The following is a 144179-nucleotide window of genomic DNA, read 5'->3' on the forward strand; positions in this document are numbered from 1 at the left end:
CTCGTTCTCCCTCTCCTAGTTTTCTCGCTTCTCTTTGGTAGATTTGTTTAGGGTTTTCAGTCTATGTATTACCTGTTTTACTAACACTGAGAGTTAATGCAAATGCAACATTTGACAATTATCTCCAGGACTTTTACTTGCTTACTCTGTAAAGAGATAAAGGGAAAGTCCCACAAGTGTCTGTGAAACAGCTTTTGGGGGAATTATAATTGATCTCCTAAAAATAAATCACTGTGTATAAATAATGCCTCTTCAGCTTTTTTTACGATTTTGTTGAAGGCCTCAAACTAAACTGAAATAACCAAAATGTTGTCAACTTTCAAAAATGTGTCAGCCTAAGTCTATTTTTCCAAGTAAGAACATGTTTCAGGGGTTCAGACCTATCATTATCGAGAATTTATGTTTTAGGCATTCTCAAGAAAAAACAATCACCTGCATGCCAGAAATTGCTTAGGAATTACGCAGCTCGAGATTCAAAGTCTTCGCGTTTCCTTCATGACCCAAAAATCTTATGTAGCACATCTTTAAACCGGTACAGTATACAGTAATTTTTAAAGGTTTAAACTTCTCATATTTATGTTATATTTCATGTAGACCGCTCTGGCACTGAAAAGGGAAGCGGGCACACTGCGGTTTCTGATCACCCCATAATGTAGCAGATTGAGTTTCATTGTCCAAATATGGTCTGAAGGAAGCAGCAAGCACTGACGCAATCTGGTGTTGTTACTTTAAATGGCTTCAGGAAAGCAGGGCTCCCATTCACGTCATGGGTTTTCCTTTGCGCTGGCCCACTACAGCCGGATGAACTAAATATGGGCATCTGTGTGTGCGTTTGTGTGTGTGTGTGAGAGAGAGCGCAACACACTCCACCTCCCATTTTTCTTTCTTCCTGCAAGAGGAAGCAACACCCTGGGGGGATGGGTGTCATTGGAGAACTCACAGACTGATTGGATTTAACCCTAGAAGTGAAACGTACCGGTAGTTCGTCTCTGGAGTAAAAATGTGACTGAAAAAACAAATAAACAAAAACGATTGAATTTATGCACTTCTTAGTAAATCTGCTACAGATTGCCTGCAAGCAGTAGAAGCTTGTTGAGTGCAAAAACACAGGTAAATAATTTCCTTAGGGAGAAATAATAATAATAATAATAATAATAATAATAATAATAATAATAATAATTATTATTATTATTATTATTATTATTATTATTATAAAAAACCGCATTGTTGCAAATGAACAGTGTCATTAAAAGAGACACTATTGACTCTTTTAAAAAACACAGCCAGACTCCAATTTTTACATTTATTTATGAATTGGTACTAACTGATGTCAGAAAAGGGCCTTTTCAAGAAATTATTGTTTATTCTCTTTTCCATTAATTCACTTATGTGTTATATATCTCTACAAAGATCTCCAATAATGTATATACCTTGGACACTTCATAGACACTAATAACTGTATATAGGTTTATATCATGTGTAATTCATATTTATATTTTGATGGCTCATATTCACTTAGCGCGCTGTTTTACATTATTTTTTCATTATTTCTAGATACAATAAAGCTGACTTTGAATAATTTTAGATATTGTTTATCATAATAATCATCGCTGTTGATATTATTAGTAGTAGTTATCGTTGTTGTAGTAGTTTTATCACTGGGCGAGTTATTTTCTGCTTTGTGTGTGTGTTTTGCAGCTTACAGTAAATAGTCGAGCTTGTTGTGTATCTTCGAGGATTAAAATAGCTACAGTTGTCTAACCAGCTGGTGCACGGCTGTTTGAAACAGGAGTCCGGGTATGAGGCCGGTGGGCGGGCCTCTGTCGTGTGACGCTGCACTGAGTGACGTCAAAGAGGTGATAAATAGCTGTCTCGCGCTTCGTCCGTGTCTGTGTGAAGTCAGAGGGGGAAACACGGGATATACAAACCTTTTGACTGTTTGTCTGGGAGTAGTTTCAAAACAAGCCGTGACATGGAGGTCAGCGCAGAGGCCAAGAGGATCATGGTCGTGGCTTTGGGGAAACTGTACAGCTCCCGCACCCAGCGAGGGGGTCTCCGTCTTCACCGGAGTCTCCTGCTCACTCTGGTCATGAAATCTGCCCGGGACATCTATCATGCGGCCCAGGCGACAGCTCAAAGTGCCGCCCCGACATGTGAACCACAACACCCGGCTGTTAATGTGATAACCACAAGGCCAGCTGCCGCTCAGGGGCTCCAGAGTCCCGCTTCTCACCCAGCTGAAGAGTCACGGACCGCCGGTTCATCCACGGAGCTGCGCTGCGCGCCGCACGCGCACGACCACGCGGAAAACAAGGAGAATGTGTGCCCGTCCGGCCCCGCACAGCACTCCAGGAAAAGACGGGGCAAAGCGGCTGCTGAACCGGACTTTCTGCCCTGCAAGAAAGCAAAACTCGAGCAGGTGAACTGTCATCAGCAGCTCATTGTCAGCTCCGTTTTGAGTGACTATGTGAAGTGCAGTAGTGAACTGCGAACAGCCCCAACCCTCATTCCCGTGCAGACAGCCATCGCAGCGTGTTGAAGACCTGCTGAAATTAAAGGCAGTGAACTTTTTAAGGCCTGGATGTCTGGACGTGTCCATTTTGCAGGCTATACCTGCTCCAGGGACTGGCTTTGGATGGATGACCCAAGAGTCCCAGTCATGGCTGAGCAAGGAAGCCCCGGAGCATGCCCACCATGGAGGTCTCAGTGACTTGTGATCTAATTTATGACCTCACCTGTTCAGAGGCGGGACTATCATTACGCCTTAAACTAGACTGTATGAATTGACTCTATGTACATTTTACACAAGTGTGTTTGGGGACCATGCTGTCAAAACAGCAAATGTACATTTTTACTGAAGTTTTTTTTTTTTTTTTTTTTTTTGCGGGGGGGTGTGTAAAACCTTGAATGACTTTATCTACCTCAGTATTTATTAAACCTTTGGTATCTAATATGAATCTGAAGTCGTGTGTTGTTTATAATCTGTCATATCGTATCGTACAGATAGCACAGTGAGAGACCAAGGTGTTGTGTGTAATGGGTGGCAGGGTGGAGCGCTGTGAGGTGCAAGAAAACCGTGTGAAAGTTGGATGTGGGTGTGTGTTTGTCAGTCTGACAGGAAACTGGCTTGGGTGTTTTCCTCCCCCATGCCTCTTCCACCTCCAGGCTGATTTGCAGAACAAAAGCTGGGACAATTCCAAGGATGGGGGCTCTAAAGAATGAGGAGGGGGAGGCTGTCAAGCCTTTTGACTGACCAAACAAGGAGAACAATCGGGGTCCTGTTGCCATCCAAGAACTACACTGCTGTTTTTTTGTTCACATTCGTATGCATTCCATACGCTCTAAACCTATAAACGTGGATAAAGCTCTTGGCTCTACTACTATTTGAGTGTTGCAGCAATTCACAATTATTTAAACAAATCAAATAATTAGACCTGTTTTTCAGACATTTCCAGATTATTATTTTTTAATCTGTATTTAAAGGTTTAAAAGGCTTATGATTGTTTAGCTCTACGGAAAGCAGTTTGTGAGTTTGTTATGTTTTTAAAACTCAGTATAAAAGTCACAGCATGAAGCAAGTACAACAGGGATTCACCCGCCGCTGTTTTTGTGTTGGGGGAAGGGGGTTAAGCCTGGAAAATAGAAGCAGGAATGTGGGGGAAGTGCCTGTGTGGCCTCCACGAGGCCTCAACTTGTGCAGCTTAGTCTTCCGGCTGAAACCGGAGGGCCCAGAGGGGCTGGGAGGAGTGGCCGGAACTGTCTCTACATGCCTGTGAAAATACACATCAGACACATGAAACTTTTAAGTGCATGTGTGTGGCTTTTCCAGTGCAGACTGCTTCTTTACTCCACCTTCACACTTTTTTTTTTGTCCACACACAAGCTCATTTGGAATTTACATGCTGACAAACTCAAGTCTTCTTCGTGGGGAAGCATAAAGGAACTTATTTATTATATACTTCAGAACTGAAATACAAAATACAGGGGAAAAATAATTCAAATTAGACCAATTAAAGCAACTCAGATGACTCTGTCCCTTAATTTAAAGGTTTGTAAATCTTATATTTTAAGACACCAAATATGTCAAATCACTGTCACATCAGAGACCAACCTCTCCATGATTATCCACCATCCTGCAGCACTCAATACTTGTTGCTTTGCCAACATCTTCAGCTAAATTAGATCTGACTGCTGTGTTAAAATGAGGAAGCTAAATGAGCTGACTGAGCCTTTTCAGGCAGATGTGTCAGCGAGCCTCAGCATAGTGTTGCAGAATGGAGGAGGCCTGTTTAATTACAATTCATTTTTATGCTGAGCAAATCATCATATTGGGTGTGATTATTATGATTACTGAGAATATTGTAGCTGACAGGCATCTGAAGTCTTTACGTTTCACCAGTGAATCGCGTGAATTTCAACAAAACACGTGTTCCTGAACACGTGACCGCTGACTGCCCTTACACTGCCCGGAAGGTTTCTGTGTCTGGTGTTTGTGCTCACACCAGTTGCTGCTGATGGTAAAAGCAAATATGGTTTAATACCACAGTTTTCTTAAATTCTCGAAGGAGGGAAAAAAAAAGAATGAAAACAAACAACAACAAAAAAAGAGAGTAACTGGATTTTATCCATTAGTATGTGAGCAACCCTGATCCAATTTTCATGCAATCATGAGAGCACTTTAAAAGGAGCTGGCCATTTTACTGCGCTTCTCAACTTTTCCAAAGTAATCTCCAAAAAGATAGCAGGGTCACTGACAATCTCTCTGTTCTCTGACTACTTCATAAAAGTCAAAATGTGTAATTAAAGTGTAAAGGTGAAAATTGTAGCATCATCAGTTCTGCAACCTCCAGATCAGGGTCCTCTCTTTTTGTCAGTAAATGGATTGCATTTATATAGTGCTTTTTTGGGCACCCAAAGCGCTTTACAATTCCACTATTCATTCACTCTCACATTCATGCACTGGTGGAGGTAAGCTACAGTTGTAGCCACAGCTGCCCTGGGGCAGACTGACAGAAGCGAGGCTGCCATATCGCGACGTCCGCCCCTCTGACCAACACCAGTAGGCGGTAGGGTAAAGTGTCTTGCCCAAGGACACAACGACCAGGACAGAGAGCCCAGGGATCGAACTGGCGACCTTCCGGTTACAGACGCGGTTCCCAACCCCCCGGTCGCCCAGTACTACAGTACAGTACAGTACTACCATCTCCAAACTCATCGCAACAACCATCGCAAACCCTTTTTATTTTGCTGCTATCCTTCTGTCATAAATCAGCCCTGACAGTCATCTCCAGCTACCCCACCCTGCCTGCAGTCTCTTCTTCACCTCTCTTGTGCACTGTCTGTGCTTCGGGTGACTGACCCCAGGTATTAAAACTTATCTGTCTTCACTACCTCTTCTCCTTTTATATTCACCTGTCTCCTTCTCATTTACACACATGTACTCTATCTTACCTCTACTGACTTTTTTTCCTTTTCTTTCCAAAGCATGCCTCCACCACCTGTCCAGGCTTTCCTCCACCTGTTCCCTACTCTCACTACTGATTAGAATCTAGTCTGTCAAGGTTGTAGTCCATAGAGACTCCTGCCTGACCTCATCTATCAATGTGTCCCATCACTACTGCAAACAAGAAGGGGCTCACAGCCAAGCCCTGATGTAATCCCACCCCCACCTTGAACCCATCTGTCATTCCTACAGCACACGTCACCACTGTTTCAGTGTCCTCATACATGTACTGCACCAGCCTCACAAACTTCAATTCCTCATAGTACCAAATATCCTCTCTTGGCACTTTTTGTTATACACTGTTAAAAAACTTTAAAGGAACACTTTGAAAACACATCAGATCCCAATGGGAAATATTTTGTTGGATAGCTATACTGATATGGACTGGGTAAAGTTTTAGGAATGAAAGGATACCAAAGTGATTAATGGAAATGAAAATTACCAACCTACAGAATCCTGAATTAAAAGACACCCTGAAAATTAGAGTGAAAAATGCTGCAGACTAGTCTACTGTGCCAAAATGTCATTGCAGCAACTCAAAATGGGTTAGGGCTAGCAGTTTATGTGGCTCCTGCCTGCTTTTATGCATGCCTGACAATGTAGGCTATGCTCCAAATGAGATGACGGATGATGTGCTGGGTTGCCAGTTTTGACAAATGCCAATTGGGCTCCTTGTTCCGGGCAGTGAGTACAGGGTCCACCAGATGATGTCTGGCCCTCAGGCAACCCTAATGAAGTCTGTTTTTGCTTGTTTAGTCATAGATATTTATAACAGTGGACTGAGACTTTTTTACCAGTATTCCTGTACTTCCTTCAATTCTGTGACTATCCCACATTTTCTTTGCTAATCCTTCATAAAGTTCTTCGTTTGGTAATACATTTACCTGCTATTTTATTAGGTATACATTGCTAACAAAGTGGTTTTGACTTAAGAGCTGTTCACAGATCTTGGTCCTTATCGACATGATTACATCATGCAGTTGCTGCAGATTTGTTAGCTGCACATCCATGATGTGAATATCTTGTTGCATCACAACCCAAAAGTGCTCTATTGGGATGAAATCTGGCCAAGTGATTATTTGAGTTTTGTGATATGGTGCATTACTCTGCTGTAAGCAGCCAGGAGAAAACGGATACACTGTGGTCATAAAGGGGTGGACATGCTCACCAACAATACTACAGGTAGGCTGCGGTGTTTAAACAATGGTCAGTTGGTACTAAGGGGCTCAAAGTGTGCCAAGGGAATATCCCCCACACCATTACACCATGACCACCAGCCTGAACTGTTAATACGAAGCAGGGTGGAGCCATGTTTTCATGGTGATTAGGCCAAATTCTCAGCCCTAAATCTTAATGCTGCAGCAGAAATCGAGACACATCAGAGCAAGCAGTTTTTTTCAATCTCTCATTGTCCAGTGTTTGTGAGTGGTGCGAATTGTAGCTTCAGTTACCTGTTCTTAGCTGACAGGTGTAGCACCTGGTGTGATCTTCTGCTGCTGTAGCCCATCTGCGTCAAGGTTCAACATGTTGTGCATTTAGAGATACTCTTTTGCATAGCTTGGTTGTAATGAATACTAATTTGAGTTACTCTCACTTTTCTATCAGCCCAAATCAGTCTGGCTATTCTCCTCTGACCTCTCACATCAACATTTTTACTCAGAGAACTGTCGCTCACCAGATACTTTCTCTTCTCCATAATGTTCTCTGTAAACCCTAAAGATGGTTATGTGATAAAATCACTGTGGACCAGGTGATTTAGGATCACTTAAATCACCTTTCTTCCCCATTTGGATTTTCAATTTGAACTTCAGCAGGTTTTCTTGACCACGTCAGCATACCTACACCGAGTTACTGCCATGTGACTGGCTGATGATATATTTCCATCATCCGTGGTTGACGTGCTGTACCTAATTGAGTGTATTTCTTTAAAGTGATTATAAAAAGCAGAGTAAAAGTGTATATATATATATATATATATATATATATATATATATATATATATATATATATATATATATATATATATATAAAAAACATGTGCTTACTTTCACCATGACTGCAAATCGTTTTTGTAATAAAAAATAAACCAGTTGTTAGCTGTTTTTTTGTGATAATATTACACAAAGGTAATGTGGCCAAGAAATATGAGTACAGTTTTAAAGTTCATGTGTGGCCTTCACTTTCTGTGAGTAATGCTTACAAGCGTTTATTTTTCTTGACTGACTGACAGGTGGAGGAAATGGACTGAGAAACCTATGCACTTTCCTAGGGCACACACACACACACACACACACACACACACACACACACACACACACACACACACACACACATGCAAATTCAAAGCTGAAGAGGACTTGGCGCACAAAAAAGAAATGACACAAAGCAGTATGCATTCTCTCTGGATTTTATTCTTTAGGAAGAGTTTCTGTTTGGAATTACAAAATGCACTGGTAGAAATAGCGGTGAGACTGGCTGAGAGTGTGACAGGTAAGAGCGTGAGAGAGACAGGGTAGAGAAAGAGAGAGAGATAGAGGGAGAGAGAGCGAGAGAGAGAAAATAGAGAGTGAGTGAGAGATCAAAGGACCATCAGCCAGTTTTTAACAAGTACATCAACAGTTTTGGCGAGCTCCTCCATCCCTTGACCCTCCCCAACACAAAAGTATAAGGAAGAATACACCATCGTCTGAACTGTACTTTCTTTTCTTTCTTTATATTTTTATTTTTTCTGTTAAATTAAAAACAGTTCTTTTTTTTTCATGGTGTCCTGAACATGGTTGTGCTGTGCCTCAACCCCATGTAACAGAAGAAAAACAAACAGGACTTTGACTCTCACCAAAGTCTCTTTTTTGTGTTTTTACTCTTTAGATTTTTTTTTAAGTTTTTAAAACATTTTTTGTTTTCAAAAATAGAAGGAAAAAAAGGAAACATTGCTTTTTTAAAAACATCTATTTATATATCACTTTTTTCTTTTCTTTTTTTTTTAAATTCCTCTGAATTAATTAATCTGCTTTTTCTTTTATGTCCTGAAGATGACTTTTTAACCCACGGTGTGGCATGCACATAGCACATGCATTTCTGGAACTAGATATTTTTTCCTTTTTTAAAATCTTTTGTACTTGAAAAACGAACAAAAAGAAAAAAAAACATTTTTTTTTTTAAATTTATGTATTTTTTTTCCCCCAGTAGCGACTTTACATTGCTTTTTGAAGACTTTGTGTGGTTAATCAGCGTGTTAGTGGATTTTACTGCAGCATATACACAAAGATGGAAGGTGAACATTTTGGGGCTTTGCACGTTCCATTCAGTGGAGGGGGCAGGTGGGAGGGGCTTTACTGACATCACACACGCACGCACACGCACAACCACAGAGCTGAAGGTCGTTACAATGATTTGATTTGAATGTCTTAAGATTTCAGAAGAGTTCTGGAGAATTTTTTAAAAAAGCATTCAGAAAAACAAAACATAATTTTATTTGAAACACACCCACCCGTGTGCATACATACACGCAAAAACCCACTGACACACACCACAACCAGGAGCTACATACCTTAGTGTGCTTTCTAATTTTACATGTAGTGATGTGAGAAATATTTTTTGTGACATTCCACTGAGGTTGGAAAGACACTAATAGGCAGTGTTTTCTATTTTTTTTTTCAATGCATTCTCTGGTCAACATGTGATAGGCCTCCAGGTAAGATGTGGGTCAAGTAAAAGAATGAGAGAAAAAAAAAGGAACTTAAAGTAAAAAATAACAGTAATGTTGGGTCTGACGTTGGTGTGCGTTAGTGAAAAGTGTTAGTTTGAGGCACACAGAGAGAACTGAAACTTATACAAGAGTGATACACACAGAACGCAGGTGATTTTTAGGACTACAGCGAGGCCCAGGCATCCTTTCTCCAGCCCATCTGCTACAATACGACTCACACACCTGATTTTTACACAGATAAGGCGGTCTACTAGCGAGAGAATGAGCTAAACTGCATTTTTGGTGCACTCACTGTATAAGTATAGTGAATAGACCGGGACACTATTTGTCACACAGCGCCATCTGTAGGTCAAAGGCGATGGCGAGTGGATTGTAAAACCTGCAATTCAATGCATTTTGATGTACAAATTTCAAATAGTTATTAACTTTGAAGAAGACTCAGAGTAAGAGGACAGCTCTGTCCTCCTGATAACTCATTCTCCCACAGTGTAGTGGTGTGTTCCAGCGCCACCCAAGGGTTGGAAAAAGGATTATTTTCAAATCTTCAAAGATCAAAATAAAAACAAGCACACAGAAGAAAATATAAGACCAAATATGGAGAACTCGCCTCATTCTCACGCTCATCATGATCTTTACAAACGATGGTATAAGTTTATCCCTTAATACGTTCAGCAACAAAGAAAACAAAGATGAAGAGTTTCTCTCCTTTCTGCACATTTCTATTGGTCTCTTTCTGCTGCCTCTGTGTTAACCCCACACCCTGGAAGACTTTTGAGATGTTACTGATTTGTCAGACATAATTCACCATATCCATGTTTATACCCTGCGTCCCATTAAACCATTTTTTTTTTAGCCTTAATTACAAAAAAAGGTAACTTCCACAAAAATAAGTACAATTCCAGCTGTATCAATGGCAGGCATTTGGCACGGAATAGACAGTAGACGAGCAAGCAGAAGAGTTATCATTTTGTTCCCTCTAGATATACATACAGTAAATATCCAATCTCCATGTAACTTTCGGGCCACTGGTGTTTTTAGCATATGTGAAGGTACAGAGAGAGGAATATCATTCAGAGGAGAGAGAGAGAAAAACAGAAAGCACTTTTAATCATAAATAAAAAAAAGAGAGAGAAACCCTGCAGACCATAACAAAAAAAACAGGACTGAAGAACATTTTCCCTCTGCAAACAGTAGATTCTCAGTGTTGCTATTATTAGTATTCTTTTGTATCATTCATGCAGGATTCCATAGAGTGTACAACTCTGCAAGTCTACAAAAAACGAAGCTGTGTGGGGGTGCAACAGAAGATTCAAGCTTCAATGTTTTGAAGAAGTAGAAGAGAAGGAGGAAGAAGAAGCAGCTCCAGGAGTAGAAGAAATACTGCAGAAAACAGTTTGTTTCTCTGTTTCTGAAACCCATCCTCCACTATTTTTTTCCCTCTCATAGGTCATAGGTTGAGGTTGGTTAAATTGTTTCTGGGAGGAGTGCAATCTCTCCAGATGCACCCATCCTCTCCTCCAGATGTCCACGGAGGGACTCGTCGACCCCCGTGCAACACTCCCCAACTCTCCCACCCACTTAGCCTCCCTCACCTCTTACAGGTGGAGGGCTCTGTGTCAGGTTTATTTGTATTTAAAAACACAGATGATAAAACTCATCAATATTCAACTGGTGGCTGGGAGGGTTGGTTTGAAATCTTTTTGCAGCTAACTTAACAGAAGTTAGCTCAGAGAAGCAAAGAAAACAAACAAACGACAACAACAACAAAAAAAGAGGTCGCTCATTTTTGTCTCTGACTGTAAAGTGTCTTTTGTCGAGTCGCAACTCTTGACATCTTGTAAGTGGCTATAGCTCATGGCCAGAGGCATAATTTAAGACACAAAGACTAGTGTCTGACGCTCCTCCAGTTTGGTCTCATTTGGCATCAAAAGAAATGATCGACAAGACGCGAGCAGAACGTGGAGGTGTTTCGTTACCTCCTCGTATCGCTTTTGGATCTCCAGATTCTGTCTCTGCATTCTTGTTCCATCCCATGACACCGGTTGTTTCATGTAGCTCACCGTCACTTAGACAGCAGTGGAGGAGAGGGAAAAACAAATCGAACAGGCAAGAAAGAAACGTTTATATTTTTTTCCCTTGGCAGTCAGTGCTCTGGCTCATCTTCTTTCGGTATTTCAATTTTTTTTTCCTTGTTAAGTCCCACCCCCTTCCCCAGAGGCTAGCACCAATCGTCATCCTCCGTTTCACTGTAGGGTTCATGCAAGCCTTTGCGAGGACCCCTTGGATGCCCAGCCGGAGGAGGGACCTTGTGGGGACCAGTGTGTGGGGGTCCGTGGACATGTGTGGAAGGTGATGAAGAACGATAGCCGTTGGGTAGCCGGCGCTGGGCGGCAGACTGAACTTGGCCCTGCACAGGCCCTGTCAGAGCCGTTGTTGGCGGAGGCGCGTGATGAACAGTTCTAGGCGAGGTTCGGCTGGGCTGAGGATGGGGGTTGTTGACTGGGTGTGGCTGTGGGGGAGGTAGGGGATGGGGGTTATGCTGCTGTGGTTGTGAGGGAAGTGGCAGTGGGTGGTTGGCATGAGGGTGCGGGTTGCCCCCCTGCACGGGGTTTGGCTCATAGGCAGGTGGTTCATGATGGGGCTCGTAGTCCTGGTAGTCCTGGTTGTAGAAACATCCATCCCCTTCTATAGAGCCCCCTCCTCCACCTGTGTCTCCCCAGCGCAGTGGGGGCTGATGACGTGGTGTGCCATGGTGGCCCAGCTGAAGGCCAGCGGGGGGAGGACCCTGGCCTTGGGAAGGTTCTGGAGAAAAGCGGCGAGGGGCAGGAGCTGGGGCTGAGGGTCTGCCTTGTGCCACCCCAGGAGGGGTGGGCATAGCCTTACGGACTACAGGGGAGTAAGTAACATGGGGCCGGGGTGTTGCCGGGGTCTGAGGCAACTGCCGACGGCCCCGCCGCGGTGTACTGGTCCCCGAGGTTGAGGGGACAGGGCTTCCGCTGACTGAACTACTGCCCTACACAAAAAGTGAAATAAAGCAAATAAAAAAAACGAACCACAAATTCAACGACAAAACATGTAGAATAAAGTAGAGGATGGTAAAGATTTAGCGTGAAGCCAACAGAGAGAGAAGGAAAAGAACGCAAGACAGAGAGTCCAGATAGAAAAGCAAGAAAAGGACCAGAGCAAGATCCACAGCAACAATAAGAATAAAAGCACCATCCATAAAAGAGTGGCAGAAATGAAAGGCATTAAAAAGGAGCAGAGCAGATGATGTGGATAAAAAAGATGAGATTTCAAACAGGACCATACATAAAAAAGCAACATGTTACGCAGAGGAAAGAAAACAAAAGACGACAGGAGAAAAGAAGGATAAAGGGTTGATTTCCAGGATAACAAATGCAGTACAGGGTAAATATGGTAACTAAACATACATAAAATGTGTCTGGTTTTGCATTATTTTGAGCAAGCTGTGTAGCATGTATGTATAACACAAATTCAAATAAGAAAATCCACTTCCTCCCCTTTAAAGAAAGCTGTTGTTCCTGCAGTAATTATTAAAATATATTACAAAATCAGCGTGTTTAGCTAAATAATATGCATTACCAAAAATTCATGAGCAAAGAAAATTTAGGTCTAAAGTATAGTGGGCAATAAGCTTGGAAAAGAATGTCATAAGGAAACATAGTGGGGAGGGCATGACAGAACATTTAGACAGGGCAACTGGGAACAGCAATAAGGTACTCAAATATACATTCTTTATGCATATTTGTTTGGTTGTTGGTGGTTTGGTAGCAAACACTTCTTACTCATTTCTGCATTATTATACCAACAATAATGCATGTTTATGTGAATATAGTGAAACATAAATGTATATACAAATATACATAAAGATACACATGCTATCTGCTGTCATTAACATAATGCCAACAATTAAACAATGGCCTCTAATCTGAGGGCAGAAGACCTTATTAAAAGTTGGACCTAGGTTCTGAGACTGGTGCATTAAACTTGCATTCTCTCTATTGGCCAGCAGGGGGCAACCCTTCTGGCTTTCAACAAGAAAATGATTCTGTTTGACACATATTACTTAATACTTTTTGCTAATGAGTTTATGGCTTAATTGTTATATTTAATTCTTATTTATTACAGAATGATTTTTAATTTTAATATATGATTATGTTTATATTTTATATCTTGTGTATTTTTTAAAGTACGGCTAGCCTGTAATTGTGAAGCCACCATACGGTGATTCAAGAAACTGAAACAAGCCTTCAAAACAGTAGTCCACAAACCAACAGGTGATGTCACGCTACATCTATCTTTTTTATACAGTTTCCAATCAGAGGAACATTTCTAACATAACTACATCAAAAAGTTACACCTTATGTAGACTATACAGCACTGTGTTTGGTTACAGCCAGAAAAGGTTATTGGGGTTTTTCTAGCTGATAGTCCACCAGTTAACTACCATCAAATTAGAGGCCCAATATTAGACCACTTGAAATGTGTTTGACCAATATTTATTTAATTATTTTTCTCCTCAAAAACCAACAGGTGTGTTTTTCCAGCCTAGATATCAAGTACACTCAATACCCCAGGAGCCCACCTGTCTGTGTGTCACGCAATCGCGACCCTCGCTGGGAGATCGCGACCAGCGCCGGTCCCTTTCTCGCTCCCGGTCACGGTCGCGAGAGTGCCTGTGGACGTACTCGCCCCCTCGTTCTGCTACATAGCGCTCCTTGTCCACAGAGCCGTGGTGATGGTGATGATGGTGGTGGTGCTTACGGTCTTTGGAACGGCCGCGATCCCTGTCTCGATCCTTGTCTTTTGACGTGAGGTCGCCAGACTGAGTGGTTGTGCTTAGGTCTGTGCCCAGGCCTGATGACAGAGTGTTTAGAGGGGTTCGTTATTATTGCACTCCAGCGACACATTCTAGCAGCCCTTGGAACAACAACAAAAAGACTTTTATGTGCTTTTTGTTCAGTTGTACAAAAATTGGATTCATTTATTGCAGAAGGTGAGACGGTTAGAGAAAATGAGTTCTGGATAGTGGAAATATCTTCTACAGTACCTGTCAAATGATCAATTATGCAAAAAATGTGTGTGTGTTTGTGGTTTCACCCACCTGTGTCAGCCTCAGTGTAGCGACAGAGGGACCTCTCAGATGCCCGATGGCTCCGGTCTTTTCGCCGGTGTCCGTGTCTGGAACTTCTTCCCTCTTCTGGGATTGCATGCTCCATGTTGTAGTCGTCTGCCCCTCCTTTGTCTCTGTGACCACGCCCAGACCTGCTGTGGCCCAGGGAGGAGGCGGAGCGTTTCATTGGACTGCTGTCATTGATGGTCTAAGAGAGGAAGAGAAAGAAACCACCGAGGGATGGAGGGAGAGAGAGAAATGCAAGGAGAGGTGTTTCCTTTGAATGTCAGGTTGGTGTTCCATTTATACAATGGGATAACAGATATGTATAGGGGTGTATATATGGGTTTAACTGGGGTCTGTTTCTATGAAAGCCCTCAACGGATCTTCTTCCTTTAACCTATACCAAATCATAGACCCCCAATCATGCTACTTCATAAACAGAGACATTGCATACAATTTATAAGGCAGGGGTCGGCAAAAAAACCCATTAGCCAAGTTTAGTGCTTGTAAACAATCCATCCATGTATTTCAGTAGCTAAGCATGGCTAAAGCAAGGCCAGTGCAGTGTTGTATTAACATTCAAACCTGGTGCAGGGCTCAGATGCCGACCCCTGATACAGAAGATTAAAAAAAAAATTCAAAAGGAAGCACAGGGAAAGAGATGATGGCAAGCGACCATGCCTTCCATGCTTCTGTAACTTGTAATGTTAAAGAAAAAAAGGGGACAGAAGGGTCAATTCAGCACTTCTCCATTTTCACCACTCATTAATGCCCTCGAACATGGCGCATTCCAGGCTGCACAAAACTCTTCTGTTTCTGCTCTGTCTCAGCGTGCTTCCCTGCAACCATGCATGTACATAGGGGATGTCCTGAGTCTGCTAACGACATTCCTCTGCAGTGCCGATGCCTCGTGACCTGAGGCAGGACAGGACAGCAGGACAGCGCCTATGGTGCCACAAGTTGATGACCTGGGCATGAAAATCATATCAGGTTACTTCAGTGCTAAATCCTTTTTGCAGCTGAGCTGAGCAAGTTTTGTAGACATTGTGAATTGTCACAGATTAAATTACAGAAGATGGGTTGGCAGATTAACTGGCCTCACAGAAGTAGCACTGAGAATCCTATAAACATATCCATTCATATGCACGTATGTCCATATCCCTCCTTGTTTCTGACACTCTAACCACGCACCACATACATTCACGCAAGCATACACTCACTCAAACAAAAAGATCTAAGTTCTAGCATGCAGGTAGGTAGTCGTGAATGGAGACTCATAATGGAGACTGTTAACAGCAACAACACAAAGATAAGCACACAGGCATGAGGACATGAGACAACGAAGCACCAGGAGCAGCAGCTGAGTAAAGAGAGACAGAGATACAGAAGACCCGGAGACAGTCATATGACCGTAAATGATGAGAAGGGACAAGCAGAGTTCAGCCCGAATCCAAACTTTCTGCATTAAGTGCACGAGTGAAGTAGTTAAGGGTCAGTAGGATTGGTTTGGAAACTGGACTTGCATATGAGTTCATGCTAAAAATGGTTGCTTTAATACATCTTAAGAAAACCCCTGCTTAAAAACACACAACACAAAGACATGTTTGAGAAGGGGACTTGAATAAAGAGAAAGGGGAGGAGGGAGAAGACAGAGAAGACAGGGTACATACACTGAGGTTACTGCCACGTTGCTTCCCTTTCCTCCGCTGCTGTATGAGCACAGAGAAGACACACACACACACACACACACACACAAACAATGCCACAAATACACCAAATGTATGGATGTGGCGCAAACACAAAACAAGGAGGAGAAGTGATGGGGAGAGGGAGAGAAGGAAGGGAGACAGGGATGGTGTGATATGCAGTGATCAAAGAGGAAGGGTGAAGAGGAGTACAAGTTTAAAAGCGTTAGATTGAGGTTCAACCCAAAAAGAGGATGGGGTGCCAGAGTGGAGAGATGAAAGAGAGAGAAAGAGAAAAGGAGGGACAGAGAAAGAAGGTCCGATTAGACACCGAAGCAGCAGCGAGGGTGGAAGAGATACACTTACCACAAATACTGGGGGTGATTGGTGCCACGAGAGTGTTATACAGACAAGATCACCATGAAAGTGCTCAATCAACAGAAACACGGTCACAACATCAATGATGATAATCAGCGAAAAACACATATAAAAACAAGCTCCAGAACACACAAACACGCACACATCTGTAACACTCAACATCATACTAGAACCAGTCCTGCTAATAAAGGGGGGGAAGCCCGGTTCGGCACTTGGAAAACCTCTGCTAGGAAGGAAGAGACAGTTTAGCAAATCGAGAAAAAAAAAGATAAATAAATCACGGTCCTGACAAAAGAAGAAGAAATAATGTGGGGTGGGTGTGGGGGTAGAGAACTGCGCATGTCTGTGTGTGGTTTATAAATGTGTCGTGTGTGAATGACAACCAGAGCACTCACCGAGATATGAAACAGTTTAACATGGATGAGGGTGTGGGATGGAAAACAAGGCAACCGCATTTCCGAAAACACCTCCATGCAGGTGAAAGAGAGATAAGGGGAAGAGAAAAGCAAAACAGTCGGGAGAAAAGAAAAAGAAAGGAATGAAAGGTCTGACTTTGCCTTGCTGTGGTCCTTGTGAACCCAAGCCTGGAGGTCAACATGTCAGCAAAACATTTACATGTTTTACCCTGAAATATTGTCATGATATGCTAGCGGACATCATGGTTGCAACCACGTCACCCAGTGCAAAATGTAACCAGTGATTGTAAAAGTTTGTCGTTCGCAACCTCGTCCCAAACGTTCTCCACTCTGGATTCAAGAGGCCGCAGCAAGAAATCCATAAGCAACGAGTCAGACCTTTGTGAATGTCATTGTTCCAAACAAAAGGAGATAAGGAGCGGACACAATGAGGACAACGGACAGTGGAAAGGTGAGAATGCTGCTCACTTGGTTGTCGCCTGGGAGGCGGGGCATGGAAGCGGCCCTGCCGTGGCCTTCCATTGGTGGAAAGTGCTCAGTATCCGAGTAACCATCCTGCCCCATCTCTCTCATCTCTACCGTCTGTAAACAGAGCAGGAGAGCAGGAGGTGGTGTGATTGGCTGCCATGAAAACTAATAGGGAGGAGGAGAGGGGGGTAAGGTGGAAAGGTTATCCAAAGAGAGCAGAAAGCTGAAGGTCCCAGAGGAAAATCATGTCAGTTGGATAATTTGGTCTTTAATTGTTGTTTTCATTTTTAAATCAAACAGAAAAAAGGAAATTGTGTGTTTTGGTCTTTAGAAAATACTCCAACCAAAATCCAATTTTGTGTTTGCATGCTGCTGTCACTTGAGTTGCAACAAATGCGAGCAGAAGGTGATTTGTTGTTTCCCTTTTTGTTTAGTGGCACTCAATGCCAGATGGAGGAGGTTGTGAGTCACGGCAGGAGTGGATTTCTGGGAGGAAAAAACCACGTGCAGCCAAAAAGAGGCATGAGGGGAAAAAAAGAAAGAAAAAAAGAAATCTGATCAGAAGATAATGTTAGCCAGGTGCAGGTCCTGGTACATTGTGGGCACTAAATGAGGTTATGTAAAACTGAAACTGCACTGGTGGGTCAGCTGCACTGCAGTTATCAAAAATCCAGTATGTTGGGGTTTTTTTTAAATCAGAAACATGCAAATTTTATGTAGCAAATTTGCAAAATTCGATTTTGTTTGGAGTAAATCGCATTTTAGTTAAATCTGAACTGATAATCAAAGAATACCAGGTTGTCTCTCTGGCTGCTGAGTTTAGTCGTTCCTTTAGAGCTCTGCTGATTGTGGACAGGTGGCTACAATAAGAGGGCTGACAGATGCATGTACCTGCCAGACCCCCACCCTCCCCCCGCACGAGGTCTACAAGCAGACATGTTTAACGGCATGAAAACAGAGACATGAACCAGTCTGAGTCAAATGAGATGCAGAGATATATAGCCACTGAACAATTCAGTGAGATTTTAAAGAAATAAAATAAAATAAAAAGACTTGTGTGTAGAGACAGGTTTGAGAGATGGAGCTAATCAAAGAAATGTTCAATGTTAGTGATATCTGAAGAATCCAAAAAAGAGGAACTGCAGGAAATAAGTGTAACAACTTCAGTAAAATGATAAAGGCAACAGTGCAGTAACGGTGATGCAGTCTGAGCTCTGAACTTACGACACCATAAGAATGGGAGAGTATTCCTAACAATGAACATACTGGGAAAAAACTAAATAAACTTATCAGCTGCCCTGATTTGATCTAATCCTCTATAAAAATCAGGTGTTACAAATGAGCAGGTCACTGCTGAGCCTGGATACGGAATTACAAACTTGAACAGTGAAGATTTTACCACGTAATTGTCCTCAGTTGCAATTGGGAGCTACATCAAGTAACACGGCACAAACTATTATCTGTGTGGTCTCTGGCCAGCTTATTGTGCCATTTCCAGTGTGTGTGTGTGTGTGTGTGTGTGTGTGTGTGTGCGCTTTTACCTGAGAGTTGGTCATGCTTCCCAGGCCATCCACAGGGTGTCCCTCAGGGCTCCAGCTGCCAACCTTCTGAGACATTTCCTGAGCGCGAGCCGTCACCCACGACTGGCTTTCCGGGACACCTCCCTCCACCGGCCTGTGACACACACACAAACTCATATTTACAAGTAAAGGGTATGTCTTTCTTCAGCAAACCTGTTCCTGTAAAGTGAAAATAATCCAGAAGTGTCCAACTCACAGGCTGTTGGTGGTGTCTGTCATCTCAGGAGGAGGCAGGGCATTGTTAAGTCCCGGACCCCCATCCTGGGAGGGGGTAGGTGGCTCCACGCGCTGAAATAGTAATGGCGTTCGATTCTGTGTGAGATATACAACATGGCCGTCGCCAGCTATCAGGCAGACTGACAGGGAAATGGGGAGGGGGAACAAGGGCAGAGCATGAAGAGAGGGGATAGAGAGAGGGGGCTGCCGGTTGAAGCGAGACCGGGCAAACGGGAGAATGGAAGAGGGATGAATGCAAGAGCAACGAATGCCCAGCAGCTAGCAGAAGGAGAGAGATGAGCAGACTCAGATGTCATTCTGGGATCAAAGCAAAATGACGATCAGTGAGGAAGCGGGATTCAACCACTGCATCCAGAGCTTCATACAGCAAACTATCACATTATGGTTGTCATCTGATGCATTAACAGGCTGAAATTTAATGGGTGGGGGTGGGTATGTAAAAAGAGAAGAAAAAAACATTTGCAGGACAATTAAAAAAAAAAGATCCTATTCTAAAATGATAGAGGACATTGTAGCAAAGAAACACAGCAAGAAGCCGGTAGCAGGCAGGTAAAGTACACGATGGCACGTGTCAAATAAGAATTGCTACATTTGTTACAACTGCCTAATGTCCACTAATGACCACTTAAATCTAAAATTTTATTTAGTTGTTAAATTATTTTATTATTTTTCTTTTGTTTTTCAGTTTACTTATGTGAAAATACTGTAGCAAGCATCCCAATTAGTTTGCAAGGAATAAACACAATGTGAACCCCAACAAGTAAAGCACATCTAAAACTTGTGTGATCCGGTCTGGCCTAGCTGCGTTTTCTATAATGAAACACTGCATAGATCTCTCTTTGCATTTCTAGATAATATGGTAGCTGAGATCTGAGGCTCTAGTAAAGTCACACCGCAGACTGTGTGATAAAAAGTATGTATAAAAACAATTGTGTGAGAAATGCGTCTGTGTGTGGATGTGGAACATTGCAAAGGACTGAAGGCAGGAGAAAATAATGAGGATCAGAAATAATAAAGAAGGCAGTGGCTTGCTGATGTTTCGGGAACATCATGAGAAGTATCTCATAATACATAACACGTGCAATGACAATATTAAGTGCAAGCAGACCTTTATATTACGGCTGAATAATAATGTTAGGAATCACATAATTTCAGCATTGATAACATATCATCTTGTGAGGGAGGTCTATACCTTTCCAAGGTGACAAGCATGGGTAACAGGGAGTTAGAAGGTAGTGTATTGTTACAAGCAGTTGATATAGGAAAGACACAAGCTCAGCTAAAGAAGCCATTGTGAAGATTCCCATCAGGTTCAGGCATGGGCACATTTGGGATTGTGACAACATTTTAGCTTAATGTGAAAAAAATAACCTGCTACATTCTGTATGAGGAAAATGTTTTTTTTTTCCTCAAGAATTTCAGTGCTAGTGTAACAAACTTTGCCCAGAAGGTGGCAGCATTGTTTCTGAGCATTACCTTTGTGAAGTTATTGCGTTTGCCTTTATAGGTAATTGAATGGACACGCTTCCCTAATCTGAACGAATGCTGTCACAGTCCGGGCTTGTATAGATGAAGTTACAGACCTGTGGCCTCGGTTTCAGCACGTCAGTCTGCCTTTAATTTTAAAGGATCGGATGCAGGTAGAGTGTTACTTCACTGGAGACAGGCAGTACCTGCTCATCACGAAGAGCCTGGGAACGTTTGATCTTGCTCTGCCGGTAGTACTCCATGATCATCATGGCGGCATAGATTTTCCCCACTGTCAGGTCGGTCGCTGCAGAGAGAATGACAAGTTACCCTGCAGGATCAGGCTCTTTGGTCTTTGAGCATGAGGAATGGTAGAGAGGTGTGAGGCAAGCGCACAGGAAGCACTTGCATACATGAACATACGAGAAAATTGTCTTTTCACTGCCAGGCTGATTAAAAACTTCAGTTAACTCTAAAAAACACTTCTATGTGTCACAAGTACAATGCTGTAACTGAACAATCTCCTTCTGATATATGGCTCGTGTTTAGTGTGTAATATTAAACAAACTGTGGTCTCCAGTAAAATGAATAAAATTGTTTAAAAAGAGATACAATCTGTGCACATCAAGGCATCACAGAATGAGAGCAACTACTGATTTATACTTTCCTCAATATAACTAATGGTAAAAAGAGAGATTTGCCCCTAGTCTATAAAGCTGCCTGCCACGGAGTGAAAAGACATCTGTAGAAGGTTTATCTATAGTAGGACACCCTCTGATCTCAGGCACAGAAATGGGTAGAAGTGTGAATGTTAAGGAATGGTGACTCTTGCGTTTGTGAGTTTAAGGAGGGAAAAAAATGCAGTATTCATTTTGTAATTTTGTGATTGCAAATGAATACTTTACCGCCACCTGTTGGACACAGATGGTAGCTTCAGTCTTGTAACCCTGAACTAGCAAAAGTTCACAACTACCTTTTTTTTCTCTTGGGCTGCTGACCTATTATGGCCAACGCATGCAGAATTTTTCCATGTACTGTATTGTAGCATGCAAAGAAAGCCCTTTAAGTGTGAGGCAGCATTAAAAATGCCAAAAAGCAACACAGCAGTAGTTCACAATCATAGCAGGAAGTCGCTGCAGCTAGCCCGAAATAAATCATCAGGGTCTGTTACTGTCATTATTCATTTGATGGAGGGACGTGAGGAAAAGTCAGCTGAATTTACGTCATGAGTGAGTCAGAGAGGAAATACGCCCAAATGCATAAGAAAGTACACTCTGTCATTCTCCGAAGGAAAGAAGTTTCATAAATATTATTACAGGAGGAAGTTTACCCTCATTAATGATTAGAGAGCACTCTTGGCAATTCCCGGGCACAGAGCCAGCCATCCCCACTCTGGCTGCATTGAAAAAGCAGCATTGGGTATCCATACTTACAGTATTTAACCATGACAGAGTATTATTGAAAGTCATCAGGAAATGAAAATGCAGATACATTTCTTTAGATGGGAAGCAGTGATACGGGTAAAGAAGAAGAATATTACTTTTTTTGTCTCACTCACGAAGGTCTTAGAACAGATGGCCAAATCACGTACACGATGACGCACTCGAGACATTCTTATAGACATCCAACTGGGCTGTGTGTGGTTCAAAGATGGGTCTTCTAGGAAGTGACGGTCATAGCTCCTACAGTTCAAAGAGCAAATACGCTGAATGGCCTACATCGCGAACATGTGGCCATCTGCCACATGAAAGCATTTGCGAGAAGCTAGTTGTGGTGGCTCCATCTGGAAAGGGGTGGTGGTAAAGAACTGCAGCACATGCCAGGAAATGACAGGCTGAGGCTCCGCTGCTGTGATAGAAGCGGCCAGCCCCTGTGGCAATATGATGGGCAAGCATGACTTCCCCATGATTCAAGTGGGTATTTCACATTTCCATAATTTTTAGCTTCTTATGGATAACCAGAAGAAGTGGTCTGCAACAATCAACCAAAATTCATCCCAGTAAGCTCAGGTTACTTCTGAGGGTATGTAGCAGTTAACAGACTCCAGTTTCTACAGAGAAACAACAAGCAGAGCACTGCCTTTAACAAGTACGAATACCACCTGAAAGACTGAATCTTTGAACCAGTGTTGTAGTTTATTTAATGAAGTTTTTTTTCTCCTTGTTTTGGATAATTGGGGATTAGGGGAGGAGTGTAATGGATTGGAATTGCAGGAGACTGTATTATTGCACTGCCACCCATTGGACATTTTTGATATATTCAGTGATGATGGAGAAAGGGTTTTTTCAGTCAAGAGCTGTTGTCCTTGTGTAGTTCAGTCTCAGTCAGTTTTATTGATCTCCACTTCAAGATACTGCACTATTGCGTGGGTGTGTGGAGCTGTTTTGTGTCTACCATGCAGCTTGTTTCTGTGCTTCTGTTTTTTCATGATCATTTTCACACAATCTGAGTACTGATGTGTGAGACAGATGTGAAAGCTAATTCAGAGGGTGCAGCACTGGAAAAAGACTGGTTTGGAGAAGCAGACCTCAGGGGGCATGGAGAGGAACAATGGTGGAGCATTAGGTGGTAGCAGAAAATGGCACTGCTGTGGTTTACCCAAACTCTGGTCACTTACACTTGTGTGGTGTCACCAGCAAATCCAGATGCTTCTGGGAGAGGTTGGGCCAGATTGCCATCATCTCTTTCCTTAGCTCTGCATCCATCTGGTGTTTGTCGATACCACCTAGACATATTCATTAAAAAAACAGAAGCATGCACACACATGCAGATACACACACACATGTATGGACATCCATGCCCAAGTATGAGAACACAAATGAACACAAAACACAGAAAAATGCACATTAAGAAAGTTTACCCATACACACAAAATTACACACATTGTTTATAGCCATTCAGATTGAAAGGAAAAGGGGGAAAAGACATACAAACATGGAAACAGACAAACAGAAAAAAAAAGGTTCCTTTTATTAGTCATGTAATTAATATAAGCTCACAACTGAAGTGAAACACAAGCAATCAACTTTGTGAGCTACATTCAGTCTCACCTTCAGCCTCACGCTAAATCTAGAAAAGTTCTACATATAGAATCTAAAGCCTTGGAAATAACAACACATCAGTTGCTGTATAGAGGATTGAGCATCAAGAAGAGTTCGAAGTTTCTGGTTCAGCACAGAAAAGACAATTCTGCTTTGAGGATGTTGGGGTTAAGAGAGAAGGAAGAAGAAAGCATGTGAAAATGTGACAAGTGAAAGTCAAATTGTCCGTACCCTTGGCAATCTTTATGTCCAGCGCTGTGCGGATCAAGGCCATGAGAGTGGAGTTGAAGTGGACCGTGTTGTCATCAGCCACGGGCAGATCCATACGGAGCAATCTCTGCGAGGAAGCCAGTCAGGCAGTAAGAACATTGAGGAGAAGGTGGGGTGCATGTAGAACCTCCAGGTGAAAAGGGGGAAGGGCTCTGAGCTTGTAGCAGGGAAGGAGAGTGGGTAGAAGGGAAGAGGGGGTGGGTTCGGAAGTTGAAGGAGCTGTGCATAGCATCTGCAGCAGGCCCTGACTTTGTCTGTCAGCCTATAGTGGCTCAGACTTAAGTGTCAAATTAGGCGCATATGTGATTATGAGTGCTGAAGTGACAAGAGAGTCGTAGTAATGCCCAAATTCTTGTTCATTTTTAAACATCTAAGTCACAAATTGATTAGTGGAGACTTTTTTCAGAATCACATTCTTATTTGCTTCATAACTGTCCAGGAACAGGCTGAGCAGCAGTTACTATTATCCAGAGCTCCCCCTAGTGCTTTGGAGGTTCACAGTGAAAACAACAGAGACCAGATGATAAACCAATAAGCCAACCGAGGGACTGGTCTAAGAAAGAGGAACACTGTGGTTTTTGTTTATTGGTTTTATCCTTTGCGGGTCTTGTTGGTTAGTAACAAACACACACGAATAATACGATTTACATCAACTAACAGAGTGATGTTCATGCATGTTTGGTGACAAAAGACAACAACCCGGCGACATCCAAGACATGCAGCGCACCATGCATCTCCCCCGTCCCCACATTCCAAAAATATGCCTCTCCTTTAATCCGTCTTTCCCCCCAAATCCTTCTTGCGCGTTCCACCCCCATGCAGCATGCAATGCAGGCACAATATGCCTCACAGGACAAGCAGCTGTGCAGCTGTACACAGAAAGCATCCTCTGTTGGCGACATTAAAATGAGTTTGTGAGTTGCTTTAATGTGGCTGTTATCGGAGGCATTAAGAAAAATAGTAGACAATGAGGCTACGCTGACATTTTCTGATGTCAAATGTGTGAACAAATGGGTATAGACTCGAAGGGTTAATAGGTGAGAGAGAGCAGCGTTCTGTGGAAAAAGAGGAAAAAAAACAACAACAACAACAAAAACAAAAAAAAAAGCCCACCATGGAAGCGTTGTTCTGGTGCTAAGACGCGTAATGATTTTTCAGGTGAACATAATCCAGGCGTGTGTAGGAAATATGAGGTGAAGCGAAATATTTCTTCTGCCAGAAAACAGATATAATAAGAACTGAAAGGGAAAGCTTAAGGGAAAGAGATGATAGAGAAAGAAAAATCAATAGGTTATGAGCTGGAGCACATAAAGAGAAAAAGTGACCGAAAATAGAAAAATAAAAGTCAAAACAATGTAATGTAAAAAAAGAAAAGGAATCACTGCCATACTTAGTTGGCTGTGTCTGTAAAGGGAAAAAAAATAAAGCAAGCAGTCCTGCCTGAAAAGCCATGCTGTCTCTCTTCAGGAGAGAATAGATCAAAGGTTAAAAGCAGCGACACTAAAAGGATAGCTATTAGGTGGACTGGATGGAAGGTCCTAGTTAAGATTTAGATTCGCCTGGAAAGCAAATTGAGACTTATGCTAAATAAATTTGGATCTAGTAATATTTATCAGAGAAGACAAAGATGCTCAACCATGCATAAAAAGCATTATAGAATGCTAAGCACACCTACCAGGATACATTTTGGTATTTTTACTTTTACATTTCAGGAAGGAGGCTCATAGTTTGAAAGTTTATAGGCCCAAGTTGGATGATGGCGGGTGTTAAACATAAAATGTTCAATTAAAAAACAGAAAAGTAGAGAGTTAAAAAGCTTGGGTCAAATAGCACATTGTATCAGATCACAACGTCAGCAATCTTGACTTCTTTTATGTAATCGGATAAACGTGTTTAATCACATGCAGCTTTAAATCATGTAAAATCTCTGCACTATTTGCCCCAGCTCTACTGGAAGAGAAGTGGGAGGTGGAGAAAGCAATGGAGTGATCGTCTGTGCCTACAGATTGTGTGGCTTGCTGCCTCCTCAGGCTAACAGTAATCTGAAAAAGATTTTTTTTAACCTGATCACGTGTAGCATGTAATGTAAATGTGTTATTAATGTTTAGTATATTCTTAATCTAACGGTTTGCATGATATCCATTGTACCTGTATTGTACTTGACAAATAGGGCATGTGCAGGAGTGATGCGGTGGTGTTGGTGGGGACTGGCCATGCAGGGGGGAAAGTGAGGGAGTGTACATGTGTGGAGAAGGGAGCAATATGCAGAGATAATGGGGGGGGGGGGGGGGGGGGGCTGGAAACAGAATAGAACTGCATTGACGACAGAACCAAAGGACAAAGAGAAGATTGGACTTGCAGATAGAAAAGGCTGCTTGGGGGCTTGGAGCTGCTACATGAAGGGTGACAGAAAAAGAACTGCTTCTGTATGGCAACCAAAGGCTCTCTGAGGAAAACACATCACTGACACAAGCCCTTCTGCTCTCTCTACCATGAGAAGTAACAGAAAATATCTGTGTAGGTTGATATGACCTATTTCTGTGTGTTTCTGTGTATGCGTCTACCTCATCCACAGGATGGAACGAGTCAGAGGACATAAGTCTAATGGACCTTCCAAGCCCTGCTGCACACGCATGCTTCTGTGTAAGTGTATGTATTGAAGGGTGCCTACATGTGTGACACGTTTATCTGCTTAATAGGTGTCTTAATGTCTTCATACAGCATTGATCTATACAGTTAAACGAGGACACTACTAATCGTGAGGTGTGTGCCTTTTGTGCTTTTGTGTATGTGAGCTGTACACGGTGCAAATGAGCTGAGAAGGTCCCTCTTTGTCATCCCCTCCTGTGGATACAGACCCCTTATCTAAACCCGTCAACCTAACCATCCTGCTACCTCCACCCACAAGTCCCACATCACCACACAACGTCACAACACCGACCAGCCCACCCCCACTTTCCACAAAAAGAAACAGGAACAGAACCAAAGAAACAATGACACTAAAAGTTTACACCACGTTGATAATTTAAATCATTGTTCTAGATAGCCTTCCCCCCCAAAAAACCCACATCACCCATAGAAGACTTGGGTGAAGATGGGGGCCTTTCTGACCTTGTAGGCCACCCGAGCTGGACACCTCTTCCCGAGGCCTAGTGGAGGACTCATGTGCCTCAGCATGTCATACATTTCCCTGCAACTGATCCTGCCACTGCATCATCAGCCATGCCACCACCCCGTTAACAAGAAAGAGAGAGATGCAGATATTCCAAGAAGGAGAAATACAATGGAGAGAGAGTGAAAGAGTAGCAGAAAAGATTTTAGAGAAAGATAGACAGAAAGCAAGAGAGAGAGAGAGAGATGACTGAAACAATGTTTTAAAAAAAACAACAGAGAGACAAGGTTATTGGGAGGATTTGGAGAGACTGTTTTGGCTGTGTGGCTTCTCTTTGAGTAACAGTACTCTCTAACAGGTTGTCATATCAGAGAACAGGGTAAATGACAGTGGATAGGGAGGCGAGCAAGAGGAAGAATTTAAGGAATAAATATCCTCTTGTAGTATCAGAAGATAATTCTGTGCAAGAACAGAACAGGCAGAGCCTGACAGCGGGCGCCAAGCTGCTCCTGCTCAGACAGGAGAGGAAAAGGAAGAGGAAGGAGTGAGGGAAGAAGTGTCAATGCAGTTTCTGTCGTTCCCCCAACCCCCCAACAACCAAGAACAATGCAACACTACAGTGGGCGACCGTAGCTTGCTACATTATAGCCATGTCTCCACAGCAAGCAAAAGGAAAAAAAATGCTCATATATTAAAAAAAAAAAAAAAGATTATTTTTTCCAACATGATAAAACGCCTTGATGTGAATTACCCCTCCCTATTTCGGTTAATGCATTTCGCATGCTTCTCTGGGTGTCTGCATTGTCCCGCACATTCTCTCGGCAGTTCAGAATGCAAGTCGATAATGGTGGAAACAAAGTTGTAAAGTTGAAATGAAGAAGAAAACAAAGCGGCATTCACTCCATTCCTGGATGCTGTGGCTAGCAAGAGTGATTTAAGAAGTTTTGTTTGAATGGAAGTCAAACCTTGCAGGCCACCCTATGGGGGCATTTCTTGCCTAAGCCAAGAGGCGGGTCGATAACTCGTAATAAACTGTACATGTCCTTATAATGTATGCGCCCGCTGCAAGAAGAATACAGGGAGTTAACAAACACGCGCACACACACACACACACACACACACACACACACACAAGAAAAACACATGCACGCGCACACACACAGGCACACACATCAAGAAAGAAGAGGGGACATTGGGAGGAAGAATACAAGATTGACAAGAACACAGTATCTGGAAATACTTTACAATATAGAAGAACTGTAAAAACTGACTCTTACGACATCACTTGAATGCACTTATACAAACTCTACATGCAGATACAGAAATAGCAGAAACATAACTGAATGGCACATTCTGTTTAAAGTTGTCCTAAACAGTGCCTTCTTATTGTATTCTCTTCTTCTTCTTTGTTTATTACTTGGTTTCCTTAGAGGTTAAAAAATAGCATGTTAGTCTCAAGAAAGGCAATCCTAACACAACTGTACAATAGAAATGGTGCACAGCATATTTATTGCACACCATATTATTTGTATTTTCTATTTATAGTAGTGCATTCTATAGGAAGGCATGAGGGAAAAACACAGGCACTGGAATACAGATACCATGAAACTTAGCATGTCTACAATATACATTTGGACTACACGGAAGCTTCAGTTTCGAGTGTAGACGTTGCCGTGTTAAGTTTTTGACAGTATACCGATTCCAGAAGAGGGAGAGTGTTAGGAAGGGGTGAAGGGAGTTTACAATAAAGGCGAGGACAGAGTGGGAGGGGTTGTACGGTGTGAGAGAGATAACCAGATGTCTGATGAGGTTATACTCAGATCCGTTACAGCCCCCTTGCAGCTATTTCTTTAGTAAATTAATGTTTTAAAAAGCCGATGCTTGTATGTGTTCAATTCTCTTGTTCACTGTATCACTTTAAAAAAAAGTCTTCACACCAAAAAAAGAAAAGAAAATCTCAAAATTAAGGAGAAGTAGCCGCTTTAACTTCTTGCGTCTCTCTGTGTGGGCAAGCTTATTAAAATATAGAGAAAAAGATGCATTAAAGGTGTCTAAATATCAGGTTTTAAATAGTGTCTTTGTTGTTGTATGTACAAACTCTTAAAAGTATAATTTTATGAATATATGTGCAAGTACTACATGTGTAAACAGATCTGTTCCTTGTGCTTGTGCCTCTTTACACCTGAGTATAGGCGTTATATAACTCACCAGGCAGCAGGGTCATACTCCGCCCATATCCTGACATACTCATCCAAATGGTGAGGTCCTAGTATGGATGAATCTCTAGTCAGGTACTCAAAGTTGTCCATGATAACAGCTACAAACAGATTCAGCATCTACGCATGCATGCACACAAACACACACAGCGACACACATACAAACAGAAAAGTTACAAAAAAAGTTACAAACAGCCACTGATTTCACAAAATCACTGGTTTAATAGCTGTGACGTGAAATGCTAATTTACTTAATCAGCTTTAACTAAAAGATGGACAATTTTATGTTATTGTTAGTCTTGTTATGTCATATTACGTTATACCAAGTTATGTCATGCAATTTTACGATATGTCAGGTTACAATGTGGTATTTCATGTTACGTTATGATATACTATATCGTGATACATTATGTTACGATGTTATGATCGGTCACATGATGTTATGTTAAGTTTTGTCAAGTCATCTTATGTTGTGCTGTCGTGTTATGCCATCCCTAGTTATGTGTATGTTATAATGTGTTTTGTCATGCTGTGTGACATTGCATTGCACTGTGTTGTGTCATGTAATGTTATATTATGTTATGTCGATCAGTAACTGGGATAACCCGGGGGCTCACCAAGAATGAACAGAAGAAGATGAACGACACAAAGTAGAGGTAGGCAAACTGGCTGCCACAATCTGGATCTACATTCCCTGACTTGAGGTCACAGTCCTTACCCCCAAGACACGCCAACATGATCTCGTGCCATGCCTCACCCGTTGCACTCCTTCAAACATACAAAAAGATTATTTTACCTATCCAGAATTGAATGACCTCAAGAGAGACTGGGGCATGCATGGAAATGTATATTATAGGTTTACAGAGTTACATATAAAAGCACCTAAAGAGAAGCATAAGAGCCTCTACAAAGGTCCTGAAGTTGTTATGTTGGTTGATGGCACTGTCTCCAACTTCTTCAATTGCAATATTCCCAAACAGCTGTCAAACACAATGATACTGTTAAAAGTGAAAACTAGACGATGGTTGTTGATCGCTGAACATTTAGTCTTTTTTGCCACAAAAACATACAGGAACAAAGATTATAAGTAACAATCTGAAACTAAGACATAAATCCCATTTTGACATTTTTGTAATGTTCCTTCTCTTGCTATTATACTCCAAATATGATCACTCTTTTCACTATCATTTAGTATGCTGCACTCCTCGTCATTATAGTTATACTATAAAATATATTTAATGCATCCCAGCAGCACTGGAGCAAGTTTTAGGTTGAGGTTCTCACCCACCTGCATCCCAATGATGGCGTAGATGAAAAACAGCATGGCAATGAGGAGGCAAACATAAGGCAGTGCCTGAAAAGAGACACAATAAATGTTAACTAATAAGCTAGATCCTGCATCCATCTATCTATCTATCTATCTATCTATCTATCACCTGGTGGAATATCTCACAATTAATACAGTGGGGCAAAAAAGTATTTAGTCAGCCACCGATTGTGCAAGTTCCCCCACTTAAAATGATGACAGAGGTCAGTAATTTGCACCAGAGGTACACTTCAACTGTGAGAGACAGAATGTGAAAAAAAAATCCATGAATCCACATGGTAGGATTTGTAAAGAATTTATTCGTAAATCAGGGTGGAAAATAAGTATTTGGTCACCTCAAACAAGGAAAATCTCTGGCTCTCACAGACCTGTAACGTCTTCTGTAAAAAGCTTTTCTGTCCCCCACTCGTTACCTGTATGAATGGCACCTGTTTGAACTCATCATCTGTATAAAAGACACCTGTCCACAGCCTCAAACAGTCAGACTCCAAACTCCGCCATGGCCAAGACCAAAGAGCTTTCGAAGGACACCAGGAAAAGTATTGTAGACCTGCACCAGACTGGGAAGAGTGAATCTACAATAGGCAAGCAGCTTGGTGTGAAAAAATCAACTGTGGGAGCAATCATCAGAAAATGGAAGACATACAAGACCACTGATAATCTCCCTCGATCTGGGGCTCCACGCAAGATCTCATCCCGTGGGGTCAAAATGAACATGAGAACTGTGAGCAAAGATCCCAGAACCACACGGGGGGACCTGGTGAATGACCTGCAGAGAGCTGGGACCAAAGTAACAAAGGTCACCATCAGTAACACACTACAATGGCAGGGAATCAAATCCCGCAGTGCCAGACGTGTTCCGCTGCTGAAGCCAGTGCATGTCCAGGCCCGTCTGAAGTTTGCCAGAGAGCACATGGATGATACAGCAGAGGATTGGGAGAATGTCATGTGGTCAGATGAAACCAAAGTAGAACTTTTTGGTATAAACTCAACTCGTCGTGTTTGGAGGAAGAAGAATACTGAGTTGCATCCCAAGAACACCATACCTACTGTGAGGCATGGGGGTGGAAACATCATGCTATGGGGCTGTTTTTCTGCCAAGGGGACAGGACGACTGATCCGTGTTAAGGACAGAATGAATGGGGCCATGTATCGTGAGATTTTGAGCCAAAACCTCCTTCCATCAGTGAGAACTTTGAAGATGAAACGAGGCTGGGTCTTCCAACATGACAATGATCCAAAACACACCGCCCGGGAAACAAAGGAGTGGCTCCGTAAGAAGCATTTGAAAGTCCTGGAGTGGCCTAGCCAGTCTCCAGACCTCAACCCCATAGAAAATCTGTGGCGGGAGTTGAAAGTCCGTGTTGCTCGGCGACAGCCCCAAAACATCACTGCTCTTGAGAAGATCTGCATGGAGGAATGGGCCAAAATACCAGCTACTGTGTGTGCAAACCTGGTAAAGACCTATAGTAAACGTTTGACCTCTGTTATTGCCAACAAAGGTTATGTTACAAAATATTGAGTTGTATTTTTGTTATTGACCAAATACTTATTTTCCACCCTGATTTACGTATAAATTCTTTACAAATCCTACCATGTGAATTCATGGATTTTTTTTTCACATTCTGTCTCTCACAGTTGACGTGTACCTCTGGTGCAAATTACTGACCTCTGTCATCATTTTAAGTGGGGGAACTTGCACAATCGGTGGCTGACTAAATACTTTTTTGCCCCACTGTACACTGTACCTTTAAGCACAACAATGCTACCAATGTTAGGAACAGCTTCCTCTAAAAGAATTGCTGGCAGCCAATTTAAAATGAATAATGCCTTTTAACAACACGTTTTACAGTTTAATATAAGGTTCAAATCAAAATCAAATTCTTTTTTTTAATATACTTTTGCACTGCACCAAAACCTCTTTTGTAAAAGGAAGGGATCTATACAATGAATACACTGCACTGACATGTAGCGTCTACACATATCAATGCATGTGATTTTTCAGGGTAATAAGCTGTATAATTGGAAGCAAACCTTGAAAGACTGAACGAAGGTCCAGAGCAAGATTCGGATGGTTTCTCCCTGTCTCAGCAGTTTGATGAGACGAGCTGCTCTGAACAGCCTTAGGAAACTTAGGTTGATGAAATTATTCTACAATACAGCCACAGTATAACCAGAGAAATGGGGGAGTTGAGGAAGGGAAAAGCAAGGGAAAGAGAACAGAAATAAAGGATTGTGAAAAGGGAACAAGAGGGGGGATTGGGGAATGGAAAGGGAAGGAAAATAGTTAGTCGTACTTCAAATTATGCAGGCAATCTTCCTTACAGACGAATAAAAAAAATGAGAAGAAAAACAGTCAAATCCAAATTAAAGAAGATTCAAACTCAATACAAATAATAATAAAAAATATCAGGAGCCAAACAAGTCAAAGCAAACCAAACTCAAATCAGCAAGGCTCCAAACAAGCTTTTCATATCCAGTAATGTAGAATCAAACCATACAACACAGGGGAAAGGAAATCATCCAGATCTAACCAGTTTCATCCAATTGGGATATATGTTTTTAGTAATTGTGTTAGGACTGGTGAGGAGTTAGAGTGCAGGGACTTCAGGACACTTCTTGGAAAGACAACCAAATGCACTAATTCTCCGAAGGCAAAATATGCAACGTTTCAAATGAAGCAAGCCGCAGCATGCAGATGTGAACCAAACACAAGGCAAAGCAGCCAATGCAAGGCAAGCAAAAACGGCAGCTCATGCACCATCCAATAGGACCGACTGCCAAAGTCATGTGACATACAATAGTGATGTCACTGTCAAATAAGAGCAGAGGGTGGTTCAAGGACCAACAAAGGTCATTACTACATAGGTGAATTTCTTTAGGTTACCATTTTCCACTCTCATCAGACTGAACACGTGACTAATAAACTGTACATAGTTTAGCAGATAAATCTATTAGACTGCAGGTTGAGATGTGAAGTGCTCAAAAGTAACTGGTATCAGCACATGCAGGCTTTATTCAATTACTGCTTATATTGCATTGCTGCATGTTTCTGTGTGTGTCTGTGTGTACAGGGGTTTCTGCCAGTGGCATGCAATGGGCAACATGCATCACTTGTTCTTCCTGCCACTGTCAAAGCTTTGGATTTAATATGTTGTTACTAGAAACACTCTCCCAGCAACTTTTATACATATATGTGGATAAATTTTACCATCTACTGTAGTTTCTAAAACCCAATCCTTTACAAACCGAATATTAGTGTTGAGTAAAGGATATATTTCAGCACACGCTTGTGGAGATATACAGTGACTAGCTGGGAGATAACAAACGCAAATGTACAAGTTAAGGGTTCAGAGTGATCATAGCAAAGCAGTCAAGCAAACTGTACACATTCCAGAGCCAGAACGTTGACTGGGATGCAGCTGAAACACATGCAGTAAAATAAGATCTCCAAAAAATTACAAACCATCTACATGTGGATGTTGCAGAGTTATGGTTTATAGCAGCAAATTTTTGGATTATTGGTTGGTTCGAAGAACAACCAGAGAGATTGACCAAGCCAGTTGTCATGGGTGGACACAGAGGAATCATAGTGCATTTTGATTGGATGGAATCACAGCAAGTAGTAGGTGTTGAGGGGAGAAGGGGATTGGAGAAGTAGATTACAGTAGATCGTCATTAAGTTTGAGGACGATTTAAAGAAAGCATGTGAAAAGATAAAAACAAGAAAGAAATCAACAGTCATTCAAAGAGAAATTAGCACAAAGGTAAGTGTCTGTAGATTTTACACATTCATAATGCTGATACCAAGAATCAAGGCAGCATGAAAAAAGAAAATACATGGATTCTAAAAATCCATGACTGTATGTCGATACATAAGTGAATGAAATCTTGAGTAGAAATAATCAAGACCAAATGAACAAAGATTCACGCTCTGTACCAATTAATAAATAAATAAACTAATAAATAAATAATAAAAAAAAAAATAACCAGGAGCTAAACAAGTCAAATCAAACCAAACTCAGAAATAGAAGATTTTCCTATCCAGGCAGGTAGAAACAAACAATACAACACAGGGGAGAGGAAATCATCTAACCATACTCAATCAATTGGGATCTATATTTTTATAATAATGGTAAGATTGGTGAGGCATTAGAGTGGAGAGACAACAGGGCATCTCTTTGAAAGGCACTAATTCTCAACCTTTCTAATGAAGCAAGCTACAGTACTAAGATGTGACCCACATACAAGGTAACCAAAAACTCATACACCACCCAATAGGACTGACTGCCAAAGTCATGTGATATATAGTAATGATGCAACTGTCAAAGAAGAGCAGAGGTGGTTATAATAATGTAATGTTTGCAATGTAGGTGGATTTTCCACGTAGTTGAGGCAAGAAATATACAGAGCACATAGCCTCCACTTATTACGGCTTATATTGCATTATTATAAATTGTTAAAAAAAAGAGAGAAAAGCCTTTCAGTAGTAATTGTTACATTGGCTCTTGATTCTTGGTTACAGCTGCAAATACTCTACAACTCTGACTTCAACATTATTGGGGATAGTTTTTGAATTTCTTCTTAAATTAATTCTGTCCAAGAAATGGCTTCATCTCCTAAATACAGATTATGTACAGGGAGTGCAGAATTATTAGGCAAGTTGTATTTTTGAGGAATAATTTTATTATTGAACAACAACCATGTTCTCAATGAACCCAAAAAACTCAGTAATATCAAAGCTGAATGTTTTTGGAAGTAGCTTTTAGTTTGTTTTTAGTTTTAGCTATTTTAGGGGGTTATCTGTGTGTGCAGGTGACTATTACTGTGCATAATTATTAGGCATTATTAGGCAACAAACAAAAAACTCACTCTCATTTCATCAGTCTTGACGTTTCAGCTTGTGTGTCTTGTTCAGTGGTGGTCGTCTTTCAGCCTTTCTTACCTTGGCCATGTCTCTGAGTATTGCACACCTTGTGCTTTTGGGCACTCCAGTGATGTTGCAGCTCTGAAATATGGCCAAACTGGGTGCAAGTGGCATCTTGGCAGCTGCACGCTTGACTTTTCTCAGTTCATGGGCAGTTATTTTGCGCCTTGGTTTTTCCACACGCTTCTTGCGACCCTGTTGACTATTTTGAATGAAACGCTTGATTGTTCGATGATCACGCTTCAGAAGCTTTGCAATTTTGCGACTGCTGCATCCCTCTGCAAGATATCTCACTATTTTTGACTTTTCTAAGCCTGTCAAGTCCTTCTTTTGACCCATTTTGCCAAAGGAAAGGACGTTGCCTAATAATTATGCACACCTGATATAGGGTGTTGATGTCATTAGACCACACCCCTTCTCATTACAGAGATGCACATCACCTAATATGCTTAATTGGTAGTAGGCTTTCAAGCCTATACAGCTTGGAGTAAGACAACATACATGAAGAGGATGATGTGGATAAAATACTCATTTGCCTAATAATTCTGCACTCCCTGTATTCCTATCAATACCATCTGTTATTCAGAGTTTACTTCTTACGCAACAAGAGTCTTTTCTTAAAATATGTCCCAACAATATACAAAGAACATTTGTACCAACCTTCAAATATTAGCTTTAGGTTGAGTCTCTCTGATTACCTTCTGTATGTAGATTTATACAAATGTACTATTTTTGGGGTTCTACGTTTAAATAGATTTTTAGGATTGAACAAGTGTTTCACAAATGATGCTCAACCCAGTTTCATGCATCACATAATAAATGCACTGACACACAATTTCATCTCCTTAATGGACATAGTGAGGTAATACAACATTTGAAAAATCTGAATGCAGGTCCTAAATAAACTGAATTAACTCATTTTGTTTACTTGGTTCAGCGTGTCATTACAGGCAATTTGGTGCAATATTTAGCAAAAATGTAATGCTGCACACCAAATCTAGGGCACTCATTCATCATTGATCTTAATATACCCATAATGTTGTTGATGCTGTTGTTGTTTCAGGTACTTCTGATGCAGTTGCAAACTGATGCACCCACTGACCACCCTAATATTATAACAAACTAAAAGGCTGCTTGGAGAGGCTATGGCTCACTATAGGTAATCAGCATGCTTCCTGCCTTCCTGCCTGTCAGTGGCTCGGCACTGGTTGGCTGTATTCCCATCCCACCAACTGGGACAATTATATAAGACTTTCAAGAGATACTCATGCATGACTGAGCAACCCAACACTGGCCTCTAACTCATGCTCTCTCCTTACTCCTTGTCTTGTCTACTTAATGTTTTTTAGATGGTGAGGCAGATGTGAAAGTCCACAAACACATTCTGAAGTTCACCAAACATACCTCAGTCATGCCTGTTTAAGAAAGAAACATGCTAATGTAATATCACATCTGTTTGCTTCCAGTTTGACTTTTCAATACAGGAGTGTAAAACATAAACATCTGTACACAGACACCTCAAAATCTGGTACTTACCCCAAGCTCAGTAACGAGGATGTCTGTAATGCTGCCCAGAACTGTCACACAGTCAAAAATATTCCAGGCATCTTTGAAATAATTCTGTGATCAGCATAAGAGAGAGGGAAAAAAGAAGTACAAGAAAGCGAGAGAAAGAAGAAGAGACGAGACAGGGACAGAGAAGAACAACGAGCAGGATAAAGGAGAAAAAAGGAGGATATGAGGTGACATGAGGCAAGAGTGACACAGTAAAAAGCAGAAGAACATTGATGTGGCAAGGAAGCAGACAAAGAGTAAGGAGGGGAAGAGATAAAGATTGACAGAGAAATTGAGCAACGCAACGGGATGGAGCGCAGACAGATCACATGAAAATAACAAGCAAAAGGATGTATAAGTCATATTTAAATGAAAAACCATACCAAGGAGAAAAAAAAGTAAGAAGTAAAGAATTAGAAAATGAGACAAGGACAGAAAAATACAGAAGGGGAACAAGAAAGTGGAAGAAAACAAATGTCAGTGTAGGACAGGAACAGGAAAGAAATTAGATGAGACAAATTGACCATCAGTGAAGGGAAGCTGGAAAGATACCAGCACACCAGGGACACATTGTACTGCATCACAAGACTATAACATCCATCAAACAACACATACAGTACAGCAAAAACCAATTTGAATTTCTTTCAGTTTCAAAACCTTTTAAAAATTCTATTACAGCCCTCCATTTATAGATATATATGCAAAAAAAATTTCAATCTATATTTGATTAGAGATTTTCTAAAGCATTCTTTCAATAAGTGGGGACACTCAAAGCAACGAGTCATGTAATACTCGGGACAAAATGCTAATAAGCCTCTGCTTCTTTGCTTACCCACATATTGCCTGGAGCCAAATTGTGCATTAGACAAGTGGAAGGACCAGGGGAGAGCAAGGGAGGCGGATATTAAAATAAACCACTTTGACACACACACACACGCACGCACATACACACACACGGACACTAATATCTCTGAGGGCTGGGATTATGTGTGCTTACGACATGCCTAATACGTACATAAGTTTATCCATGAATCAGAGCTGATGCTGTCTACTCACCACCCGCTCTCTAATCTTTGCTTCTCTTTTGGCCGCCTATATGTCACTCACTTTCATTTTTTCAGTTAATATATTATAATCCCACCTCTGTCCTTTATCACCTCCCATTCATTGTCAAACTATCTCGTCTGTACTTTTTTCTCTCATCTGCATCTTTTGCCGGTAAAATAACTTTATCACTGATTTTTTGTAGCTTCTGATTTGTTTAAATTTTTGGTTTTGTAACTGAAAAACAAATCATTTGATTATTGCCAACAATCCGAATAGCATTAGACAGTGTAATACATAGATTGGTGGAGAAAGTGGGGGATACAGGGTAATCTAGTTGAAAGTCAGGCCCAGATGAAGAGCTGTTTTTGGCTGTAAACGTTTTCAGTTTTTTGTTTTGTTTAGTATATGGGCATTCTGTTCATTTTAAATGGTAAAATTCATTCAATACAGAAAAAAGGCATGAAAATAAATATGTATATATGTTCTTATTGGCTTCTCATATTTTTACAGAGCAGTACATCGTCGCCACACATAAACCCAGAAATACTCACCAGTGCTCCAAAGGCGATGATCTTGAGTACACACTCCATGGAGAAGAGGGAAGTAAACACTATGTTCAGGTTGGCTAACACAGCTTCATAGGTGTCGGAGGCTCCGTAATACTGTAAACAAAAACACACATAGGCAGTACCTCTCTCAGAAAAGCAGAAGTATTTGAATCATTCCAGACTAGTAAAGGCTGCTTGTATTTTTTTTTAAGGCGCAGGCAACAAGAGCTAATGGTATAAATTTAGACGTTAAGTTCAGCAACTCGGTGGCTGTCTTGGTGTTTATGTTGTTCTGTGCGTTACTTATTCCTTGTTTGGAGCTTGCAGGCCTTTACCTTCATCATCAGCACGATTGTGTTGAGCGCGATCATCGCCATGATGGTATACTCAAATGGCGGTGACACCACAAACTCCCACATACGGTACTGAAAGCTTAGCTTGTTTTGTGGCATGTGGCGTGTCAGAGGCTTGGCGTTGATGGCAAAGTCTATACAGGCTCTCTGTCAAAAACAGCAGAAAAAGACATTTTCGGTTTGCATCGTGCCTTTCCATCATGCAACGCTCCAGTTTCGGAATCCTTGCTCACCTCATTCTTTTCTAAACTGTAATCTTCCATCATCTTGTCGCCTTGTTCCTGGAAAGTGATGATAATGAGAGCTACGAAGATGTTGACGAAGAAGAAGGGGAAGACCACGAAGTACACCACGTAAAAGATGGACATCTCCATCCGGTATCCTGGACTTGGGCCCTGATTCTCGGAAGTCGCATCGACCGAGTGTTTCAGCACCCTGAAGTGACAGTGAAGTATTGTTACAGGTTGTCAATATCCACACTTGCTCTATTTATGAATGAATATATTCACATATAGGCTACTCACTGCGGCCACCCCTCTCCAGTAGAGACAGTGAAGAGGGTGAGAAGGGCCCAAGCCACATTGTCGTAGTGGAAATCGTACTTCTTCCACTCCCGCTTCTGCGCCCTCACTTCGTTATCACGTTCGTACACCAGATACTCGCCTCTGAAAAACACAAAATCAGCACAAGGACTGAAAGGAAAAAAACTTATAAACGTTTGCATTAGGTATGACACAGAGGATGGAGAGGAGACACTTTAATCTTTAAGGATTAAACCAAAAGTTATGCAGGTCACCAGGACATTTTCACAGCGCAAGGTGAAAGGAGTTGGATTTTTTTTCCTGACCTGCAGTCGCGCTCAAATTCTTTGGATTCATCAGTGCAGTAAAAAAAACGCCCCTTGAAGAGCTGAACAGCAACCACAGCAAAGATGAACATGAAGAGTAAATAGACGATCAGGATGTTGAGCACATTCTTCAGAGAGTTCACCACACAGTCAAACACAGCCTGAGGACAAAGCAAGAGAACAACATAATATTAGGGGGGGTTAAAGAATAATAGATGATGGTAGATCAGGGTGTAATTTGTTTAATTTTCTTGGTTGTTGTACTTACCTTAAGGTAGATTTCATCAATAATCTGTGTAAAAGTGAAATATAAGTAATGGAGTCTCTTTGCTGCGCAAGCGTACCTTGAGTTTGGGAAGTCGTTTAATAGTCTTTAGAGGTCGTAGCACTCTCAGTACCCTCAGCGACTTGATGGTGCTGATGTCTTTTCCCTTGCTGTTCCCCCTACACGTGTTTACACACCAAAAACAAAGAAGACATACATGTACACACAGGAGAGTGAAAGTTACAAGTCTCAGCAGACTTAGTATACGCAGCACATGAAAGCCTTAATCCTCTCGATTCCAAAATGGCGATGGGCAGCCATTTCTTGATGGCATGTGTGTCCGAGTTAACTCAAAATCAATGAGTAACTACGTCTGGGTTAAGTGCATAGCAACGCATGCAGCATTGCTATCAGATTACGCTTTAGCCTTATTCCTAAGTGTGAGGATAACATCGTAGCTACATGCTAGAATTAGGTGGGGATTTATAACTAGAGTACATGCTATGGGAACAACTGATATCATTCCTGTCTGAATGCTATCTCCCTTGTGTAGTGTTTTGCAATGTATTTCAATGCCTTTCAAAAACACTAAAGCCTCAGTTTGCCCATGCGCAGTTAATGGTGAAATCTGTTCATGCTGCATTGAAACCTTGCTTTCCATGCTGCAGTATTTCTTCTTTTAAGCAGCAGTTTGAGGGGTGGAGAAATTTATTCTATAGAGAGACATTTAGAGAGAGAGAGTTTAGCTGTACTCTCAGCGAGAACAAAATTGTATTCTGTCGTAGGGCAGTTGAGTAAGAGGAGCAAAGCAAGGGGCTCTTCTGCTCGTCACCGTAAATGCGTTAAAAGTTTTAACACATTTTCAAAACGCCTTCAATTTCAAGCATATGCCACAATTTGGTAGTGTTGTTGTGCTTAAAAATGGGAAAAACTTTTTAAATGAACAAGCCAAACTCTCTCTTGATGACTCATCTAGTTAATTTCTATAAGCTCCAGGATTAGCTTGTTTCACAGCATTGTTCAGACAGCATGGAATCTTGTCTTGCATGGTTTTTGGCCAAGACAAAGATTTTATAAAGCATTTCCCAATGAAATGCTGAGCCAAACCTCTCTTTGTTTTTTTTCACTTTGGCAGTGTAACTGTCCAGGCACATATGCCATAGAGTGTTAAATTATAATAGACCTCAAAGGCTATGTTCAGACTGAAGACATGGCAGATTTGTTCCTTAAATCAGATGTTGTGATCAGACTTTCCTTATCTTCAAGTGTTACAGTCGGATTTGTGCTTCCAGACATTACCAACCTAGCTTTATGGGTTTCTGTGGTAACGCCATAGGTATCTCTCTAGCTATAGCAAGTAGCTTAAGATCCCTAGCTACTTGCTATAGCTTCCAAGGTGAAAGGTGTTGTTGTCCAAACTTTCTGAATAGGTTTCTGTAATCTAGACATGTCAAATACTGGATTTGGGCTGGCACTGTGTACAAGGCTGCAGGAGCCTAAAGAAACAATGCAGGAGTTAACTGATGCTGACTTTATGTAAACTGGCTGCGATTAGTTTAATAGAAAATTTGACTGTAATTCAAATGCCCTGATTTTAACAAATCCTCACATATCCAGTGTACAGATCAGGGTGAAGAGGTCACTGAAAGTGATCCTTAGGGGGGCAGCAGCTGTGTATACAGCTGCCTGTGTCTTACAGCTGTTAGACCAGATGGCAGACTGGTGGTGGCTGTGTGTGTATTTGCACACAACCACCACTAATGTGTATATCTGCATGAGTGTGTGTGTGTGTGTATGCAAATCACTGTGTCTGTGTTTTTATCCATCTTTGGTTAAAAGTTTCTTTCTTGATCATGTTCATATCCATATTTATTGAAATAAAAATGTGTGGAAAAACCTGCAATTAAAGCACAAATATCTCCTTTGCATCTGTGTGAATCAGCTGAGGACCTGACAGAAGTTAAGATGAGGTTTAGTTGGGTTTGAGTCCGAGTTGTTCCATGGTGAACAATGGATTTTAAAAAAAAAAGAAAAATAATATAGACAGATACACATTTCAACTTTGACAATGGATGAATGAGAAGGAAAGAGATGTGTGATCAGAGAAACAGATACCAAGAGTGCAGAAGAAGAAAATGAGGAGGAAAAAGTGAGAGAACTTTACCCGCTGCCGCTGCTGCTCGTAGTCCGAAGAGAGATATGAGTAAGAGGTGAGAACAACAAGACAGAGGAGACAAGGTGGGATAAAGAAACAGAATGGGACACAGAAAAGGAAGGATTTTGAGGGAAACATCCATATGAGAGAGAGAAAGGGGAAAAAAGAAAAGACAGTACCTTCTCTTGTTAGATCAACCAACCTACTCACACATTCAGATAATCTCTTACATTCACAATTTAGCCCCCCCCCCCCCAAAAAAAAAACAACAAAACAAAACTGCTTGATGAGTGTGCAAGATTTCAAATGGTAACTAGTGCTACTCTGAAAATGATCTAATGTGTAAAACGTCATGATTAACAATTAAATATTCAAATTACTATTATTAAGGACCAGCAAGCCCACATATAAACTCATTTCAGGCACATAGCAGAGTAAACACTACCTGGTGAAAAAAACCATCTTAGAATGTCAACGTGCGCTTCAAGGCAAACCAAACTTGATTAGTCATCATCTCTGACTCTGAGCCTGTCTGGATCTGAACCTCAGTCTGACTGCAGAAATATGAAGGACAGCTGCATAAGTGGTCCAAGACACAGCAGCCCTCAGACCAGAATAATTTGATTAAGGGAGTGATAAACATCTCCAACAAGACTTCTGATCGCTTCAGGAGTGCTGTTTGATTTCACCAATTGAATTAAGGTACTATCTGGATGGGTAGGAATCTTTTCTTACTGGTTCCGATCTCCCATCAGCCATTAGCATGATAAACCTCTACTATAGTCAAATTGGGCTTGTTTGTTCATTTTCTTCAGATTAAGGCTACATTATAATTCATACTCAACGTTTCCACTGGATGAATTTGGTCTTGCAGAGAAGATACACAGAGAAAGAAAATTCAGCAGTGAAACAGAAAGAGGTTGGGACACACAGAAAAGGTGGAGACAAAGATCTCTGTATATACAAACAGAGAGACACAAATTCAACTAAAATGAGGGGAAAGAGTGTTGGTTAAAACACACACACATATAAAGATGATTCACAAAGAGTGAACGTCTTGACAATGGATCACCTCTACCAGAACCGTGGAGCACCTGCCATGTTCATGAGTTCTTAATTCAGCTGGACTTTAACAATGTACTACGGCATAGTTATAAAGTGAGCAGATAAGCTGGACAACCTAGTTTATGTTAGATTAAACCAAAACTATTTTAGCATAACTGCATTTGAAAGCTGGAAGGTTTTTATTAGTTGAGATTATTGGTAACTTGTTGGGTTTAACTCTTACCCACTGGTGGGGATAGACTGCTGAAGGCACAGACCTGAATCTTGGTGAAATAATTCACGACTATTCCCAGTGACCGTGCCAAAATTTCTAACATTTTTGCCATAGTTCCAGAGACTCTCATTAATTTCAGTAAACAAATTACCGAATGACAAAAAAAGCCTATTTCTTCATTTAAGCGTGCAGAATATTTTCTTCGGTATATCTGGAGAAATACCCGTGAAAGTGCACTGTTTCACAGACTTTTCCGAGACCAGAATGATGAGAAAACTAAGTACATTTTGAGTGTCGTCGTGATGTATGATAAAAAGAGGTGGAAGAATGGACACAAAGTGCAGAGGAGGAGCAGTTCAGTAAAGGTGGCATAAAAGATGGGTCATTAGGACCGCAAAAAAACCCCAACTGTTTGAGGAGATCTGAGGGGACAACGTCACAAGATATCATTCTGGGACTATGAAAATCCAAGGTGTCATCTTTAGTTCAAGTCATTACTCAAGTGTCAGTTTTATTCAATTCAATTCAATAAAACTTTATTGATCCTGAAGGTTGACCCCGAAGGAAATTGGGTTAAGGCTACCGACCTTTGCCAGCGCCGACTTACCCTTCTGACCATACATACATTACACAAACATCACATGGGGAAGACAGGTCAGAGAGGTATAAAGTCAAAAGTTCAAAATGTATTAATTTATTTGTATCACTTAGCTATTCCCATATTAATTTGCAGTATATTAATCGAAGACCTCAAGTGGTTAGATACAGAACACACTCACAGAGTCTCTGAAAGTTTCTCATTTCAGTTCAGTTTAAATAAAACTGTCAAATATATTCGGATTAATACAAATTCTGTACTGTATCACCTATTTACACTTACAGGAGCTGCTCAGCCTGGAAACCCATACTATGAAGCTCCTAATTCATAGTTTTTGTGTTGTTGTTAAATTCAGAGGAGGTTGGGAACTCTGCAGCAGTGTGTTGGTGACTTTTCTACACTGTGTACCTGCCTAACCCTGCTTTGTAACTTTTGTAAGGTCTGCCATATTGTGGTTGTGGTCCATTTTGCAATAATACCAGTTAAGGTTGACTGTGGAATATTTAAAAGGGAAGAAAGTTCATGAACTGACTTGTTGTAGGTATGGTGTCTTATATTATCACCATGCTTAAATTCACTGAACTCTTTAGAACAACAAATGTTTGTAAAGGCAGACTGTATGGCTAGGTGCCTGATCTGTGGCAAAAGCTGTAGTTAAAAGAGTGTGAAGCCCAAAACTTTTGTCCATAAGTGTATGTTACTGGTGTTTAAGTTAAAATGAGCAGAGCATCCTCCATCCAAGAGGCTCCAAGTCCACCAACTTCAATGACCCAACACAGAAGAATGCTAGGTGCCTTATAATCCAAGTGTCCAAAAGCTCATAGCAGTTTAAGCTATGTAGGTTTGCTTTCAGTCACTTCCACAGTAAAAAACAATATCCAGTGTCTTCACATATTGCAGACCTGTGTAAAAATCTATGGTATATCATTATCATTAATTTGAGAGCACATATATATTATGCGGAAACATATCTACTAGGGGTGCAACAATACTCGTATCGATATTGAACCGTTCGATACAGTGCTTTCGGTTCGGTACGCATATGTATCGAACAATACAAATTTTTTTATTTATTTTATCAACTTTTCTTCTGACCATGCTGTCTGTGTTGAGCGCTCAGTGGATGTGCGTTCGACTACTCCGCCTAGGCTGCACTGTCGAGTGCAAATCCACTGAGCGCAGCGCGAGCTAGCAAGACAGAAGCTAAGCTCGTTGCAACATGGCAACTGCCTTAACGCTACCCGAAATTGAACCTCCCCCACCCTCATTCAGAGCTGGCGTTTGGTACTATCTTGGTTTTCATGTGAAGCATGACCCTGATGGTAAGCGCGTCATGGACAAAAGTAAAACAGTATGTCGGATGTGCCACGCAATGCTCAATTGGTGGGAACTAGTGCGTTAGCACAGTTAGCTTGTTAACGTGTTAACGCCATCCAGCCCCACGCACGGGGCGATCCATGGTAACTTGTTAACGGAGATTTGCCGCGTTATGGCGTTAATGTCATTTTAACGAGATTAACGCTGACAGCACTAGTGGGAACACAACAAATATGACTGCACATTTACGCCGACATCATCCTAGTGCAAAGACAAGTGGAAGCAGACAAAAACAACAAGCACGCATGCTACAAACTTTACCCGGATCATTTAGACAGAGCACATGATTCTCCTTATGGGGACCTGATATGTTTAATATGCTGCTGAGAATATAGCCCAGAAGAAGCGTATAGTATAGCTTTTATTTTGAAAAGAGCCATTTCTCTGTTATAAACTCTCTTTTCCAAAGATGAGTGATTTCTCGATCAGATAGATATTTTTATTATTATTATTTTGTTGTTTCAGCAACATTAAATTTAAAAACTGTACTTTTGAGTTAAAATATGGTAAATGGTAAATGGCCTGTATTTATATAGCGCTTTACTAGTCCCTAAGGACCCCAAAGCGCTTTACATATCCAGTCATCCACCCATTCACACACATATTCACACACTGGTGATGGCAAGCTACATTGTAGCCACAGCCACCCTGGGGCGCACTGAAAGAGGCGATATAAATATATATTTATAATTTTAATAAATGACAAATTAAAAAGGCATGAACATTTTTTTGTATCGAAAAAAATATCGAACCGTGACACCAAAGCATCGACCCGAACCGAACTGTGAATTTTGTGTATCGTTGCACCCCTAATATCTACATATATGTGTATATATTATATCCAAAACATGACATCACATTAATACAGACTTCTAAATCTATAAATTGCTTTATATTCTCACATACCATGCAAAAGCAAAATTCATGCTTTGTACCAGCATAGCACTTATTATCTACAGCCTAACTCAGTAATCAACATGTAGTTGTATTTTTATCTTTACAGCCATGCAAATCAAGTAAAGATTAAAGTACCTGCTTTGTAGTAGAGAACGTAGTTGAGAATTTTGGTGACCTGGCCGGGGTTTGCATGGGCCCTTTTACTTTAGAACGCCCTGGGCACTAAAGGGTTACAGGTGCAAAGGGTGGTCCTCACCTCTCACATGGGGAGGTAGATAGGGAGAGGATGCTGGGATCTATTTTATAATGTGGGAGTGTTTACGCAGAAGCAGGAAGGAGCTTGAAATAGGAGGGGCTTAAAAATTAAAGGACTGCAGGAGCAAAATGTGAACGTAAGAGAAATGAAGTAAGGACATGGCCAAAAAAAGAGGACAGGTCTTTTGCACTCTAAATAAAGGTAAGACTTGGGTTTATGGTGGAGGATAACAGGACACAAGAGAATGAAAAAGTGCCAAGAGAGAAAATGTATGCGAGTGAATGAAAGAAAAGTGTGTAGGATAGAGAAAGTAGAGGCCAAAAATCAGCCATGGTTGAGTGAAGAAGAACAGGGGACGCTGTACTCCAAGGTACCAGTGAGAGGGGAGAGGAGCGGGAGAGGAGAAAAGAGAGCAGAGGGGGAAGCAGGAGGGAGACTTACGCTAAGGCGTAGGCGTAGGCCACCAGAGCACCACTAACCACTATAAAGTCAAGGATGTTCCACAAGTCCCGGAAATAAGAGCCCTGGTGCAAGACCAACCCCAGATCCACCATCTAGAAAAGAGACCAAAAACAAGGACCCATTACAGCCTTTATCAAAAAGAGGAGAATGTTTGTCTCAACACGGAGGAAAAATGCTGATTTGTCTCACCTTTACTAACATCTCAAAAGTAAAAACTCCTGTAAAGACGTAGTCAAAATAGCGCAGAACCTGCACAAAGAAAAAGTGAGCATATGATGATTTTGTATTTTAGATAAGTGCAGTGTTGCACTTATTTTGCATCATCTGATATTATATTACTAAAGAAGGCAGTACTTTAAACTTCAACTGTTTCCTGTGCATGTGTGGTCTGTGAGTTTGTATCATTTTGCTGAGTCTGAACACAGAAAATCCTGAATATTGTGTGTGCCACTTAATTGTCTACCCACTATAAAACTGTCAATAATCATTTTAAGTGCTGGATTTATATGTTCTATCTCATACTCTATATAGTTAATTCATTTACTGCTCAGACCTCCACGCACGTAAGGCTTGGGAGATGGCAAAAATAACCTTGAGAGTAAATACAAAAACTAATAGATAAATTATATGCATAATATTTTTGTTGCCAAAAGAACCAATAATACATGTATGATGAATTTCTTACATCGTTTCGAGGGGAATTGGGCCAAACAGGGTCTTCAGCTGCCAGGGCAATACTGCTCATTGCAATGACCAGCAGGATGCACATCTCAAAATAACGCAGGGTGCAAATGTAATGGCATGCTCGTCGAAACCTAGGAGCAGACAAAGATATTTGTTTTTCTCTTGCATTAATGCAATGCATACCATTATGTTTAATTTATAACTATAATGAAGGCCATTGTGGAGGCTAAACAAAATTTAAATCCCTCTCAAATACTCAACTAATGTTTAAACAGCTCTGTGTTAATGTTTACACAAACTAGACCTGCTCATTTGCTAAAATTAGGCTTTGTGTCTTCAACAAATTTTAGCAAATGACCTCTTTTCATGCTATGCCAGCACAGTCTAGAATACATGACATCATAGCTGGACTGGCCATCGGGCGATTTTTTGTTTTTATGGGCCGATGGATTTTTTTTTTTTTTTTTTTTTTTTTAGGAAGGGTATATATAATGAAAGGTGTTGGATTGGCCAATTGGTCATGATCGACTCTGGGCTGGACCAATTACAGCCGAGGAGGCCGAATGCACCCGCCCCCTTGTTTAGCAATCACGTGATTTTCGCGCATTGCATGCCGGGAACTCGTGGCAAAACAATCCAAGTACCGCATCAAACGCAAGCATTTGCAGCACCGCAAAACGTTCATTCTCCGGTTCCAATACCTTCTTGTTTTTTCTTTGCCGCACAAAAAAGGAATGTACAAAACGAAGGAGAACAATGCCGGTCCGTACAAAGACAGACTCGACGAAAAGACAAAGAAAAGATACGAGGAAAAATCAAACCAGTAAAAGGGTTAGACCCTTACGAGCACACAGAGGGACAAAATACGTTAGCGTGCTGCCCAACTTTCACCACGCTCATATTTATAATTACACGGTTCTTGGGGTGAGTGCATACACTCATGAAGTTTAGTAACTTCAGGTCACTGCAACAAGCCCAGGTACAGTTTACTGACGGAGGGGTACAGGACCTTGAAATGCACCGTGTAGAACGAAAGACCATCGTACGAACAAAGGTAAGTTTACCAGTCTCACAAATCGTCTTCATAAATACACATTCCTTAACCGTTTATTAATAGGACCTTTGAGCTCAATGGTAATTAATTAGCAGTGGAAATAATTTCTGGTTCATTACAGAAATGTAGCAGTGACAATAATACTGTATGCTGTAATCGCACTGGACAATTAGCGATACAAAAAAACTGTTTTATCCTGTGAATAAACGTATATGTTTTTGTCAATGTACCATAATAACAGAAGCGAAACGCAATATCGTGTCAGGACAATTCACTATTTATGCACAATAAATAAAGGAGCATAGCGCGACAATTTCTGTTCAGCGCCAGACTTGCTTGTAACCTATATCACCAATTATGTTATGAAAATGACGCATTAACTACAACAGCAGACTGACCTTTGTGGGAATGCTTGGAGCAGACTAACCTGTGAGCTGGAGTGTTCTGGGACGTTATATTTGGTATATCCAGACCATCCGTCGGCTCTTACTTCGGAAACATGGCTTAAAACATTTCTCTTCAACGACGTAATCCGATTAAAAAAAAAACGATCGGCTTCCTGTGGCTGTCATGCGACCGGCTGTTGCAGTTAATAATACAACAGCTTCTTGCCATTTTTTGTGTTTCTTTTTATCGCTGTGTAACTGAGTTCAATTGAAAGCCTGCGTGCGCTAGTACCTCTTGCCACAAGTTCCCAGAATCCTTTGCGGTTTTACCCCTGAATGACGTCACATTTTCAATCTTTATCCTGGTGGGCCGGTCTCTAGTCAAAATGCCCGGGCCGATTTTTTGTCCCAGTCCAGCCTTGCATGACATTATGATTGAGCTTCATTTGAAATAGTTTTTGAGATAGTGACAGGCAAGTCAATCTTTCCATCAGCACTGTGGGCAATTGTGGGACCACAGTAGAAAAGCTAAAGTAAAGCAGGGTTTACCCAAATATCAATCTGGGAATCCATCAGTTTGTCAGTGGCCGGGCAGTGGCAGTCTTTTCTTGGTTTCTGGTGTAGCTATCAGGATCAGATAACTGATATGTGGTTCATGCCTCCATTTTCCATCCATTGGGCAAACCATTGTAAGGTACAGACAATTTAATAGACTGCTAAATCCACACCAAACTGCATCAAATTAACTAAAGAGGCAAGAGTAGCTGTCTAGACACTAACTACATCCTTCCCTACCCTCAAAATATTATACCAACAATCAACTTTATCTCATACTTTTGGATCAAAAGTCAACTACAATAAAGCTGACTTTTGACTGTGCAAAGTGTAGGCAACAGAAAACAGCTATACAGCATTAGAGGAGTGGAGATATGGACATTACTTTTTTTCACTGCACAAAAGGACAAGAGCGTGAAGGTAAAATGGAAACTGCATCCATTATAGTATTATACTGCTTCATCTCTTTGCAAACATCTGCACAGACAGCATGCTAACGCAAAGCTAGCCAAGAATGATGATAAAGCTGAGTGCATGTTGACCCCAGCCCAGCAGCCAGAGCCTGAACTTCAACAAGTAACAAAAGCAGTGATGAGCAGTCAGGCTTGCAGCCTCTGTTTTGACCTGTTTATGTTTCTCATGCTTTCAAGTCTCTTTGGGCTGGTTTTCATCTTTGCTTTGTGTTGCTGACTTTGTGTTCACACTTAAGGAAAGATGTGTCCTCATTAGGATAGGGATTTAGCCAAAGGTTTATATGGTTAACTGGTAATTATGAGACAGTGTGTTTCAGTTTGCAATTTGTGCATATACTACGTGTGCTAGCCTGTGCATTGGTAATTGTTAGTACGTATCACTTACGGATTGGTGGTCGAGAAGATGAACATGGAGCTATATGGAGGCATGGGCCTAGGCCCTCCTTCCCCTCCTTCCTCATCATCATTTGTAGGAGGTGGCAGAGGTTCAGTGTTGGCATTTTTATTAACTGAAGGTAGGAGGAAAACATTGTAAAGAGCTATAAAGTAGCAGAAGAAATACAAAAGAAAAGAAAAACACATCCATTCACCCCTACCTTGCAGTATGGCATTGGTGGATGGAAATATGGGCATGTCCACAGCAGTATAATCAGGGTGGGGCAGCCTGATCACACTGTTTGCACGGTGATGTCCGACATTCCCATAACTATCCAACGTGACCAAACTTCCACGAGTGCCACTGTTAGCAAGATGAAGGGCAGATCCAAATCCAGGGGTGACAGTGTGACTGGCCACTGGATAGGGGCGACCCTCGCTAGGTGGTGTAGAACCAGACACCAGTTTGGTGTTCATGAGGTTGTCCATGTCCTCACTGTACTGGCTATTCTGCCTTGAGAGACTCTTTTGGATGGGCCGTGTGGTAGATAGGTTTGGGACACTGCAGTCCCTAGGAAGAGGTCAAAGAAAGAATTACAGCCATCAGATTAGAGGAGATTGTAAAAAGGATGACTGGAAAACGAAAAATGAATGACATACTTCCTTCTGTGTGAGCACATACGCTTCCCCTCGCCCTCTGTTTGGCTTCCACGCCGGCTTCTTCTTGACCTCTTCTCACCGCCATTGCCTGCTCGCTCATGCTCTCCTCCTTCCCTACTCCCATCCACTCCTTTGCTCTTATGTCTTCCAGATTTTCCAGCTCCTCCCCCACCTTCCTCACCATCTTCAGCATTCTTTCGATGTGACCTTGGCTTCCTGTGTTCGGACTGCCCTCCTCCTCGACTCCCAGTCCGCGTGTGGTGATGGCGCCTGGATACCCTCTCCTCTGAACCCGGCCCAGGAATCACTGTAGCATCCAGACGGACATGAGAGCTGTGGTGATGCTCACTTTTGCGGCTCCGTCTACTCTCCGTGGATTCTCCCCGCTCCATGGGAGGTCTGGGTGGACCTGAACCTCCTCCACCATCCCCTCCCACTTGGCCATGGTGCTCAGGATGGTGCTGGCTGACACAGAAGTCTGAGTTGTTGCCAGTTGTCTTGTTTGTGTTGTTATTACGATTTTCATGGGGGTCCACCACTAAGGGTCGATCAAGATGGGTCTTCATGTCTGGACGGATGTGACGTGAATAGTTGACCTGCAAGGAAACGAATGGATAGCGAAACAGCACAGAAGGAATAATTTCAAATTTTGTAATTCATGAGAGGAGGCAAAACTTTAGAAGACCTACATTTCAGTTATATATTGGAAATTTCCAACCAATATTTAGACCATAGTTGGTAAATAAGCCACCGATAAATGATTAACAAGAACAAATGAAAACCAATAAAAGTCATCATCAACACTCGTGGCCATAACTTGTGTACACTGATAGCACAAGTCTAGGGGCCCTTTTTGCCTTTTCCTTTACATTGTTGTGCTCCTCCCTCCCTGTCCTTGCCTTCCAGCGGTCATCTGCGTCCAATTCGTTATAGAGGGCCTCGCGGCTGGATGCCAGAGTCTGCTTCCTCAGCTCCTTGGTGCGCTGCTCCCACACTGACTTGCTGACTCCCTTAATGTGGTTCTTCTGCTGCTCCTTGCTGCAAAATGAAGAATGGTGGAAAAGGTAGAAAGGGATTGGCCTCGTTAAGACCTGCTTTAAGACTTGATGCTATGCAAATGAACGCACAAAGACATGAGAATGATGAAGTGGAAACCAACACTAAAAATATAAGTACATCAAATAGCAAGGACATAAAGACACACTGGGGGCCACAGACACTTAAAGGGTCATTTGACTGGACCTATAAAACAACGCAGCTCTTAACAGAACAGGGCTTTGGGTATCTGCACAGCTTGCCGAAGCACAAGGCAGGATGGCCCTATTTTGGTAAACCACGTGGGAAACAGTGTGGAGGATAACACTGAGGCGAGGTCCGAATTTGTTCAAATTATACACAACTAATCATCCCATGGTAAAGTACATACAATTTAATGGACAGATTTTGTGCAGAGCAAAAATAGCCATTGAGCTGAATTGAATGGTTTATATTAGTTAGAATAACTGATTTCTTGTTTTTGCAAAAAGATGAGATAAAAAAACACCCCCAAACTGTCAGTGACCACCTCCTTTCTTACCCTCCAAAATTTCTATCAACTTTAACTCACTTTTCTCTCAGGGCCAACAGTCAATGACAATAAAGCAACAGCCGTAGGCAACAGAAACAGTACTTTAAAAAATAAGCCAACATAAAGAAAAAGCTAAAAAAAAAAAAATAATAAGCCAGATATGTACAATAATTTTGAAAAAAACAGATGTTACGAACAAAGGGCCAAGAAAAGGATAGAGATCTAAAACATGAAAAAAGCAAGGAATGGTTGTAAAGTCAATAAACAGAAGGAAGTCATAAATGAATAAACAAATAAATAAATACCAGTCCAGAAAGGGGTCAGAAGCGTTGTGACACTCACTGTGTACTTTGTTGCTGAGGAGGGAAACAGCTGGTGAGTGAGATGACACAAAAGAACAGAAGGAGGATTTCATTCCAAAATGGGCTATCCATTTATTTTTTTAAAAGAAAGGAAAAAAAACACAAAGTGCCAACTCTAAAAAAAATTATCGCTATCCACGACAAAAGTGTTACATGTCTAAACTACTAAAAAAGTAAACTATAATCCTGAAATCCAAAAATGGAAGCGAATCTTAGAATATTTTTTGTCAAAAATTTAAGCATTTTGGAATGCAACCCTTCGTACACACAGACACAAAAGACACATACACACACTCAACAAAATCCATTTTCTTCTATCACTCATTTTCCCTTCCCAAGTGCTGCTGTTGTGCGCTGATCAGTTTTACTTCTTTATAATGTACTGCACATGTTTACCCTTCACTCTCTTTTTCCACTGAAGCTCCTACATTAAAAAAATACTTACCAAAATATGGTCCTGTGGGTATATCCTACATGACAACATACACTGGCATTATGACAACATGTTTTAAAATTTTAATAAAACATGTAATATCTGCATATTTTTGACCTGTACTGAAAACTGATAAACCCTGAAAAGCTTACAGTAAGATTTAAAAATAAACATTTTAAATATGAAATGCTCTGCTTTGTCTTAAAGAGGGTTAGGGGCACTTAAAAAAGTAGATACATTTTGGTCATGAATTTATTTCTGAATTCAGAATTTGTGCATGATCCTCTTCCTAACACAAAATAGCACGCTAATAATTTAAAGGACCAAATCTATAAGGACAACCTAATTTAATATGATTTTTATTGTTTCCAAAGGCTTCTTTAAGCTTATTAAAAACACAGTGCTGAAACTTTTAAAAAAATTATTCACTATCATTAGAATAATACTTCCTAAAATGTCTTTGCACTCTGTTTAGAATGCATGGCTGTTTAAGAGAGAGCAATTTCCTTTTGAGAGTACAAACTGGACTTGTGTTGCCTTGGTTTTACGTAGTTTTCTCTGAGTCTGCCATATCTTCTTAAGAGATTCTTCATGCACCACTGATGTCCCCAAGTTTAAAATCCCTCCTTGGGAAAACAGGGACGATCTCCTCTTGAATTTAAATGTCTTTCTGTCTCTATCTCTCTCTTTCTTTTATTTGCACCACAGAAATTAGGGATTTGGATTTACACTGGCACAGTAGAACGTAAGGCAATCTGCAGCCCTACAATGCTTAAAGCTTAACCGAGACTCTATGGTAAACCTCTGTCCTACAGTCTGCTTTCAAAAGATTCAAGCAATTAGGCAGCATGGTTTGTGAAGGTTGTTTTTCTGGATAAATTTGGACAAAAAACCATGGTAACCTAGAGAAGAAATGCTGGATACTATACCAAACCGACATTACCTGAAAACTTCTTTTCTCACACACTCACATACATCCACACACATACACACATACAGACAGATACACATAAACTGTAGTGAAAATAAGACATATTTATATCATAATTCCAAGTAAATTAAACTGATTACACAGACACAGATGGTCACTTCATAGTGAAGCACACTACACGGCACAAACAGTAACAAGAACCTAAGCGATTCATAAAATGATGGAAATGTTAATAAGCATATGTACGTGTGAGTGTATTGAGCTAAAACTCTAGGGCATGTTTGTTCATTGTACCTGCGAGTGACAATGAGTGAGCACAGTCTCACACACCAAACTGCTAAGGACACGACTGTGCTATTACGTATGGTATTTAAAAACAAACATGGTACTCCTGTGTTGTGCTGAACGTATTTTCATGCACGTATTTGTATCTGAGAGCAAAGTGTGTGAACTTTACCAGACGTGAAAGTACAGAGCCTTGTGTGTACAGAGAAAAGGGATCAAAGACTAAGACGAAAAGTAAAGGAGAAGAAAGAGATGACAGAGAGAAGGACGAGAAGCAAGTATATGTGTGTTTAGGCTATCCCCAATTTCCTTTCCTTGCCAGATAGATGAAGACATGATTTATTCCACTATGATGACAAAATGGCAAAATATACAGAGAATTTTTACATTCATGAACTTTAAATTTTATATTGAAACAGAAAAAAGTCAGTTTGGAAGATGCTATTTGATCAATGAATATATTGCAATTCTAAGAAAAAAGTGGGGCTGTGTACTTTTGAAGGGTAATTAGTCAATAAAGCTCATTGTGATGAAAGACTATTTGCAATCACCAACATCACCACACGTTCATAAGGTGATGAAGTGATGTTTTAAGAATCCAAACTTGAACAGATTATGGTTCACTGACGGTTTTCCTGACTTCAAACACTCAACTGTGCTATACCGTCCACTTCCCAAAGTGCTGAGTCCGACATAAGTACTAGACTCCCAGATGGTGACACAAAAGTAATAGAGACAGAGACTCACGCTGCAATGGAGAGGTTTGCAGCAGATAGTGGGCTAACTTCAGCCACTTCCTTGGCTTTCTGCAGGGCAATCTTCTGATTGGCAGCTTCCTCTTCTTCCTGTTCATCCTGCAAATGTGGATTAGAAAATAAATCAAAACCCAAATATGATAAAGGCAGGAAAAATTCACATGAGGGAAGCAGAAGAAGTTCATTGATTAGAGGAGGATAACTCGTGGTTAATGTGTTAGTGTAAGAAACTGCACTCATATTAGACTGTACTATACCTTGGTCAGTTCCTGTGCGTTGGCCAGATTGTCCACAGCGATGGCCAAGAACACATTCAGCAGAGTGTCTGAACACAGAGTTAAAAGCAATCCAGCATCTGGGAGATTGTTTGTGCAAGAGAATACAAAATGTAGATAAAATAATTGGCTAAGCCACTTATATTATAATGTACCTCTTGGCAAGTTGATGTATTGGATTGCAGCGTATCATTATTGCTACAGTATCATCCTTGATACAGATCCCTTAACAGTGTGTGGTTCGACTTACAGATGACAACACAGGTCTGTATCAGTATATGCCAGGACAGTGGATTTATCAGAATCTCAATTAGGATTATGACAGTGACATCTCCGTGTTGACAATCACTTTGGTATTATAATCCCAATTCCAGAAAAATTGGGACGTTGTACAAAATGTAGATAAAAACAGAATGCAGTGGTTTGAAAATCGAATAAAACCCATATTTTATTCACAGTATATCAAAGAAAATATCAAATGTTTAACCTGAGAAAATATACTATTTTAATTACTGACAAAATGCTAGCAATCTAGATTGTGCCTGACAGAGGTTTAACCTGCGTGGCAAAGAAAGGGATTTCTAGAAGTGTTCCCAAGCCCATGCAATGATTGACAGAATCACAGAATTCTGTCTGTTTTCAATGCAGTGCCACCTGAAGGCGAGCATCCATTTCAGGTTATTTAATATTCGAAGATTCAATGTATATATTCCTGGTTCTGGTTCTTTTAGTTGTTTTTCTTATTTGTGTTATATTTGTAGTTTCTGGTCTTAGTTTTGACATCTGGGGCCCGTTCTTCGTACGTCGCTCACTACATCCAAGATCAAACCATCGCGCTAACCGTGAGCTCGCTAATCCGGTTCTCCGAACACACCTTCCGTTGACGATTAGTACAGCTGGACGCAGTAATGTGACATCACTGGGTGTCGTAAAAGGGGCTACGCATCGATAGTAGAAACATTGATCGGCAACCCTCTGATTGGTCGGCGAAAATGTCGAAGGAGTGCGCTCGGCTCGGTATTTTTCGGCAGCAGAGCAAGAACTCTTGAGTGAGGGATTTCAGGAGTTTCAGAGTTTAATCAGAACGCAAGGGAACACTGCAAAGGCTGCAAAAGCAAGGAGAGAGGGCTGGCAGAAAGTTGCTGACAAATTAAACTCGTAAGTAATTTAATAATAATAATAATAATATATTGGATTTATATAGCGCTTTTCAAGGCACCCAAAGCGCTTTACAATGCCACTATTCATTCACTCTCACATTCACACACTGGTGGAGGCAGCTACGGTTGTAGCCACAGCTGCCCTGGGGCAGACTGACAGAAGCGAGGCTGCCATATCGCGCCATCGGCCCCTCTGGCCAACACCAGTAGGCGGTAGGGTAGATTTATCATATCACACTATAATATCCAATATTATATTACATTATATTATATTGTTATATTATATCCTCTTTCACATTAGAGCCACAACAGGACCCACTAGAACATGGGAACAAGTAAAAGTGAAATATAAGAATATTCTATAGAATGGTAATATTTATCACTTATATTGCTTTTCGTCTCTTGGAAAGAGACCCTGAAATAATCTGTTTGTTTGTTTATAACAGCAACCAAGAAAAGGGCAGAGCAAAAAAAGACAGGTGGTGGTCCTGCACCCCCTCGTCAACAAGTTGGTTAAGTAAATAATACCCTCACGGGAAAATCGATATCTCTCAATGAGCACACTGTCGCGCTGAGCTAAAGGATCCTGTCTGTCCCGCAATATACGCTGAATTCTGAGGACTCTCCTTATCAATCTTGCACCTTCCGCAATGGGTTGCTCGCGTAAACGGACAGGACATGGCTGCGACAGGCTTCCCAAATCCACCTTGGCTTTTATAGCCGTGGTCTCCCATCTTGATTACACGAAGTAATTTACAATTACTACTCTGAAATATGAATTACATCTGTAATAATCACATACATGTAATAGAATGTTAATAGTACATTTCCCTTTTTTAGGAAATGACCTGTATGTATCTGTGTGACATCAATAAAAGGATCAAGTGCTGCATTATCTTCAGTTACATTGATGTTATTTATTTATCGCTGTTACTTTCGTATAAATGAAGCGGACATACCTGCGTGGCCGCGATCTAATCCTGTTTACATAAAGTAAACCTGCTCCCGAGCAGGTTTACGCTTACGGCTCTGTTGCTATGACAGCAAGTCCCGGATGAGCTTCGGGGAACCGAACGATCCAAGATCACGCGAAATCGTCAACAATCTAATCCAGCTAACTTACTTAGCGAGGTACGAAGAACAGGCCCCTGGTCTTTAGGTTCTGTTTCCATGCCTCTCCTGTTCGGTGTTCCTTTTCTGTCTCCTTAGTTAGTCTGCTTCCCAGTGTCAAGTGTTATCGTACTTCCTGTCTTATTTTGACAGTCTCTCATCCTGTGTTCTCTGTGTTCGGTTTTGCTTCCCTGTCCTGTTAGGCTGTATTAATTCCAGCGGTGCTCCCTGCTGTTTCCCTTCCTCTCATGATCCTGTGTGCATTTAGGTTCTCTGTATTCCTCCGCTTGTTGTCACATCATCCCTGTCTGCTATGTGCTTCCCTGTGTTTCCACACAGCGCTACATAACATGTCCCTTGTGCACAGAGATTCCTCTGGATTCTGTATTTCATGATATTATGCACTGCATATGATCAGATATTCAAAGCACTCAAAATTTTGCATTATTACAGGAAAAGTTTTCTAATACTGTTCTGCAATTTGTTGACAGTGTTTTTGCAGATTGGTGAACCTCTGCCCATCTTTATTTCTGAGAGACTCTCTCACTCTCTCACATGTTCTTTTTACACCCAATTATGTTACTGACCTGTTGCCAGTGAACCTAACTGGGTGCAAACTCCTTGAGGTGTTTCTTTTTAGACCACTTGCTTTTCCAGCCTTTTGTTGCCCCATCCCAACTTTTTTGAGACATGTTGCCACCTTCAAATTCAAAACAAGCCAGTATTTTTTTTATAAAGCAGTAAAATGTCCCAGTTTTAACATTTAATATGTTTTCCATGTTATATATGGGTTTGTCCACTGCTTCAAAACCTTTGAAGAACTGAGATTGTACATAATATGACTCTGTAGCTGAAGATGAAGAGCTGACTCTGCCCTCAGTCCAGCATGAATAAAAGAAGCATGACTATTTCTCAGAGATTGTTCTTTTTCTTACACGTTCTCACTTTGATCTTTTGTCAGCTGTGCCAAAGAACAGGTTGTCAGTGAATAAAACAGTAAATACAACACTGACTGAAGCTCTTGCAAGTGACCGTTGGAGAGCGCCTGGCCCCTGCAGTGAATTGAGCTTCTCAGGCAGACCATCATGCAGGTTGTTTGTCGGATGGTTTCTGTGCAATGTCTCGATGTTTCAATGCAAGACTAATTGCTTCAATGTCGATATGCCAAAAAAAAAGATTAAAGGAAGTCAGGCTAAGAAAAAAAGTAGCACTTCTATTCAGAGTAACAGCAACTACAAAACAACAGCAAACAGCAATAGGTAGAAAGAAGCATTCTAACTATTCCACCTTTGAGGCTGTCCTAAAGAAAACTGTAAAAAAAATCTGCATTTAACCTTTGTATGACTTTTTACTGTGAGTAAAGTAAAAATGTGTAAAATACATCTACAAATGTCTCCACTCTAAATATCTGAGAGCTGCGCATGCATGTAGGCTTATCTGCAATGTCACTGTCAAGGGATACAGTTGCCAAAAAGCGTGAGTACAATGAAGAAGACGGAGAAGGCCATGCCCTTGTTGACTCCACCCTGAGATTTGATGCCATCATACATCACCATATTCCAGTCCTCGCCGGTCAGGATCTGGCAAACATACACAAATATTCAGACGATGCTATGACGAGCACTCTCACATCCACATATTTGCTCAAAATGCTATAATCAAAGAACAGACTCACCCTTTTCTACACACTACTTAAATATTTGAACATGTTTTAGCAGAATTATGCTCCCACCTAATAATCTTTAAGGGTTCTAGAGTAGCATTTTACATTTTATATCACTTCCTCGTGCGCAAATCCTCTTTAGTCCTTTCAGCGTTTAGCTTTAATCCAGCTTTGTCTTCGATTTTGCGGCTTTTTCTCCCTCCACTAGCCTCTCCCTCCCCTTTTCTCCTTTTACAGTACATCGCTCTCCTCTGCTTACCTGGAACACCGTCATTATTGCTGCGGGAAATGTATCGAAGTTGGTTGGAGGGGTGCCATTTTCAAAATTAAACCTAGCAGTGAAGGAATGAAAAAAAAATATATATATATAATAGGAGCTGAGAAAACAGTGAGCTTAGAGAGAACGACTGAGAGAGCCAGAGGCAAGCACAACAAATGTTTGTCTGAAAAACCAGCGCTCTGAAAAACTGCCTTAGGTCAACTGGCAATTAGCAAAAACCAATAGGTTAGCAGAAAATTAAATCATGGCTGTTAAAGGGGAAGGAGAGAGACACTGACTGTCCTCCGAAGAGCTGCATGCCCAGCAGCGCAAAGACGACTATGAAGAGGAAGAGCAGGAAGAGCAAGCTGATGATGGACTTCATGGAATTGAGCAGAGACACGACGAGGTTACGCAAAGACGCCCAGTACCTGGGAAACAGACACATGGAAATGATGATAATACCATGTCCTTTATTTTAATGTATGATCATTACTGTATTACAAGTGACTCACTTGGTGACTTTGAAGATCCTCAATAACCTGAGAGCTCGTAGCACACTGATGCCAAACGATGTGCCCGGTTGGATGATGGACCAAAGGACTTCAAATATGCTACCACATATCACCTAATATAAATGTAAGCATATGCAATTATAGATAGTTATTTATTATACTGAGCAAATAATCTACAGACATCAGCATGCAGTATGGCACATTTGTGTTTGTGTAAAGTCTATAGCAGAGGTTTTTTTCATCTATTGTTTTCATCCCACAGGTGTAAAGTCCGTCTATAGACCCGCTTATGAGTTTGTACATTGTGTTATTTTCTTATTGGGTGTGGACTGAGAAGGGCTCACACTGCAGTCGAAGCAGTTGAAGGAGGAGTTGAGGTAGGCCTGTCTGCCCAGGCCGTACAGTTTTACAAACATCTCTGTCAAGAATATTCCCAGGAAGATGAATTCGGCAAAATCTGCACAGAGGGAAGAACACAAAAAGAGATGAGGGTGAAAACCTGAGCGAGTCTCTGTGTGTGTATTCGTCCCAGAACCATTTTTGAAAAAGACTTAGTCTGCATGAAAGGAAAACTGTGTGTGCTTGGATGCGCTTGTGTTAAACGACTGGGTCAGCTCTTTCATGGATTTAGCCACATTAATGAAGAATTTGCTCACCCACTCCTTTTCCAATAATCTGTGATGAAAGTATTTGTGCATTTGCGGAGATAATCGGCCCATACTTGCACTAAGTATGCAAGCATTCACCTCCTACTCACATAGAAAATCTGAAAGTGGTTCAGGCTGGTCGTAGTGCACAACAGCCACACACAGCGTGTTGAGGCCCACCAAACACAGCACGGTCCAGTAGAAGCCCTGGGACTTAACAACATGACGGATAAAGAAGCGAAACCGCCGCTCCCGCCGCTTGAAAGTCGATCCCTCCAGCTTGGAGCTCTTCAAGCTGGCACGAGCAAACGGTGAACCTACCATTCAAAAAGGATAAATGAGGCACATCGTGTATCAACAGCTGCACTGTGACATAAATGAAAAGAAGTCAATGAGTGACCAAAAAGGCGACACAATCACTGGCACTAAAATGTTAATGCTATCTTTTGCCTGTATTTTTTTTTAATACAGGCAAAAGATCCCATCCCATTATTTCTGTAAATTATTAGGAGAGTAAAAGAATGCATTATTCTTTTATAGTGGACAGTTACTAAAGTAGAGTCAACTATATCGATGGACCTCCTATTTGCTGGAACACTACAATTCAATCAACCTTTCGGCACTGAATCTGCTTTTTAAGTACAAATTGATGTATAATTCACTTAAAGGTAGCACATGATCAAAGCTGCCTTATCAATTTTGAATTTCTAGGTTGCACCATGTCCATTATTGCTCTAAAGAATGAAGAAAAAAAGTTTGCTTTCAGAATCTTAGAGAAGTGCCTAGAATGACTGTGCTGAAAAAATGGTTTGAGCGGAGAAACGGGAATGAGATAACAAGGGCAAGTTAAAGATAGGGGAAAAAAAGATGAGGGGCTCGGGGACAGTGAAAATGTAACATTAGGAGTGCAGAGCAGCAGAGAGGGAGAAAGGAGAGGGAAGGGCGGGAGAGGGATGGAGAGGAGGGTCAGGTAATGCTGATATGCAAGATAAGATAGCATCTCTGTGTACCTGCGATTTGCCTTTGACTGTGGGTCTGTTTCTCCTGTGTGCTACTCTTAATGTGGGGATATAAATTCCTTTTTACAGTCATAATGGGAAATAAGTGTGTTTTAAAGCAAGATTATCATGGAGTTAGGTTTAGGTTAAGAGCTGTGGTAGAAATGTGTAGGGTTTGGGAGCTTTTGCAGAAAAAAACAAAACAAGTAAATGCAGTGTTCTCTGAGGGGATGTAAAATGGCTTTGTTGTGTGTGTGTGTGTGTGGTAGACAGACAGAGAGAGAGAAACACAACACATCTTACCTACTCCCAGGTCTCCCTCCCCTTCCTCTGAATTTAGAAGCTCAGCTTTGCTTTTGTGGTTCTTTGTGGCTCTCCTACGAGAACCTGTTATACAGTACAAATATATTTATACATTTACCCACAACACAACAGTTCAGCTATTCATTTATGCATATTTATATGTTACATTCGAAAAGAAAAAGGAAATTGATACCATCATATTCATTTTCATTCTCATCATCCGCCAAGATGACCTCTTCTACAAAACACACAAGCAAAAATGTGAATATATTATACATTTATGTGTAAGTTCCACAACATCTTCATACATCTTTTTAAATCATAGTCTCTGTTTCACTCAGTAGTCCCTCTTTTGTTTTATTAGCTTCTGTGTTTTTATGTAAAATTTGTCTTTTCAGGAAGATCAAAGCTCTGTCCCCTTTATCTGCCCCTTTATTCGATTTGACCCTCTTTTACTCTTATTTTCTCTCACATTTCCTGCCTTCAACAGATAGCTACCAGGCCGGAGAGGTGGACAAAACTCTCTATCCAAGGGTCTGTAATCTGTAAGATATTCAAGATATAATATGTGTTATAAGTTCCATTAAATTTGTGTCACTGCTTTACTGGATATGTGTTATGTTAAAGGTAAATGACATTGAAAAAAATGGCAAAAAGAAAGCACAACCATATAGAGCAGCTGCAATGGGAAACTTTTGAATAAGAACAAACCAAAACTTGTCAGTGCTAAGGTGTCAGTGTGTATTCAGCTATAACTATAAAATACAATGTAATATGGATCCTTCTTCCCTGAATAACAACTGTTGTGCAAGTGATTGTGATAATGTCACATTATAACTCATGTTTACTGTGACTGCTTTTATGATAAAATCCACAAAAAGGGATTTTTGGCCTCATTTTTTAAGTGTTTACTTTGACGTTCCGGGAAAAAGTGATGGTTTACTTTCATTCCAGCATCACACAAGCTGGTCTTCAAACTTACAGCTGAATATATATTAAGTCTTCTGAATTTCCAGTGGTTTGAGTGTTAATATCTAAGCAGAAATTTGCTGTGACATCTGACATGTATTACACTGTAATACATGTCAGGTGTTTTTATATGGTCAAATGTTGCCAGGCATGCACTCAGTCATACATACCAGCTTTACAGATCCACTCCAGGTAACCGTTAAGTTCCCTTTCAATCTGCTGCTGTCTTCGGAGCTTCAGAAACTCACTCCTGTTCTCCACACGCTCTCTCTCTTTGGCGAACTCGCTGCAGACACACACATGACACAAGTATATACCCTGCACATCACATCATCACCTGAGACCTCTGTAAAGCACGTTGGGACTGTTTCTTTTTATATATTTACACATGCACATAAACTTACCCCGACAACACACCCAGCACCAGGTTGAGCATAAAGAAAGAGCCGATGATGATGAGGGGGATGAAGTACATCCAGTTCCATGCACTCCCTGAGGCATCGTTGCTCTGGAAACACACGTGAGGACACACGCGCGCACACACACACACAAACATAATTAATCAGGAATCAATGTTTTGCTCTTTACTTGAGTATTTGATACAAAGTGAATTAAAAGAAACCAGTTAATGTTAGATAATGGTTTATAAATGTGAGTTTAACAAAGGTTAATATTAATAAGACGAACTTTTCAGTTAATTTGAATCAAAGGTTGAATTTTTCATTCATTTAAATCAGCAAAGTGGGTACACCTGAAAAACTGAGCAGCTGTAGCTATATATACATATTGATTTGCTGAAAGCTGAAGGCATCAAAATTCATTCTCTACCTCCCTGCTTTGTCACATTGAGGTACGTTCATGTACATATATATGCACCACCACCAAGTTAAAGATATAATATGCTTTATATAGCCTAATTAAAAATAACCTACTGCTATCCTAGTGACTTATTCTTTGACGTTGTCATTAAAGAGTGGAAACAATGTGCTTTAAACTGCTGTCTACAACTTATGGAAACATAAACAAAAGCAGGAATGACATGATTTTGCTTTAAGTCATCTCAGTAAGTAAATGCGTATCTGCCACTCTATTTAGCTGCTCCGAGAGAGTAAATAATGTATAACAAATGCTTTGCTCTCTCGCTCTCGGTCCCTACCATCCTCCCTTACAGACCATTCTTTCATTATCATTCTTTATTCAGTTCTTATTGTTTTGTCTCCCCTCCTCCTATGGAACCCCTTAAGAACGCCCTCCATCTGCCTTTTCATCACTCCCTTATCTATCTCAATGCTAGTTTAACCTTTTCTTCATTCCTTTCTCCATAGCCATCTCCTCACTGTCACTGAACAACCTTTACAGTGATTTTATCAATCCCAACTTGAGACCCGGGCTTTTCTTTTCTGTTTCGAGCTCTCTTTCTCATAGCCTCCCTCCCTTTTCCTTCCAGTCTCCTCCATCTTTCCTTCTTCCTGCATGTAAGCCGGCATCGCCGCTGTGTACCCAATGTACCGCAGACCCTTTTTCTACCATTAAACTTTTATTGCTCCCCTCCCGAGCAGCTGCAAGAATAACTTGGGCTGAACAGGCCTTTTTAAATATAGAGCAGCACCGGGAAGGAGGGACAGAAGGAGAGAGACACAGAGGGAGATCGACAGAATGCAGGAAGACAAGCAGGAATAAGGGGAGAAAGGAAAGGACAGAGGAAGAAAGGTAAAAGAACTGGGTGGACGGAGAGGGAAAGGAGATGGGAAAAACAGATGACTACAGTAACAATCAAAGACCCTCATCTGCCTCTGGTGTCCACAGCAACCGTTGCCCCTGACAGCAGGGAACAATTCAGTCTTGGACATGAGTGATGGCATTGTTAGTACTCATTTAATAGGTAGATAAGCAGTTTGCACAGGTGAAATTGTTGAAGGTTTTAACAGTCTAATTTTTGTACTTGATTAGAGAACGCACTCTCAAATGGCTTTGAGTGAAAATACTCCTGTTAACAAACTGGAGTAAAATTTACATTTTACTCCAGCTTGTTAACAGGAGTTTGTTTAAAAATAAGTCTGACAAGCATTTTTAAGCACTTCATTAGACAAAAAGATCTAATGAAGTGCACCTTAGGTTATAAGGTGCACTTCATTAGATCTTTTTGTTTGCTGTTTTGTTATAGATATTTTAGCTAATGTGAAGGTTTAATCCGTAAAAAACAGCCACAAAATATGACAGAAATATTTTTTCCCCATGATCACCAGATAGCAAAATACACTGATACTGTATTTTTTTTTCTAAGATGAATTAACAGGCAAACATGATAAGAGCAGGTTTGTGGAATTTTAGCATGCTGTAGCATTTTTTTTTTCTCTTGAACAAGACCTTCTTTATTAAATCTTTTATTTTTGCCTTGCTAAATTTAACACCTTTACATAGACATCCTCTGCTTTCCTGGTTGCACTGGTGTGGCCAAAACGTTGGTCACTGAATGTGTACTAGTGTTGCAAATGCTGTTCAGCTTGACATACATAGTAGAGCAGGTCAGTCCAGCCCTCCATGGTGATACACTGGAAAACGGTGAGAATAGCAAACAGAATGTTGTCAAACTGGGTGATGCCGTAGTTTGGTCCCAGCCAGTACTCTCTACAAACGGTGTCCTCTGGACACAGCCGAGATGGAAGCTCTACCCCACATGGAAACTCTTCCCGGATCTCTTCTAAACATGCGTAAAAGTGGGATAAAACAAGTATGAGCAAATTCCATGTACTCGCAAATGTATTTATTAATTTTAAATCCCTCTTGAGAAAACGTCAAATACTTCAGATGTTGAATGAGGCTACATCTGCAGAAACTGCACAGTATACCAAAAATGTACTATTTTAAGTTCTAATTTTAGCAGTGCAACTATTTAAAGTCTGCCTCAGCGTGAACAGGTGCACTCTTCTCTGAGGAAAACTTGGAGCAATTTAATCCCGACTGAATTATTGCCAAAGTGTAAACACAAAATCCTTTACTTGTTATGTTGTCGAAGCAGGTTTTGTGGAATTTGCCCATGTAGAACTCGAGGCCGATGATGGCGAACATGAGGATGGCAAAGAAGAGCAGCAGGCCAATTTGCAGCAGAGGAATCATGGCCTTCATGATGGATTTGAGCACCACCTGTAAGCCTAAAGCACACAGGTATAAAGTATTAAGATTTTATGAAGAATCATTTTATACATTTCAGTTTAATCTATCCGCTCTCTTTATCCTAAAACTAATTTCAATTAGTTTGCAGTTATGCTACCTTTCTGTAAAGAAATACTTGAATATCCTAATTACACATTTATACCCAATCATTAAACTTATAATAAATAGAAATAAACCATAAACATATATATTGTAGCACCTACTGGTGTGATGCTCTAATTGGCTTTTCATAGAAACCCAAGTGACTTTTATGATGAGTAAGCCCTGGTATGCCTGTTCAAGCCCATAGTGGAGAACAGGCTATTAATAACACTGCTGTGGCAGTAGTGCTGGAACATTACTGCCACTATAACATTTAAAAAATGAGCAGAGTGTGCACAGAAGTACCACTTTTGTTGTTGCATTATGCAGAGCAACACAGAAGCTGCATAAAACCTTGACACAAAATGCTTCTCCATGCTATTTTGATCCCCAAATAAAATTTAAAGATGTTCTGCACAATGTTCGCTTTCTCAATTGTTAAGCAACGACAAAGATGTGGTTCAAGGTAAAGGTGAAGATAGCCTTTTTCAAATTTTTCTCAGATGAAGAATATCGACTTACTGGGAATACCGGACACCAGTTTGAGAGGCCTCAATACTCGCACAGCCCTGAGTGTCCGCAAGTCGAATTGTGAGCCCACAGTGGATAGAATTCTAAAGGGAAAAAGACAAATGCACCGAAATGAGCACAGAGAATCAATATTTAAGCTAGCAAGCTTGTCAAAGTCTGTCAACCTCGCAGTTTCTCCATTTCTCCATTTTCTCATACATGCACAAACCCATGCCAGATCATTACAAACAACTGGGTGAGCTCTGTATGTAAATCCTGTAAGAGCTGAACTGATCGATACGGCTGACAAGTGAAGTAAGACAGAGGAGTGTATCAGGGTGAGAGAGGGATGGGCTGAATGGAAAGTGTTTTTGTATCAAGACGAGAGAGCGACTAGACAACGAAAAAGGAGAAAGATGGGGAAATGGAGAGGAGAGGGAAGGAACGGGATTAAGAAAATAAAAAGAGAGTGAAAAACAGAAAGATTATGACTTGCTTATTTATTGTTACATGTTTGATGTTTCTCTTCTGAGTAAACACATATTAGCGTGTGCTACTGCAACTATATATTCACTCATCATCAAAATAAATGCCATAAACAGCAAGTGTGTGTGTGTGTGTGTGTGTGTGTGTGTGTGTGTGTGTGTGTGTGTGTGTGTGTGTGTGTGTGTGTGTGTGTGTGTGTGTGTGTGTGTGTATGGGTAAGTAGAGGATTAAAATGTTCCCTCGTGCCGCCAGACTTGTAGTCAGTCCCATCGTCTGACGCACACTGTGAATCATCAAACTTCCCACTTCTCTATCTCTCTCCCTCTGTCTCTCTTTCATCCAGTCTCTCTGACACATTTCTACCTGCCTGTGTTCCTCTAAGAGGCCTAGTGACATTGCAGTCTTAATCACAGGTTTAAGGTCTGCCTGATTCCTTCACATTTGAATAGAAGGGAAAATTGACACCAACTCCGGGTTTTTGGTTGAAGGTATGCATGGTTGTGGTTTTGAATGTGGTATTGTATTACCAGGAAGCCCACCCCCCAAGTGGTTGGTGCTTCATCACGAGTGTATAGGCTGGGGTCCTTGTAATGACATTGTGTGATATCAAATGCCTCATCAGACGCTGACCTGTAACTGAGAGGATCCTAGTTTAGTAGGAGGCGTTAATGCACTTCAGCTGCATGATATTTCTAAAAGAACAGATATCACAGAGATAATACTCAGTGTTATATTAATGGGAACTCAACCTATAAGTTGCAGAAACTGTATTTAGGTATTGCAAAAAAAGAGTATATATATATATATATATATATATATATATATATATATATATATATATATATATATATATATACATATATACATATACATATACATATATATATATACATCCAAGAATACATTGGGAAGATGGCCCCAACTGACCGAGTGCTCAGTGAATACCTCAGGCAGCAGAAACCCAAGAAAGAGGAGGGAGACGAGGAACCATCATGGAAGGACAGGCCCCTGCACGGTATGTACCACCGGCAGATAGAGGAGGTGGCTGATATCCAGAAATCCTACCAGTGGCTGGACAAAGCTGGACTGAAAGACAGCACAGAGGCACTAATCATGGCAGCACAAGAACAAGCTCTGAGTACAAGATCCATAGAGGCTGGGGTCTATCACACCAGGCAAGACCCCAGGTGCAGGCTGTGTAAAGATGCCCCAGAGACAATCCAGCACATAACAGCAGGGTGCAAGATGCTAGCAGGCAAGGCATACATGGAACGCCATAACCAAGTGGCCGGCATAGTGTACAGGAACATCTGTGCCGAGTATAACCTGGAAGTCCCGAGGTCAAAATGGGAGATGCCCCCAAGGGTGGTGGAGAATGACCGAGCTAAGATCCTGTGGGACTTCCAGATACAGACGGACAAAATGGTGGTGGCTAACCAACCGGACATAGTGGTGGTAGACAAACAGAAGAAGACGGCCGTAGTGATCGATGTAGCGGTTCCGAATGACAGCAATATCAGGAAGAAGGAACACGAGAAGCTGGAGAAATACCAAGGGCTCAGAGAAGAGCTCGAGAGGATGTGGAGGGTGAAGGTAACGGTGGTCCCCGTGGTAATCGGAGCACTAGGTGCGGTGACTCCCAAGCTAGGCGAGTGGCTCCAGCAGATCCCGGGAATAACATCGGAGATCTCTGTCCAGAAGAGCGCAGTCCTGGGAACAGCTAAGATACTGCGCAGGACCCTCAAGCTCCCAGGCCTCTGGTAGAGGACCCGAGCTTGAAGGATAAACCGCCCGCAAGGGCGTGCTGGGTGTTTTTTTATATATATATATATATATATATATATATTTTTTTTTTTTTTTTTTTTTTTTTTTTTTTTAAATTAATCAGAACACTCATTGGACTCATCTGAAAGCCCGGAATTAATCAAGTTTAACGTTCAACAAATTTTTCTGTTCAGCAATGCAAGTAAATAACTGTAGTTTGGCATCTTACTAATGATAATAATAATTTGCTTTACTATGCTTTCTGCTTAAAAAAAACAGTGAGTTTTATTGCTGAAAACGCTGCTTTACCAGGAAATAACCGAGCTGCCCTCTGCTACGCAAGATGACCAACAAAGGAAGTACAGATTTAGTGTTTTGCTCAAGGATACATTAGCCTGAAAGATGCTTGGCAACAACAGAGTGCTACATTAATGCAAGTTAGGATAGCCATGAAGGGAAGATGAAGATGATGTAGTCGAGGATGGTAAATTTGCACTAGGTATTGCACAAGGGGGAAAAAAAACATTTACCATAAGTGCAACTGGGGGGAAAAGAGTGAGTTAGATAGATGCTATACTGATTTTAAATGTAAGGGCAAAAAGAACAGTGGATCAGTTGGAATATTTACCCTCTAAACTGAACTGTGTTGATATAAAAAGGAGAATAGTGAAATTTCATAGAAGGAAAAACCTGTATATCATGCTGCAAAAACATCTGTGTGCTGACATGAAGAAACACATCTACATTTACATATAAAAGATGAACACGTATACCTGTGTCAGTATTTTTGGAACCGCAGTACAGAAACTCTTTGCCAAAAAAACAACCTGTGATTACAAATCCAATTATTTTATATATTTCTGTGATGTGACTATGATTACAGTAAAAAACATTAACAACGCTGATGACTGGACAATAACGATAATGAACTATGATGATGTTGATGACTGTGATGGCGATAGTAACAACGATGATGGTAATAACATGACGGTGATTTCATCTGCCATCACAAATAGTGTCAAACTGATGAGGCAGTTCCTCATTCACACTGTCTCCACGGTTACCGGGTCCTTTCTCATTCATAAGTGTTTCCATGGCAACAGGGACCTTGGCTCATTGATAGAATCTCTGTATCACCTTGGTAACAGGGCCAAGGGAGGAGCTAGATTGATTGTTTTTTTGTTTTGTTTTGTTTTTTTTGTCTTCTTTTCTATTTAATGTAAAAGTTTTGCAGCTTACATGCAGGGCTGCACATTTGCACACCGATACATGCAAAAACACCCGTGCACACGGATGCACGCATCTGCACAGCAAATGGGTGTTGGTTGAAGCTTAAACATACTGAGAGAAAATAATTTTATTCAAGTGTGCACAATGGAAACTGGGTCATTTGGAATAATCAATGGAAAACAATTTCTTCCCTGCCAGGAACAGATGCTCTCTACTGTACATCTTTAAATTCACACACAGAATGCACACACACCTGCATTTAAGTAAAAGGAGAGCAAATGGTTAAGGGGAATCAGATGAAGCAACATCGCTATAACAAAAACCTCATCTCTCCACTTCTGATGAGAAACCAACGCATTATACAAACAACATTTATCCCTGCTATCTCCCTCTGCAGCTTCCTGCTGACTTCAGCTAAAATCCAGCTAAATATCTCTGTCCACATCACTGACTGAATCTCACCATCTCTGCTCCAAGCTCTCCTGTTATCTGTCCTTGTCTCCTTGGTTGCATCTGTGACTATGATTCAAATATTTTGCATTAAATGCACCAGTATGCTCTTTAATGTTTTTATAACATCAATAAAATATTAAGTGTCTCTTGAGCCAGCAATCAGACCTCGACGATCAGCTGACACTCAGAATTTCTCCCAGAATTCACAAGAGCCCACGTCTCCTCCTGCAGGTGGACCGGGAGATCCATTGTAGGGAAAAGAGACCAAAGCCAGACCAAGCTGATAATTTACTGGCTGATCTGGGTTTCTATTCTCACCTATGGCAATGTGGAGAAAAGGATTGCAGATACACACAAAATGCTTGATCCTCAGAGATAGGGTGAGTAGCGCAGTCACTCAAAAGGGGCTTAAAGTACAGCACTGTCCTACACAAGAAAGGAGCCAGTTGTGGTGGGTTTAGCATTTGAATAGAATGCCTCTTAGATGCCTCTTAGGTGAGTTATTCTGGGCATGTTCAACAGGGAAAAGACCCCAGGGTAGACCCAAGACACACGGGAAAGAACATTTTTCTCAACTGGCTTGGAAGCACATTGGTATGCCCCTCGTTCCTCAAAGAGCTGGTGGCAGTGACAGTGGAGAGGGACATTTGAGCAGATTTTGACAGTTCTGCTTAGACTGCACATACATTTTCATTGCATTCATTTCTTCTTTTATAATGAAATTCCCTTTAATAAATTGTAAACTGTGGGAATAAAGCATCACATACAGCTTTGCATTAGTCTGGTAAGCACAATTCTAGACACTTTTTTTTTTTTAAATGGGGAGGTAGTACCTCTAGACCGCCCTAGACAGTATTTAATTATCTGAATGTTAAAGCTGCAGGAAATTGCAATAACTTCAAAACACATTTTAAACAGGAAGGCATACTCCTTAGGGATGGTGCAGTTTTGCAGTGGGTAGCACAGTCACCTTAGAGCATGGAGGTTTCTGGCCAGCTCGGTCCCTTCTGTGTGGAGTATTACACAATTCTGCTCAGGAAGCTCACAATGAAAACTAGAAAATGCATTTTCTGAAGAAACTGCAGTGTGGATGTTGATAGCTGAATGTTTTGAGCTGAAATGAAATAATTGCTGAATGTTAAGTTAAAAATGTTGAATGAGCTGAAAAATACAGAATTTTTCACCTGAAAACAAAAGTGCAGAACTGTTGAAAGCTGACGTTCACACATAAAAAGTTGAAAAATTGCTTAACATGATTAAAATGTAAATTAGGAAAACCTGAGTTATGACAAAAGAAAATTCAGAGTCATAAAACATCTGAATGAATAATGAAACCTCATATTATTTAAATCACTGAATGATTAAAATGTGGGAAAGTCCACTAAAGATAGGTCATCATCTGACTTCAAATGCCCAGATCTGAACCACCTGTGTGTAGAAGACAAATCCACCAATGAACAATAAGCTTGAATTTAATGGGACAACCAGATTGCTCAATCCAGTTGACTACTGATATGCTTATTACAGTGTGCAAAACCCTGTCAAATCTGAAAAACTGCTTCTAAATCGAAGACCCTAAGTCCTGTCAAAATCAGTTTTGAACTGCAATGATCCCAAGGAATTGTTCTACACAACAGTGTGTTCTTTATGTTCCTGTTGTCAAAATGCGATGACAGGAAAGATTTAACAAGTGGGGTCTTTCCTGCTGTTGAGACAAACTCCTGACTAAAAATACAGTGTATTTATATGGGTTGGTTAGAATGTTATCCATCTACTTGGATTCACACAGTTCAAAATGTTTACATCTCTGAGCTTTGAAAGACACACTGTTGGAAAGAGAACAACGATGGCTACGTTTTAAAGGTCAAATGATGGCTGTAGAGCAAACACTGTGGACCACAGCAGCAGTTGAAAGAGAAGTGTTTAAGATGAATCTTGGCAGAGTGGCAGACAGAGCTCGTTAAGCAGACAGGTGTGAGCCTGGTTGCTATAGAGACTGCACCCAGTGGCACCACACACACACAGACACATGCCTCTCGTCTGCTGCTTTAAATAAACAGAAAGTGACCCCGAAACAAATGCTTCCCAAGAAAAAACTACAAGTCGTATTGACAAAATTCTTTCACCGTAAGCGCCAGCAATGTCCAGTCTAAAAAATTCTCAGTTTTCATGCCTGTGGAGTTTATTATATGGATGTGGTGACAGTGTAAAGACAGCCTGTACTTCTGATTTTCAGACGAATTTTGGGAGCATTTATAATATTGGAGTCTATGGAAGAGTTGCAGGGAGGAGGCTATGAATTCTTGACATTTACGAAAGAACCATAACATCTATTACAAATGACTGAAATAGTAGTTCTAGCTTCATTCATTTTTTATGCTTCTTTTTAGCTGTTGAATCTAATCAAAAAGTCCTAACACGGGTACAGGAAAGCAAAAGAAAGAAGAGGATGCAATGCAAGAACAGCTGTAAATTAAATGTAACTAGGCTAATAATCAATAGTGGGTGTAGAAAAACAAACAAAGAAACAAACAAATCCAACCAGCTTATTTTCACTGTCAAGCCACTCTGACAATTAACTACAACACACAGGTCAACACCCACAAATGAGACGACTTGGAACAAGACCGTAGAGTAAATAGCTAATCTCGGTGATGTATTCAGACATGTTAAGTGCTATTTGTGTGTTTGTCTTTGTATGTGTTTGAAGAGAGCGCCAGCAAGTGCAGGGAGGGCGAGCAGGACATGGAAAAGAATGTTTGAAGTGGAAATGTCTGGCCGTGTGTGTGTGCGCGCGCCCATGTGGTCACTGTGTTATCAAAGGTTTCCACCAAAGGTTGATAGAAAGGCCAAGTAGCCTTTCATCTTCAAAGAGCTGGACTGCTAAAAACACACTGGCCATTCATAGAAAGCACAACAAAGAACGAGTGCGCCACATGTGTGCAAAATGTATTGACTGCAGGCAGCGTCCTCAATGCATCATGGGAATGTACTATGTGTGTACACTATGTGCTGCTCGGTAAATATTGCTATATACCACAGCTGGTTGACAGGGAGGGTTACAGCGTGATGGCTGCTGTTTAGGCTATACAACAATGTGGTTGTTTCTTCGAGAAATAATCCCTGAATCTGATCATTTCACGCCTCCATCCATCCATCCACCCATCCATCAATTTACTTAGCAGCAGATGGGGTGGAGCTGGTGACACCCAGATGACACTGGGGAGAAGCAGAGCTGTCAATCAATGACAAGGTTTTCACCATTTTTAATTAAATCCACAGCTACAGCCCAGAGTATGCAAAGAAAACCTGCACAGACACAAGAAAAAAAGTGCAAACTGCACTCAGAAAGGCTTCGACAAAACCACCACCTTTGTATCAAATCATTATTGTTGTAAGGTGACAGTGCTGACCCCTGTGTTGCCCTAACTTCACACCTGAACCTGCAAAACAGTAGCTCATAATGTATCAGACACTCAGCACAGCATCATTGCCATTGGATTTTCATGGGTGATTTGTCAGGTCTAGAACAAGACTGCTTATGATGCACTTGTCAGTCATCTGTTAGTGATGGACTCGCTGTGAAACTCCACTCGTTAATGCTGATGTTTTTTTAATTTGTTTGTTTTGTTGTTGCTGTTATTTATTGACCCCTTTTCTGAGAAGTCAACAAAAAATCATTGCAAATAAATAACCATCTTGAAGTCTTGCAACTCTTTGTCAAGCTATTGTTGAATAAAATCCTACATGTTTATGACACTAAATTCCAAATAGGGCCACAAAACCACTTGGATAAAATAGATGTCATTAATGAAGGCCATTATGTTTAGAAAGGGTAGTCAACAAGGCTAATATATGCTGATAAAATAGTGCATACATAATCCATTCAAACAAATCTAGCTTTTTTTTTCCAATGTGTGCCATTTAACAGTGATTGCCCTGAGGTCATCAGATAACACTTCTTCTTTTGGCCGCTCCCTTTAGAGGGTCAGCATAGTAGATCATCTGCTTCCATCTCATCCTAACCCTTGCATCCTTTTCTCTTACACCAACCGTCTGCATAAGTCTTCCTCTGATATTCCTCTTTTCCTCCTGCCTGGCATCTTTATTGTCAACATCCTTTGTCTGGTATATCCACGATCCCTCCACTGCACATGTCCAGATTTACCTCTCTAACTTTCTCTTCAAACTGCTCAACCTGAGCTATCCCCTGATACACTCCTTTCTAATCTTGTCTTCCCCCAATGACAATTCACTTGAGAATAATCTACCAACAGATCGAGTGGTAAAATAGAAAAAATTGGCAAAAGAAATCAAAGATCAGCTTTAAGGACATTCTTGTTTCCTTCTGTTGTACCTCCTTATCCTCTCGGCATTTCACTACTTCCTGCTGTCATGCTGACACTTGTCTTCTCACCTCTCTTCTCTGTTTCAGTCGCTCTATCGCACCATGCTGAGAGGAACTTGTCTTCGTGATTGCTCTTATTAAAGCATAAGGACATACTGCTGCACTGGGTGTCTGCTCAGTGCATGTGTGGTGTCCTTGTGCAAGACAGAGACATTTGGGCAGAAAGGAGCAATCACTGGATTCACCGGTTGCTTCGTCTACCCCATGAAGTCCCCACCATTCACCCCATGCACACACAAGTGGACATAATCCCCTCAACATGATAATCTGTGCCACCACTCCCAAACAGCGACATGATTGTATTGCTGCTAGAATTTGCAAAGTTGTTAAGAAACAACTTTTAAATAGATTTCAAAAATAAATTATCAACCAGTTTACTTTTTTTTTTTTTTAGCTTTCTTGCAGTTTTTATGTTTTGCAGGTAATTTGCGCTTCAGTTGAACATCAACAGTGAGACATGCAAACACTGTCGTTTGTTAATGCATCACTCATGCATCGCATTCATCTGTGTCACATCAGCCTGCAGCGTCACACAGGTGTGTAGCAGTGGTAGATACATAAAAGAGGCTTACTGTGTCTTTAAAGAAACACGAAGGATAGCAGGAATGACATTTGACAGTCAGCTTAAATGATGGATTAACAGATGGATGCGTCGGGAAAACAGAATCTAGCACAAATGAGCAAGAATGTAAAATGTAAACCCATTTGAATGTGTGTAGACGCCATCATCCGCTTCTCTTCTCTGTCTTTCATTTCTGTCAATCAAACCTATTATCTGATGTCTCTGGTCTTTTCATGTGAGATATAATCTAATAAGTGAAGGCAATAGTAAATCCATCATTTTAATCCCATCATGTCTGAACTCGGCCTTGTTGACACCGTTTCTGTGACAGGTTTCAGGTTGCATTCCATCGCTTCCCTTTGCCCTCGTCTTCACCTTCTCGTTGAATGTTCAAATCAAATATCTCATTTACTCATTCCCCTTTCTTACATTGTCTCTTTCAATTCATTCCTACTGTGTCTCTCTTTCTATTGAGGTAGCGGCACCTGCATTTTTTCTTGCCTTCTCTCTAGTGCTGCTTCCCCCTGTGCTCCCCACCCCTTCTGTCGCTGTCTATATTGTGGTGACATTTGTTCACTACCCAGGCTGCTGGCTGCCTGCAGTTCTGCTCTGTGATCTGACTGCTGCCTTGCCCAGAATGGGGCCTTTCATTAGGTCAAAGGAGCAGGAAAAGGACACTTGCACACATACATGCATACAAACATACTAAAACACATGACAGATTTTGACATGCTGTTGGAAAATCCTTTGTTATGTTTGAGTTTAGTCAGGCACACATTTAGATCTGACTAAAGGTTACATACTGTATTATGTATGTATGTGTCTGTGCTTGGCTCATATACATTTGCTTAATACTCACCCTGTGAGCACTACGACAAAGTCCATCACGTTCCATCCGTTTCTCAGGTAAGAGTTCTTGTGGAAGGCAAAACCAAGCGCCAGAATCTTTATTCCCGACTCAAAACAGAAGATTCCTATGAAATACGGCTCTGTATCATCCTGGGGAGCACAAGAGAAAACAAGCAAAGGAGGAGTGGAAAGACAGGAGAGAGGAAAAGCAGGAAAGGTTATGATGGTTTGAAAGGCACAGAAAGACAAAGTAAGTTAGCTGGCAGTTGGCGAATGAGTTTCAGAAGTATTTTTGCAAATAGTCTCATGTGCCAAATAAATTTTAAAAAATAAAATAAAAAATTATCTCACAAATATACAACTATCACCTGAATTTAATTGCATGTACATGTATAACACATGCAATTTTGTCTTGGTTATTCAGCTTACCAGGCGTTCTGAGAGCGGCGTCTTGTCCCCATCAGGCAAATGTTGTTCCAGAGCCAAGACAATGCAGTTGGCAATGATGGTGGCTAGAATCATCCACTCAAATGGAGTGAGGAAGTTCAGTGAAGGAACAAATCTTTTTTAATTGAACCACAAACCACCACATTAATTGCTTGTTAACACAAATATCTCATCACCCTGTCACACGGGAGTGATGCAGCTGAAGCCCTTACTGAAATGCCCAAGTGAGCATCATTTAAACAAGATAAAAGCTCAGATCAACTCAAACTGGTTGCTTGAACAAGACAATCAGTTCATACGTACTCCATAGTCACCACACCTTAATCCAGAGGTTCCCAAAGTGTAAAACAAAGGGGGGCCTAGCAAAAAAAAGTTTGGGAACCACTGCCTTAATCCAACAGAGCACAGTTGGATAGTTGGATAGTTATTTAAAAGTGTTACAAATAATGTGCAAATTTACACATACTAGGTCAGGAGTTGCTATTATCATCTTGCCATTGTGGCAAGAACAGAGCAGCACCAACAGAAAAGTAAAAAATTGCAGCACTGCCTTGTTGGACAGATTCACTTATAACGTACTGAGCTAATTTACCTGGCCTGCTAAAAACGTCAGGGCAAATTAAGGGATAATATAGAAAACATCCCTACCCTAACATGAAAGGTCAAAAGGAAGGTCAAATATATATGCAGTTTGAATTCACTGAGTGTAAGCAAGTGTGAAAAGAAAATATAGCAACTCTATCTCAAATGGACCACAGTCTGGCTTCTCTCTGCCACTATTTACCCACACAAATACACACACACACCCACAAGCCATCATTATGAGTCAGTTAAATATGTTCTGCTAAGTATATTTTCTGATAACACACCACCCACACGGACAAGCAAAACAAAGATACACTTTAATATAGCCTGTGTCTTTTTGTGTAAGTGTGTGATAACCAGTGCTGGGCAAGTTACTTTGAAAAAGTAATTAATTATAGTTCCTAATTACTTCTTCAAAAAAGTAACTGAGTTAAAAGATACTAAAAGTATTTAATTACTTGGAAAGTAACTATTACATTACTTGTTTATTGTTTATTGAATCATATTTCATAACTTTAAATGCAAATTAAATTGTCAATTTGAAAATCATAAGCACAAGTTTCACAAACAACAAGTTATTTGCAGCCATTTACCTTTTACCTTTAAATGGTTTTTATTACCATTTCAAACTATTTACACAACAATCAGCTGTTCTGCATTCAATAAGATGCCACACAAATTATTTGTGCCACTCCAAAAAAATAATTTCTGTCCACTATAAAGGAGAACATCACAGCCTGATCCCTGCAGGCCTGACAGCAGCAGGTGTATCACTCCTGTTTGTTTGTTTTTTACCTGGAGACAGCAGTCGCCTCATTGTTCTGACACACAACACCAAACTATCCACAACACTACACACTAACTACACAAGACAACACATTAACTACACACTCCAAACATGCTAAATGTCACAAATCGCTCACATCTCAAAGCTGGCTCTCTCTCTTTTTCTTTCTCTCTCTCTCTCTTTCTTGCCGCCTGTCACTCCTAGTCACTCCTAAAACTTCCCCCTCTTCCTAAACAACCAAAAGTCACGTTGCCATACCTTTTTTTGATTGGTCGACAAGGTACATTTTTCCACCAACACGAAAGGGCGTTTTTTTGTTTGTTTTTTGGGGGTCATAAGCAGAGAGTGCTTGCTAGCGCTGTCCTTAGACAGTAAACGTGACGAAACTATTGAAGAAAAAACTCAGCATATATTGTTTATCATGACTCTGGTTTTACGTGGCCTATCAACACAATTTAAACACTGGTATATATCACCTTGTTGCTTTGTCATCTTAAAGTGGTCATGTGATTGGCTTACCACGACTACTTTAGTGTTCCTGAGTCAAACAGAAGCACTCATGCGATTGTTTTGCCCCCTTAGCTCCAGCTGTTGTACCAAAAAGTGATCGTCGGTCAGAAAGTGATTGCCGCCCGCGGGAGCACGCGCAGCTGCTTAAAGCTGTAGCGCCCAGATTACTTACAGCTATTTCCATGCAACTGATATAAGATGCAGTAAGCTGAACACAGCTTCAGCCGTCTGTTTGTTGAAAAATAGTAACGCGACCGCACTGCATTTTCTTGTTAGTAACGGTATCGGCGTTGTAACTATAGAAATAGTAATCAGTTAGATTAGTTAGTAACGCCGTTACTTGTAACGCCGTTATTCCCATCACTGATGATAACATGCCTGGGCACTGACTGAGGCTTATTGTGGCATCACCATTTGGCTCTCAGTATGTAGCATCCGGCAGCTAGTACAGAAATTGAGCCAGAGATAGGGAGAGAGAGAGAGGGAGTACCTTATTACATATATCTAAATCGTTCTTTTTTCTCTAACACACAAACACGCCCACACATCCAGACACACAAATGCACACACAGGCCGAGTCTTCCCTAGTTAGTGCCTCTATCTCATTAAAATCATGGGATAAATTATTACATTTAAAGGAATCAAGTAAACAGACTAAGAAAAAAAGTGATCAGAGGACCAAAAGAAGTAACTAAAGTAGAAAAATCACACTGTGTATAAATATACACAAAACACATGGTCGAAATCTATTCCTTCCCTTTCTTCGTCACCTTTTTTTCCTACTTTCATGCTTCCTTTGGGAGCAGCCATTCCCATGGCAGGGGTGGGAGGGGAAAACTGAACAATGAAAAGACAGAAAGGGCGAAGAAGCTATTTATAGAACATTCATCATGTGTTTAATGTATGTGAGTGTCTATGTGTGCTGAGATCGTGTGCATGTGCTTGACCACTTTTCACACATTACCAGAAAACCCAAGGCGCTGTTCAATTAGCCTCCTTGCTCCCAGCTATGCATATAAATGTATGTATACACATGTAAATGTGTTAATCCATGACAGTGCATGAATGTAGCTGAGTGAAAAGGGGAAAGAGAGAGAACCTGAACCTTTATATCTATTAGCCACATTAGTCTTCTGTTATCATTACGGCAGTGGCTAGTGGCCAGGGCAAAATATAAAATAATAACGCTAATGTTGGAGGAAAACGTTATCAGTCCTGTCCATCTGTTAACGTATTTGGACAGTGTTAATTTAACACTTTACATTACTATATATATATATATATATATATAATTGCTATATATAAATATTTAAATTGCTATATATAAATATATAAATATATATATATATATATATACACAGTGGGGCAAAAAAGTATTTAGTCAGCCACCGATTGTGCAAGTTCCCCCACTTAAAATGATGACAGAGGTCAGTAATTTGCACCAGAGGTACACTTCAACTGTGAGAGACAGAATGTGAAAAAAAAATCCATGAATCCACATGGTAGGATTTGTAAAGAATTTATTCGTAAATCAGGGTGGAAAATAAGTATTTGGTCAATAACAAAAATACAACTCAATACTTTGTAACATAACCTTTGTTGGCAATAACAGAGGTCAAACGTTTACTATAGGTCTTTACCAGGTTTGCACACACAGTAGCTGGTATTTTGGCCCATTCCTCCATGCAGATCTTCTCAAGAGCAGTGATGTTTTGGGGCTGTCGCCGAGCAACACGGACTTTCAACTCCCGCCACAGATTTTCTATGGGGTTGAGGTCTGGAGACTGGCTAGGCCACTCCAGGACTTTCAAATGCTTCTTACGGAGCCACTCCTTTGTTGCCCGGGCGGTGTGTTTTGGATCATTGTCATGTTGGAAGACCCAGCCTCGTTTCATCTTCAAAGTTCTCACTGATGGAAGGAGGTTTTGGCTCAAAATCTCACAATACATGGCCCCATTCATTCTGTCCTTAACACAGATCAGTGTGTTAAGGACAGCCCCATAGCATGATGTTTCCACCCCCATGCTTCACAGTAGGTATGGTGTTCTTGGGATGCAACTCAGTATTCTTCTTCCTCCAAACACGACGAGTTGAGTTTATACCAAAAAGTTCTACTTTGGTTTCATCTGACCACATGACATTCTCCCAATCCTCTGCTGTATCATCCATGTGCTCTCTGGCAAACTTCAGACGGGCCTGGACATGCACTGGCTTCAGCAGCGGAACACGTCTGGCACTGCGGGATTTGATTCCCTGCCGTTGTAGTGTGTTACTGATGGTGACCTTTGTTACTTTGGTCCCAGCTCTCTGCAGGTCATTCACCAGGTCCCCCCGTGTGGTTCTGGGATCTTTGCTCACCGTTCTCATGATCATTTTGACCCCACGGGATGAGATCTTGCGTGGAGCCCCAGATCGAGGGAGATTATCAGTGGTCTTGTATGTCTTCCATTTTCTGATGATTGCTCCCACAGTTGATTTTTTCACATCAAGCTGCTTGCCTATTGTAGATTCACTCTTCCCAGTCTGGTGCAGGTCTACAATACTTTTCCTGGTGTCCTTCGAAAGCTCTTTGGTCTTGGCCATGGCGGAGTTTGGAGTCTGACTGTTTGAGGCTGTGGACAGGTGTCTTTTATACAGATGATGAGTTCAAACAGGTGCCATTCATACAGGTAACGAGTGGGGGACAGAAAAGCTTCTTACAGAAGACGTTACAGGTCTGTGAGAGCCAGAGATTTTCCTTGTTTGAGGTGACCAAATACTTATTTTCCACCCTGATTTACGAATAAATTCTTTACAAATCCTACCATGTGAATTCATGGATTTTTTTTTCACATTCTGTCTCTCACAGTTGAAGTGTACCTCTGGTGCAAATTACTGACCTCTGTCATCATTTTAAGTGGGGGAACTTGCACAATCGGTGGCTGACTAAATACTTTTTTGCCCCACTGTATATGTATATATATATATATATATATATATGGAGAGAGAGAGAGAGAGAGAGAGAGAGAGAGAGAGAGAGAGAGAAATTTCATATTTTATTGATTGCAATAAAAGCAATAGATAAACTGGGCTGTGATTTACTGACATTCAGCATGTGTATGTGTATGTACACTGTAATAGGGACAGCAGTAGGTTGCAGACAAAGATGTCTCGCCAAGTAAAGGTAAGTGAGGCCACAAGTGAGGCCAAATTACACACACACACACACACACACACACACACACACACATCTTCAATAACATTGTTTTTAACAGAATCTGTGAAAAAAATTGCCATATTGAGACAATTGTTTTGCTGCAAGTAATCATTAACATTTAGAGAGGACTTCCATAAAGAGGTAAAACAGTGTCTACAGCTACTACGACTACATGGTGGAGGCTCTGTCATGGTTTGGAGCTACATGCCAACAAGTAGTGCTGCAGATCTTGTCAAAATGAATGGAATTACACCGGGAAAATATCTCAAACACACTGCCAATACAATATAAAGGTGGTTATACCAAATATTGACTTTCACGCTTGTTAGAATTGTACAAACTCTATTTTTGTGTCGTCTACTGTATGACCATATATGTTCGTACATGATTTCAATAAATCACTGCACCCATTTCCCATAAAGAAATGAGGCGTGGCTCGAGACTCACAGTATTCCACAGAGGCCTTATGTTTGCTTTCTCCTGCCTCCTCTCTTCCTCAGTAAAACCCTTGCCTATATTTCCTTCCAGCTTACTCTGTTAAGCCTCCTCTCTCACACAAGTCTGTGCTCACATACGACTATCCCCGCTTCCAGTCATCTCCCAAATTGTTTTCTTGTCCTCTTCCCTTTTGCTTTCCCTTCTTTTCGCTTAGTTTCTCCCACCGTCTTCCTATCCCTCGTCAGTCCACCTTTGTCTTACCGAGCACGCCCATCAGTCATCCCTATCTGTATCATGCCATCTCCATTCAGTATCGAATGAGAGGGAGAGACAAGGAAAGAGAGATGCTGCGTCAGCATGAGGACACAGACATCGAGAGCCAGCATGTTAGGGAGGAGGAAAATATATGGAGAGTTAAAATGAAAGAGAGGGAGAGTAAAAAAAAGGAGAGAGAAAGAAAGAAATTGTCCTGTGGGCACAGACATGATTGAAAGGAGTGAGTGGTGGGGAATAAAAGGGAGAGAAGGAGGCAGGGCATATTAGGGGGAGGGAAACAACAACATGGTTGGGGGTGGGGGGGTTGGGGGCAGAGACTAAGAGTGCAGGACAGGAATACAGCAAAAGAATAACAAAGGGGTGTGAGAGTATTGCAGTATTTCGTTTCTGTATGCCCTTTTGGAACTAGGTTAGTGGCAGAAATCACACTTACTAACACACACACACACACACACACACACACACACACACATACTGTACTGTACGTACACAGATGCACAGTGGCATACAATACTGTGAAAAATAATTGGCGCCAAATGAGCACATGTGCAGATTAGATCATTGTAATTATTTGAAAGCACACACAGTGTTGCTATCACAATACCTAAACACTTCTGCCCCTCCCTCCACTGATCTAATCTTTTCCATACTGACATTCAAGCACACATGATGATGCATGGACACACATACACCAACACTAGACGTCACTTCACTACGCTATTTTTGTCTGCCAGTGGAGTCCAGACCAGCTGCTACCCTTTAGGAAGGTGCCAGCCTCCCCATTAAGATAAGGAAGTGTGATAGCATGGGCCTGTTTTTTGTTTTGAATTCTGGCATTCATTTTATGTCTGATAAAGCATGCAATGTTTATAATGTTTGTAAACATAATATTTTCACTGTTTATAGTGGCTTATTTGACTTTTACTCTTAAATACAAAAAAAGAATAAATGAGGGGTACGATGAGCACTGTGCCTCTTTCTCTCATTATGTGAAAGAGGCCCATGTTTTAGGTATCCTACATTCACCATTTGTTGTTTGTTTTCTTGCTGACAAACATCCAAAGTAACTTATGAATACCAGTGTTGCAAACACATATTTGGCTTTCAAAAATGTGCCAAAAAGAGTTTGTGTTGTTTTCAAGAAGACAAACAGGAAGATGTTGAACCGTAACTTAGCAGCCTTCCCTTTTCTCTCTGTCAGTTTATTTATATCCCTCACTTCTTTCCCCTCCGTCCCCTTCTCTCTCTCTCTCTCTGGGTCCTGTTCCATTATGCAGCAGTGGCAAAACAGCTCAAATCATTTCCTCATTTCTTCACTTGCTTATCACTTTTCTCTCAGAAGCACTGATTTGGTCAAATGAATAGGATTAAGCAGTGTGGTTAAAACCGATCTAATTATTTTGATAATCAGCTGCCCTAAAGATAAGAGACACGGCTGAAGTGCTCCATTTTAGTCCACCATTATGCGATTTCAATAGATTCTTATGAACTGCAGTTAATGTTTCTTTTAGCAATTCAAATCTGGGCTTTCAGTTTTGCTTTTAGGAAGATTTGGGTAAAAAAAACAACAAAAAAAACAGGAATGGATTAAAGTTTTTTGGGGGGGTTTGCTTTTTTTTTAAAGAATTATCCAGCAATAATAAAAACTAAATGGTCTTTAAATTAGTTTGTAATTTTAAATAATCCCTTCAGTATCTCCCTGTCATGGTCCCCGTGCCTGCTCGGCTGGCCCTGTGTGGCTACATGTTATGTTTTGTCTTTTTTCTCTCTCCTCTCTCTCTGCTCGCTGCCTGGGCGGAGCTCATTGTGAGCTCCCGGCCTCCACCACCTGTAGGCAATCACCTGTGGCTCCTCACCTTGTTTGCTCCCGCTACTTAAGGCAGTGACTGAGAGCACCTCGCCGCTGGACTATTGAATAACGCTCGTCAGTGCTACTTTAGCCTCAGCCAGTTTTGAGCTCTGTCCGTGAAAGTTCCGTGCTAACTCTTGTTCTCTGTATGCAGATTTCTCGTGCTTGGTTTGGTGACTCTGGACGCTTTTCCCGACCCCTCTCCGCACCCCTGGGAACCCTGGCCCCCCTCTCCTTCACCTGTATATAGTGCACCTGGAGTGTGTAAATAAACCTGTTTTTCTGAGATTTCAGTCTGTGCCGAGTCCTCCCTGCTCCTCCGTGACACTCCCTCCTTAACTGCAAAGCCTCTTTACATGAGACAATATGCCTCCAGAATTAAAGCAAATTCATGCTGCTGGTCCAACCAGCACCAAAAATAAAGGTTTTACATTTTACATTTGACACAGCTTTGATTGCTTTGCCAAACGAATGGGAGCACCCAAAGGCCTGTTTAGCCCTGCTTGGCCTCTCTTACTCTCACTTAGCATCATTCAGTGTGTAAAGGCCTCACAGCCGCCCACTCTCCCTCCGTGTTTATTCCATACAGCATATGTTGTGCCCGCATCTCACCCCTGCCACTGCCTCTTCTCCCTCATCACCCACACACAGCCGAGTTGTCACTTCGTACAAGATGCTGACGGTGCTGTGTGTGTGTATGTGTGTCTGCGCTCTATGTAAAGTGCAGCATTTGACTTTCTTTTCTTTTTTCCCTTTTTTTTCTTTTACATTATGTTAATGAGAAGTTTGTTTGTGTATCGAATGGCACTTGCTGATTTAACGGTGAGAACTGACTTGCTTTTCACAACCAAAGCGTGCTCGCGAATGTGCAAGCTTGAGCGTATGCCAGCACGCCCTGCAGGTAGAGTGCAGGTTTCCAGCAGGGTTTGTGTAGTATCAGCTGCTACACGTGACCAAAAAACATGAGCATGAAAAAATCAATCCATCACAGACTCTCTCTCTCTCTATTTTCTCTCTATTCACGTATCCAAATCCCAAAAATAGCTCTTCCCCACGTCACTGTGCCCCTCCACACATACACACACACACTCGCAGACATAGACACATTCTCAGAGAGACACACACGCGCACACGTCCGAACTTGCGACTGAATTATTCAGCAGAGCCCGAACGCAGAGCTGAGAGAAAAGGAAATAAGAAAAATCTGAAGGGAAAGGAGACGGGGATGAAAAGCAAAAGAGAAAGAAAAAGAGAATCAATTTTATCTGCATACAGTTAACATGGATAGGCAAACAGATTTGTGACCAACAGGCTTAGGATCATTCATTCACATTCATAGATAAATATTATGATAAAGGATGGTTGTCCAGATTCATAGTTGGTCAGCTGTTCATTCTTGTTTTGATTGGGGGAGGGGGGCAAACAAACAAAAAAACAGGATTTCATGAAACTGAAATTAGATAGTGTGGTTTTGTTTTTCAAATGGTAAAGTAGAAGATTTGTTCAGCAAAATATGAATCGTATACAATTAACTGAAGCACAGTACCAATCTATGCGAAAAGTATTTAGAGTAGAGGCAATCAGCTGATATGCTGCAATAACAGAGTGACCAGCACAGCCACAAGATCTTGACCCCATTGAGCAGTTAAGGAAGTACCTTAACTAATGGGGGGCTGGGGAGGTTTAGCACTCTATTAATGTAGTGGTATCACTAATTGTGAGGCACTGATGGAACAGCAGAGTTGGCCTAGGTGCATCTCTGCACATAGTGGGTGACACAAAGGGAGAGAGAGAGAGAGAGAGAGAGAGAGAGAGAGAGAGAGAGAGAGAGAGAGAGAGAGAGAGAGAGAGAGAGAGAGAGACCAGTCTACACCAGTGAAAGAAATATTGTCTACTTAAAAAATAATGTATTATTGGCTGTCATTGTCATTAGTGGGTGTAAGCGTTCTGATAGTATTTTCAGCTCATTGCATGTGTTTTAAACAGCTAGCATCAACTGTAGGCTCATAAGATACATTAGCTAACAAGTGAGCTGTAGTTTTTATGAATTGTCTGTGTCTTTTAATACATTTAAAGCCGAGCGCTAGTGATACAATATGACCGAAGAGGTAAAAAAAAATCTAAATCAAAAACATGATGGTGTTTAGCACTGGGGGATTTCACTTAAAGAACCAAATCTCTGTCACACAGCTAGCTGCTAAACAACACAATGATTTTGATTTTGCTCCAATTGCTCATTGACAATATATTAAAATAGCACTCACTGGTACCATATGAGAAATAATGTAGCTTACATGCATCATTTACTCTCTGTGATCTGTCACCCCATTTAGCTTACTTGAAGTAAGGGCATGGTAAGCTAGATCTTCTGATGAGTTTATGAGCTGTTCTTTTTTGAGTGTGGAATGACGCACAGCATAGATCTTTAACAACTTTAAGAAAAAAAACAAGAATTGCTTGCACGAGTTCTAATGTATTATCTCTAATCCACACAAGGTCAAACTTATGCACACAGGCTCAAATATAAACATACGCCTCCAATGATATTTGGTTAACTGTCTTGTAGCTACTTGCACTTTGACCAAAAGCCTTTGGTAGCCACCAACAAGCTCCTGGCATAATTCTGGTTGGATATTTGATGTTTCTTTTTGGCATAACTGGCATTTAAATGAGTTTCTTGGCAGCTTTTAAATGTAGTCTATACATTTTCAATAGAGTTGAGGTTGGGGCTTTGGGAAGTCCATTCCAGATGCTTAATGTTAGCCTGCTTTATTCATTCCAAAACCAAGTTTGATGTCTTTTTGTGCTTATTGTCATTTTGAAACAATCACTATTGTCCAAGTTTCAACTGTTGATCTGAAGAGAAGTTCAAGAATTTGAAGGTAGTCCTCTTCCTCCATTATTCTATCCACTTTATGCAATGCACTAGTACCACTGGCAGCAAAGCAGTCCCAGAGCATGATGCTGTTACTACCATTTGGTACAGAATTCTTAGATTAGGAATGTTTCGCCTTTATTCCTCCAAACTTTTGTAATTTTGCCTCAATGTTTGTCTCGGCGGACTAAAGAATTTTCTCTAGAAGACATTTGACCTGTCCACGTGGACAGCTACAAATCTCAGTTGAGCTTCAAGGTGTTGATCTTGGAGCAGCGGCTTCTTACTTGGTGGGCACCCTTTCAGTCCGTGGCAATGTAAAACTCACTTCTCTGAGTTTCAAACTGGTGTTTCAGCTGTTTCCAGTTTCAGACAAGCTTGAGCCGTGGTGGTTCCTGGGCTGCAGTGGCGTGTCTAGAAATTTTTTGGGGGGGGGGCCAGGTAGGGGCACAGATTTGTAGAAGGGTGGCACATGTAATTGGCAGATAATGTTAAAAAAAAATTCTACCAACCGTTAACCATAATTCAATAATCCTATAAACCTAATAACCGGATGCGCTTTTAACTTTTATTAGAATGAGATTTTCACCACTATAGTGAAAAGTGTTTAGATACTGTGTTGATAAAGTACAAGAGATACAATCAGTGCTTTGTCAGTTTATTCAGCATTCAAGGACAAGTATTTTTACTGACAAATAGTGCACATATGTTTTGGGCTAAAACATTTTTGAACATTAAACTACAAACATTTTTAACATACAATTGGCAAATTAGCCAATGCAATGCAAAACTTATTTAAACTTATTAAAATATACTGAACTTTTAATAAGACTCTGTTACATGTTAAGAAGACAAGAAGTACAAAAACATTTGTGAACAGCAGCACTTGTAGTTGCAAAATATTTATTTTTTGATAGAGAACATTTACTCAAGTACCTACTCTATGCTTCATTAAATATTATCAATGACTTAGAATAGGTAGATCCGCCTGTTACAGTGACGGGTGGCGAAACGTGTTACAAAGTCATCCAGGCTTAATGATCTTGCCCTTTTCCTCTCAATACTCAAAACTCCAATATTGCTAAGCCTCTCATCAGTCATAGTTGTTCGTAGATGATTTTTTATAAGCTTTAGCACTGAAAAGCTACGTTCACAAGTAGCACTGCTGACAGGTAAAGCTAAAGCTATTCGACATAAACGAAAAAGCTGATGAAACACCTCTTTGTAAGACTCTAGGAAGGTAGTAAACCCCAAAATACTGGAGAGTTCATTCCCACACCCTGCTCTCCTTTGAACAACCTTTCTAGCTTGATACAGCTCATGTTTGAGGTCTTCAATATCACAGTCATACAGACCAGCCAAGCTTACAACTATTTCCTCTGACAAAAAGCTCTTACTCTTGGGGTTTAGTGCCTGTATACCCCTCATAATATCACAATTGGTCTTGTTGAAGCGCTTCTCCATCTCTGCATGTACATGGTCAAGAATGGGGTAAAATACTTCCCTCTTAAACTTGTCCTTGTCATCCTCCTTACACCTGTGTTGCCCGATTGGAGAATCTACAAAATAACCCTTTAGCCTGAGGCTCTCTCTCTGCACCCTTCTCTTAACTGTCTCAGAGGCAACAGTACACTGTTCTGCAATATCCATTGCGTCTTGCCACAGCTCATCAAAACAGGATTCACTTCTATATTGGTCCAAGGTGTCTTGAAGTGCATGAATTAGGTCTACAGCCTTTGCTAGATCAAGAGATGGAGACTGAAGTACATCAGAAAGCAACTTAATTTCCCCTAGAATTTTTCTAAATGTGGATAAATTGCCAATAAATGTGAGGTCAATTTGTGCCAACAGACCCCGTGCCTCCACTGATCTGTCACCGCTGTTCTCTAAATCTATCTCATGTAGCACTCTTAATATAGCTGGTAATCTGTCCATTACAGTTTTGCATGCACTGTAACGACATGCCCACCTGGTATCACTGAGTCTCTGAAGCTCTCTAGGAGCCTCTGGATACATGTCTTTTTGAACTGTGATCCATTTTTGGTGAACATATGAACCTGACATGTAGACATACAATTTCTGCAACAATGAAAAAAAGCAGTGTGCTTCAGGGACTGATTTCACTGCATCAACGATAACAAGGTTAAGGCAATGTGCATTGCAATGTACATAAAATGCATGTTTTGCCTCTGTTTTGATCCTGGCTGCAACACCCCTGCATTTCCCTGCCATTACTGACGCCCCATCATATCCTTGGCCTACAAGATTGGATCTATATTCAAGGCCATACCTTTCCAGACACTGTATGATATTTTGAGTGAGCCCTGCTGCATCTAGCTGACTTGCTCTCTGGAACTCTAAAAAACTCTCTTGAACAGCCCCATTGTAGTAATACCTTAGTACTAATGACAGTTGCTCTGTTTTCTTTAGGTCTTTTGTTTCATCTGCAATCACAGAGAAGTACTCACTCTCCTTTACTTCTCTGATAATGTCTTCACGTACCATCTCTGACAGACATTCGATTACTTCATTCTGAATGGTGTTACTGGTATATTTTGCATTTCCTGCAGCTTTCATTTTTTTGCAATCAGTGGATTATGCTTAGAAAGAAGTTCCATTAACTCTAAAAAGTTCCCCTTGTTTTGTGATGTATCTGTCTCAAGATGCCCCCTTTGGGAGAGGTTTTGCATAGCTGTAAGGAGAACTACTTCAGCAACAGTTTTGATATATATGCGATTTTCCTCTACTTTTTTTTTATATGCCTTGTCCAAAGCATCACGCACAGATGAATCTGTCAAAATGTTTTTCTGATGTTCACTCCAAGCATACATGGCATTCGTATGACCTTCAGATTTCTCATGCCCCTTAAAACCTCCATCTTTATACATTGCCTTCTTCCAGTTTGAGTACCCTTCATGTGATGTAAAAGGAGTTTCAGAAGCATTTGGAATGGAAAAGTATCTACATGCAAAACAATAGACAGAGTCCCGACTTTGAGAATATTCCAGCCATTTGTGTTGTGAATACCATGTCTTGCTGAAGGCCCTCCTCTTTTCACCATGTACTGTTCGAGGAAATATCTTCAAGTGTGGCTGTCTAGGTCCCTCCGCTGGATTTTGAGATATATCTAAGTGTGGGAGGATTCAATTTAAAAATCAATGAAGAATTGTTTTTGATCTAGAACAACATCTCTTGCAAAAGTGACAGTATCAATATTATAAAATATTTAATGCACAATTAAAGGCTTTCAATATTAATCTATGAAGTAAGATTGGAGGTTAAATACCATGTGGATGGCCCAGTGTCGTACATGATATTGAAGGAGAAGATGTTTCAAAAGGCACCACATCCTGGTTATCTGGTGGATCATGAACAGGTGAAAAAGTGCCTGGGATAATATAAAAATATTACATTTCATTAAATAAAAAAAACATGTTATTTAAAGCAGGATTTTGTTTTAATTTCCAATTATGTACCACAATACATATATTCACTTATTTAATTATTTATTCCCAAATATTAGGATTTGTCCCCTATGGATCGGTTGAACACTTGACAATATAAACATCCCTTCCTTGCATTTTCCTTATTCATTCTCACATACCTTCATTTGTAGAAATCACAGGTGACAATGATGACTGCTGCTCAGTCCACCTTTCCCTGACATTGCTCTCTGCTTCTGGCGTTATTTTAGCCTTCTTAAGGAAGAAATTCTCAATATTTTGAGATCTTTTCATTCTCCACTCCTATTCTTCTATCTATACTGGTTGGCCCTGAAGTAATAAAGCAAAAACTTATGTCACAAACAACAACTTTCTTGATGTATGACCTTGACTGGAAGTCAGGGATGTCAAATTCTTGCCCTTATGGACCCCTATCATGCATGTTTTAGATGTTACCTATACCAACATAGCCAATTCAAATCAAATAATCCCCAAACACCTAGTTGTGCACAAGTCTGTAAATGATTCTTTAAATCAGCTGTGTTGAAGTATGGAAACATCTGAAACCAGGAGGACCAGAACTGCACATCCCTGCATTGAACATGGCACAAACTTTGGTAATATTGATGTATAAAGAACAACACTGGCTGATGATGAAGTACAGTCAGCTGGCATGGCGACACTGCCAGTATTAACCTGCAACTTGGATTATATCTTATAACTAATAACTCTTATGCTAGCTCCGCGGCCGCCCAGTAGCCTACTGAAATATTCGGCGGTTGCAATAATTCTTTAAGTGTTATTTTTTCCTTGGTATTCTAATTTCACCGAAGTTTACTAAACTCAACAAACTTAATATTACTTACCAGGACATTTATTCTCTCATCATTTTCTTTTGCCGGAAAATAGCTTTCTGTGGTGCCGTCTTTCTCCTTCCTTTGCCGATGCTGCATTCACTTACACTCGGATATCTGAGCTTCACTACGAAAACGTAATCGTACATTTGATATTTAATTGAATTTTATTGTTTTAGCTTCGGGGTGGCACCTGGGGTGGCCAGTCTGGTTTGGGGGGTGGCCTGTGCCCCCCCAGGCCACCCCGCTGGACACGCCACAGCTGGGCTGCTCTTTAAACAATTTTCTCTCATCTGACTGTGACAGTTTGGGTCTTCTTACAGACATTGAGGAAAGTGGTGGCACAACTTGTGTCCAATTGTTTGAACTTATGATCTTGAATCTTCAGTTGTTTAGTTGTGTAACTCTACCATTCTGTGTCACAGATTGTCACTGACTTCCTTGAACTTTTTCATTTATCTGAGTTTTGGACAATCCAGTTAGTGCTGTTAAGCAAATCCCTTTTATGCTCCAAGGAGCAAACTGCCAGTTGTAGTCAATCATGATCACTAATGAGAAGTTAATAGGCCTTGGCCTTGTCAAGTTGAAAGACATCGTAGAAACTTCAGTACCAATTATCAAAAGATTTAAGTGACTATATGCATATATTGGAGCCTGTACATATACTTTTGACCCTTTGTGGATTAGAGAAAATCCAAAATAAATTCAAACTTGTGCACCCATGTTTTAAGTGACTGAAAATGTGTGGTGCACAATATTTCACCCCGCAAAAAGAACAGTTCATAAAAAGAAATTAAGTATTTTGTACAACAATTTTGTTCCAAAAATGACTGTGCTATCTGTTGTCTTCAGCTTGAAAAGAGTAGACAATGGAAAAAGACAGAGAGACCTCACAGAGAACTCAGTGTTCCCTACTTCTATGAAAAACCATATATCATGCCCTGCAGATGATCAATATCAGCAGAGCACACCCGTTTAAACCACTGTTTTATAAATATTCCAAAAATATCGATTGATTCATAAAGGTATGAAGAAGGGTATACATGTGCATGAGCTGAACGGGAACAGTAAGAGATAAGTAAACTTAATGAGAATGAAGTTGCAGCTGTCAAAACGTTAACATTTTTAGACTAACATAGCAAAAGGCTCAAGCAGCCAGTTAGGCAAAGAGCAGTGGGAGGAATGAGAGGAACAATGATGGTAGGACTGTGAGAAGGAGAAGGAAAGCATGACGGACAGGAATTGAGCAAATGAGAAAAGTAAAGGTAGTGAAACGTGAGAGGAGATGACAAAACATCACATCCTATTAATCAAAGTGAGTGAGAAAAAGAGTAAAAGAAAAAGACGAAGGAAAAGAGAGGGAAGGATTGGCATTAGCTTTCATTGTGTGCATGTTACTCAACATTTAGGGATGTCGTGAGGACAAAAAGGTTCCCACATACCATTTATGGTCAAGACTTGGTGTTTTGGTTAAGATAAGGGCAATGTTAGCTTTCGGCATGTAGCTGCTCAGTGCACTGCTTGTCTGAGTGACAAAAGCAAGTTTGCGTTGAAGTCCAGGTTGCATTCAAGCAGGCCGTCCCAGAGTGTTTGTCTCTCCAGCACTTTGTGTTAAATGATTTATATGCAGACAGGCAGTTTGGTTGTCTCTCTCCATTGTTTCTCATTAGGCTTACTGACTTCCACCCTCCTCTCTCTGCTTCTGTCTTCCCATTGTCAATCTCTCTGGTGAACCAAATGTTTGATTTTCACTTTTGGGATTCACATATTCAATTTTGTATTTGTAAGTATGTGTAGGTGTGATTTAAACTACCTCTTATTGCTGCCAATACACCGTACATGTGTTTGCAGTTCTAAAATAAGGATCCTTAAAAAAGTAACATCTTTAATTACACCCAAAATTAAGTATGCTTTCCAAGTCATGTCCCCCCAACCAACCAGCCGACAAGGCAGAGCAAAAAATACTGCTGATTACAACAAAAGTGCAAGAGTCCAAAAAAAGGGTTATTTTGGAGAGCTGAAACAGCCTTTTACCTCATCTTAACACTGTAACCCTCACCTAACACAACAGGTTAAGACATTTGAAAAACACATTCTTAACAAAGACTTGCTATTTTAGTTTTTTGTTAGCAGTGTGGCTACAATGAGACCTCTATGTGAACTGGAGGACATAAAAGGAAAGAGAGCTAAAGAAAGGAGGGCAGTGTATCATCAGTGAAAAGTGCTCTTTTCAAGCAGCTCCTGTTATTTTTAGTCTGGCCTGATGTGAAAGACGAACTCTTGGACATAACCACACTGGATTTTTTTTTAAAAAAGAAGAAAAAAAAACAACCCATATGAGAAGTACATCTGTATCAAATGACAGAAAGAGAAACAAATAGGCAGCAAAGAGATGGCTGTCCAGTATCTACAAAATTAAGCTGGTGTTTTTAGCTATCAGCTAACAGTAGCAGTCTGGAGGAAAGCTAGTAAAGAGTTATGATTCTGCAATGATTATCGGCTTACAAAATGTTCATGTTCACAAAGAAAGCGTGTTGCAGCTACTAAAAATGGCCATCCAGGAGTCCGAATTAAGCTATTATTATTATTATTATTAGATTGACTTAATAAATCACATTTTTGAGATAATTACCTGAAAGTTTAAAAATTTAGCCCCAAATTTTGACTTTCGACTGACAAAAAGTAACTTTGTTTTTTGTTTGTGGAAAAAAGCTCCATATTCCCTGGACCACATTGACACTGTATAAACAGTAAGTACAATTTCCTGCTTTTCTCTGTATGTCTCAGTGCAGAACTCAGACAGACACTCCTGAAAAATCCCAGTGGGTTTCCCAAAAGGCAATTAATAAAATATCATACCAAACAGCATATGTCAGCGAATGTAGGAAACTTCAATCAGCCTGTCCTACAAAAGTATGAAAAATTTAAAGCACTTCCACACTCTATTTCTTATATTTTAATAACCTTTTAAATGATGTAGGTAATCATTTTTATTTGCTTGTTATTAGAATTTTCCTTTAGGTACCACAATGGTAACTGTCTGCAAAAACACAATTTAAAGCTTCGGCTATAAGACTATTTAAAAATGTACTTTTTTATCAATTATCAACCTCTGTCATTAAAGAAACACAAAAGCCAATAAAGCTCATTAAATTTGACTAAAATTTGAACGAATTAAGTGTTCTGCAAAAACAAAACCAATGGTGCAACTATCTCATATTGCACTGTTAAAAAATTCCTTCCAATAATCTTCATCGCACCAGCCTCAGCCACCCAGTATCTATGGTCTTTACAGCATCTGTTACACTTTTAATACCACAGAAAAACAAATACACTGTTTCCTGAATTTTCCTGTTGAATTGATACCAAAGTATTAGTCATGTCTTAATAAAAGCTTTTTAAGAATGCCCCCCCCCCCCCCCCCCCCCCCCCCACACACACACACACACACTCCACAAAAAGGCCAAATTTGCCCATCTTTAATGGTCAGTCATTGTTGTCTCCAGTTCCAAAGCATTATCCATGTCTAGCATCAAATACAAAACTATAATATGATTTAAAAAATGCCCTTTAGTGTACTGGCATGAACACAGAGCACAAGCACACCATTGCCTTACAGCATATACAGACCCTGAAAAAATTTATTGTTTCTATTAATACTATTAAAAATCTGATAAATGCATTTGTATATAAATAAAGCTTTTGGATGTTGAATATTTCACCATTTGTGCAAGGAAATTAAGGAACCATCATTAGAAAAATAGGTGTAAACATATATAATAAACATAAGCACGACTGATAATGGCACCTACAGCGTATGCAGAATGTTTGAAGAAAATCTTCAATGGCACTGGATGCCCAGGCAACGTGTCAGGTTACAGAGTTCTGAATACTGAGTTTTACACATTATATATAGCAACAAAATATTAAGAGGCCACCAGAAATTCTTAAATCTCCCTCACGCCCACATTAAGATTATTAAAAGGCATAATTTGTGTTCCATTTCATGAGAACAGTGTTGCTATAGATAGAATATACTGCATATAGACTTCTCTATTTACAAAAAAACAACAAAAAAACAATTGACGATGATGATGCAATGGCACCATATGGTGTACATGCAGTGTCTACTTGTAAAGCTGCGTCAGTGTGTATGTGTTTGTCTGCACATGTTAAAAAATTTGTGTGTAATGCATAGATGTAGATTACCTAAGCTGACCCAGCACGACACATTACTTAAACAGAAAAAAATGAATTACATGAAAATGCATTTGCAGGGTTTACAGAATCTCATTGGGTGACACCTGACACCCTTGGACAAGGTCATTCCTATTAGATGACCCTTTTAGTTTCAGCTTCCCTCTGCTATATGCTCTAACATGCATTGTGCAGTAATTTCAGGTACAGACATTATTGCGACAGAATAATTCATAATACTTGTTCAAATACAGGATTGTTTATTGATGAATACGACTAAAATGTAATTTAATTACTATTGTTTCAGCTCTTAACTGTTATGACACACCAGAAAGAGCCTCCACAAGATAACATTTAAGTCTTTGACACTGAATTGTTGCCAGCTCAGTTTTAACGGTTACCTTTGTTCTGGTACCAACTTTTTACACTAACTTTTTATTCTAACTAGCCTTACTCACTTCTAGCTAGCTGACTCACTGTGACTGCACACATTACCTTGTTAAAACTGCAGACATTGTGCTGCCAAAGATACTCAATGATACCAATTATTTTCAAAAATGGTTATAAGCGTGTGTATGATGTCAATCAGCCCCTAAAAGTCTAAGCAAAGTGTGTGTGGGGTTTGCCATTACTGGAAATAACTATTCACTGTTAAGTAGCTCACACTTTCCTATCAACATATAACCCACAGCAGTCATTTAATTAGCAACCAAAGAGTTCCTGTGTCCTGTGACTCCTAAGTTCCGACACTTGCCCAGTGGAACCAACCTATGGACTGAAGTCTGGAGCTCTGAAAGATGACACATTTTTTACATAAATTTGGTAGAAAGAATTTTGTCACTTGTGATTTGTTTGTTTGATAGTAATTGACATTATTTGTAAAATATAGTTAATGCTAAAATGTATATCTCTAAATGCATTTATTGTTTAGAAAATTAGTTTAATTTATAGATTGGTGACGAATTAAAGGGAAACTGTAGAACAGTGAGGGGATCTGGTAAGACTGGTATGTTACGGGAGGCTTTTTCTGGCTTGTTTGAGACCTCCCTTAGAGGGAGATCACTGCAAATCACTCTGAAGTTGTGAGTGATCACCGTTGTCCTGGGATGAAATATTTCTATCCTGTTGGGTGTGATCTCTTCCAGGATGACAATGCCCCTATCCATAGGGTCCGTGAGGGGTCGTTGAATTTATGACTATAAATGATGTGAATCATATGCTATGACCTTCACACTTCACATATTTCAAATTGAACACTTACGGACCGACATATTAGATATCCCTCTTTTCAGCATATCATCAAAGCGCCAATTATTTTTCAGATAAATATTGTTGTAACAAAAGGGAAAAAGCTAGGATTAAATCGCATCTGAGCACTACTTCTAAACTATTCACAGTTTGTTTGTTTTTTATAAAAATGAAATGACGCAGTATTGAGACTGCACCCCATGATGCTATTTCTATTTAAATGACCAAATATTAGCCTAGTGTATGTAAATGTGCACGTGAGAGCACAGTTATTTATGTGGCACTCCCACGGGCTCAGTTCACAACTAAATAAAGCCGCAGGTCACGGTTCGACCTGTTAGTGAGTCCACTGAGACTCACACATCTGGTGAATCAAAAAGCTGTTTCAGTCTGCACTCAGAAAAAAAACAGTCAGTTAAATCTACCAAATAACTCAGCATGCAACACTTGCATGTATTGCAGGTTCAAATCCATCAATTACATTTCATGAGCAGCATTCACTGTTGTTTTATGTAGTAGATTTAATTTAATGTTGTGTATGTATTGAGCAACCTTATGCCCAGGTAAAGCTCTGTAATTTAAAATGTTTGCAGACAGAAGGGGAAACAGGAGCTTCCAGAGAAAACAGGTAATAGTTACACCTCATAATTAACAATAAGTAAGTAATTATCGGGAGGTAAACCAACACCCCAATGCTGCCGTAACAAAAACAAAACCATTTAAAAAGTGCTTGACTGATTTATTGGGCTGCCTGTCTTAAAAACCACATCTGTTTTAGAAGTAGGTGAAAAAAAAGTCTAAAAGCTGTATTGTTAGTTATTAGGCAAACAAAAAAGTGCCTTTATATTTATACACAAATTTGAGCCGCCACACTGGACTTCTTATGAAAGTCAGAAATTAATCATGTATAATAAAACTTTTTTTGGTTGTTGTTCAGAAAGGTAGGTAACTGTAGTTTGGCATCTTAATAAAAAAAAATGTGTGTTTCACTATTTCTTCTGCTTTTCTATAAAACAACGCATTTGAAAATTCACAGGCAACAACAATAATTATATTTTAGCAATAAAAATATGATTTGGATTAAATAGTTTACGCATACTGATGGATTAACATTAGAGAGACATTAAAAAATATTTAGTTAATTTAATTTATGGAAGCTGTGGCACCAACCTTACACTGGGTGGTGGTTTTGCATGTGACATCATCATGTCTCTCAACCCCTTCCCTTTTTTTTATAAGAAAAAGCTAGCTTTTTGTTAAAAACTCAAATATAGCTCAAATTTTAAAACAACAAGAAAAATGCACAAAATGCAAATGAATCACACAAGACACAAAATGTGGACAAAGACATGCAAAATGATTCTAAATGGTTTCAAAGAGATCCAACGTGACCACAAAGGAATGCAAAACAACTACAGAGGGAGGCAAAAACTTCAACCATGGCACACAGAATTACATAAAACTGAGAAAAATCAGCTTCTATCATTGGCTGTACAGCTATTTACATAATTAGGATTGGGGTGTCCTTGTGGCCTAAGAGCGTATGTATGTGTATGTGGTTTTGCATGTGACAGTGAATACCACTCTTCTCATTTGGTCTATCTCTACAGTCTGCTACAAAGTCTGATGAAGGAATAAAAGACAAGAAATATTAGATCAAATAAGCAAAAAGTGAACAATGCCCTGTCTTCATTAGCGTTATCTTTGCAGGCACTACCAAATATGCTCGGAAGAAAAAAATCCAAACAAACTGAAAAGAAAAGAAACTATATTTTATTTCATAATGTGAAGCTATCTGGTAACGGATACGACAGTTTGCAAAGTGACTTCTTCAGACAATTTGCTATAATAGGAAAAGCACAAGTGGTTGTTAATAAAAACAATTCATGCTCTCAGTAAGCAAGTTGACTGTATGTTTAACTGTTGATTCGGTGGTAATGTATACATACACATATAACCTCAAAATCCCTGCACACTCTTGCGTTTGCTCAGCAACACATCTGTCATTTAGTCACTAAGACATGATTCAGAGGCGCTCTAAGTATCTATGCACGGGAACAACCCAATTAGTGTGTGTAGTTATGTCATGGCTCAAGCATCAGCATAGATCAATATAATCATTACTCCAATTTTCCCTCTTGTCATTAACAGTTGCACAGAAACTCACTTCCACATTTGCATGCATTCATGCCTGCATACACAAATCCTGGAAATGAAAATACCGAAATCACTTTTCATTTTCTCTCCCTAGGAAACCTGCTGGTTTCAGAAATGTGAAAATGCAGGGGATTGCTGGAAATGCAACACTGTCACACTTAGTGGTTGGAGTAGGCCTACACAAGCACACACACACGCACGCACACAGTGTGAAATGATGACACATTCATTCAGTGACACCTGCATCTTCTGTGATTAAGATGAGCATCCACAAAATTTGCAAGTTTCTATATTCACACTGGCATACTTGAGTTATTACCCCCCGCCACCACCACTACCACCCCCCCCCCCCCCCCCCCCCCCCTCTCTCTCCCTCTGTCTCTCTGCCACACACACACATACACATCATATAGGACACCTGCATCGTGCTGATATGGGAACTTGTGTGCGTTGCCACAAGAACACACGTACACACACACCTCCTCTGCTCCTTCCTGCTGTTTCTGTATACCCTGGCTGGGCATTGTGACTATACTGCACATGCTGACATCAGCAACCAGATGCGCCCCCTATACCTCCACCACAAACTCAAACCACACACACACACACACACACACACCACTTAGGAAGCGTATATCAAACAAGTCTCGCGGGATTGCGATGTGAAAATGCAAACAAATGTGATTAATGGTGATCAGAATGGTCCACTGTTACAGAACCACCCTCGTTAATTGACTATTAATTAAACACCCAGCAACTCCTCTGTCACCTACTGTAGCCTATACCTCATTCGTGACTTGCACGGATGGATCTGCTTGTTTGATACTGGGACATAACGTAAAGTCTGCAGCTCATTTAACGGGGAAAAAGTGAAACATTATTAAAAACAGCTGTCTGCACACAGGCCTACCTGTAGGTAAGGCCTATAAAGGCGTTTACCCACTGCACACATGGTAAAGGATATGGCCATTCGGTGATCTTTTTGGCGTATTTTCTCACGAAGTTGTCCTCGCTGAAAATGAACAGCGAACGGTTGACAGTGAAGCAGTTCTGGCGTACGGGGATGGGGTTATACAGTGCCATTGTCCGGGCTCTCTGCGCCATAGACTGCTTGTACATTCTCTGGGCCCCGGGCCCTCCAGGTGGGCCGTGGCCATGCCCGTGACCATGCCCATGACCGTGTCCGTGGCCGTGTCCATGGGGTCCTCCTTGCCTGCTACCACCCCGGCCTCCCGGGCCTCCTCCGCCAGGTCCTCCGCCATACCTGGCTGGTACCTCGTCTCCGAACCGCGCCATTCTCTGGACACCAAAAGCCAATCTTCACGAAGCAGCGGAGAAGGAGACCAATGCTCAGCTGTGCAACCACACAACATTACATCCCATCTGGATCAGAACGTCTCATATGCACAACGGGTTGTCTTGTAAGCTTATGCTGAACACCTGCACCCGGCGAGCAGTTTTGCAGCGCTTGGTTTTAGCAGACGAGGACGCCCATGTACTGTCTCCTTTTCTGTGCGTCTCTGCCAACGGCCAATTGTGGGTGTGAGGAAATTAAATGTGTGGTCGGTTGGCTGACTGGTTGCACTGTAGGGTAGTGCTGTGGGGTTTCTCAGTCTTTGTCCACTCTTATGTCCATATAAAGCAGGGTTCGCTCCCAACATGAAATCATGGTGAGACTGTAGCGAGTTAACATGAATGTTTCATGTTGCCTACGGTACAAGCCTGCCTCAGAGCGCACCCGAGCTTCCTGCACCTTGCTGGACGTTTCATGTCTTTGCTCTGACAACGTTAACGCCCGAGTATAACACAGGCCTCGATAAATAAGATTGTTAAAATAAAAATAAATAAATAATAAAACAGCTTACAGCTATCCACGACAGTCACTGGCGTTCAGGTCGGCATTTTGGAAACAGTCGCGTTTCCACAGACTTAAAGGCATTGAAATGGAAAAGCTACTATTATTTATTTATTTCTGAAACATCCGCAATGTTTGGTACAGTGTGTGGTAATAACGTGGCTCCAGCCACCTTACAGTTGTTTTACCAGTACACTCCACAAACCTTTGGACCGGAAAAATGTGACATTTGCTATTCACGAGCCTTATTTCAGAATGTGAAATTTCAGAAGGCAGCAATGAGACAGAACAAATACCGTTTTCCGTGAATCATCGGTGTCAATGCTGTCTTAGGTGGAATAATTTTCTCAAACGATTTCATCAGCACCCATCATCTTCTATCCCTCACCTGCGTGGCCATCCAGAAGCCGAGCAAGGGACACGCGAGCGACGGCGTCAAAGACAAGGGTAAGACGGTCGCTTCTCCGCCGCTTTACACCCTCTCATGATCTTGGTTTGGCCATTCTAGGTGTAGCAGTACGAAAGTCCATCACCATTCCCGCCTTTAAAGAAAAAAGTCTACCTTCGTCCGCACCGATGAGCTCAAATGTCCTGGCAGAGCGTCCTTCGTACCTCTCGCTCTCTCCCTCTCTCTCTCTCTCATTGGAGTAGTCCGTTCCTCAAGGCCTCTTCTCTTCTCTGCTCGTCCGGCAGCCCCCAAGGGGAGGGAGAGAGGGACGAACGGACAGGATGGATCGATGGATCGGTGAATGGATGGTGACAGGATGAAAGGGAGGGGACTGACTGTTTCCCTGGGATTCGGGCCCGAGTCTGTCTATAAATGAAATAAATCGCTCCTCGCGGTGTCTCTCAGCTTGTGTGAACTAGAATGGGAGTCTGCTCAGTTCTGCAGCCAGAGCACATGACGCACGCAGCGCGTCCAACTTCCAGACCTGTGTCAGGGATGGAGGCATCGCCTACTCGCCTGTTTCTTTTAAGGTGATTCGGGCTACATAGCCCTGTCCGGCTGAACTGAAACACAGATATCCCGCTGTTGTCAAACTGAGGCGGACACTCTTGTCTGTCTTCTTCAAAATAAGTATTGCAGGGACTTTTTTATTAGGAGCGTGTGTGCGGCGGAGGGGAACTGTGCGCGCGCAAATGTACGTATGGCGACGGGGTGGGAAGGATGCTGGGGGGGGGGGGGGCATTATGCAGCTCTTGCAAAGATACAGCTGCAACCCAAGCTGACAATGACTGCGCGCACACGGGCTCGTCAGTAAAGGCGCGTCAATGTGTGTACGCGCGATCCTGCGTGTGTTTGTTAGGGAAGGTGGTGTGTGCGTGTGTGTGCGCGCGCGCGGGAGGGGGGGGGCAGGCTATTCTTAGCAACAGACATTTGGAAATTAATGGACGAAGAGAGCACTCCTCACTCCCTCCCTTCCTCCCTGAAACTGAGTCTAGGATCTTCTTTCCTGCCCTCATCGCTCCCTCACTCTCCTCTCCTCGAGGCTTTCATCATCGCTCCACCGAAAACACCGGTGCCTGCTGAAGGTGTGACCATATGGTCTGCGCTAAGGCCCAAGCAAAACAGCAAATATTTTCAGTGACAACACAGAGGGGAGACAGGGGAGGTGGATGGACGGCGCCGAGAGATGATGTGATTTATTTCATAGTGACAACATTTCTGCACACACCACCATTCCACCTTAAAGCATTTCTTTCTTTTTTTCTTTTTCTTTTGTTTTGTTTTGTTTTTTTTTTTACCTAAAACACATCGTTTTGAAAGCAAACCTCCAAGTGGACGCGGGAGAACGGTGGCAAAGAGCTGTTGTCATATGTAATCACCCAATATACACCTTCAGCAAAATGCTGGTGCCACATTATATTAAGCCCCTAAGAAGAAGAGAGAAAGCCCAAAGTCTGGTCCAGGACAACATCCCCTTGTATGTGAGCTAATTGATTGACTCCACACATAGCCGTGTCAGTGAATGGGAAATCATCTAGCATATAGAGATTTAAGGGTGCCTGGCAAATCTAACAAATCGAATCAGCAGAGGCGTGCGGCACGTGTGAAAGCCAGTCGATACTTTGCCACCTTAAACGCCTCAAATATGTCAGAAGGGGATCGTTTTGCTCTGTGTGCACTTAAGCAAAGAATTCGGCCATGAGAGATACTGACCCCTCCTCAAGGGCATGCAGGATACAAAATTTAAATGCTGATCAGAAGCATCGATATTCTGGTAGATACATTTTTTTTTTACTGTTCTTTTGTTTTGTTGGTATTTTACTTTGATACAACTTTGGCAATACAATTGTATTTCAATACAATTTCAATTCGACTAAGAAAAACCTGATGACTGCTATCCTTGGCATCACTTCAGGACAATGGACAGCACCACGGACAGCACCACAATTCAGCACCGTGGAGAACAACGTGAAATCAGAAACAAAGCCCCAGTGTTACAAACCTGCACGATTGCGCAAGTTCATTGTAGGTCTGACTCACAGGGAGATGCCACTTCAGACAACATGGTTCATGTTTGTGTGCGTATATACAAATTGCAATCCATTACCTTCATTTATTTAGCCACAATCCATTACATACCCATTTTCTAGCAATTGAAGCTGTTTCGGGCTATTTTTCTACTACCTTACACCATAGTCTTAGTGATTATACTCAGCTAACTGCAGTTCAGCATAATTCTTCAATTAACTTCTTGTTTTTTTGTTGCTTTGTTTGCTTGTTTCTACCATTTTCTTTCTGTCTGTTGCAGTATCCTTTTGTGGGGGGAGGTATTTACTTTACTTTATGAGGTTATTCATGATAGTTATGATTTAGGCGATTGGGAGTAAAGTGATTTTCACAAATACACAAAGATAAAGATCTATGTGAAACACCTTTGTTGTATCATGAAGGAAGTGCTGAAACATTATCATAGCAGAAGAAGAAAAGTTAATTGTAGTACTTCCAAATTTATAATTTCTCAAATTTTACTATTTCATTTTTTCTAGAATTAGGCCATTTGTGTGTATTTGAGTCCGACCTCAAATACACACAGGTTCATATTTTTACTTAAAATATATGTAAGTAGTACAGGAGAGTGACAGTTTCAAAGGAAAAAAATATGTTGTAATTCTCTATTTTGCATCAATTTTTTTTTATTATTAATGATTAGCTCTAGTGTATTTTAAAAGAAAAGACAAACAAATCATCTTTGGATTCTTTTAAAAGTAACCAGATAAAATAATACAGCAAAGTTTTTCTTTTTTTTAACGCCAAGCACTCCAGTAGCCATGTGCAGGGGCACTGAGTTGTGGGCTTTCTTGTAGTCACTCTGGGCAGTGCCCAAGTTGGTCTGCCTGATACTGCCTTAGAGTCTGTCAGCCAGGAGCTGGTGCTTTGGCCTTTTGGTGTTACTTGCAATGCCCTTCTGAGCTGTGCTCATGTATTACTCATGTGCCTACTCATCTTGGTTGCTACGATGCCTGAGAAGAGCTTCAATGTAGTGGAGAGGTTGGTAATGGCCAAGTAGTTGTTGGGATCCTTCATGATCAGAACTGTTCTGCTCTGTGTGGATGAGAACCTGCTGTTAGCAGACCATATATTTGTGCTCAGTGATCATGGAGATCTGTTAGCTTCTTCAGCCAGTAGGTACGGATCATGTCAGGTCCTTTCTTTATTCTGGAGACTTGTTGTTGGAGGTTGCTGTGGTCTGCTCTTAGGGGCGCCAACCACTTGTTGTGTGACACCTCCTTCTCACAGATGTTTTTCCAGTATTTGTCATTTTTAGCTCTTGTTGGGTCTGCCTTGGTGCTATTCTACCCTTTTACCTGAGAGCACACCCTCAATGGATTTTTGAAGAGCGTTTATTCTCTTGGCCTCTGCTTGTCTGGTATATCTCTTCAGTCTAGTGCCCAGAGCTATGCCTCAGCCTCTGCTATGAACATCTTGTTGTACTTTTTTTTTCATTCTGCACCTGTCCATCATGATGCCCTTCTGCACCTCACTTAATTGACTAACATCCTCCCGCACATGTTCTTCATGCTGAACTTCCTCTATCTGAATCCTTGATCTCACTGGGTCAGCTCACTTAGTTGCATTCCATCAATTTGATCTTCTCAGTTCTTGTACATATGTGCCCACTTCTCATCAATGTGTCCCAGTTTCTCAACACCTAACACGGAACCTGTTAAGCCAGGCAATGTCCCTTGAGTACCCCTTGCCCAAGGTAGGCTGGGGTAGCATGCAGGGCCTAGCTTGGGGATCCTTAGTGAATGAATCCCTGGCCAAGATTCAAAACCACAAACCTATTGTTCTAAATAAACACAAGAAAGTGAGTTTGGCAAAGACGTTACGCCTTATATCTTGTGACAAAATGCAGAGTTGGGATTAGTTAACACAATGATGTATTCATTATTCATTATTAACCTAATAAGATAATTATACTCTGTGTCGGCTGTTACGTTTCCTTCTTGTGAGTTATGTGCGTTAGCATTTAAATAACGTTACTAATGATTGTCATTTGAATCTTGTTTTTGAAACATTGTCTTTCCAAAACCTCTAGACTGTTACATGCTGTGTGTGTTTGTTCATAAATGTGTGTATTTACACTTGTGTGTGTTGATCTGTGAAATTATCTATTGCTGTTCAGTGCCAGAGGCTTTAAGGAGCAGCTCCTTCTGTCCAAACCTGTTATTCCACACAGCCGGCATAAGAAGCACTGCGGAGCAACAACACCAAGGCCACCCATGCACAAAACATTGTTACCTCACCAGAGCACATGAACTGTCTCTATAAAAAAGACTGCGGTAAATGATAAACAGGCTGTATTTATTGTGATTTTACTTCTATGACTGAAACCACACGTTTTTCCTTACCTCTCTCATTTAGTGGAAGAAAGATGTTTTGGGCAACCCAGACTTTAGTTCATATGATGTTCACAGTAATAATTAATTTCATAAGAAGGTGCAATGGTAAAGATGCTGACATTGTTCATATCTGTCATAGGGGCATTGTTTTTTAATCCATCAAGTTAAATATCACAACTATCCCGCATACTTTTCCTGTTAAGTGCTTGTAATTGTCAGTGCAGTATGCTGACTGCTTTTTTAGAACTTCAGGTAGTGTTTTAAATTCAGTTTGGGGTCAAAAATCTGTGCAAAAGTCTCAACATATGCCTCATTTCTTTTAATACTGTCTTGAATTTGTCTTGGTCTGCAGCAATAGTTCTCCAGGTTTTGTTATGATCAAAGTTTTTCTTTGGACAATGGCTGCTTTTTACTTATTGTCAGTCCAATCCTTGTACCGCACCATTTTAGAGGAATTTTTATTGTTGTTGTTTGTTTTCTGTGAACACTGACCCCAGAATTATCCAAGCATCAAAATGTCACCTCAACTCAAGGGATGAACAAATTTTAAATTGCATCTTTTTAGACTCTTTGTTATTAGCAGCCTCTTGCAAAAGCACAAAAGAAGAAAAAAATTGCAAAGCAGGAGGTGTTGGAATTACAGAAACAATGTTTTTACTTGTTATACTTTATTTTCATGTATGTTTGTGCATATACAAATTACACAGCACTGTAGAATATACACAAATACGGACAACACGGACATCTTTGAAAAAAAAATAATGTTTCTGCATAACTGGCTAGAGAACCAAATTAAGTTTGACTTTAGTCAAAGAAGGAAGATGAATAATCAGGACAGAATTACTCGTCAACCTGTTAAAAAATGATGGAATCATGGATGTAAATGCAACACACACAAAAGCTAGTCTATCCCATCCGTAGAGATTGAACATGTCTGAATAGTTCTCTGTTGTTTTTCTTCCTCTGTCAGATGTTCAAATAGCGGGTAGCTGTGAGGCTGCAGCTCAGAGGCGAGGACCTAAAAAGGAGTGTCGTGACTCAATGATTCATAAGACTGAATAATTCAATCGCTGGATGCATGTAGAGCACTCCGCCCCTGCTGAACCCGGCACTCCACAGACCAGTCGCAGATTTTCATGTAAACCTCTGTAACACTGGCTCACATTATATACAGCAAACAAAAAACGACAGATTGCTCTAAGGGTCAAACGTGTTATTTTCCTGTTGTTACAGCATCATCATCTTTACATAACCTGAATTCTGAGGTATTTGAGTACTCAGGTGTTCAGCCTCAGAAAACTGTGTGTGTGTGTGTGTGTGTGGGGGGGGGGGGGGCTGATTCAACAGAAGGCATAGTGATGCCTCCAGGAGAATCTGACCCATGATAATTCAGTGAATCACAGAGCCTTTAAATGAGTCCACCAACTGGGAATTGAAATATGAACCCACTCTTCATAACGCTTGTCATGGCTGGATGAATGTAATGCTGGGGGCAGCAACATGGCATCCAACAACGAAGTGGGAATCACATCAGTTGTATGAGGAGGAGATATGTGTGTTATTGTGGATGTTCACTGACTGAGACCAATACTATAGGCTCACAGAAGGAGCTCAAATTAACCTTTTTTATGCAGGGGATTCATGCGGATGTTTGGAATCACGTGCACACATATCTGTCTCTGTAGGAGGAAGGATGGTGGACTAAAGTTTATCAGTGCTAGAAGAAGCTCACGTTTTACATTTTTAAACATCCAGAATTATTAAGGTAGTTATAAGTAGAGTAAAGCAGGTGGTCCTCTACATGGAAACATCTTTTTCACTTTATCTTTGCATATTTAAATCACAATTTAACTTCAATGTAAAAGCAATGTACTTCTTGTGGGGGTAAAGGAAATACCTCACTTTCCTTCTATAAGAGTTTGCCTGGATACAAACCAAAAGAGGGAGCAGGAGAGTGGACGTGCTAACCTTAGTGGTAAGTAGGCCAAGTAAGCATTTTTTTTTCTCCTTGGGATTCTCCAGTGAGGATGAAGTCATCATCTCCTCTATGAACTCCCTCCTTTCTCCTGTTTTTTTTTTTTTTCACATTCTTCATTTTTACAGCTTTCAAAATTTCGCACAGATTCAGAGTCACTCAGTGGATTAATGAAATTGTATAAACTCTTTTTATACATTTTTATTACTTTCTATGTTAGCTTTTTTTTTTCTTAATCCAGTTTCTGCATAAGTTGTCATGAAAATCCTGTGCAGCAGGTTAAGAGATTTAAAGCCTGGCAATTACAAAAAAAGATCTTTGTGTATATTTTGTCAAACACTATTGATACAGTTAGTGATGAACAAATTGGGAAAAACACCACCTCCTGTGTGGAGGCTTAAACATTTTTACTAGTTGAAATGTGCTGATTAAGCTGATTCAGTTTGTAATCATGGGCATTCAGTTCCCTCCAGTGTTCACATGGATAAATTGCAGCATATGGTTCCCTGTATTTATTAAACCTGTAAGAGAGTTTGCTCTCACTGAGCCTTAACTGTGGCTGGAATTAATGTACATGAAGGCGTGTTAGACATATGGGTCACATATATATGAGACCAGACCACAGGATCTGATACTGTTGACCATACTATTTTCCCTCCACAGACTTAGAAATCTGTTTATCCCAGGTTAAAGGACATACAGTGATGTGTAAAGTGTTTTCCATCTTCCTGATTTAATTTTTTTTGTATGTTTCTCACACTTAAATGTTTCAGATCATCAAACAAATTTAAATATTAAATATTAAAGATAACACAATAAACACCAAACTTCAGTTTCGTAATAAAGGTGTTTATTAATAAGGGGAAAAAATCCAAACACTCATGGTACCATAGCAGTTCGCCATTAAAATAAATAAATAAATAAAATATTTAAAAAGAAATCTGTATAGAATATCTTTTGTATAATGTTTTATAGGGTTTTTTGTAACTCTAATTTGTAATACTATTTTTTGTAAATTTATTTTCATTCTTATCCTTTTATATGGTTTGCATGGTACGGGTGGCATTATCTTTGAGATGACGGAGGTCAAACATTTTGTTTTTCCGGCGTTTTACTGAAAAAGAAAAGACTTCGAGCCCCACAATGCTTTGCGTTTCCAACATGGCGCCTCCCATATCTGCTTGACTTATGTCAACAAGACCGAAACGCCGCTGAAGGTAAACGGGGGCTTTATAAGGACACTAACTAATAATACATCGACAGGGACGATGAAAGTGTTGTTGGCTGTGTTAAAGCAAATCCACAAGCCAGCTCTTTGCACCGGTAACCCGCGCTGTCTGAGCTCCGGGGCCACCAGTGGCCTGTTACCTCTCGGGGATGAAGCTCCAATGGTGGGCTCCAGCCCGGAGCTGGTGCAGAAGCTGCGCTCGCAGGTGGAGGTGAGGACGGACTTCATCACTGAGGCAGAAGAGGCTGCTTTTCTGCGGGAGCTGGACCCAGGCCTGAAGAAGAAACGCTACGAATTTGATCACTGGGACGATGTAAGTCAGGTTCATTGTTGACTGAAACTTTAGGAAAGTTGAATGTATTGAATATTTAAAAAGGTGTAGGTGAAGGTGGTTTACTGCACTGTGATTAGAAGTGATTCTGATAGTTTGTCTAACCCAACAACGTTTATGAGGCAGGATAAAATATTAGACACACTTCTGACAGTAATGCAGTCCAACACCCCCCCTATGACCTCAGTGATAAACAACATAAAGTACAGTAGTTCGTTTTTAACTGCATCACAGAGCTATAGCTGTATTCACACCTAACACTGTCACTGATCAGTGTAGTTGAACTGTTTTCTCTTCAGAGTAACACAGGCTGTGAGACCGACTTTGTTTTTCCTGCACATTTAGGCAATCCACGGGTACAGAGAGACTGAGCGTCTGAGGTGGGGCGCGGCATGTGAGGAGATCTTGAATCGGGTCCGATCTACAGCATTTCCTGAATGTAGCCAGCTCCTCGGCCCTGTGCACGTTATAGATTTGGACAAGACTGGCTACATCAAGCCCCACATCGACAGTGTCAAGGTGGGTTTGCCAGGATTTTTGCACAGTGGCTTTCTAAAAAAAAAAGTTGCACACATGGTGATCTTACTCTCTAACTTTTTCCAGTTCTGTGGAAGCACCATTGCAGGGTTGAGTCTGTTGTCTGACAGTATTATGCGCTTAGTGAAGGAGGACACACCCAGTGAATGGCTGGATCTGCTGCTTTCCCGACGCTCCCTCTACATACTGAGGTGCTGCATTTGCCTCATATCTGTCTTAATGTTTCCTAAATATGACGTGTTTGAGATTTTGATTAATACACAAGGCTGAATGGTTATAGTAAAGAAGCAGCTGTGGCAGTTTGCAATTAACAAAGGTTCACCCTGTCCTTTTTACACCTGTGCAGGGACCAGGCCAGATATAAGTTCACTCATGAGATCCTGAAAAATGAGGAGTCTGTGTTCAACGGGCAGAGAGTGCCTCGACAGCGACGCATTTCTGTCATCTGTCGTAACCTTCCAGGATAAGCTCCAGCTCTAATAACAGCAGCAGATCATCAAGTCCAACTTTGAGGTTTCTGCCAGTGATACTCATGGAGATATCAAGGCTAAGATCTTTCAAGTTTATTAGCGACTATAAATGTGTGTGTTTAGAATGTTTATTGGACGTGACGCTCTTCTGGTCATGCTGTTGAAAAAGACTATAAATTGATTCAATTTAAATGGCATTCTTCTAAATTTGCACTGGATCTTGCCGAAGACGTCGGATTTAAACGTATCTGAATGTTGTTTTCGGTTCACCTTTAAAATGTTGTTTCAGATTTGTGTATTTATACAATAATTTCATCACTTTGTTGCGCTTTTCTAATTCTGTATAATACAGTCTCTTTGTGAAACATTTCCAATGTACCTTAGCAAATAAAATTATGATCTTGAATGTTTAAAAACTTTTAACTGAACACTGTGTGAGAACTCAAAAAATGGTTTATTAATGAATATAATTAGGAACAAATTACACAAATACGCAGCTGGACAACACTTGGAGTGAAGTGCTGTGAAACAACAGCACTTTACTCCAATTCTTTAAGTACTGACATCACTACACTAACATCTAATGTTCTAATTGAAAACAGTGTGTCCTTCTGCTCAATGGTTTGCCTAAAAATGCACTTTAATGTTTATATTGTTTATAATTTCCCCTAGGGATCAATAAAGTATTCTGATTCTGATCAACTGATCAACATGTGCTGCTGTCATCTAGTGGCAGCAGCACATCTTCTCTGATAAGGCAAATTCATTGCAGGAGGAACCGCACTCTATTCGTTGATCCTAAATGAAAGGGATCAAGACATAAAGTACTTAAACATGACTTCCTGGGCAACCCTAGTTTAGACAAATACTCCTTATGTACTTCTTTAGTCTTTTAACACAGGTAAAGAAGACTGTACTAAATTATTTATTTTATTGTAATGACTGCATATGAGTTGGGTTTCAACACACTGATGACACCACAGTCGGGGAGTCAATATAATAGTATATTGCAGAGAGGAATGGGGATTAGGTCTCATTCAAAGACGTGGTGGTTACAGAACTTCTGGGCCTGGGATTAAAAGGTAAAATGCGTCTTTAAAGACGATGTCTGTGATGTGCTAATTATCATGTTTATATTTTTCAAACAGGGGCTCTAGACGCAGGCTGTGGAGGGGCTTCCCGGGATGCCCTGACCACTTCTTCCATACCCATGTGATTTTTTTTTTTGAATGCTCTGTTGCATGTTGTATCTTTTATCTATACCATCCTTCAGGTTTTATTTTGTCTTTTGTTGTTCATGGTCTTTCTTCTCTTTCCCAGCTGGCCAAGGCAGATGTTTGTTCTTCTCTGAGTGTGATTCTGTCTCACATATAAACCTAATGAAAGGGAGTTCCTTCTCTCGACTGTTGCCAAGTGCCGGTTCATAGGGTGCTTTGTGATTTTGGGGGTTCTTGCTCTGATATTGTAGAGTCTATCCTGGTTTGAGCTGGTGCAATGCAAATATATTTCAATTAAATTGTATTTATATTGTGCCAATTCACAACAACAGTCACCTCAAGGCACTTAATTTTGCAAGATACAGTATTAGAATGAAACCCTAACAATCACACAACCCTCTATGAGCAAGCACTTGGTGACTTAGGGACAAATTCAAGCACAACCAGGCTCAGGGAGGGGCAGCCATCTACTGTCACTGGGTGGGGGTGAGAGAAAAAAAGAAGAGAGCGAAGAGAAAGAGGACAAAAGGTAAACTACAGGAGTGATGGGCAGAGTTTAAGAATTGCTAATGACTAAATACAGAAGTGATGTATAAAGACAGACAAGTGAAAAGAGCAGCTTGAAGAAGAAGCACTCAATAGATCGAGGGAAGCCTCCCAGCAGCCTAGACCTATTACAACACAACTAAAGGAGGATTCAGGGGGTCACCTAATCTAGACATACCTATATGTTTTGTCAGAAATGAAAGTTTCTAAACTTCCAAACTGGGAGCTGGTCTCCCAGAAGAGAGGTCTGATAGCTGAAGGTTCTGCCTCCCATTCTATTTTCAAATGTCCTAGGGCCCACAAGTAAGCCTGCAGTCTGAGAGTGAAGTGCTCTATTGGAGTGAAATGCTACTATGAGGTCATTAAGATAAATGGAGCCAGATCACATAGGTTCATAGATAGATAAAACTGGGTATCATCTCCATAGCAAAGAAAATGTACCCAATGTTTTCTAAAAATATTACCTAATGAAAGCATGTATAATATAAAAAAGTACTGGTCCCATCACAGAACCCTGTTGAACTCCCTGAATAGCTTTTGTGTGTGAAAAGAGGCTCCTCGTTCACATGAAAAAACTATAATCTACATGTGTGATACGTGTGATTCACTACAGTACTCTTGATACCAACAGTGTGTTCTAATCTCTGCCGTAACATATTTGGTCAGTGATATTGAATGCTGCAATAAGGTCTTGCAGGCCAAGCAGTTAATAGTCAAGAGGCCATAAGACTTTAACTGGTGCAGTTTCTGTGCCATTCTGCACTCTAAATCCTGACTAAAAGATTTTAAAGTAAACAATTCGTTTGAAAAATGTTCATTTAATTGTTTGACAACTACTCTTTCAAGACTTTTTGAAATAAAAGGTTTGAAATTGGTGTACAATAGAAGTGTTTTTGCTTCAAATCGCACTACAATCTATGTAAACTCACAAAGACGAGGAAGATGAGAAACCTCAGACAACACTGCACACAAATCACTTTTACATCCCTTTAACAGTATTGGCATTTTAAGTGCTGTACTTTTTCATCATTAAAATAATAAAGTTACTTGCTGCCTACCAGTTGTGTCAAAATAGTAGCTTCCTTTTACGTGATAAAGGTTATCCCAGGACAGTAAACAAAGCAGCAAACTAAGGTTTTGCAAAAGACAGTCTTAGCTTCCTGATAGTTATGCAAATGAGCTTTCAAAAATATTTGCATGCACCCTATTTCAGGGTAATCTTTGTCTTTACAGAGGGAGGACAAAATAAACAATCGATGCGTGTTCTGTGCCCAACTATACTTCATGAACAACAAGCACCCAAAGTAAGAAGTGAATGTTAGTTGCTGCCATTTCTTTTTAATGCTTTCTTTGAATTATTTTCACTCTAAGCAACACACATACATATTTAGATGTTTAATGTGAAGTGTGTTTAATAAATCTGTTTATATTAAAGTACTTTCAGGAACAAGTGACAAAAAAATAAAACTGCCCAGTTTTGTCCTTAAAGGACAAAAGGTTTTTTTTAACATTGAAGGAGGTACAAAAACTCAAATCCTTACATAAGAATAGTTTTATTAGAAAAAAATTTCTATGCAAGGAATTAAAAACAAACAAAAAAACAAAACAAAACAGAACTATCAGGTTTTAACTATCAGGTCAAAACAAAATTTTTCATTCAACATAATTTCATGGACAAGTCTGTTACTTAAAGGGAACCTATTGTACTATTTTTGATGTAAATGAGAACCCTGTAAAACAACTTTTTTTTTTTTTTTTTTTTTTAGGAGGGGCAGCCAATCAAAACAAAGTTAGCTTACAAGGAAGTGGTAGGCAGCTAAAACAAAGGATAAACTGCACTACAGCAAAGTGGAAGATAAAAAAATCTACATGTATATATTTTGAACTGGAAATCTTGCAAAGCAATTTTACTGTTTTAGAGTTCAAGAATAAAAATACAGAAAAGAAAACTGACAAAATAAGTCCGCTTTAAGGTGACTTCTGCTGAAGGCGGGTCTAGCTTCCTGTGCTGTGGCATATCACAGAACAACCTGTGCAGACTATTCTTCCATGGGTTTTATTGAAAACACTATAACCTTTGAACAAAAGAGGGTCAGTTTTAGCACTTCACCACTTCTACAACCACAACATCCCTCTGTTCCTTTGGTTATTCAGTGAGGTAGAAGTGCATTTTGTCGTTTATGTTCTTGCGCTCTGGATTGAGGCGCTTAAGGATCTGTGCCAGCACGTTGACAGTCTGCTCACTGCTCAGGCCGGTGCGCTTAGTCTGGAACTTCTTCAACAAGTCTTTAGTGGTCATTGGTTTACGGATCAGGTAGCGGCGGACTGCTTCCTCTGTCAGCTGCACATCACTGTGGGGTGAATGAAAAGTAAAGAATACAGTTTAACACTCATATTTACATTATATATCTATTGGTGTATTTATGTTAGCCTTCTGAATCGTAAGACAAGCAGGAAGAAATAACTGTGTGTCTATGAAACTGTATTGAAGAAAAAAAAAAACCTGGACCTTACCTTGAGCTTGGGGTGGATTTGCCTGATTGGGGTTGAGGTGTGCTCTTCCCAGAGGGAACAGGGCTCTGGGTGCTGGGTTCCATCTTAAGCTTTTTGGCAGCAGGTGAGTCGATGCTAGGACCTTGTCTCTTACCTGGAGACAAGACAGAGAAGACAAGTTTGTTTGGAATGGAATAACAAAAAGAGAAGATTTGAGAGTAGAAAGCTACTTGTGAAGGTCCTGCATATATCTACGTATGTACACTATACTGTGAACGTATGAGCATTTGTGTGGGCTTTCTGAGAAATCACCTTGCTCCAGCTTGCTGGCGGCAGCACGGAGTGTGTTCGAGGTGGAGGCAGAGTCTAAGGATGGAGTTCCAGGACGGCTACCAGTCCTGGAGCTGCCTGCAGAGCCACGGCCACCAGCACGTTTAGGAGGTGTGCGTTTCTTCTGAGATAGGAAGGAAAAGACGATAATTGATGAGAATGCAAACAAAGAATGAAAAATTCCAATATAGAATAACAATCCGCACTAATATGAAATACTCCAAAGCTTCAGCATTACAAAACTGGTCGCACACTGGTCGAGCCATTGTTTTATTAAGCAACAACGGTACTGATGTTAATTATGATAATGATAGGAAAATATATTACAAACTAATTTGGCTTAAAAAGAAATAAATGTGAATTTGTTCAGTTACGCACACTAACCGCCATGAACAGAGCAGAGGCCGTCTCTCCTTCGATGTCACTGTCATCTGAGCTGTCTGATTCTCCACTGCTGTCTGTGAAGCACAAGAACATAAATCTGACTACTCATACACACACATTGCTCACATATTTTAAAATACTCCATTCAACAGTACGTGTTGTGACTTTTTTTTAAAATTTTTTTTACCTTTTTTCTTCTTCTTCTCCATTTGAACTGGGGTTTTCTTCCCTTCCTCCTCCTCTTCCTCCTCTTTTGCTTCCTCATCATTCTGTTTCTCCTCCTCACTCTCTTCCTCACTTTCAGATTCTTCATCAATCCCTACAAAAGGATAAATATTCAGAAACAATCTAAATGCATTGATTAGTGAAAAACTAGACACTTCTGGCAGGTATCTGGCCATAACGTTCGTCCAGATGCGGAGCTAAGTTATATGAGACCTAAGTCATTTTCAAGATTGTGTCTACTCAGGTCACCTTCCACTCACCTAACTTTTCAATGCCTAAAATAAATTTTTTGACACTGTATGCATAAAATCATATGTTTGGGGGTGCCTGTGCCGCAAAAGATAGAATGGTGCGTCTACCAATCAGCATGTTGAAACCGTGAGTCGCCTGTGATGCATCCATCAGATTGTGTTCCTTTAGGGTTTGTATGAATGTGTGTGAGACTGTGTGAACATCCAAGTACACGTCCATTTACATTTACTGTGTTTTATAGCTTCACTTTTATTGAGTATTTTTAACAATAAATTGATCTGACCTTTAGGGTGTTCCTCTGCTTTGACAGGCTTTCCCTTTTCCGGTTCTTCTTCTGAGCTAAATTTGAAACACAAAATAAATGAATAAATAAAACAACAAACAACAAAAAAAACCCAAACATTGTTGATACAGTGTGAGTCTTTGTGTGCTACCGTGTAACGGATCTGACCTGCTTTCATCTGACATATAATCCACTTCTAGGCCCTCGTAGTCTCCGTCATCGCTGTCTTCCAGAGCCTCGTTGTCTTTACTCTTTTGCTTCTTTCTCTTTGCTTTTCCTTTCCCAGCATCTTTTTTTACCTTTGGCTTGCTCTCTCCATCTGTCCAACAAAGCCAAAGTGTTTGAAGGAAGAAAATCAAAAGATGAAAGCTGGAGACGTTTTACAATAGTCTCTTCTTCTTGTTGTGTCTTTCTCCTTACCGTCCCCCATACTGCTGTCACTGTCATCACTGCTCATCTCCAGCTCGTCCTCCAGGTCATGAATGCGCAGGTCACCCCCTCTTCCGCCCCCCTTCTTTTTCTTCTTCCCAGATTTTTCTCCTTCGTCTTCGTCTTCCTCACCCCGCTCCTGCTCTCGAAGACGTCTCTGAAGCATGATGCTAAAGTGATTCACCACCTTGTTCCGCCTAGAAAAACAGAGGGTGACTGTCTTAAAATCAAACAATTAACATCTAGGGTCAACTGAGTACTTATTTTTTAAGTACTCATTTTTCTTCATCACTTTTAATCCCAAACCACCCCCGTCCTTTCCCTTTCACCTGCCCCACTCCTCCTCAGCCTCCTCAGCAGTCAGAGTTCGGTGTTTGGCCTGTGGTGTAAAGTTGTACCAGCCGTGAACAGGAAAAGCCTCGAAAGCTCCATCGGGACACTGCGTGAAGATGTAGTAGGATGCATTTTCTGTAACGCCACCCTTCTTTATACCTTTGAACCTTAAAAAAAAAAAAAAAAAAACATTCTTTACAGACATCAAGTCACCGAGATTTCTCTAAATAATAACTCTTATAATACATAATTTTATCTTGCATTACCAACACTTTTGGAGAGTAACTCAGAGGGAGTCTCTCTACTCACCTCTTGCCAGCTTTACCATTAACCTTGAGAATCCAGGGCTGGTCCTCCACTTTGAATTCACGCGTGACGATACCAAACTTCTTCCGACGAGCTTCCTCGCGCTGCTTTTTGCCAAACTCACTACCTGCTGCGCCTTCAGGGGTCTCTTCCTCCCCATATATCTTCCGAGCACTCATATCTCTTTCCATACGAGCCTGGGGAAAGGAGAAAGAGCAATGGAAAAGTGAAAAAAAAACAAACCCCAGCCTACTCATTCCTAAATTTATCACATCTTTCTCGCTCTTTTTTTTTTGTTTAAGGCGAATAAGACTGGCTGATATTCCTTTCTCATATCAACTCTAGCTCTGTCATACTGAAAACCTAAGCTTTGTCTGTGAGGTGTAGTTAAAGTATGAAGCCCACCTGTGTCCATGTTGAACAGTTGACTCTGTCCCCTGCATTGAAAGCCATTATATTGTACTTCTTGCTAGTGTTTCTATGCAAAGAAAAAAAAAAAGAAGAATATAGTGAGTTATTGTGCAACATAACTGAGCTCAATTCATTTGCGTGACGCAAATGAATTGAGCTCATCTTCTAATAGTCATGCACATGCACGTCTTCAAGTGACACCTAGAATGACCAAAACACACATGAACACATGCAAAACAGTGACATAAGGCAAGTCCTGTGCACACAAATCTCTTTGGATATTTACATGTGTTACTCACTTGGGGACACGCACGATGTATTCTGTGGTTGAGGTGCTGCTGCTGCTTCCCTGTAAGAGAAAAAGTGTTCTTGTTGGAAGCCTGTCACATTTGAATAATGTGCACACCATGAAAGCCATGTCGGACCAGTACAGCTCAAAAGTCTTGAGTCTCTTCCTTTATATTTACAAGTAAAATGGAAATGCAATAACTTACTCAAACCACATATAAGGTAAAAATGGAGTTTGTACAATTGTAACAAACTTTAAAGTCAATATTTAGTATAATTTGCTTAATTCTTCAACACAGCCTGAACTCTCTTATCCAAGCTTTCTTGTCATTTCTTCCAAGATGTCTTCTGTAATAGTTCCCCAGGCTTCCAGAAGAACGTCCAAAGCTCATTTTTTGACAACAAACCTAATCAGACACTTAAAATCTTTGCCAACCTGATTGGACAATGTAAAGAAGACCACAAAGGATCAAAGCATTTTCAAGGAAGACTATGGAGACAAATAAAAGCGAGAAAAGCACTGGAAAAAGTGAATATTTTTTTTGCATCTGCTGTCAATGTAGTTTTTAGAAAGAGAAAAAAGAGAGAGAGAAAAAAAAGGGAAACTGGAATTAGCCAAACTGAAATGAGCCGAACTGTAATGAGGTACAACACTGGATAATCTTTTGTGTTACCTGCCTCTTTCATGCTTGAATAATAGGTCAGTGTTAAGTGGTTGACAAACAAACCGACCAACAAAAAAACAAAAAACGAAAAGCAACTCCTCTGAAAATAATTAGGTGCAAGGACTGGACTGAAAATGAGTTTACGAAGCAGCCAAAGAAAACTCCGTCAGAAAGCCTGGAGAACTGTTTCCAAAGACCACTTAAAAATACAATTAATTCTGGCTACTTGGGAAAAAAACATGGAGAAATGAGGGATGGCTCAAGACTTTTGCACAACACTGTAGATTCACGGCATTAAACATAGCACAAGAGTGGATCAAATTATCAAAAGAAAATAAAGACATACTTTTGTGTTGTCAAATGAAAGCTTACCAGTGATGTCATGGTTGGTTGTCAGTCTCTGGATTTACGACACCACATCAACAGCTGCTTTAAGCGAGGTGGACACACCGTTACGAAAACAGAGTAATGATACTAATAAGATAATACATAATAATATATAATTCAGTCAGTTTGTGTTTATTTTTAACTCAGATTATCCAGCTGAGAAACAGAGAACCGAAAAGGTCTGTGAAGGTACGATATCCCTGCACGAAGACATTCAAATAATGCTTTATAAGCGTTTTCAGCAAGTTATGACAATTTTAGGATTAAAACAAACGCGGCAGAATAAAGGAAACCTATCCCCCTTCCATGACTCATTTGTAATATTACAAGAAAGACTGACTAAAGTTAAATTAGGCTAAAGTTATACGAAACGAGGTGTAACTGATGTTTATATCTTTGTACGTTAGCTTTAGCAGCACCACATTTTGCAAGCAGCTGTAGCTGCGGTCTGTAGCTAACTGTGAAAACAAGCAGGAACACTGTAAACTCATGAGACCTATCCATCTTCGACCAATGCAAAAAATATTGGAAATTAAAAAGACTAAATATGAAATATCGGCTCATAAATGATTATATACCGTCTTACCGCTGTGTGCACTCCAATTGCACTTGTTCCGTTTGCCTCTATGGTCAATAGGAAACATTTACTGTAGACATTGGTTCCTACCAGTCCCTTTGAAGGGTTCCGCTTGTTCCCTTGTATTCACCAGTTTATCTTGTTTAAGAGTTTCTTTCTACCACCCCACTACTCATCCACCGAGGAAAATATTTCCAGAAAGTGGCACTACCTTTAACGCAACATTTTCAAACACGTGTGTAAGATGATATCCACAATCTGCACTAATAAACTAGTAAAATGTGTGTTTTAGGGTTTTATTAGTTTTAAATATTCATTTTGTGAATAAATGCAATTTGCCTGTGTGAGAAGCAATTAAAGAGACATAAAATATCCCTCATAGTACCTGTATGTCAATAGCATTTAGTGTGTAACAGAGGATTTAGCGAGTGATTACAATGATAGCCTGCTCTGTGGAGCAGTTTAATTCAACCCTGTTTCATTTATATTAGATATACATTACACACACACACACACACACACACACACACACACACACACACACACACACACACACACACACACACACACACACACACACACAATATTAGAGACAAAAGAAACCCAAGAATGTGTCACATGTGCTTGAATTGCAGGCTCTGACCATAACAAGAACATACCTTGACATGGGCCTTAGAACACGTGTACAAATTTGTCCTATATGACTTATCAAAACCCTCCCAGAAGTAACAAAACAAAAAGAGAAGTGTATTTTTTAAAATTTATCTTGTCAACTAGTAAAGTAGTATTGATTGTTGCCTTTACTTTCCATTATCCACATTGATTGACTCACAAAAACAGCACTGCCAAGGAAACATGACATTAAATGCTACAAACACTAATAAGAAAGAGAAAATTTGATGAACAATCTGAACTGACTAATAATAATTACTTATAGGCACTTGTTTATCCTTTATCACACATTTGACTGTTTAACTTCGACTTGTCGCTGGTCATATAATAAGGTCATATAATAAACTTGTTAGCAAGGAAGAAGACTATGGATTTGACCAAGATTAGATCGAAAAGCTATGATAAAGGGAAACAGATACACAGTGTATATATATGTATGCACGATACAGTGCATAAGATAAGCAGTGATTAAATAATGGGCTATTTTAATTGCAATCCTTGAACATGTCTGCTACAAATGGTGCACAGTGACTGTATTTTTTTTATCATCTTCAATTTGTATTTGCATTATCTCTTTGCATGTTTAAGGCAGGATTAACTTTTTTGGGAAGCAATTCAAATTTCACAGTGTGTGCTACAAGTATTCAGGACTGACGAGCAGATGTCATTGACACACGATGTTTCGTATGATGATGAATTACTTTGCTTTGTCACTTCTACTTGGTATGTAATTTTCATTCAATTCAAAATAGAACCTGAAAGCAGAAAAAAATCTAGATTTTTTTTTTAATGAAAAAAGCTCTTTTTGATTGAAATTGTATTTTGCCTTTGATAAATGTTCTGTTGGCAGTCCTAAAGAAAAATACATCTGAACATACGCTTTTGGTAACCCTCAAAAAAATTATTATAGCAAATATTTGACCACTCTTTTGCATTTGCATGGACCCGGCTTTAAAGCGTAGTCCACATATTTTTAGTAGACTTGAGGTCAGGGCTTTGGGAAGCTCATTCCAGAAGCTTTATGGATCATTTCTCAACAACTGCAGATTCCAAGATCAAACAATTTTATGGAAGTACAAGTTATTGTGCTGTGTCATTACTTTGCCAAGTTTTGAAAGAAGACACACTGTGAACCCAAGATGAGGGGACATTGATTAGGATGTGTAGAAACAAGTGAGGAACCACCATGTATTCATGTGTGTGTATGTTACATATAAAGCAATAACACATCAACAGAATGCTTGTTTTTTTATAAATAGGTGTGAATGTGGAAATGAGGCAAGTTGTATAAAGTGCTTTAAGTTGTCAGGTAGAGTAGAAAAGCACTATATAAGACTCAGTCCATGTAGGTGGATGAGGATTGTTGTAGTTATTTTTATGACTATTTTGATTAGCATTTATTTTGTCACCTGGAGAGCATACTTAAACTTGCAAACACAGCACATCTTTCCATGCCGTGTGCACTACATTAATATATCCTTTGTCATGTTCCTTAATGTATTCTACTAAAAAAGAAAAATTATACAGTCTTGGAGGCATTCCTCAGTTTGATTCAAGTGTAAAAATGAAGTTGGTATGTGACATTATAGAGATGGTAACGTGAATGATTACTTTTCAATAGTATAACAATTTAACAGTAATTTTTAAGATTAATTAAACATTTCTATAACTTTTTATCTTCTTTGTTTCAGGTTTGCTTGTGATACCTGTTATTACTGTGTTTCCTCCTGGTATGAACAAATAAATAGCCAATATATGTGATTTAAAATCACCATAAAGTAATAAATTATGTGTGATAATTATTGTACATATTTGATTTGCATTGTGCAGGTGCTCTGGGAAAGTCTGGGAGAGGCCACTATCAAAGAGATCTTCAACTCCCACCTCTGGCAGAACTTTCACAGCATTACCAGGACACTGTAGGTAAGGGGGGCCATCAAGCTGATCAAAGAGCTCTGGGTAGAGACCACAAAATTTAGAATGTGGATACAAGTGGCAGAAATGAGCCTTCTCCAAAGGATGGCTGGCCTCTCTCTTGGAGATAGGAACCATGCTGAATGATAATAATACAAAGATTTACACTAATGTTTGTTCTAAATAAACTTCACAAACAAACTAAAGTAACAATAAATAACTAAAAACAAAAGAAAATAAACTTCACTAAATGTCAATACTGTTAAAGTTTGCAGCTGGTTTGTTATTATTCTTTTTGTCAGATATTGATGAGTGCCAGAGGACTACAGGGATTTGTGGTCCTAACTCAAATTGTAAGAACACCGTCGGGTCATATATATGCACCTGTTTGAATGGTTTCAGTGTAGCAGATCCAACACTGCCACCTGGAACGTCCAATGGATGCACAGGTACCAATAAAAACACAAAATAACAAAATCTATTTTTAATGCAGATTTTAACTTGGTAACTGTGGTATGTTTAGATATTGATGAATGTCTTGCCAATATCTGCGGGCAATATGGGTCCTGCACCAATACAATTGGAAGCTATGTGTGCAACTGCAATGAAGGCTTTCACATTCAATCAGATGCAACCCCTGTTTGCCAAGGTCTGTATTATTATTTATGTCATGTGTTTGGTAGGAAAATCCTTTTGTGTGTTTGAGTGAATATAGCTTGTAGCATAAAGTTCTTTGAGTGATTAACATAATTAGAAAAGCATATTAAGTGTAATTTTCAGTACACAAAGAACATAAATTGAATTTGTTTACACTGACTGTCTTCTTTTCAGATAATGATGAGTGTCTAACCTCATCTATCTGTGGCCCTGATTCTATCTGCACAAACACACCTGGAGCTTATACCTGTGGGTGTATACCAGGTTACGCACCAACTGATCAATCCAAAGAACCCAGCATGACCAACATATGCACTGGTATTTACAACATATTTACAAAGGCACTAGCTGAAAACTGTAGATATAGGCAAAGAGACTGCAGTTTAATATGAAAAAATGCAGAATATATACAAAAGAAACAGGTTCAGTCTCACAACCTGCCGTAGTATTTTTTGACCTGCAGCTTGAATTTGATTAAATGTGTGTTACAGATATTGATGAGTGTGCTGCCCATGTGTTGAACATCTGTGGAGCAAACTGTAACTGCACAAATTCAATTGGATCTTACAACTGTACCTGCCTTACTGGTTATCGAGTGGACAATCCACATGTTATAGCCAGCATTGCTAACCCATGCAATGGTATGTGCTATTCCTATGCTCTTTTGTTTCCAAAAGCAAATAAATATATAATTTCCAAAAAACAAACAAGCAAGAAAAACAGCCCCTTGTGTTTCTCTCACCGCTTTAGATGTAGATGAGTGCAGTGAAACTCCTGGACTGTGTGGTAACCAAACTGTGTGTACTAATGCACCAGGCACCTTCTATTGTTCCTGCCCTGATGGATTCTACCCATCAACTGGTGTAATTTGGAAGGCGGGCATCACTTTTTGTAAAAGTGAGCAAAGCTGACTTCAAAGACATTTTAGATTTTCAAAAGTGTTTAGAATTTAAATGTATTTTTTTAATTTACTGACAGGCCTTGAAGACATTCTAGATGAAATCAAACCTAATAAGGTAAGACTCGTGGTGATTTATGTTTTAGAGGCTAACTGGCTAACTTTTTAATGCATAACAAAGTTCATTAATAACCCGTTATGTTTCATGATTTTGATTGTAAGTTAGTTCTTTGATAAAGATCACTTTTTCACAGTAATACATTCGACTGTAATTAGACAGTTATACAAAACATAAATCCCCGTTTTTTAAAGATGCAATCGTGTAGCAAACATAAACTAAACCCAAACGTTAATTTCAGGATAAGACAAAAGAGAGAGCTTTCCTTGAAAACTTGGGTGAAGACCTGAAGAACAATACAGGTGTCCTTTTACCGGATGTGGTACGTAGTTAAAAACGTTAACTTGTAAATGCTACACAACAAATAGGATGTAACGTGATGCACAGAAAACCCGGCAGTTATTTTTTATCTAACGCAATTTTCTCCATTCTTGACATCTTTGCAGACAGTTGCAAACTGCTTTTCTACATCTATGGTACTAAAAAGCAGAGTCATAGCTTTATATTTCCAGTTTATTCATTTCATTTGCTTGTTTATTTGTTCATTACAATAACTCAAGTCTTCTGTAGATGGTTTCAGGTGTTGGAACACTTACCAGCACAAGCAGTGAAGGAGACGGGGAGACTGGTAGTGTTATTCTTGGCCTCTCAGAGCAGCTCGTTGTTGCAATGACTCCGTCGACTGAGACGAAAATAAAAAAGGAAATGCACACTTCAACAGTGGGTAAGACCAAGCTCAACTTTACGCTAATAGGTCAAGTTTGAGTTCTTAGTAAATACAAACATAATGAATGCATATCTGTGTTCAAGATTTGAGTCTAGTGGCCATTGGTTCATTGAGCTATGATAGCAAGAGTTCATCCCTCTCTGCCAAGGAATACGAAATGAAAATCAACTTGGAGGATCTAGCTAGGGCCAACAATGGTAAGAGCTTTTTTTTAAAATGTTGACTGACACAGGTGCATCAAGATGAATGTGGTTGTTGTTGTTGGGTTTTTTTGTGATGTGACCACTTCCAGGTTCTGTATCAGCCGCCTTTCTGACGCTAGATGGGATGGAGAGCATTCTCAGTCATCAATACTTCAAAACCAAGAATTTGACAGAGATGTACTCAGATGTTTTAACTGCCATAATACCAGGAATAAACACCACCAACCTGACAGAGCCTGTCAACTTTACAATTCAACACAAGGTGTAGCATCAAGATTGTACATATAGAGTGTTGTGAAAGTGTTTGCCCCCTTCCTGTTTTCCTGGATTTTTAGTATGTTTGTCACTTAAATGTTTCAGATCATCAAACAAATATAAATAATAGACAAAGATAATGCAAGTAAACTCAAAATGCAGTGTCTAAGTGTAGGTATTTGTCATTAAGGGAAAAAAAAGTAATTGCCCCCTAACCCTAATAACTGGCTGGGTCACCCTTAACAGCAACAACTGTAGTCAAGTGTTGCAATACGTGGCAATGAGTCTTTTACAGCTCCGTGGAGGAATTTTGGCCCACTCGTCTTTGCAGAATTGTTTTCATTCAGCCACATTGGAGGGTTTTTGATCGACAGCGTCTCAATCTGATTAAGGTCAGGAATTGGACTTGGCCACTCCAAAGTCTTAATTTAGTTTTTCTTAAGCTGGAGGTGGACTTGCTGATGTGTTTTGGATAATTTTGAATCATCATCAGCGTGCCTCAGAGTGAGGTCTTGAACAGATGGATGATATTCTCCTTCAGGATATTTTGGTAAACAGCAGAATTCATGGTTTTTCAGATCCTAAGGCACCACAACAACCCCAGATGTAATGGAACTCAAATCTCATTAGTACACAAAATATTTTCCAAAAAGTCTTCAAGATCATCAAAATGGGCTTTTGGCAAAGGTGAGATGGGCCTTTTGGTCAGAACTGTTTTATTTCTTGAACTCCTCTGTGGATGACATTTTTGCCGAGTCTCTTTCTTATTCTTGAAGCATGAACTCTGACCTTAACTGAGACATGAAGCTTGCAGTTCTTTAATGTTGTTCTGGGTTCTTTTGTGACATCCTGGATGAGTTGTGAATGTGCTCTTGGAGTAATTTTGGTAGCCCAGTCACTCCAGGAGGAAGCCAGGAAGCTTTCCAGACTCATAGCTATCAGTGACTTTGTTTCTCCGTTGTTTCTTTAGATCGTGGTATGATGTCTTTCTCTCTTTGTCCAATATTAACATTTGTGTTTAATATGCAAGACACCAGGAAATCAGGAAGGGGGCAAACACTTTTCACACCACTGCATGTATTGAAAAAGAATCAGACTTTTTATTCTTGCCTTTGCCTATTTTTTTTTTTTTTTAGGAAGTACCAGATAATGGAATGGTCACTTGTGTGTACTGGGAAGCCGGAGAAGCCGAAGGTGGACAAAATGGAGAGACGATGCGTTGGTCAGAAGAGGGTTGCTGGGTTGCATACTCTCACAAAAACTACACTGTTTGTAGCTGCTCACACCTTTCTACCTTTGCTCTCATAATGCAGATTGGGGAGGTATGTCAGTTACATGTTGGTAAGGTTGAAGTCTTATTACTTACAGGACTTAACATACTTGTACATTTTTCAGATTTGATTAAAACTCCACAATTTGACAAATGGAAACATGCAGTGTATATAAGCGGTTAAATCCCTTTTTACATTTTAAGTGGAAGAAATTTTTTTTTGTAATCAGTCAAAATTTCTGTAGAACTTTAATTTGGTATTCTGTCAAACTGCTTTGTCAACAAGTATAGTACACTTTACACACCCAGTTTTAGACAGTTTATCCCACACTTCTTGGCATATGCAGAATTAGAAAGAGACACAACATTTCACTAGCAGGGACCACTCCCTTGGTAACGATGAGCAATGAGGGATGAAGGAGTGTGATTAGTGCTGCGGTTTGGGGAAGGCCTTGAAGGCCCCTGTACTAATGAGAAATAAAGGGAGGAAAGGAAGAGAGGAGAGGACAGGAGAAGAGAGGAAAGAAAAAAGGAAGGGGGGGGGGCATGAAAATGAGAACAGCAGGTATTGGAGAAGGGGGGCTTTTATAGCCTGAGGCCAGAGGGGGCGCTCCTGAAATTCAGATGATATCTCAACAAAAATTGCTCTTAAAAAATCTCCTGGATCTTAGACATTTGTCAGCTTTAAAGCATTTCAATAAGCCAATAAGTCAAGCACAGTTATAGCCAAATTTACATCCATTTTCATCAGTATCCATGTATCTCATTTTCAGCCTGTGCCACAGAATGACTTCTTAGAGTGGCTGAACCGGATATGTGTGATTATTGGACTATTCTTCTTGGCTTTGGCCATCTTTACCTTCCTTCTGTGCAGCTGGAATCCCAAAATTAACAACACAGCCCGTCTCCACCTCTGCCTCAACCTGTTTTTTTCACAACTGCTCTTGTTGTGGAATGACAAATACACTGATAATAAGGTACAATGTGGCTAAACTCCAAGAATTATCAAAAGATTATCTATTGTGTTCCAATTGTCCATAAAGCTTAAACATATTTATCTGTCTCTACAGCTGGCCTGCACTGTCATGGCAGGGCTTCTCCACTTCTTAATTGTTGCCAGTTTTGTGTGGATGTTGCTGGAGGCACTACAGCTCCACTTGTTGGTACGGAAGCTCTCCCAGGTGAAAGTCATTCAAAGAGATGGCCTCCCCAGGCCTCTTCTCTATCTGATTGGCTATGGTGTTCCATTTGTGATTGTGGGTGTTTCGGCACTGATGTATTCTGGTGGATATGGACGTACTGAGGCTAATGTGTAAGTCAGACACAGTGCAATGCACCGATTTATGCATTAAATCCTTTTATTACTAAATGTACAAGACTGGATAATGGTCTCTGATGTGCGTTTGAATTGCAGATGCTGGCTGTCAGAAAAACGAAACTTCAAATGGGCTTTAACAGGGCCAGTGATAGCGATCCTTGCTGTGTGTCTATTTTTGTGTTAGAACTGTATTACACATTACATTTTTTTCTTATAATGATAATTTGTCTCAAAGTTAAATTACAAATCTGATTATTTTATCAGATGAATTGCTACCTGTTTGGTGCAACTTTATGGAGTCTGCGGCCCACCTTGGCTAACATAAAAAGTGATATCTCTCAGTCCAAAGATACAAAGTAAGTTTGAGGTTTGTTTAAAAAGCAAGTTCAAATTCTGAGTAATCATTAAGATTTTTGTGCAGCTTTTAAAAAAAAATGTCACTCAGTAGAGACTCCAGACTAAGTGCGATTTCCATTCTGATTCTGATTATTTGCTAAATGACAACACAGATTTTTCCCTATTTCAACTACAACTGACATTATATAAAAAGAATAATCAACTTTTTTCAATGCAAAATATTATTTGCATAATAAAAAATAAATAAATAGATAAATAAACTTTTGCTCCAAACTCAGTAAGTTACAGGATTTTCTCTTTCAAGCATGCTAATAATTGAATAGAAATGAGCTGCTGTATACCTTTATATCAGACACTTGCATCATTTTCCCGTATACTTATGAATTCCCCGGATGAGAGGACATCAACCCTTTCCCCTTTTTTCTCACCTGTCTGTAATTTTCCTTTCACAGCTCTTGCCTGACTCTCTTACTTGTGGTTGGTTCTGAGCTCTGAATAGTTTAGCTTGACTCACTTTTCATTTGTTGGCTAATTTTTAAAAAGTACAGAGTTAAGTGTTTGATCAGGTTTGTCATAACAAACATTTTCTGTGGTCGTTTACTTTGGCGAACTTTGTGTCTTCACTCGTGGTGGGGAGTTTCCATGCTGACAACTTGTTGGCATGCGCCTGTGAGTGTGCGCACAACTATTTGCATGCGTTTCCATGTGCAAGTAAATCATTTTTTATTTGTGCACTGTGAGTGTGTAGAAGTAGTAGTTTGTAACAATTTGCTCATGAAATGTATGCGCAAGACGCCGACCAGCCAGTCCCCCTTCTGGACCAGAGAAGACTGGAAATTGGGAGATACCTTTCCCTTGCCAGACAATCAGTTCATCTCTAGAGACTAAACATGTCTTCCTGTTTGACTATAAGTGCAGTTACAGTAGAGAAATGAATTCATTTAGCATACTGACTTTTTTATTTAACATCCTGCTCCAATGTTTTGTAAAGAACTGTAAAAACCTTCTGTTGTTCTGTTTGCAGGTTGATTTTGTTCAAGATACTGGCCCAGTTTGTTATACTTGGCTGTACCTGGATTCTTGGCCTGTACCAGACGAACCTGTTCTTTCAGGTTGCTTTTATAGTTCTGAACTCCCAGCAGGGTACTTTTCTCTACATTGTCCACTGTGTCCTCAACAAGGAGGTAGACTCATTATACCAGTGTTTCTTAACACTTTTCTTACATACTGTATGTCAAACTTTTTATAATTCATTCTTTATATTATTCCTGAGTTCAATTCTACCATCAGGCCGGGGTCTTTCTGTGTGGAGTTTGCATGTTCTCCCCCTGTTTGTGTGGGTTCTCTCCGGGTACTCCGGCTTCCTCCCACCATCCAAAGACATGCACTTAGTGGGAATAGGTTAATTGAGTAATCTAAATTGCCCATAGGTGTGAATGCGGGAGTGAATGTGAGTGTGAATGGTTGTCTGTCTCTTTGTGTTAGCCCTGCGACAGCCTGCGACCTGTCCAGGGTGTACCCCTGCCTCTGGCCCTACGACAGCTGGGATAGTCTCCAGCGCACCCCGCGACCTTGAAAAGGATAAGCGGAAGCGAATAGATGTATTCTTTATAAGAGAAAAAAAATTAAGTTAAAATGTAGTTAAATAAAAGCTAATCTCTGCCCCACTAGCAATGGCTCTGTGGCTTTATGGATCTATCTATAGGGAATGCACCACATTAAACACCTGTTTAATAATGACCAGCTCTGTGATTTAACATCATCTCTAGTTAAAACATATTGGTAGTATTTTTTATGAGTTTTATAGTGAGAGTTATTTCATTTATTTTTCAAAATGTGCATTTATTTCATATTCTAGATTAGAGATGAGTATGTCAAATGGCTGACCTGTTCTTTCAACAAGACCAGAGAAGGCGGCTCAGTGGTAAGTTTCGCATAGCAGTCACTTGACCAATAAGACTTTTTAAATTTAAAAGCTAACCTGTGTTGCAAATGTGACCGCATAAAGCGTTGCTTTGCTTGTAATAAATTTAAACCTTTTGTAACAATTTTTTTAGTTTTTCTAAAGTATCTGCACTACTTTTTGACAGAGAAATGCACCATCAGTGTCCGAGGACTTGGACATCCCTCAAGAGCACAGAGGGTGATGTTGATAAATAAGTGAAGGAAAGATGGAAATGGAAGATTTATATACTTTTCTGCTGGCAACTGTTTACTTTCTTGTCAAATATTTGAATTTGTACTGTGAATCAACCTTATAAGTTCTTTCTGTCATGAAAAATTAGTGCATTTTATGTAATACTTGTTTAAACTTATTTAGAAAGTGTTTTAAACTACTACTTGCTGATTAAATGTCCCAAGTGTTTCTCCCAAATGTTCAACTTTACTTTGAAAAGGTTATGGCCAGATATAGGTGCGCCCAAATCATACATCAGATCTTGGGTTTCACAACCAGTTATTAGGGCTAGAGGACAATAACTTTTTCCACACAGGGTCAGGAGGGTTTGGACAGCATTTTTTCTTTAATAAATCTAGTTGTTAAGCAAACATTTGCTTACTTAAGTTTTAGTTTTGCTTATTTAAAGTTGCTTAATGATGACTGATCAGCAATTGACCAATGATTGATTCAGTGGTTGGAGTCAACTATTGTACAAGTGGCTTGTAATGCCCAGTTTTACAAGACACAGTAAACTGCTGTTAATGCTTTAAAGTGGTTGGTTGTGGGATTTACATACTGCTTAATTTGACTCAATAAAGTCGCCTGACACCCAAAGTTCTGTTTTTTGTCACCATTTAAACGACTTTAAAGTAAATACATTATTTACTTTAATTTAGAATTTAGGTGGAAGAAAGTTGGTCATTAATTATCAATGTCCCATAAAAAGGTTTACTCATGGGTGCCTTTTTGGCATGAGGAAAGGAAGGAGTCTTGCCCTTTTTACAGGCCTGAAATACAGCCCCCCTGAAGCACAGTATGGCTACATTTTTCATGCAGGTGCCATGATTACTGCAGCTTGATGAGAGCAGACAGTAGGGCACTGGTGGAGGGCAGCCTGAAGGAGGAGTAGTTGGTAATGTAAAGCAAATGCAGGCACTGATCGTGTACATATGAATTAGCATACACAAAACACTGAAACGGTTCGTTTCGAAGTAGGAGTGAGCTCTGATGCAGGTTTTGACTGAAAGCTTGAAATGTTTTTTTTTTGTGTGAAAGGACAAATATTCAATAGATCAGAAATACGAGATGGCCTACAGAAAAAAAAGTAGGACAAGCAGGACAGCCCCTATTTTTTTAATTTCACAAATAAAATAGCTATTTGATCAATTTTGAAGTGTGCTTTAAAAGTCCTTAGTCTCTAAATTGATTTGGTGCAGATTTTACAGGATTAGTTTTGGGAATTTTAAGTATAACTGTGTTCATTGTCTTTGAGATCTGAGAAAGGAACTAAAGAAAAGAATAAATGCTTCACAAACCTGAAAACACTTTTTCACAAACATGAAAAAGACAACATAAAAATCCTGCAGTCAACAGTGTATGTTTCTTTCCTAGGTCCTTAACATAGTCTACACAAGTTGGTGAATTTGCATTGGTTTTTGCATTCACATAATGCTTTTAAAAGCAATATTTGGGTGTTGCTCATGTTTTACAATGTGAACATTCAGAACAGATCTGGAGACTTGACTTGTCACTATGGACTGTGTCTTGTCACTTTTTCTGGGTAAGTGAATTTGACAGAGAAAATAATTTTAAAGGTATTAAATTGATGTCAGTGCTAATTTTAATGAGAAAACTAGATTATTAAGATGGAACAAATTTTTAGTTTAGATTCTGGATTCAAAGACACATATTTCTAATCAAATAATGGTAAATTATAAACAGTTACTATGACTTTAGGTAGCATTTCACAAAGATATGTGTAAATTTCAGTCAATGTTTACAATACTTTAATTGCAAAAGTTTTAGTTTTTGGTTTTAGCTGTTGAAAAATCACCTTTTAAAGCAATGAAAACTAGTTCATTCACCAGTATTTTTCCCTTTGGTAGGTTTGTTTATCATACCTGTCTCTTGTGATTTTCCTCCTGGTATGTAAGATTTTCTGCTACAGCAAATACTAAAAAACCCACAGCAAATCCTCCAAAAACGTGTAAAATAACTACTATGATACCAATGCTTGCTTGTTATTTGCAGGTTCTTGTGATGGATACATTGAGATAAATAAACCATGGCGGAACCGAGCCTTTGCATCTACCCCTTTTACTGGTTATTCCCAAAATGATACCGATTTTCTTGGCAAATGGTTGCGCTTTACGGGGATCGGTGGAGACACAGTTATTACATCCTGTCTAACAGTCCAAACTGGTGCTACACTTGTCCCCATTTTTATACCATTTCCCTTACCAACTAATTTGTCTCTGTATCCAACAAATGGGACTGCAAAAGGGTGTAATGAAAAAAGTTTTTTAGTGAGTGTGGCCCTCTGTCCAGGAGAATTCTATGTGTATAAACCAGAGGATCCCCTCCCAGCTCCCGACATGGTATATGTAACTTGTGAGTATAAACATTTTTTGTGTGTATAATTTTAATTTGAAGTTTTATTGGTTTAAAGAATTGTGTGAAATGTACATGATGTGTTTAAATTTGTATTTTACAGGCAACATCTTACGAGCAAACGTTACTTACAAAATACACAAAATACGAAATAAAAGTTTCGAAACATCAATTCTCATTTGGACAATTAAGAAACATTTTCAAACTTTATGTAACGCCAGAACTGCCATTAGTGATATTTGATAGGCAAATAATGCAAAACGTCTTTATAATAATAATAATAATAATAATAATAATAATAATAATAATAATAATAATGATAATATAAGCCCAAAATGCATCTGAAAATGATGATGATGATTTAAATTACAAAAAAGTGCTGTCAAAACCAGCATGGCCGTGTGTAAAAAAGCCAATGCCTCCTAAATGTAATAACTGGTTTTGCCCCCTTTGGCATCAAGAACTGCAAGTTTTAATTCAGCTACACTGTAGATGGTTTTCAGCTAAAACCTGTTTAGGTCACCAAAAGCATCTCAGTCTGATTCTGGACTTTGATTCACCCATTCCATTGGTTTTGGTATGTTTTGAGCCATTCAGAGGTGATTTTGGTGGTGTTTTTTGGATTATTGTCCTGCTGCAACTCCCGGACCACCACACTACCACCACTGTATTTGACTCAAACTAGGATCACATTTTCTGAATTCTGTGTTAGTTTTATGCTAGAATAAGCCTCAAACCTTACAAAACGTTCAACATTTGTCTCATCAGTCAACAGAATATTTCCTCAAAGACTTCGAGGGTTAATCAAAAATGTTTTTAACAAATGTAAGACGAACCTTTCTGTTTTGCTCAGTAGTGGTTTTCTCCTTGAAACTCTCACATTTTTGCTCAGTCTCTTTCTTATTGTTGGATCATGACTGGGACCTTAACTGAAATTAAGTGTGTAGTGCAGGTCTTTAGATGTTGTTGTGTTTTCACTTGTGAACCCCACGATGAGCTGTTGATGCTCTCTTGGAGTAATTTTGGCACCCTGGATTTTTCCAGGGAAGGTTTCTAGATAATGGCTGTCACTTAAGTTCCAAAGTCTTAGAAATGTCTTTGTAAACCTTTCCAGGCTGATACATGTCAATTACATTGTTTCTTAGCTGCATGATATGTAGCTTTTAGAGAGTTTTTAGCCTATTTCACTTTGTAAGACAAGTGATTTTATGGTTCAAGAGTTCTGGCAGTAATTGGATCCAGGCATAGCTAATGGAACTGAACTTAGCTTTTACAAAAGATCCGGTTAACTGTTAATACCTGTGAATTCATGACTTAATAAAGGGAGGAAATGCTTCAAATAGGGCCAGGAAGGTTTGGATTACTTTTTTTTCTCTTAATAAATTAACTGATTATTTCAGAATTTTATATTTTATTAATCTGTGTTAAAATAAGTTTTTACTTTTATTAACTTGTTTGATGCTCCAAAAAGATTTAAGCATTTTCAAAGACTTATTCAATTACTTATTATCTTTGTCTTGTGAGTGTATGCCTTGTGTTGATGAATTTCTTCACTCACAAAAAATATTTTGTGATGGATACAACCTAAAAGAGTCTGGGAGTAAACTACATTGACAAAGTAATAGGCATCTTTCCACTGAGATGCAGTTACACAATATTTTTTAAGCAAATATAATACTGAAATAACAATAAAAAAAAAAACAAGTTACACAGAATAGAACAGAAAAATCAAATATTAGATTAAAACAGACGTATTCTTTGATGTAGGTGTTTGTATTGGTGCTGTATGGGAAAAAACATCATTTGCATTCTTAAAAAGATGGCTACACTAAACTTCATTTGATTAGGCCGCAGTATTTTGAAAACTAGTAAAGATGTGAAACAACTTGCCAGCTATGAACTGTTTTGTGCTTCGCACAAGCAAGTAACATGTCTGTTACAATATCATACTCATTCATTTTTATGAGCAATGCATGCTGCATTCATGATTTTTTTCTTAATATAAATAATATATATAATATTATTATTTATCCTAATATATAAAATAAAAAATATATTATTTATTGGGAATATTATGTTATTCATAATATTGAACATGTACCATGATTTTATATCTATTTAGATCATAGTAAGTGTACTGAAAAGTCTTGTGGACCATTGGGTAATTGCACAGCAGGTGGGGGATGCATTTGCAATGATGGATATGAAATGCCTCCAGACGACCCGCCTACTTCAAAATCATATGGCTGTATTGGTAAGAAATTATAGTACATTAAAAACAAGATGTTATTTTCAAAACAGCAATATTTATATATTTTTTTTATATTACGATCAATATGAAAATACATAATTTTCAAGCCATTTCAAAGCCAATACCAAAACTTAAACTGACCCCTGGCTGTGAAGGTACAAATCAAACAAACAAACACAGAAATAATCCTGTTTAGTTTGTTTTATATTCACTTTTTAATTGTTCTTTGTGTAGATATTGATGAATGTCTTAGTGGTGTCTGTGGGCCATACGGGACCTGCTACAACACCATAGGAAGTTTTGTGTGCAACTGCTCTAAAGGATTTAGGGCTGATTATAAGATGTCCCCTATTTGCCAAGGTCTGTATTGCACGTTACAATATTCTATCAAGTGAACTTCATTGGACTGTTCATATTACTGTTAATTACTGAGTGTGACAACAGAATATTTGTATGCATAATATATTAAGAGTTGTATGAGTTTCTGTGAAAGGGTGGTTTGTACTTTTACAACTTTAAAATGCAGTGTGATAAGAACTAGCTGTAACTTTCTAACTTCAGATGTTGATGAGTGTTACAACTCAACGATATGTGGTCCATATTCTATCTGCGAAAACCTGCCTGGAAATTACTCCTGTAGCTGTAAGGTGGGTTTTGAACCAATGGATAAAACTAAGCAACCCAATGAGACCAACGTCTGTATTGGTATGTGAAAATTGATTTATTTATATTTGAAGTCACTTGTGTTTGCTCTCTCTCTCTGTCTCTGTGTCTCCCTGCTATTTCAAAAGTATTTATGTGACCACTACAATGTCACAAGATTGTTATACTGAGTAAAGAAAGGCCTAGGCTGACAAAATACATTAAATCACAGGGTCATTGCTGTTTTAGTGTCAGAAGGATGAATTAATGATGAATTATCAAAGTGTTCAATGAAGCACTGGCAATGTCATGGCTTGGCTAAAATCATACAGACTTTTTTTTTTTTTTTTAAAAAAGGAAAGACGGAACACATTGTCACAAAATGTGGAAACTATGCAAAGATTAAATTTAATCTATTATAAATAAAACATGAAAACATACTATCCAGATTTGGCATTGCTAGCACAATTTAACTGCACAACCTGTCCTTGTTAGATTTGAAACTAACAGAATAGCCTCTTTTCCATTATTACCTAATCGGACAGACTAGCCAAGATTCCTCCAAATATGCGTTTATTGTTGTCATAGAAACATGTCCAGGCATCCGCTGATGTAATTTTTGTTTCTCAGAAAAGAATATATGGCTTCTTTTGTTGATAACATATATTTTTTTAATTCATGTACTTCAACAGATATTAATGAGTGTATCCTACCAGTGTGTAGTACATGTATAGACATCTGCGGACCAGATTGTAACTGCTCAAATTCAATTGGATCTTACTTGTGCACCTGTATCCCTGGTTATCGGATTAACAACCCAGACTTTATAGCCAGCTATGATAACCCATGCAGAGGTTTGTGCTCTTGTTTGGTGTTTTGACATATAGCAGCTCAAATATGATTAAATGCAGCAGTTTGATCAAATGATCAATTAAAAACAGATTGCCTTGCATGTGTGTGTGTGTGTGTGTGTGTGCTCTCTATACTGCAGATATTGACGAATGCACTGAGACACCCAGTATATGTGGTAAAATGACTGTGTGCACTAATGTACCGGGTACCTTTTACTGTTCCTGCCCCGATGGATTGTTCCCCACAACTGGAATCGTTGCCTGGATATTGAATGTCACATATTGTCAAAGTGAGTCAGTTTCAACCATAATTTTGAATTGTTTTAAGGTTATTTATTTGGTTTGAGGGAGCATTTGATGTTCACATTTTTAATTTACTGACAGGCGTTGAAGATGCTCTAAATAAAGTTCCAGTCAAAGAGGTGAGACCCATCAAAATATTTACCTTTTAAAGGTGCCTTATTTTTTTGTCACCAATGCATAACAATGTTTAAACCAATGTTTAGCTCCATTCAAATAAAGCAACAGGAAATTAAACCATGACAATTACCAGACAGTGCTTTGTAATAAATGAATACTAATACTGCACATTCAATGCAGGGTCTGACAAAAGAAATATCGTTCATCAGCAATATGCAAGATGACCTGAAAAACAATACAGGTGCCTTCATACCAGAAGCGGTATGTAGTTCAAAAGTAATGCTTGTAAGCCAGAGTGTGCTTTGTTATATATTCAGATATTTGTAACTAAAAATAATATGTTATGTGATGTACTGAGTAAACCACAGTACATTTTATCTAACGCTTTTCTCTCTTTTCTTCATAATGTGTTTGCAGACGGTAGCCAACGGCTTTGCTGCATCTATGGTACTTAATGTCCAGCCAAAGAAAACATACCATATTCCATGTCTGTATTTACATTTATGTGTTTCACTGATTAAAATGATTTACATTTTTGCAGGTCGTGTCCGGTGTTGGACCACGAGCCACACAAAGCAAGGTGAGTAGTGAAGGAGATCGGGAGACGGGCAACGCAATTCTTGACCTTTCAGAGTATATCGTTGTTGCAATGACTCCACATACCAAAAACCAAACCAAAAAGGAAGTGCACTCTTCGACAGTGGGTAAGTTAAATTCTAATATTTTGTAGCTTGACTATATTTAAAATTACTGTTGGTATGAATTGACTGATTGTTATCTATTTGTAAGATCTGAGCCTGCTGGCCATTGGTCCAGGGAGTAAGGATAACTGGAATACCTCCCTCTCTGCTAATGGAAATACCATGGACTTCAACTTGCAGGCTATAGCTCGTGCTAACAATGGTGAGAGAGTATTTTAAAAATTAAATATATTGACAAATCCAAACTGTTTTTATTTAACAAATGGTTTTCAATTTCTTTTGTGATGCGAAAACTCCCAGGATCTGCAACAGCTGCTTTTATGACACTGAATGGGATGGAGAGTCTTCTCAGTCATCAGTATTTCCAAACAGAGAAAAAGACAGATATGTGTTCGGATGTTATCACAGCCATAATACCAGTTAATAACACTAACCTCACAGAGCCTGTCAACTTTACTATCTACCATAGGAAGGTACAGCTGCAGAATCTCAACTCTACATCTATTAATGCAGAGGGATACAGACTTTTAATGTTTCTTCTTTGCTTTTTCAGGAAGTACCAGAAACAGGAACAGTCAGTTGTGTTTACTGGAAAACCACAGAAACTGTAGAAGGAAAGTCTATGAGCTGGTCAGAGGAAGGCTGCTGGGTTGCATTCTCTAATGAAAACTATACAATCTGCAGCTGTTCTCACCTTTCTACATTCGCCCTGATCATGCAGATTGGGGAGGTATATATTTTTTTCTTCTTCTTTTTTGATGAACTTATTATTAATTTGATTTTGAGTGGTGGATGCACAGACTTTGTCTTTTCTTCACTTCATTGTGTTGTAGAAGTAATTTAATTTGATAAAATAACTATTTTTTTCTATTAGCAAACACTGAGTGACTCAGAATGGCAATACGTAGGGAAAAATTCTTGTAAACCCCAAAACTGTTATAAAAATTTTAGAAATTGAATACGGTACTTTGTGGAAACTCCCTTGGCCACAAACAATCTCCTTAGCTAGTGTATAAAAACTTGGTACAGGTTGATTTAGCCAGTTTATAACATTCTTTCCAGAAGTAATTGTGGTCTAGTAAATCTGTGTGTCTGGGAGCTAAAGGGTTGTCAGCGGTTTGTCCCAAAGCCAACTGTGAAGGGACCTGAATAGTTACTTGCATACTAAGAAAAATATGCAGTAAGGTCATTTTAATCACAATCTTCATATGTCTCATTTTCAGCCTACACCATCAAATCCTTTTTTAGAGTGGCTGAACCGGGTATGTGTGATTATTGGACTATTCTTCTTGGCTTTGGCCATCTTTACCTTCCTTCTGTGCAGCTGGAATCCCAAAATTAACAACACAGCCCGTCTCCACCTCTGCCTCAACCTGTTTTTTTCACAACTGCTCTTGTTGTGGAATGACAAATACACTGATAATAAGGTACAATGTGGCTAAACTCCAAGAATTATCAAAAGATTATCTATTGTGTTCCAATTGTCCATAAAGCTTAAATGTATTTATCTGTCTCTACAGCTGGCGTGCACTGTCATGGCAGGGCTTCTCCACTTCTTAATTGTTGCCAGTTTTGTGTGGATGTTGCTGGAGGCACTACAGCTCCACTTGTTAGTACGGAAGCTCTCCCAGGTGCAAGTCATCCGACGAGATGGCCTCCCCAGGCCAATTCTCTACCTTGTTGGCTATGGTATTCCATTTGTAATAGTGGGTGTTTCTGCACTAATTTACTCTGATGGATATGGTGTTACCTCCTCAAATGTGTGCGTAACACATAATTATTTTCACATTTTCCCATGTGATCAATGTTTTTCTAGAACAGGTTTGCTTGATTGATTATTTATTTACTTGTTTACATGATTCTTTTGCAGATGCTTTCTCTCTACAAAGCGGAATTTCAACTGGGCTTTAACGGGACCTATTATTGCTGTCCTAGCAGTGAGTACATTGAGTATTTGCAGCTGCGTATTGAGTGTTTAACATCCTCATGTGTATATGTATAACTACATGACTGTAGTTAGCTGTCATGTTAGGCCTTGGACATTTAACTTCTGTTGGACAAATGGTTTGTATTTGGCCCATGAAATGTAGGATTGGGTATAGGATTATATTTAAAGCACTGCCATGCCAAATTGGATTGACAACTTATTGTAATGGAACTGAAGCAATAATCTATAATTAAAAGTCTGTGTTATCTAGTCTGTGGCAGGCTTCTTTTTACTTTGTACACCTAGCAAATATTGCTGTTTGTTTATTTTTCAAAGATCAACTGGTTATTGTTCCTTGCTACTCTCTGGAGTCTGAGACCCACTTTGGCCAACATGAAGAGTGATGTTTCTCAATCCAAAGACACCAGGTTTGAACATTCATGTACTGTTTTCACTGAGGTGACAATGAAAGTGGCACCTGCATGTAAGTGCTAATGCACAATTTGTGACTTACGTACATGTCTTTATAGTGGAACTCATTGTAATGTTAAGGTGAAGGATGGCTTTGGATAAATGAGCTGAAATAAGATGAAACAGAAAATAAGGACATGTTTTCTGTGTATGAATGTAAACACAAATAATGGTAAAAAAATATATTGTGCTCTTTGTTTTTCAGGTTGATTATTTTCAAAATCGTGGCACAGTTTGTCATACTGGGCTGTACATGGATTCTGGGCCTGTACCAGTCAAACCTTTTCTTCCAGGTCCTCTTCATCATCCTCAACTCCCAGCAGGGCACATTCCTGTACATCGTACACTGTCTGCTAAACAAGGAGGTAGACCTTATCTTGAGCTATGCTCTTATTACATTTTGCTCTTTCACAACCTCTCATTTAAATGTTCACACTAGGCCAATAGTAACACAATGAAGGGAGCATAAAGTAAGTTTGTGGTTATTCGCTAAAAAAAAATGATCTGCTGGTTTCTCCTTTACTGTGTTTTACAAATTTTAAGAAGTACAATGTTCACAGTGTAACAATGATTATGGTTGTAAAGCTTTACATGGACTCTTCAGTATGGAGCTATTATACTGTACTGAAACTGTCTTTACCAGGTGCGAGAGGACTACATTAAATGGCTGACATGCTCTATTGGAAAAGAGGCAGCTGAGGTAAGTCTTGTGAAAAACATCGAGTCCTGTCACTTTTAATCTCAGTCAGATCAGCTCTTAGCCCAGCTGTTTCTAACAAATGAATGTATTTCAGGAAAAAGATGTGGGTTCGGTCACCGAAGATTTCGACAAGCCTGAGAACCAAAACAATGAAGGGAAGAAGGACCACTGATCCAATGAAGTGAGCAACGCTAAAACAGACAACGCTATATGTATCGAGTTATTATCCGTGCTTTTTCTTAATTCCATTTTATTGTGTCTAGAAAGTTAACGGTAGCATAGCATATTAGCTTATTAGCTTAGCATATTGATCTGTATCATTGTGTCTTTTAGGGCCCTAGCTTGCTATTTTAACTGCTAAAGAAAAATATATTTTTAATTAAACCTGAATGCAGTGACTGCTAAAGTAATGCTCTTTCACAAGCAATTATTTCTAGGTGTGTTTAAGTTTTATTAGTTGTATGTTACTGTACTAGCTGTGCTATATTACAACAGTACATGTCATGTTAACACCATCAGTTAGGCCTGTTATTATTATTATGCTGTATAAATTTGAAATGTAGCTAATGTAGCTAACGTAGTTAACGTAGCGGTAGAATACCATAAGTCTGACAGCCATACTGATTTTCTCACTCACTGACTAAACAGACCATCTCTGTACCTAATTTGCTTGGGTCTGGGAGCTTTCGCAAACATCTTGCTACTCACACCCTCAGAGAGTCAGGCTTGAAAAAACAAAACCTCCTACAAATAAAAACATGTGCTTCTCAGTTTATTCTTTCTTGTGTTATTTGCATTTTATTTACGTGGCATATGAGACACTTTGACGTAGCTTAAACTTTACAAGACAAATTCGAGGGATGTACAAAGCCAAGCATACTTTGTGATTTACATCAGCATTTAGCTTGCACACTATTTCAGAAAAAATCCCTTACAGGACAGAAACAAACTATTAAACTTGAATTAAGAAATTTTAAAAAAAAGAAATAAAAGGAGTGCAGGGATAAATCGTGTTTAATATGGTTTGCTGTAATGTCTGTCATTTATCAGAACATGCATGTAACCCTGAAAGAAAGTAACTTTTACTACCCTTCAGTTTCCTTAGGATAGATAAGGTATCACATCCTTGGTTCATCATTAGTGCTTCCTTTCTTTAGGGAGAATAACCATTAATTTGTAACATTAGGGCCATGTTACCCAGATCGTCAGTTATTTATTTGGGATTCACATTTATTGTAGATGATTGCATTTGTTGCTGTTTGCCTCTTATCATAATTGGGAAAAAATAAAGTGCTGATGATATTCCTTGCATTGGAGATTTACAACAACATACCTTACTTTTTGTGGTAAATTACAACACTCAGGATTCACTCTTGGATAATTTGGGTTCCCAGGAAATCTAATATCTGATTATACCTGCACTTGTAGACTAAAACTTTTACAGTACACAGATATCATCAAGTTTACTGTAATGCATATGCAATACAAATGTCTTCCTGAAGGCTGCAGTGTTCAACCACATTATGAGATTGCAGCTTTTGTGCTTCCTGACTCCGACCAAGAAGACATTGTTTAATTTAAATCATATGTGTAACATGAAATCCAACATTTCATTCTGAAGCGTCTAATTAAAATGGTATAAAAATTAAATGATGATATGTCTAGGAGTCCATGTTAAATGATAATGATATTATTAATATAAATAAAGATAAAGCAGAAAAAAAACAAGTATCTGTGCCATTCTGACACCATCTGTTAGTCAAAGCAAAGTAGTGGTGATGATATTTTGAAAGTCTACCTTACATAGCTTAATTCTCTTAAATAAAGTAATGGCTGCTAACTAACCCTATACTAACCATAAACAGATTGGTGGTGTTTGATATGAAGGGGTTAACAGTTAATAACACTGCTGCTACCAGTGTTTTCTGTAAAGTCTTCAATGGACTGTATCAGTTACTGAAAGCTACATACTGAGCATGTGACACACTGAGTGATGCAGTTTTGTCAACTGCCACTAGATGTTACCATCTGTTACCAAGTTACTATCTATCTGTTTGTGTGTGTGCACGTGCAGATATGTTTGCTGGTATTGAGTATTAACCTGCATTGTACTAATACTAGAAAATAAACAGTGCAGTAGTAGGGAAACGGAAGGTGAGATGTGCTAGCTGTAGGTGAGCTAGGTGCTAGCTCACCTACAGCTTTCAGGCCTTTTGTGTATGATTTATCAATTTAAACTATCCACATATATTACACAGACATACAAGGTGGTTGAATGAGCATCATATTTGGGGCACAACGTAAATATACGTAGAGAAAAAAATATTTATTTTGCCTGCTGATATTCAAAATTGTTGGCGTGATGTTGTTTGCATGCTCGTTTGACTATATCATTGAAAATTTATGCATTCAAATGCCTGTTTCTGATTCCTGTTTAATGATGCATAGTGTCAGTCAGGATCAGCTGGAACTCTGCGTTCTGTCTGCTTGACTGCTGATTGGATCCCATTTGAATCTAGTGATGCTGCCCTCATCTCTGTCCAGGCACGAGGCCACTGATGACACGGCCTGCATTCACACTCTAAACCCCTCTTCCCTCTGCATAAACATTTCTATGTGATAAACACTGAATTAATGTAATATTAAATATGACAGTTTTTCCACAAGCCTGCAGCACAACTGAGAAATACAAATAGGGGTTTTTTTCTCTTTATGTTACTAAAAATATTGCAGCTCAGAGATCATCCTAGGAGAATTCAGATTCAATCACTGCGAATTATATCAAAATGGCAGACTACTATGCTTTACAAGGTTTTAAGACAATATAACTGTCATAAATGTAAGATAAGTTAGTTCCACATTTTGCAAATGCACCAAACTGCTTAAATATCTATTACTGTGACATTAGACAGGTGTTCCAATTTTAATTTTTTCTAAATTTCTGTAGCATCTAAAACTCAGTATGTCATGTTTCCTGCAGTTTTTAGACGTTCATT

At 39.9% G+C, this 144179-nt stretch overlaps 6 protein-coding genes and 1 pseudogene across 6 annotated transcripts; 4 read left to right on the forward strand and 3 right to left on the reverse strand.

Moving 5' to 3' along the window:
- Nucleotides 1-1899: 1899 nt before the first annotated feature.
- ier2a (immediate early response 2a) lies at nt 1900-2884 on the forward strand. The gene has a single exon (XM_085352310.1). It carries the CDS (start codon nt 1973-1975, stop codon nt 2537-2539), a length of 567 nt encoding a protein of 188 aa, XP_085208436.1. The 5' UTR covers nt 1900-1972; the 3' UTR covers nt 2540-2884.
- An 8546-nt stretch (nt 2885-11430) lies between these two features.
- On the reverse strand, nt 11431-101205 carry cacna1aa (calcium channel, voltage-dependent, P/Q type, alpha 1A subunit, a). Its single transcript, XM_085352311.1, has 48 exons — nt 100874-101205; nt 77477-77582; nt 77058-77197; nt 67308-67399; nt 66530-66682; nt 66044-66231; nt 63935-64038; nt 63701-63816; nt 62755-62799; nt 62562-62645; nt 61371-61577; nt 60958-61070; nt 60614-60726; nt 60398-60529; nt 60099-60171; nt 59639-59756; nt 55889-55956; nt 55624-55730; nt 53171-53221; nt 52168-52336; nt 51299-51894; nt 50860-51209; nt 50649-50772; nt 47797-47926; nt 47301-47360; nt 47091-47203; nt 40167-40266; nt 39823-39983; nt 39500-39640; nt 39209-39410; nt 38958-39122; nt 38626-38736; nt 37010-37093; nt 32581-32697; nt 30508-30573; nt 30102-30199; nt 29837-29987; nt 29212-29339; nt 27969-28065; nt 23853-23958; nt 23198-23305; nt 20787-20887; nt 19073-19188; nt 18838-18970; nt 17297-17410; nt 14338-14554; nt 13819-14090; nt 11431-12225 (listed from the first exon to the last, which is right to left on the reverse strand). The coding sequence occupies exons 1-48, from the start codon at nt 101203-101205 to the stop codon at nt 11431-11433; spliced, it is 7467 nt and encodes a 2488-aa protein (XP_085208437.1).
- LOC146633529 (zinc finger MYM-type protein 1-like) lies at nt 86288-90841 on the reverse strand (annotated as a pseudogene).
- An 8547-nt stretch (nt 101206-109752) lies between the features above and the next one.
- alkbh7 (alkB homolog 7, RNA demethylase) lies at nt 109753-111479 on the forward strand. Its single transcript, XM_085352312.1, has 4 exons — nt 109753-110131; nt 110495-110668; nt 110753-110877; nt 111033-111479. The coding sequence occupies exons 1-4, from the start codon at nt 109859-109861 to the stop codon at nt 111151-111153; spliced, it is 693 nt and encodes a 230-aa protein (XP_085208438.1). The 5' UTR covers nt 109753-109858; the 3' UTR covers nt 111154-111479.
- Nucleotides 111480-114633: 3154 nt separating this feature from the next.
- gtf2f1 (general transcription factor IIF, polypeptide 1) lies at nt 114634-120328 on the reverse strand. The gene is made up of 14 exons (XM_085352313.1): nt 120292-120328; nt 119691-119744; nt 118665-118714; nt 118360-118432; nt 117958-118151; nt 117645-117815; nt 117307-117512; nt 117055-117205; nt 116887-116942; nt 116314-116445; nt 116127-116200; nt 115725-115866; nt 115434-115566; nt 114634-115270 (listed from the first exon to the last, which is right to left on the reverse strand). The coding sequence occupies exons 2-14, from the start codon at nt 119700-119702 to the stop codon at nt 115066-115068; spliced, it is 1599 nt and encodes a 532-aa protein (XP_085208439.1). The 5' UTR covers nt 119703-119744; nt 120292-120328; the 3' UTR covers nt 114634-115065.
- A 1130-nt stretch (nt 120329-121458) lies between these two features.
- On the forward strand, nt 121459-130818 carry LOC146633532 (adhesion G protein-coupled receptor E1-like). Its single transcript, XM_085351861.1, has 22 exons — nt 121459-121474; nt 122646-122684; nt 122785-122877; nt 123171-123317; nt 123392-123517; nt 123700-123843; nt 124017-124166; nt 124276-124422; nt 124504-124550; nt 124789-124863; nt 124988-125017; nt 125112-125265; nt 125352-125465; nt 125561-125733; nt 126863-127048; nt 127770-127973; nt 128067-128308; nt 128411-128477; nt 128579-128670; nt 129696-129855; nt 130530-130595; nt 130762-130818. Exons 1-22 carry the CDS (start codon nt 121459-121461, stop codon nt 130816-130818), a joined length of 2529 nt encoding a protein of 842 aa, XP_085207987.1.
- Nucleotides 130819-132362: 1544 nt separating this feature from the next.
- On the forward strand, nt 132363-141355 carry LOC146633533 (adhesion G protein-coupled receptor E3-like). Its single transcript, XM_085352314.1, has 23 exons — nt 132363-132390; nt 132716-132754; nt 132861-133220; nt 135343-135474; nt 135522-135626; nt 135706-135831; nt 136033-136176; nt 136806-136967; nt 137105-137254; nt 137349-137386; nt 137565-137645; nt 137802-137831; nt 137926-138088; nt 138174-138287; nt 138386-138558; nt 138639-138815; nt 139309-139512; nt 139606-139847; nt 139956-140022; nt 140349-140440; nt 140689-140848; nt 141127-141183; nt 141278-141355. Exons 1-23 carry the CDS (start codon nt 132363-132365, stop codon nt 141353-141355), a joined length of 2922 nt encoding a protein of 973 aa, XP_085208440.1.
- The last annotated feature ends 2824 nt before the right edge of the window (nt 141356-144179 follow it).

Source organism: Diplotaxodon limnothrissa, linkage group LG4 (assembly GCF_057381915.1).
Source record: "Diplotaxodon limnothrissa isolate DT_005_m linkage group LG4, D_limnothrissa_male_GT1.1, whole genome shotgun sequence".
Classification (NCBI taxonomy): domain Eukaryota; kingdom Metazoa; phylum Chordata; class Actinopteri; order Cichliformes; family Cichlidae; genus Diplotaxodon; species Diplotaxodon limnothrissa.

Coding starts and splice junctions, on each gene's coding strand:
- ier2a (XM_085352310.1), top strand. CDS start 1,973: ATGGAGGTCAGCGCAGAGGCCAAGAGGATCATGGTCGTGGCTTTGGGG.
- alkbh7 (XM_085352312.1), top strand. CDS start 109,859: ATGAAAGTGTTGTTGGCTGTGTTAAAGCAAATCCACAAGCCAGCTCTT. Junction 110,669..110,752: donor CCCACATCGACAGTGTCAAG/GTGGGTTTGCCA, acceptor AACTTTTTCCAG/TTCTGTGGAAGCACCATTGC. Junction 110,878..111,032: donor CGCTCCCTCTACATACTGAG/GTGCTGCATTTG, acceptor ACACCTGTGCAG/GGACCAGGCCAGATATAAGT.
- gtf2f1 (XM_085352313.1), bottom strand. Junction 118,152..118,359: donor ACTGTTCAACATGGACACAG/GTGGGCTTCATA, acceptor TCCTTTCCCCAG/GCTCGTATGGAAAGAGATAT. Junction 115,271..115,433: donor AAATCCACCCCAAGCTCAAG/GTAAGGTCCAGG, acceptor TTCACCCCACAG/TGATGTGCAGCTGACAGAGG.
- LOC146633532 (XM_085351861.1), top strand. Junction 128,309..128,410: donor GGACGTACTGAGGCTAATGT/GTAAGTCAGACA, acceptor TTTGAATTGCAG/ATGCTGGCTGTCAGAAAAAC. Junction 129,856..130,529: donor ACTGTGTCCTCAACAAGGAG/GTAGACTCATTA, acceptor TTCATATTCTAG/ATTAGAGATGAGTATGTCAA.
- LOC146633533 (XM_085352314.1), top strand. CDS start 132,363: ATGGACTGTGTCTTGTCACTTTTTCTGG. Junction 133,221..135,342: donor CGACATGGTATATGTAACTT/GTGAGTATAAAC, acceptor ATATCTATTTAG/ATCATAGTAAGTGTACTGAA. Junction 138,816..139,308: donor TGATCATGCAGATTGGGGAG/GTATATATTTTT, acceptor TCTCATTTTCAG/CCTACACCATCAAATCCTTT.
- cacna1aa (XM_085352311.1), bottom strand. CDS start 101,205: ATGGCGCGGTTCGGAGACGAGGTACCAGCCAGGTATGGCGGAGGACCT. Junction 47,204..47,300: donor CTTTTGAGATGTTAGTAAAG/GTGAGACAAATC, acceptor TCTCTTTTCTAG/ATGGTGGATCTGGGGTTGGT. Junction 39,411..39,499: donor ACTGGAGAGGGGTGGCCGCA/GTGAGTAGCCTA, acceptor CTGTCACTTCAG/GGTGCTGAAACACTCGGTCG.